The sequence below is a fragment of the Vicia villosa genome, unplaced genomic scaffold (genome assembly GCF_029867415.1).
Source record: "Vicia villosa cultivar HV-30 ecotype Madison, WI unplaced genomic scaffold, Vvil1.0 ctg.000212F_1_1, whole genome shotgun sequence".
In the NCBI taxonomy this organism is placed as follows: Eukaryota; Viridiplantae; Streptophyta; class Magnoliopsida; order Fabales; family Fabaceae; genus Vicia; species Vicia villosa.
The window spans coordinates 244,431-388,609 of NW_026705078.1; the positions used below are offsets into that span (position 1 = coordinate 244,431).

Below are 144,179 nucleotides of genomic sequence, written 5' to 3' on the forward strand. Positions count from 1 at the left end.
AAGGATTCATCAAAGGTAGAGAAATAAAGGATGGGATTTGTTTAACTTCTGAGGCTATTAGCAACCTTAACAACAAAGGTTATAGTGGCAATGTTTCCCTCAAAATTGACATTGCCAAGGCCTTTGACACCTTAAACTGGAAATTTCTTCTTCACACCCTTAAAGGTTTTGTTTTCAATGAAACTTTTTGTAATTGGATTCAGGTTATTTTAAACTCTGCTACTATGTCTATAGGATTCAATGGCAACCAAATTGGCTATTTCAAGTGTTCTAATGGAGTGAGGCAAGGTGATCCCTTGTCCCCACTCCTTTTTTGCATTGCTGAGGATGTGCTCAACAGAGGCATCACAAACTTGGTCAATCATGATAAGATGAACCTGATTAAAGCTAAAAGGATTAGTTTTGTACCTTCTCTTACTCTTTTTGCAGAAGATGTTATGATTTTCTGCAGGGGAGATGCTAAATCTCTAAGGGCTATCTCAGATCTTTTGCAGGATTATGGTAGATGCTCTGGTCAATTTTGTAATTATGCTAAGTCCTTGATCTATGTTGGAGGCATGACTCAATAAAGGAATTATAGGATTCACTAAGGTTGCTCCTCCCTTTATTCATCTTGGTGTCCCTATTTTCATTGGTAAACCTAAAGCCTGCCATTTCATTTCCATTGCAGATAACATTAGGCTTAAACTTGCAGCTTGGAAAGCAAAATTCCTGTCAATAGCTGGAAGAGTCCAATTGGTCAAGTCTGTGATTTTTAGCATGATGGTCCATTGCATTTCAGTCTGCAACTGGCCTGGTAGTATCATCAAAATGGTGGATAGCTAGATGAGAAACTTCATATGGAGTGGTAGCATTGAGAAGAAAAAGATTGTCACAGTTGCTTGGGAAACTTGTTGCAAAAAGCTCAAGGAAGGTGGCTTGGGAATTATATCACTAAGAGCTTACAATATAGCCTCTAATCTTCAGCTTTGTTGGAAGTTTTCAAACAATAATCAAGGTTGGTCCAAGCTCCTCAATGAAAAGGTGATAAGAAACAATAGGCTCATCAAATACTCAATTAAATTATCTATTTGGTGTGGGATCAAGGAGCATTATGGCACTATTTTAGATAACTGCATTTGGATTATTGGAAATGGCCAAAGGGTTAACTTTTGGATTGAGAATTCGATTGGAAAGCCTCTTGCAACCAAGTTCCAGGTCCCTGGAATTTTTCACAAAACCTTGAAATCCTCTGTTAGTGATTGGTGGAAAGATGGAAATTGGAACTTGTGCAGCAAAATTCAAGCAGCCTTTCCTTCTTTACTTAGCATTTTATCTTCATTTGCTGTCTCAACCTTGGACTTTCAGGACCTATTTGTGTGGAAACCTGCCCCTAATGGCATGTTAACTATGAAGGATGCCTATAAATTCATCAATAAACCTTGTCCTTTGAACAAGTGGAACTCCTTTCCTTGGAATTCTGACACTGCTCCAGCTCACTCAATTATTGTTTGGAGATTCATGCACAAGAAACTTCCCACTGATGAGAACATGTATGTTAGAGGCTTTTCATTTCCCTCCATTTCCAACCTTTGCTGGTCTAGTGGTGAAACTGCTACTCACCTCTTCTTTGATTGTTCTTTTGTCAATTGCTTATGGAATTGGTTCACAAATACTTTGCAATTGAGCAATGATGTAAAAACCATTGAGGACTGCAGGAATATCATTAGTATGGATTGGTCTCCCCAAGCTAATGTTGTTATCCAATCCACTATTGTTTGCATTTTTTTATCATATTTGGATTGCCATAAATTTTTCTAGATTTGAAGACAAATTCTGCCACTGGAAATCGTGAATCCCTTTAATTACTGATCATGCTAACCTGGTGGGGAATCATACTAGGAAAGCTTCAAATGCTTCTACGTCTAGCTTCAGTTTTCTCAAACACTATGGCTTAAGCATTCATCCCTGCAACACTGTTTCTACCAAGGAGGTTCTTTGGGTTCCTCCTCCTCATAGGTGGATAAAGTGCAATATTGATGGAGTTTCTAATGGCAATCCTTGTTCCTTGGCTTGTGGAGGAATCTTCCGTGATCACGAAGCTAACCACATTCTCAGTTTTTCTGCTTTCCTTGGTGGTGAATCTCCTGCTAATGCAGAATTCTTAGTTACTCTTTTGGTCTTGGAAACGGCAAAGAAAAAGAAGTTTGATAAATTTTGGCTTGAGTCCGATTGTCTCTTTGTTATCAATGCTTTTAAGAATCGCATTCTTGTGCCTTGGAAGTTCCGATCTCGTTGGCTATTGTGTTTGGAATATACAACATCTATTGATTTTATGATCACACATATTTTTAGGGAAGCCAATTTTTGTGCGGATGCTTTGGCTAACATTGGCTTGAAATGTACAAATGTCTCTTGGTTTAATTTTGTTCATCAGGATATCATTAGGGATTACTTGCTAGACAAGTTTGGCACCCCTAGACTTAGAATATGTAATTAATGGTCTTGGATTGGTCCCCCCTTTGTGTTCTTTGTAATCTCTTTTTTGTTTAATGATATTTCATCTTTGATTTAAAAAAAAGTTTAATTACCAAATCAATTTAAATGAAATGAAATACTAGTGTATATACCCGTGCGAGACACGAGACAAATTGTTATTAATAGTTTATTAATAAAATTATAATAATATTATAATTTGTCTTTGTTATTAGTAGTGGAATACCCGTAGTTTCACACGGTACCGCTGTGTTACGCGCATTTGAAATGAAAAATAAATTTTAAATAAAACATAATGTTGAATTATAGTTAGTATATTATATAAAAACACAAATGTCATAATTAAAAAAATGAAACAATTAATAGAGTAAAAATATAAATTAAAAAGAAATAATAATAAATTTAAATTTTAAATAAAACATAATAATGTTAATAATAGTTATATAAAAGTACAAATTAAAAATGTCATAATAAAAAAGATGGAAGAATTAATACTGAGTAAAAATTAGAAATTAAAAAAGAAATAATAAAAAAAATTAAATTAAAGTTTACTGTTGCTAAAAACCCACATACAATTGTTCCATAATTTATGATAATTTTGGTTTCTATATGGCATTCAATATATCATTTTTATAGTAAAAAAAATGTCATTTTCTTCTTAAACTTACTGTTAAACCATTATTCAGAAGTGAGTGAGCTCTATTATACTTGACTTTAGAACTAAACACTTTTCAAACACTACGTAAATAACTAAAGTAAAGCTTTAAATAGAATTTAAAAATAAACCAAGTGAAATCACCAAACATTTTAGTACTACAAACCTGTTTAGTACCATCGTTAATGAATAGTACAATCTTAAACTCAAGCTGTTAACTCATAAACAGAACACCCTTGGGATGCAAAACTCTATAACTCACAAACAGAGACACACATATTGCTACTACAGAAAGTATAAGTGAAAATGCACTTGCAATATTCCATGAGCTACTTGATGTTGTGCCTACTGACTTGCCTCTCAAAGAAGCGGAACTGCTCGATATATCAATTGCAACCCAATCACAGTTAATCGAATAATGTCCCAAGCGTGCCATGGTTGACCGTCTACTGGATACCAGAATGCGATAGACATCTTGCTTCAACCACCAAGGGTAAATTGCACATCCTGTAAGTTATAATTTTTTTACCATTTTACTTATTTGTAATATTCACGGGGATAGATATCACTACAACGCCTTTTAAGACAACAATGCACTTGCAACCTTTTTAATATATCACTAATTTGTTGAACATTAGCATTATATTTGATAATAATTGTATAATCTATTCAGTGCACTTCAGAATGCGGCATATAGGTTTCTAAGTTCTAACATGTTGCAGATGACCCGTAGTCCTCAAAGACCTCGAGAATTCGAAAAAATATATGCCAACCTTTTGCATCACTTTGCTAATTCTGATCTCCCTTTGCCTCTGCAGTGTTAAGCTGAAGGTCACAAACGCTTTTCCCTTTAAACACCAACGTATCATAGCTACTTAAGATGAACTATCGTCGTTCGAGCTTCCAAGGGCTCCTGTTGACGAAGATCATAGTAGTGGCTCTTTTTTGTCCTCTCACCTGCGGGCATTAGAATACCGTTTTTGACATACCCTTTACATATCAGAATTCAAAACCAAAAGAAGAATTAGAAAACAAAGAAAACATGTTTATGGAATTCATAATATGTTAAAACCAAATAAATTACTTGTTGTCGCAGAAATCTCTGAAATCATCAATAACAACTGCATTAGGTAATTTATAAAACAAATGGAAGACGCCAAATTATTTCCTAACATCTTGGTCATATCTTACCTCAAACAATGAAAAAATAATTCACATAGCTTAAATATAATTCATATAAATTTTTTGTATTTATGTTGCAACAAATTAAGAACTCGTATCGAACCATCGATAATGTGTTCATTGATGAGATTGTTGTAGTACTAAGTCCCTTCAGATTGACGGGTCCTCTACCATTTGAGGAGAAATAAATACATTTGCAAAAATGTAAAAAAAAAAACATAAAATTTCAGAGTTTGTATGGATAATATGTAGTAAAGGTGAAGCATTACTAAGAAAAATCAAAATTAGAAAGATAGAAGTTTAGTGTATTGTTTGTTTACCTTGTATTAAAGGTACGCGTCGCGGACTACATCACCATTTCCACCATGTGCAAACCCTTAAATAGCAGCAACAAATTATATTATAAAATTGATTGATGGGATGAATGATAAGATGAAACATGAGCAAAATAAGGATTGAATTGATAACCAAACCAGCATGAGCAAAGGTATTCCAAATGCTGGGAGTTCTTCCATCCTCATTGGCAGCTCATTCCACTTGATAAGCAGGCGTTCCTGAACCAAAAACAAAATCAACTGGAAAATCATCAATTTTTAATGGAAAGAAACTGAAACCAAAACCCATCATCTAAAAGGAAATTAAGCTTTCACATTTCATATTTTCATTGAATTAAACTTTAGATTTAGCTTAAATTGAATATTATACTTAAAGAACCCAACGTCATATTAAACTTTAGCTTAAACAGAAACTGAATAATACACAAAACCCACAGACTCTAAGTCATAGGAGAACAACAAAAACAGTTTGAATCTATTAAATATAAATAGCAATACCTTATAAGCTATCTCATTAAATCGCTTATCTTTCGTAGATTTAACAACACGCTTATGAGCGTCCTCATCATCACTGTCAATAGCATTACCCTGAAGGTAATAAGTGATTTTATTGCCTTGAGTTACAGCAGATTCAACTGTTGCAATTTCAATTTCCTCATCATAATCACTTTGTTCCTCCTCTTCTAAATCACTCACACCCTAAAATCTCATTTCAAGAAAAACAACATGAATAAATTTTTCAATCACATAACGCAATTAAACAACAGTATAAAAAATAGCATACCTGAGTCCAAAATCTCGAAGCCATGATTTTTCAAAAGTTCTGAGAAGTGTATAAGAAAGTAACAACGTCAAATCATAACTCAATTGTGACGATAAAACAATGAAAAATAATAATCTTGTAAAAAAATAAGAATTGGAGAATTAGGGTTTTGGCCTACCTTTTTCGTGCAATTTGTGCATTTTAAGAAAATCGAAGATGATGAAGAAGAAAAATTCTGAAAATGTTTTTGTTGTCGTCTTCTCCATCTCAGGAGAGAAATTCAGACCTTGAAAACACCATTGATCAGTAAGTGTAAAACCCCGATTCTCCGACACTGATGATTATCATTCTATTGGCTAATTGGTAATGGCTAATTGGTAATTAGAGTGCACATTTAGTCTTATTACATAATAATCTAAGAATGGTTATGAGTGAGTTAGTAGAGTAGTTGGAAATAAAAGAGATTGGTTAAGACCAAATGAGATTGGTTAGAAACTAACCAAATGGCATTATGGTGAATAAAACTTAGTTGGAGGATAAAATGGACTTTAAGTACTACTTGCATGGGCTTAAGGGCATGTTTGGGTGATAGTAATGCAAATCAGAATTTTTTTGAGAGAGAGATAATTAGAGGCATGGAGGAAGAAGAAGAACTTATGTTAAACTTTTCCATTTTCGCACCTATAGAACAACCTTCACTAAACAGGTAATAACTCGTCACTCGTAACTCCGATTGAGCTGATTCCGGTCTTGTTGGAAAGCTTACGAATTTCTCTACAATTTGCATATATGGATCGCCTCTTGCATATTCTTTATCATGGAGAAAAACGCGTTTGAAGTAGAGGGTCTGATGCTGATTTTTAGAAAAGACATGCATGCGGGTTTGACAACGTTGGAGGTAGAGTTTTGATCAAAGGAGAACCTTGAGAGCATCATTATCATCCTTTCAACCTCTACAACTCAGAATCTTCATGGGATAAGGTGAGTTCCATTAGATAGGAACCTTGGGTAGGAAATTGGGATTAATGTATGTCAAGGGTTTAGTTGAGTTAAACTTGTTGTATGATTGATCAATTAGTGTAAAATAGGTTCTTTTGGTATCCTTGCATGTTCAGGTATGATAATATATGCTAGGTTTTCATTTGGGGTGATTGGAGATGCAAAAGTGAAGTAAGGAACCAAAATCCGTGTTCTGCACTGTCAGGTTCGCTACAGCGAACTCTGTGTTCGCTGCAGCGAATGCCTGCAGACTGCATAATTGTGTTTTTACTAAAACGGCCATAACTTGAGTTCTACAACTCGAAACGGAGCACCGTCAGAAGCGTTGGAAAGGTCTTTCAGTTATCTATGTGATATTGCTTAAATAACATGCTTTTGATGCAGATATAAATTATGATACATGATTAGGTGTTGCTTGGTAATAGAATAAGGACAATTAGCCTCGAGTTTATGTCAATAAGATGTGATCCTTGTGTTGAACTTAGACCAGGATGTTACCTTAACTATTAAGCTGTATAATGTTATCCTAAAACTGAGTATTGAACCCATGGTGGTATTTTTAGGAAGTTTAGACGAACTATAGAAATTATGACTTTTCCTTGAATTGAGAACTTCGCTGTAGTGAACTTGGGCTCGCTGTAGCGAATGGTTCGCTGTAGCGAATAAGTCTGGGAGTTGATTTGATTTAATCGCTGGAGCTCGCTACTGCTCGCTGTAGCGAATCGGGGCTTCGCTGGCAGTTCGCGTAGCGAACTGGTCTGATGCAGAATTTATACTTTTCCCTGTTGAGTGCAGTTTCGTTCCGAATTGGGAACCGAATGTCTCTTGTTTTGGATTGAGAATTATCATGGAATTGTTTGATTAAATATATGCTTTCTATGATAATTAGACGCATGATTACACTATGATTATGACATTGGTATGCATGTTTGATTAGTTATGAATCACATGTAACATTATGTATAATTATGCATTGTTTCCCGCTTGTTTCGGTTGAACATTCGGAGTTGTTTGATTGTACGGCTCTATGAGCATGGTTGTTATGTATGCTCGAATCGGAGTAAGCTTAATCTACTTGGTGGTAAGGCCTGTTTATGGACTTAGTTCCATCATTTACCGTTGCGATGTGCTAGTGAGGGTCTTGAATGGTGTTTCCCACTAGGGGTTAACACATCGGCGTGCTCGGTATGTTTTGTGCACCTGAGCTACCATTGCGATATGCTGGTGAGGGTCTTTAAAAGGCGTTTCCCACTTGGGGTAACATATCGGCGTGATAGGTAGGGTGGGGTCGTGATGCCATATAGGCTACATCACTTCGGACTCACCTCTAGTGGTGCCACGTAGGTAATGCCACTAGGCTTTCGCCCGGTGAGCTTGTACTGTCTCGTAGACGTTTTCGCATCTGTATAACCACCTGCGTATATACATGATTGACGAGGTAGTGACACCACTTAGGAAGTCATTGCAGTAACTCGTCACAGATGAGATTGTGTAGCCAAGTAGGCCTAAATCACATGGGATTCATCTGACTCATTGTGCGGTGGGCTTATGCGAGTCTCTTGACGCAATGTACATGAGTGACTCACCGAGGATGTGGTTTGGCAGCCTAGGTAGACGAGCGAGATTTACTCCTGGATTCCTCGTACGTGGGTACGGGTCTGCATACTTGTTTGTGATGGCATTGAGCCTGTTGTTGTATTTACCTCATTGGATAGTTATGGGACTTCCACTGATGGTGTACCCTTGTTTGTACTTGTACCTAGCCGTGAGGGAAACCTGGATTCTCGGTGAATCCGTTTGATTGCATGAACCTTGTAGAACCGAGCGAACCCATAAGATAGGGGAACTCACTGAGATTTAGTAATTTCATCCCAATCCTCTTATTATTTTTCAGGAGCAGGTTAGAAGTAGACGGATTGCCCGAAGGATTGCTTTGAAAACTGTGGACAATTAATTGGCAGGAAGACCTCGTCAGACGTTATCTTTCCGCTGTGCATTGTTGAAGACAAGCCGATCGTGTACATCTTAGTTGGAAACTTGAAGTTGTATATGATTTTAATTTCTTGTCTTTACCGCTTATGTATGTTTTTTGTACCATTTATAGCATCACTACATATTATTCTAGACATATATGTATGGGGTGTTACAGTAAGAAAATGATTTGGGAAATATAATATCCAGATAAGTAAATTTAAAACTCATAACTTTTCTTGATGATAACTACTATACGTAAATTGAACCTTAATTTCATTCTCTCAGAAATTGAAGCGTTTTACCATTCCTTATTGTTATGACTGAGAGAAAAGTAGAGAGATGGGTCAGAGATGAGAAAGTAAAGGTTTTGGAAGAAAGGATTCAAACATTGAAAAAAAAATAATTTTTTAATAGAAAAGAGATAGAAATGAAGAACCTAACCTGAATCGTGAAAAAGAAGCGCGGCGGAAGTGGAATGTTGAGCCGCATATGGCATATATTAATTGAAAGGCTATCAATTGGGAATCAAACACCCTTTCAATTCTCGATGAAAAAAACTTTAAGTCTATCAAATGTGACTATTAAATTGCCCTTAGTATTATTAGTAATTAATAAAATAATAAAAAATTAATTAAAGAAATATAGAATATATTCTATTAATAGAAAAAATTAAAATAGCATAGAGTCTTATAATTTGACATGTGGCAAAGTTGCCAAAATACTCATCTTGCTCTATTATATTGTATGATTGTATGATACGGTTACACAGCTGGCCATCTACATGTTTTAATAATTGTGCCACCTATTTTAAAAAATGTCATGTCATTATTTTTTTATAAAAAAAAAAAGAGAAAGAGGGCTAAAACTAGTTAAAAATAAAATTGGGGGACTGATTTCGTGAATTTATTAAAATAGGGGGACCAAAATTGTAATAATAACCGTATCAAATGAGAACTTTAGTTATTATGAGAACTAATAACTTTTAATAATAACCGTACGATTTAAAATTAATGCTCAGATTTTCTTTAATGTGATATGTATTTAAGTAAAATATGAGACATTGATTTTAAATCATACGGTTATTATTAAAATTAAGTTCTCAGTTCTCATAATAACTAAAGTTCTCATTTGATATATATATATATATATATATATATATATATATATATATATATATATATATATATATATATATATATATATATATATATATATATATATATATATATATATGAGGAGGGATATATTTACTACAAGAGTAAGTGTTGAACATTTACTCCAAATCTTAACCATTGATTTTTATTAATCTAACGGTTTTAATTGATCATTGAATCTAATTATTTTTGGAAATATTTTTCAATATAAAACTTTAATTAAAGCTGTTGGATTAATGATAATCAATGGTTAAGATTTGGAGTTGGAGTAAGTGTTGAACACTATATATATATATATATATATATATATATATATATATATATATATATATATATATATAGGGAGCGTATCCGGTGAGAACTGATATCTTTTATGAGAAACGAGAACTATTAATATCAACCATTAGATTTAATTAACGCTTAAGATTTAATAATTCTACATTAGGAGCACTTTATTGAATCTTTTCTATTATGTTTAATATTTTTCATAAAAATATAATCTTACCAAAAATATTTTTCAATATGCTTTTTGATTTTACCATCAATATATAAAATTTTATTTTTCCATGATATCTCGGACAATTTTTTTAACTCTCTTGATCCTTTATATCTATTGCAAAATAAAATCATATTTTTTTAATATTATGGAATTTTAATATTATTTATTTTACTAAAATATACATGTATGAAATATAATTTTTTTTAATATTATTATTTATTGTATTGTTAGGGAGTTCCAGATATTATTATTTATAACAAAAATCATATTTTATATTTTTGTATTGTTAAAGTTTTTTTTGGATATTTTAATTCGGTTGATTTATTTAGTTTCAATTTTTTTTAACTTTACAAATTTTATCATGGTGACTATTTTAAATACGTTTTACTATTATTATAATATTTTAATAATTGTGAACTCTTTTTGATATTGGCAAACTAGAAATTTTAATCTTATTATTTATTTAATTTTTTCGGATATGAAGTTATCATTCTTGCAAGTAGCATATTGAAAAATATTTTCATTCTTGCAAGAAGGATAATTTTATATTGAAAATAAATAAGTAAATAATAAGATCAAAGTTTATAATTTGCCAACAATTAAGAGGGGACATGATTATTAAAATATTATAACAATAGTATAAATTATTAAAATAATCACAATGGTTAAATTTGTAAAAATAAAAATTTCCAAACATGCAAATAAATAAATCAACCAAATTAAAATATTGGTAATACTTACATTTTTTTAATATTTTTAATGAAACACAACGTATAAATTAAATAAAAATATTTTTTTCTTATAATAAAAATATTTTTAATCAATAAAAATATAGATGATAAATCAATAATGTTTTTTTATTTAGTAGAACTTGCTAAAATAATAATTTTCTAACTAGTAAATAAATAAATCATCCAAAGTAAAATATAGGTTATAATTTCAAATTCCTCAACATTTTTAATAAATGAATATATAGGTGAAAGATAAATAAAATTCTTAGTCAATTAAAATTAAATAAAGTTCTACACCTTAGACATGTCTATTTTACAGTAATGGCTATTTTAATAAAATAAATAATATCAAAACTCCCTAACAATAAAAAAATATAGAAGATGATTTTTTTTAACAAATTTAAAGAATAAAGAGAGTTTGAAAACAAAATGTACTATAAAATTAAATAGCATATAGAATAATATTTTTGGTAAGATTCAATTTTTATGAAAATTTTAAATATTAACAATTATAGAAAAAGATTCTATAAAGTGCTCTTTATATGGAATTATTAAATCTTGAGCATTATTCAAATCAAATGGTTGATATCGATAATTCTCGTTTCTCACAAAAGATATCAGTTCTCACTGGATACGCTCCCATATATATATATATATATATATATATATATATATATATATATATATATATATATAGGGCATATCATATGAGAATGCCTTTTTTATATGAGAATGTGAGAATGAATCTGAACCATTGGATTTTAAAATAAATGGTGGAGATTATGGGTGGATCTTTTTTTTCTCTCTCCTGCATCTTGAAATAAATGAAGTAGGAGAGAGAAAAAAAAGATTCACCAATAATCTCCACCATTTATTTTAAAATCCAATGGTTCAGATTCATTCTCACATTCTCATATAAATATGTCATTCTCATATGATATGCCCTATATATATATATATATATATATATATATATATATATATATATATATATATATATATATATATATATATATATATATATATATATATATATATATATATATATATATATATGGGTAAGTCCTTTATTTCTATTTCTTTTAATATTAAGTATTTACATAAACATATCTTGTAAATTGATTATTCACATTAATGACAATTAATATCTTGTAAATTGATGTTTTTAAAAGCAACCCCCGACTATAATTGGTGTTTTAAAACGATGATAATTGTTGTACTTTTTTATTTCTTGAGAAATAAAAAATGGCACCTGCCATAATAATTAGAATAAAGTTGTTGGAATTGATAAAACTCTTTCGATTCTCATGCCAATCTCGTTGCATAAAAATGAATTTATAACTTTTTGAAATAAAAATGGTATAGATATTTAATTAGTATTTCAAGAAAAAATAGTTGATGATTTATATCGACTTTATTAAAAAATTCAAAAGTCTTAATAGTTAAACAAAATTGTTAATATAATTTAATATTAAAAAATTGATAGTAAAATTAAAATTTTAAATTATTTTTTAATATTTTTACAAATAGAGTCATCTATAGCAAAAAAAAGTGTCAAGTACTTTTTTTTAATTGAACTATATTAATGATATTTTTTTAAGATGATTTTCTATTATATCTTATTTCTTTTTACATAATTACCATTCTTAATTATATTATATAAGAATCATTATAACATTAATTATAATTGACCTAAAATCTGCAATCAATCTGCTTAACATTTGTATTAATTATAATTTTAAATTTGTATTTTATATTACCTTACAATTGGTTACAATTAAACAATCTTAGAATTTAAAATCTCAAAATCAGAAGAGATATCCTCTATGGGGACATTTGTTACTTCTATTTATTCTGCTATAAAAACATGTGTATTTACGTATCATATAATTATTTAATTTAATCATTTAAAAACATAAAAAACTTTTTTTATAACTACACAAATAATAAGTCTAAAAAATAGCAAGATTTAAACCAAATAATAATTAATAATTTCAAAATAATTAAAATTGTAAACTACAACTTCGACGAATTTTACATGCGAAATTAATTTAATAGTTTATAATGGTTTTAAAGGTTGAATATAACTCTCCAAATGATAATTTTATTCTTAACCATTCAAATAGTATAACATGATAATAGTATAATTATAATTAAATATGCATTTATTTTTAATATTGACGTTAATCATAATAGTTGCAAAACATTAATTGATAATTGTATTTTCAAGAAATCATTAATGACGAGCCAACTAATTCTCCATCTCTAACCTAACCTCTTTGTTTCCTTCATCACCATCTTCATATTTTCCAATTCAACAATCTATGCAAAATTTATTAACTTTCACTCTCAATAACTTGACACTATCAAAACTAACTTGTTGGAACACTTAATAGGGATGTCAACTTGCCTCCGTTAGCGGGATCCCCGTGGGGATTCCCCATTTGGGGCCCCCAAGACGGGGTATTTCCCCCTCGCGGGGACGGGGATGGGGAACAAAGTCTCCCCGAAAGACTTCGGGGACGGGGTGGCGTAAATATCCCTCGCCCCGTGGAGTCTCCGCCCCGCATAAAATAGCCAAATGTCCTTAATTTGTTATATATATATATATATATATATATATATATATATATATATATATATATATATATATATATATATATATATATATATATATATATATATATATATATATATATATGTAATTTTAAATTATTATGTAAGTCTATTTGTCATTTCATATAATTAATCTTATACACAAATTTAAAATATATATGCATTGTTAGTAAAAGAGTGAGATCTAAATGATTATTTCAAGTTTATTTTAAGTTTGAAATTTTGGTGATCATGACAGTCAATATTATAGATTAAATATTGTTAAAACAATATTATTTATCGTAAAGAAATATTTTATAAATTTCTCGTGGTTATTTTTTGAAGTTTTTACTGTTTATTTGGTTTTAAAAAAATAATAATCATGTCTATGGATCTCCGCATGGGGATCCGTGGGGACCCGCGGGGATCCGCGGGGACGGGGATGGGGGACAAAATCCCCCCGTAGCGGGGATCCGAAGTAGGGATGGGGAATAGATTCAATGGCGGGGATTATGATGGGAATGTATCCCCCGGCCCCGCCCCGCCCCATTGACATCCCTAGAGCACTAAAATAAAACATAATAAATTTTTTATGTTTAAAAAAAATGTATGTATTCATATTTTCAATACAATAAACAGAAGACAAAAAAAACAATTTTATCTCATTCAAATTCCATTCAATTCAACATTAATTCTACATTTTTCTATTTATCGTAAGAAATAAAGTCCGACTATTACACAACATAATTATACGAAAATTAAGAACAATTATCTTTTATATACATTGACATCTAAATTGTTTGTCAATTTGATCAATAAATTTCTAAAAAGCATAAAGAAAAAAAACATCATAACTAAAGTATCAAACTCCTCAAAATAAAATTCATCTAAAATTAAATAGTGTAACAATATAAAACTTAAAGGATAAACCATGTTGCACATAGGATCTTGGAATATTTGAGCAGCCTTCAAACTCAAATTTGTCTCAAAATCCTTTCTCTGTCATATCTTTGAACCTTTGATTCCTGCTAACATTAACTGTGTAACATCAAAAGAATATGCAACCAAAGAAGCAAAATGCAGAGTTCAACAAACACAACCATAATCAAGAGCACCACCACTTACTATTGAAGAAGAATATGTAAAAGAAATTCTATCTGAAACCAAAACACCCATTTCGAAAGCACAAAAAGTTTGAATTTTGACAACAGAAACAAAGACTCAAATGAAAAGTATAAAAATTGAAAAATAACCCATCACGAACAAAGCATTGGAGGAACCTATGGATCTAAGTTTTCTTATGCAATTAACATTTGCTAATTACATACAACAAATATTGAAGTGAAAAATTAGCAACAAAAATCACATAGTTTAATTAAAATACACATCTCCTTAAAAAATCAGCATGTCAATTGCTTAATGTATCAAACATTTTGAGTATATTTACATCACATACCAAAACGCAATGATCTGCACCTCTAAAAATGCAGATTCAAGACTATGAAACCTTTCTTGCCATACAGTATTCCAAATCTGCCACAATATAAGAATACAAATTAATAAAGTCCCTTCTAAAAATTATTAATTTCACAAAATACAAAATTACTCATGAAAAATAATCAAATCTCAAAAACCGATTAATAAACTAGAAACCTAAAAACATGGACATGTAACGTATACAGAAAAAGATCGATCAAACAAACAATCAAAACATCAATACGAAAAGAAAGATTGAAGAAACCCATTTTGCAGATGACAATGGAAAGGAAACTATTTTGCAGAGGATGGTAGAAGATGGAACGAAAGGCAACCAAATGAAATCACAAATAAAATCAGCCATTTGGTTAAATAAATGGTAGAATCTGGTTTGAATGAATGAATAGAAGATGAATGGCAAGGGTCTATTGTCTTTTTCCAATACCTAATTAATTCCCTTCAAAAGAGAAAGAAATGCGTTGGAATAAGAGTACAGAGAAGAGAGGGTTTTTGGTTTTAGGGTCCGTTTGGTTCAACGGAGGGGAGGGGAGGGGAGGGAATTTAATGGAGGGGAGGGAATTTAACTAAATATATGTTTGGTTCAAAGAAGAGGAGGGGAGGGGAGGGGAGGGATTTTTAACAACAAGTATGTTTGGTTCACAAGGGGAGAGGAGGGATTTTAAAATCAATTTACCTTTTTATCCTTATAAATATTATTATTTGTGCTTAGTAAAAATAATTCTTAATAAAAACTTGTTCATTCATAAACCATAATATAACCGTAAACAACAACACACATTAGTTGAACTATATATCTTCAACGCAAATCAAATTATTATCTGATCTTATGATTCATCTAACCCAATAAAATAATTCCTATAATTAAAAATAAATAAAATAAGGTTAGAATATTAAAAAAATTAAATAAATAATATTAGAGTTAAAATTTTTATCTATAACATAAATATATTATATTTGCATATATTGTATATTGTTATTATTATTATTATTAATAGTATAATAAAAAAAGTCTTATTACTAGAACCGATATAAGTATAAGTATGTTATTATTATAAAAATAATAATATAATATCAAAAAGGGAACTTCAACAAAATAAAAAAAAAAAACTCACCTGAGAGGAACAACGCACAAATAGCAACCGCACAATAGAAAAAAATAAACGTGAAATAATACGGAGAAAAAATATAGTCTTTAATAATTCAATAAGGACAATCTTGGAATTAAAAAAATAATTGAGGTTAAAATAGGAAAAACGATATAATTATGATTACTAAATCTTCCCTCCCCTCCAAATCCCTCCAATTTGGAGGGGAGCAAAAAGTGAGTCTAGGAGGGATTTTGCTCCCCTCCCCTCCCTTTATAAAAAATGAACCAAACACATATTTTTATAAATATCCCCTCCCCTCCCCTCCCCTCCATCTACTCCCAACCAAACGGACCCTTAGGGTTTGAGAGTTTTTTTAGCGTGTGAATGTTTGGATAGAAAATTTGATGTTGTTGCCTATTTTTTACAATTTACTGGACCTAGAACGGGAAATTTTTGATATTGATTCAACCAATTAACTTTTTATAGAGTTTTTTTTAAATAATATAATATATTTAATGAAAAATCATATATAATACTCTATTTTTTTATTTACTTCCTCAAATATAAAAAAATTAAATAGTTTTTATTTATATAAAAAATATTTTTTTAAGTGAAATTCTTTGTAGTAATATATAATAACTAGTGGGATACCCGTGCGTTTGCACGGGTACTGATACGTTACGCGCATTTGTTTCAAAAATATAATAAAAATAGGGTTAATACCTATTTTTACCCCTGCCATATGAGGTTGGTTTGAAAAATCCCCCTGCCAAAAAAAAATTTGCAAGAATTCCCCTAACAATAGAAGATTCTCTCATTTTAAACCTTGTAAAAAATTTATTTTTAAAACCAACCTTGTCATTTGAAGGACTCTATCATTTTGAACCCTGTAAATTTTTTTTTTAGTAAAACCAACCTTACCCGTCATATTTCAGAGAGTTTAAAATGACATAATCTATAAGATTATAGGGTTTAAAATGACTAAATCTTCAAATGACAAGGTTGGTTTTAAAAACAAATTTTTTACAAGGTTTAAAAGGAGAGAATCTTCAAATGTTAGGGGAATTCTTGCAAGTTTTTTTTTTGCAGGGGCGTTTTTCAAACCAACCCCATATGGCAGGGGTGAAAATAGGTATTAACCCATAAAAATAAAATGATTTTTTTAAAAAAGAGATCATAAATCGGTGCCTATAATTCTTTCAATATATAAAAATATTTGAATAAATAGTATATATATATATATATATATATATATATATGAATTATTGTCAAAAATATTTAAATCAATAATAAAATTGTTCTATTATTATTATTCAATATTTTGATTGGTAATTTTATGTTTCCGTTAATATAGTTTGATCAATGACTTCATGTCCCCGTTAATATTTAATATTTTAATTAGTAATTTTATGTTCTCGTTAATATTCAATAGTTTGATCAATAATTTCATGTTCCCGTTAATATTCAATATTTTTATAAGTAACTTTATGTTTTCGTTAATATTCAATATTTTGATTAGTAATTTCATGTTCTCGTTAATATTCAATAATTTGATTAGTAACTTCATGTTACCCTTAATTTTAAATAGTTTGATCAATAACCTCATGTTCCCGTTAATATTCAATATTTTGATTAGTAATTTCATGTTCCCGTTAATATTCAATAGTTTGATCAATAATGTCATATTTCCGTTAATATTCAATATTTTATTCAGTAAATTCATGTTTCTGTTATTATTCAATATTTTTATCATTAACTTCATGTTCCCGTTAATATTTTATATTTTGATCAATAATTTAATATTCCCGTTAATATTCAATAATTTGATTAGTAAGTTCATGTTCCCGTTAATATTCAATATTTTAATTAATAACTTCATGTTCCCGTTAATATTCAATAGTTGATCAATAACTTCATATTACCGTTAATATTCAATATTTTGATCAGTAATTTTATGTTCTCGATCGTTAATATTCAATTAGTAATAACTATTTAATATAATTGATTAAAATCAATTTACAAATCAAATATATTATTCTATATATAAAAATATAAATATTTTTGTTTTGGAATTATTTATAAAAATATTTAAATCAATATTAAATTATTCTCGTTATTATTCAATATTTAATTAAATATGTTCATATAAGTACCCATGTGTATCCGTACTATATTATTTTGTATTTTAATGAAATTGACTTTGTTAAAGTTTTAATTTTAATATTTCAAATATATATATATATATATTATATATATATATATATATATATATATATATATATATATATATATATATATATATATATATATATATATATATATTGATCATTGATAAACTTGTCCGTTAAAATTTTAAATTTTATATATGACAGACAAATTGTATGATTAATAAAAAAATGTCATATAATTTTTGATACTATTTATTCATAAATTACTTATGTTTGGTTCTATTAGTATTTATAATGAAGTCCATTTGATTCATTTAAAGAAATTTCATATTATTTTTTAATTATTTTATAAAATATTAATTTTTAACATTTAAATTAAATAATGAAATTGATAAATTATAAATAAAATACGTATGAAAACTCAAAAGATGTTTAATAAGTTTTAAAAAAATGAATAATGAGTACATAATAATTTGATTGTTAATAAAAAATTAAACAAAATTATTATTTTTTAAATATTTAACTTTAAAGGAAACTTATCAATTTCATTTTTTACTTTAATTTTTTTTTAATTTAGAACGTAACTAATATGCGGTCATTATTTAATATTTGCTTTTTTTTCTTTGTTATATAATGTTTTTAACATAAATTTATACTATATTTAAAAAATTATAAATTCTATAGCATATTTTAAGTGAATTGAATATAATTTTTATTATTAAAAATTGAGAGTAAATAATATTTTATTAAAAATTCACATTTTTATTTAAAAGTATGTTTTTTTGATAAGTTTTTTTAAGAAATTCACATTTTTTATTAGTTACATGAGTTTTTAGAAAAAAATTAGAAAAAGATTTTATTTAATAAGTTAAAATTTATCTATTACGAAAAGTGTGTCAACTATTTTTAGTATGAATTAATTTAGAGTATCAAAGGTTAATAAAGACCGTAACTATTAGTATAATATATTTGTGTAGTTTAATTTTTTTTGAGAAGAGATCAAATTGAACCAATAAACTATATATTTTTTCATCTGTTACATTATTTTAATTTAATGGTTATGAATTACCATTTAATGTTTATGATTGACACATTCTTAAAAAAATAAATGACATTTTATCAAATTATAATATATTCCTAGTAAAATAAAATGATTTCCACTCAATTTTTTTATCAACTCACATAATTCCCCATATAGTTTTATAAAAAAATGATTAAAATTTTTTATTTATAAAAAAATCATGATTCTTAATAATAAAAATACATTAGGTTAGTATTAGTATGTGTAATAGTGTGGAATTATGATATTCCAATATGATATATCAGTGAAATCTCCTTCCTCAAGTGATTCCTCCATGGCCATCATAGCCGTCACTTTCTCTTTCCACTACTTTTCTTCTCAGATCTTCATATACTCTTTTATGTGGCCAAATCTTCTTCCATGTGTCCTCTTGTAAATATTCTGAAATTCAATTCAATGAATTCAAGCAAACATTAGAGATATTCTAGAATTGAGAAAAGTTGAATTAAATCAAACATTATAACTATTATGGAATTGAGAAACTATCTTAATACCTGATCGGAAATGAGAAAAGTTATATAATACCTGTGAAATTATAACATAAAAACGAAATTAAAAAGCAATATCTCTGAAATTATAACCTGCACCTGCAAAGATCATGATTCACGTATCTATAAATGAATATAAATAGATTAACCCATAACCTCACAGTGTAAATTAATTAAGCAAATAGATTAAACAATAACCTCACAGTGTAAATGGATTAAGCAAAGATATGTAGAAGAAGAAAAAGGTGATACAGTAAAACCCTAATTTCTTCTTTCGTTGCCTACAGAAAAACCCAAAATATGAGATACTCATATCAAACCACAGATGGTTTCACGGAGCTTCAAACCCTAAAATCAAAGATGGTGATGGTTTCACGGAGCTTCAAACCATAAAATCAAAATAATCAAATTGAAATGATAAGCTTCATGGAAATGATGGCAAAATCTTTCATTCATTTGGAATACAAACAGTTACATGAATAATGGAAGGAGTTGGAAGAACAAAAATCAGAAATCAATGATGGAATAATAAATAATCATGGTTACAGAAGTGATTGCAAATGAAGGAAATCTACGATATAAGAAAGTTAATTGATCTGGAAAGTACATTTCTGCCCCTTTGCTTCCCCAAGCTGCCACATAGACACCTTACTTGCTCTCCTTTTCTAAACCACCGAGTCTGATTTGAAAACAAGCCAAAGGAAACCTTTTCAAATTTTTTGAATATAATAATAATAATTTTATATTGCTATGTTTCTTGGTAAACACAATTATAACCTCTGCCATACTCAAACTCTTTCTCAAAGTCTTTTCATTAGGTTTTGTTACTCTCTTTCTATCTACCTCAATCTTTTTCCTCTTTCTCCAACTCACGCGCGTTTTGAAATCTGCGCCAGCTTCCATCTTCATCCATCTTCAACCTCTCCATCTTCTATCTTCAACCTCTGCATGGCTCATCCGATGAAAAAAATTAAGGACATCAACGACACCAAGGAGTTGTGGAAAGTGGCGGTGAGAGTTTCCCATAAATGGAAGGTAGTATCCAACAACAAGGAGCACTTTGAGATGATCTTTCAAGACAAAGAGGTAAGTGATGTCTCTGTTTGTGCGTGTGAATGTTCACATGGTTTTTTAACTTCTGTTAGTGTGTCTCATTGTTCATATGTTGTCGTCTATATTGTGTTTTGCTTCTTCGATCTTTACCTTTTGAACATTTTGTTTTTACCGTTGATGTTGTTTCATGTGTTTCCAAAATCTGTTCCTCTTTTATGGTTTTGAAGCATGTGTTTTGTTTGTCTTACATTATAAATGTTGTTAATCTTTTAAATATTTTGCCTATAATGTTACAACATGTTGGATTTCTATATTTATGATGTTCATGTTTTTCATGTTTTGAAACTAATTTACATAGTCTGTGATATTTCCGTCTACGAGGTTGTGTTCTGCATTTAACCTTTTGTATATTTCCAAGGTTCTGATATCCACGTGGTTGTTCCAATTGCATGCATGGCCGCATACACTGAGAAGTTTGAGGTGGACCGGACCTATACTGTGTCAAATTTTTCTGTGCAGCCTAATAACTTAGTTTTCAAACCAAGCTCCCATAAGTTCTTAGTGAAATTTACTGGAGGAACTGCTGTTGGTGATGTTAACAAACATGACATACCCCCCAAACCACGCCCCTTCACCAGTTTCCCTGACATCATTAACGGGAACTTTCAGAAGAATGTACTCATTGGTAAAACTGCATCGCGATACCATTTCCTTTTGCATTATATAGTAGCTCAATTACTTATGTTCTTCGTTTTCAATAATCCATCAGATATTATTGGTATGCTCGAGAGTTTTGGGTATCAACAGACGCAAATTGGTGGGGAAAATTTCAGGCTAATTTCCTACTCCGAGATGCAAGGTATGTCGTTCAACCATCTTCTTTTGGCTTCTTACTTTGGACTTTTTTCATCTGTATCATGTCTTATAATGACAACAATTTTCATCTATTCCAGCAACAACACCATAAATTGCACCCTCTAGGAAGACTATGCTAAACAGTTTTTTAAGTTTAACGAGGACAACTCTGCGACAACTGGGCCGGTTGTTATTATGATTCAGTATGCAAAAGTAAAAGAAGCTGGTATGTTGTTTTTTCGTGGAAAAAACACGCAACGATTTCTTTTAGTGCATTGTTATTTTTGATGTTGTTACTTAATTTGTTTGTATTGTTAATTTTTATTGTAGGTCAATACCCTCTCTCCGTTACCAACACATTCCATGTTACCAAGCTCCTTATCAATGCAGATTTGCCGACTGTCAAGGACTTCCTTAACAGGTGGTTTCCATTCTCTATTTGTGTTTAAAGTCATCTCATTTTTTATTCCTATCATGTCCAATATTGATTCTGATTTTCTCATGCAGATTCCCAAAGGAATCGTTGCGTGTCGTTTCCATGCAACTGACCTCTCAGTCTCAACAATACTCCCGCATATCGACAAATGATAATGTTGGACAAAGTCATCTGCAGAAGTTGCTCAAAGGGGCTATTGTTGTACCACTCAGTGAGATGAAGAAAATCCGCGAGGTGCCGTTACGCAAATCTGAATTATATCGTTGAAGCAATTTAAGGATGTGTATGCTTTCTTAAAATACATATTCATTTTTTCATGCAGATTGCTTTCTGTGCTACTGTTGCAAAAACAAGAAAACCCATTGCGTCTTCCCACGGATGGTACTATCAGTGCTGCCATGAATGCACTAAATCGGCTCGCGGTGACAAACCTCCGTACAAATGTGATAATGGACATTTTACTGAGGCGGAGATCTATAAGTACGATACGTCTGGGACCTTTGTGAAAAATTCATACCACCTCGATATTGATTCTTATCGTTATGGTTTTTTAACATTTGTATCTAATCCAATAAACCAAAAATAGGTATAAGATTGAAGTGGAAGGTTTCTATTTGAATACTTTTTGCAAGTTCATTTTTTGGGATAGAGAATGTACCGAAATCTTGCACGTCTCTGCTGCTCATATGCGGGATACAATGATAAAGGTATTTTACGTCTTACAATATTCATATTTATAGTATTAGATCTTGATACAAATGATAAAGGTATTTTACGTCTTACAATTATAGTATCACAGATCCATTAGAATTCCCATTAGATCTTGATGCTATGTTGGACTTGAATCTTGCTTTGAGGGTTAAATGGCAGCCCAGTTGGGACAGCGCTTCAGTTATAATGTTTGTCAAAGATGATGAGTTTGTAAATCAACTGAAGGCTCATTGGGGGGATACACAGGTATCACTGAACTCACAGCTAGCATTTTCTTCAAATTTACATCATCTATGTTGATACAAATGAACTAATTCTGTTTATATGTTCAAGGTCGTGAGTTCTGAACCATCTATAACACCACTCCCACCGCAGGTATATGCTCCAATACTACTCTTTATAAATGCATATATATTGCTAATTCTGTTGTGTGATAGTTATTTTTATAAACAATTTACATCTTCTGTTTGTTTTTTGAAGATTAAAGAGAGCGTCGATGAAGCCAAAACTGATGCTGCAGATGATTGTGACATTCCAACGGTATTGATAAACAAAAACCAAAACAGAAACTGTTATATAAGTTGTTGTCCTATACATGTTCATAACTTATTTTTTATGTTATGTTTACAGGACTTAGAGATAACATCCAAACACAACCCAGAGCCTCTAACTCCCACCGCAAAAAGACAAATTCATGGTGGTTCCAGTGAGTCGACATCTGTTTGTGACGGTGAACTATCTTCGACCAAATTGAAGAAGATCGTCAAGGTGGAGAAAAACAAGTAGTCGTGCCGCTACTATTTTGAAACAACGCAAGCATAACGTTTCTGTTTTGGCTACTCAGTACTATATAATATTAGGAGTCTTTTGGATGTTTCATTTTGGTTAACTTATGACTTTATTCCCGCATGTCTGATGTAATATTTGGTCCTGAATATTTAAAGAATTATATTTTCCTTCTAAATCCATAGCTGTTACTAAGGTTACAAATGCTAATTAGGAGTCTTCTGGATGTTTCATTTTGGTGAACTTATGACTTTATTCCAGCATGTCTGATGTAATATTTGGTCCTGAATATTTAAAGAATGATATTTTCCTTCTAAATCCATAGCTGTTACTAAGGTTACAAATGTTAATTGTAGCATTTTATATTGGATATTCCATTTTGGGAGAATGAATATTTTCTTTATATGTCACCCAGTTTCCTTTATAATAGCAAATGCTAACTCAACAAAATGCATACCACAGTTATAAATATATGACACAAACTCCACTTTTCAATTTTAAAGATACAATTTACTTTAGAATAACTTAAATAACAATTAATAACAAATCATTATCTATTATAATATGGCACTCTGTGATATATTCGAAGTCACTTTCAACTTTAATTAAGAATAATTAAACATATGAAAATAACACTATCAAAACCTTTTACATATATTTATATATTAGATATCTACTTTCATAGAGTTTCTGGATTAATCTTTTAAACATATCAACATCACCTTTCCAAAAGTCTGAACAAAAAGCACACATGCTTTTTGTAGTTTCTTTCCTCTTTTTGTAGTTTCTTTTTGTAATACACAACTTAGCTGTCTGCCGCATCCTATACACAACTTAGTTGTCATGACACCTACTTTTTCCCTTTCCAATGACTCTTCACAGTGCAACATCACTACAACTTAGGACTCATTGTTGTGTGAAAAGACTCATGGATATGCTGATATACTTTATTGGATATTATTGTTTGAATGTCACTCAAACAGTACAAACAATTTTTTTTAAAACATATTATAATGGCGCATGAATTTTGCGGGAAAATTTAAAATTTCAATTTACCCTCTTTTTTTTTATTTACTCTTTCACATAGGACCATGCAACTTTTGAACTCACATAGGCAATTGAATCATTAGCTCCTCCTTGGACATCCCTGCATTATCAGCATCTTTCTAAAGTGGTACCACTAAGTCTGATTTATCACAGTCTTTGCTTGCTTCTTTAACCATGGAACCAAACTCCACTTCATCAACTAATGCTACTGCAAAAAATGCGAGACGGCGAAGAAAACTAATATTAGCTCATAGGCGACGTCTGCGTAAAAATTTGACCGGGAAACCACAAACCGTCGTGCTACAGCCAGTTTCATCCCCCATGCATTACCAAACACATTCACATGACTGTGATAGTTCCATGGGTCCAAGACATTTATCATCTGGATATGCTTTTACTACTTGCATTGAATCAGGGCAATCTTCAAATGCTGCTTCAGTTACTAGAAAAAGGAGGAGAGAAATATTGTCCAACAGAAACAATGTTTCTAATCACCCAAACAAAGAGAATTTTCCGGTCAGCAAACAAGGTGTTGTAAGAACCACTCAAACACCAGCATCATCTCACCGGCTCCCTCTTTCTGCCAACCTGTCTAACCATATTAACATTGCACCCTCCGATACACATTTACATCGACAATTGCCGCAAAAAAGGAGGAGAACAATTCCCACTGCTGCCAATAACCTGTTGGAAACTTTTAACCAAACCATTCCCCATACTTCCAATACTGACCATGCTTCTACTTCCAATGCATGCAACAAGACACTCAATGTAACACCGCGTATTGACAGAGCGGCTAATTTCACAGATGATTCATACTCTGACTCCGAAGATGACGTGAACTTGGGATATTCTTCTTCTGATGATGATCAAAGCATTCACAATGATGATCATGTGGACTCACTTTTAGAACGTATGGTGTTTGTCTTATTGATTGACTATATTTAAATTTACTGATATCTATATTTGACATATTACTAATTCTCTGTACAGAATACTCAGACATAGGAGATCGAGTTTGGGATTGCCCATTTTGTCATGCCTCCATGTGGTATCAGGAACGCAAAGACAAATCAAGGCATACAACTGTTCCTAAGTTCCACCGATGTTGTAGGAGTGGAAAAGTTGTATTGTCGTTACTTCAACGTCCCCCCCCCCCCACTGCTGCAACATCTTTTGCATAGTGGAACAAGTGCAGAGAGTAAAAACTACCAGAGCAACCTTCGCACTTACAACGCCATGTTTTCATTTACTTCTCCTGGTATGAAATTTGACAACAGCGTTGCTGATGGAAGAGGACCACCTACTTTACGCCTGCACGGTCAAACATGTCATCGAATTGGGACGTTGATGCCGGAAGCTGGAAATGATCCCCAATATGCTCAACTATATATATTTGACACTGACAATGAAGTCAATAACAGAATGAAATGTTTCAAGTAATTGTACTGATTCTGAAAATAGCATATGACCAACTTTATATCTCTTGCAATGTAGTAACTGAAGGATAGAAAAACACTTAGAAAGGGGGGTTTGAATAAGTGTAGCTTTAAAAACTTGACCGATAAAAATAAATTGCACAGTTATTTTTATCCTGGTTCGTTGTTAACTAAACTACTCCAGTCCACCCCCGCAGAGATGATTTACCTCAACTGAGGATTTAATCCACTAATCGCACGGATTACAATGGTTCTCCACTTAGTCAGCAACTAAGTCTTCCAGAGTCTTCTGATCACACACTGATCACTCCAGGAACAACTGCTTAGATACCCTCTAAGACTTTCTAGAGTATTCTGATCCACACGATCACTCTAGTTACAACCTGCTTAGATAACCTCTAAGACTTCCTAGAGTATTCTGATCCACACGATCACTCTAGTTCCTTACAACTTAATGTAATCAATTCTAAGAGTATTACAATTGCTTCTTAAAAGCTATAATCACAAACTGTGATATTTCTCTTAACGTTTAAGCTTAATCTCACTAATATATTACAACAGCAATGTAGTGAGCTTTGATGAAGATGAAGATTCTGATCTTTGAATAGAACAGAGTTTCAGCAAGTTAATATGAGTTGTTTTGTTCAGAATCGTTAACCTTGCTTCTCATCAGAACTTCATATTTATAGGCGTTGGAGAAGATGACCGTTGAGTGCATTTAATGCTTTGCGTGTTCCGTACAGCATCGCATTTAATGTTATACGCTTTTGTCAACTACCTCGAGCCTTGTTCACGCTCTGTCTACTGACGTTGCCTTTAATAGCTTCTAACGTTCCTTTTGTCAGTCAGCGTAGCCTGCCACATGTACTTCCTTCTGATCTGATGTTTGTGAATACAACGTTTGAATATCATCAGAGTCAAACAGCTTGGTGCAAAGCATCTTCTGATCTTCTGACCTTGAAGTGCTTCTGAGCGTGATACCATCAGAACTTCAGTGCTTCTGATCTCATGTTCTTCTGATGCTTCCATAGACCCATGTTCTGATTCTGCTTCGACCATCTTCTGATGTCTTGCCAGACCATGTTCTGATGTTGCATGCTGAACCCTTGAGAGACAAAGCTTCTGAGCGCTGAATTATGCATACTCTTTATATATTTCCTGAAAAGGAAATTGCATTGGATTAGAGTACCATATTATCTTAAGCAAAATTCATATTGTTGTTATCATCAAAACTAAGATAATTGATCAGAACAAATCTTGTTCTAACAATCTCCCCCTTTTTGATGATGACAAAAACATATATAAATGATATGAATTTGCGATCAGAAAGAGCAGACGGCAAAAGACAAATTACACAGCTATAGCATAAGCATGTGAATATGTCTCCCCCTGAGATTAACAATCTCCCCCTGAGATAAATAATCTCCCCCTGAAATAAATACTCGAAGAACTTTAATAAAAGACTTCCCTGATTATTTCGGTAGAGACGATCACATAAGCTTCTGTCTTCAGAGAATTCATAGCTTCTGACTTCTGCTTCCATTTGACAGCTTCAGAACTTGAATTTCTTTAGATCCCTAGAACACTCATAGCTTCTGATTCCTGCTTCCATTTAGGACAGCTTCAGAACTTGAATTTCTTTGATCATCAGAACATTCACAGCTTCTGATTTCTGCTTCCATTTAGGACAGCTTCAGAACTTGAATTTCTTTGATCTTCAGAACATTCACAGCTTCTGATTTCTGCTTCCATTTAGGACAGCTTCAGAACTTGAGTTTTCTGGATCTTTAGAACATTCACAGCTTCTGATTTCTGCTTCCCTCGGATAGCTTCAGAGCTTTGAATTTCTACCAACATCACTTCATGCTAGATTTGTATCAGAACATTGTTGAATGTACCAGAGCATCATCAGAGCATCTCTACATCCTGAAATGTTACAAAACTAAACGACAAAAGTCAGCATGAATGAGTTAGAACATAAGATGTGTATCAGAACACAAAATATGTATCAGAGCCATATAGGCTAAAATAATGTATCAGAGCGAATAGAATTTTGTCAGAGCAAATAGACAAATTTTGGATCAAATTCTATTATCAGAATTTCTGATCATTCTTCCTTCTGATTCTGAAGTTTCCTAGCACTCAGCTTGCTTCAAGAATCCAAGAGCTATCTCTGATCATTTCTTCTTGCTTCTGATTCTGAAGCTTCATAGCACTCAGCTTGCTTCAAGAATCCAAGAACTTGATTCATCTTGTTGCTCCTTATGTTGGTCTTGAATGATTCCTGCAACAACACAACTTAAAAACATATGAAGCTTGCAGCTTCTGTTAGTAAATGTGGGGTCTTTTTACTCGGTAACTGATAATATTAATCAGATCATTTATCATATATTTTCTCCCCCTTTTTGTCATAACATCAAAAAGCATAAAAGATTCAGATGCAAAGCAAGAGACAAAAGGAAAGAAACACAAATAACTTTTCATTGATTTCAACAAGAAAGATTACAAAAGAGGAATGCAGGAAAACAGATGCAACAAGGAAAGAAAACTACAAAGACCAAAGGACTAAGATCCTAGCCTACGCAAAATCCGCGCCAGAACATCATGAATCCCGTCAGTGCTTGTAGCTTGCCTTGCCATGAAGGAGCGAAACTCAGCATTGGCTACTTCTTGCGCGTCCAAACGAGAAGCCAGCATAGCTTGATTCTGATGAAGAGCTTCCAAGGTCTCCATCAGAGCTGAGGCTTCACCAGAAGAAGAGGCACCAGAATTTCTGCCAAAAGGGACAGCAATCTCAGCAGGGTGATCTTCTGGAAGGTCTTCAGCTTGTGCATCTTCCATCTCCTCATCTGAGTCTGACTCAGAAGTAGCCTTAGCATATTCTGGTTCAGGCAGCTCAGAAGTTCCAACTTCCAACGCTTGAAGAATAGCTGCTAGGTTTGTTGGAGGAGTAGGACCAGCAACTTCAGCAGGATAAACCACTACTGGAAAGACCATGTGAGGTGCTTTTTCAGAAGGGTTCATTCTGAACCAGTTAAACAGCCACTGAAAATCTCCAGTCAGCACAGGAAACCATGGTCTCCACACCACGATGTCTCTGCAGAGATTTTCTTCTTCCAACTCATCTGCAGGTATCTTCTCCTCAAGAACTCTTCTGTTCCTGATGAGATGGTGATAGCTGCTTTCACCAACTTCCAACTGAAGACCACGAACACCAGGAGCTTCAGACATGATCCTTCTCTGAGTGTCTGTAGCCCTAACCAGAAAATCCTGACGAAAGGTATCCCAAAGGTTGCTTGTAGCATACTCATCCAGATGGTTAAGGTGAGCAGCACCCAGAATCTCCAACCAGCCATTTACATCAGAATGTAAAAGCTCCAGAAATGATTGAGTGGTAGGGGTTGGAGGGTTGACAGTGAACCTGGAGTCGGGAAAAACAACACTGTAGGGGTTAGGTGTTCTGGTGGGAAAAGGGTGTGAGAGAGATGAAGAAATATCTGATGGATGGGTTGAAGGAGAGGAGATATCAGACGGTGAAGAAGGTGGTTCCGAGAGGATGAATGAGGAGGAAGAGGTGGTGGAGGTCTGTGAAGAGGGAGGTGATTGAGGGGTACCGTCAAGGGGTTGATACACACGTCTAGAGTAGTTTCCAGACATCATAGCTTCAAACGGGTTCACTTTGAGAGGGTCATAGGTGATCCTTACTCTTTTTGGTTTGGTTTCTAGTTCAGCAGTTGCCTTTCTCTTTTGTTTTCGATCATTATCTTGATTCCCAGAGCTTGACGATGGATTCATGATGAAGTTGCAGATATTGGAAACTGCTAGGGTTTATGATATGAATGCAAAGAGAGAGAACGAAAAAGAAACTGAATGCAAAGTGAGAGAAATATAAGAGGGAAGAGAAACGTTTGAAGAATATAAAAAGAAAACTGAAAGAGAGTAAATGATGAAAAGCATTTAATGTTACGTGACGTGAGGAGAGATAATAATGACAAAAGACGTGATTTGCACAATTACCTAAGTAGACGTCCCCTCAACTGCACGCACGCTTGTTCAGGAATAGTGAACACGTGTTTACCATCTGGATAGCCAGTTACAGCTGTTTTGCTTTTAAAGAGATTCTGAATCAACTTAGACAATGAAACGTTAGTAATAACTGAATCACAATTTCTAATTGATTTCAATCAGAACTTCTTATAAACAAAAAAAAAACCAATTTCATTTCAGAAGATACTCATACATAAGAACTTCTCATCTTCTCATTCTGGGCATAAATCCATACTGATGTTCTTCAGAATGAACTTAAACCTATCTTCAGCCAGGGTTTTGTAAAGATATCAGCCCATTGATGGTCTGTATCCACAAAGTTTAAAGATAGAACACCCTTCTGAACATAGTCCCTTATGAAATGATGTTTAATCTCAATATGTTTAGCTTTTGAATGAAGAATAGGATTCTTAGATAAACATATAGCAGAAGTATTATCACAGAATATAGGAATGTTACTCTCATATATCTGATAATCTTCTAGCTGACTCTTCATCCAGAGCATCTGTGTACTGCAACCAGCAGCAGCGACATATTCTGCTTCTGTTGTTGATAGAGCAATAGTTGCTTGCTTCTTGCTATACCAGGAGATCAAATGACTTCCAAGAAATTGGCAACTTCCTGAAGTACTCTTTCTTTCAATTCTGTCTCCAGCATAGTCAGCATCGCAGAATCCTACTAAGTTGTATTCTTTAGATTTTCTGTAAACTAAGCCAACATTAGTAGTACCTTTCAGATACCTTAGAATTCTCTTAACAGCAGTTAAATGAGATTCTCTAGGATCTGATTGGAATCTAGCACACAAACAAACACTGAACAGAATGTCAGGTCTAGAAGCAGTCAAGTATAGAAGAGATCCAATCATACCTCTGTATAACTTCTGATCTACCTTCTTACTTACCTCATCCTTACCTAGGATGCATGTTGGATGCATAGGAGTTTTGGCTTCTTTGCAGTCTAGAAGATTAAACTTCTTCAGAAGTTCCTTCACATACTTGGTTTGGTGAACATACGTTCCTTCTGATGTTTGATTTATTTGTATTCTAAGGAAATACTTGAGTTCTCCCATCATGCTCATTTCAAACTCAGCCTGCATAGACTCAGCAAACTCCTTTCCAAGTGTAGCATTAGATGTTCCAAAAATAATATCATCTACATATATTTGACAAATTAAAATATCCCTTTTAAAGGTTTTACAAAAGAGAGTAGTGTCCACTTTTCCTCTAGTGAAACCATTATCCAGAAGGAAAGAACTTAAGCGTTCATACCAAGCTCTGGGAGCTTGTTTCAATCCATACAACGATTTCTTTAGTTTAAAAACATGATTAGGAGACATGGAGTCTTCAAAACCAGGAGGTTGATGGACATAAACTTCTTCATCTATATAACCATTTAAGAAGGCACTCTTAACATCCATCTGATAGAGAGTGATGTTATGTTGAGTGGCAAATGAAATTAATAGACGAATAGATTCTAACCTGGCCACTGGTGCAAAGGTTTCTGTATAGTCAATCCCTTCTTGCTGACTATAACCCTGAGCCACCAGTCTGGCTTTGTTCCTTACCACTTCACCTTTCTCACTGAGCTTGTTTCTGAAGACCCATTTTGTACCGATTATATTGAATCCATCTGGTCTAGGAACAAGATCCCAAACATCATTCCTTGTAAACTGATTCAGTTCTTCTTGCATAGCAATTATCCAGTCTGGATCTTCTAGAGCATGATCAACAGAAGTTGGCTCGATCAAAGATACAAGACCTAATTGACAGTCTGCATTGTTCTTAAGGAATGCTCTTGTTCTGATTGGATCATCCTTCTTTCCAAGAATGACATCTTCTGAATGACCAGAGATGAGTCTGGATGATCTTCTGACAGATGGTTCTTCAGAAATGCTTAGATTCTCCAGAGAAGCTGATACTTGATCTTCAGATTCTTTGCTTCTGAGAAGCTCTGCTTCTGATGCGTTGCTTCTTGGCTCAACAACTTCTGATACATCAATATCACAATCTGCAAAATTATCAAACTGCTTTGGTTTTTCAGAACCAAGCTTATCATCAAACCTGATATTGATTGATTCTTCTACAATCAATGTTTCAGTATTGTATACTCTGTAGCCTTTTGAGCGTTCAGAATATCCAAGAAGGAAACATTTTTGTGCTTTGGAATCAAACTTACCAAGATGATCTTTAGTGTTCAGAATAAAGCATACACATCCAAAAGGATGGAAATATGAAATGTTGGGCTTTATATTCTTCCACAATTCATAAGGAGTCTTATTTAGAATAGGTCTGATAGAGATTCTATTCTGAATATAGCATGCAGTGTTTATTGCTTCTGCCCAGAAATGCTTAGCCATATTGGTTTCATTGATCATGGTTCTGGCCATTTCTTGCAGAGTCCTATTCTTTCGTTCTACAACTCCATTTTGCTGTGGAGTTCTAGGACAAGAGAAATCATGGGCAATACCATTTTCTTTGAAGAACTCTTCAAAGAATCTGTTCTCAAATTCACCACCATGATCACTTCTAACCTTTATGATTTTACACTCTTTTTCAGATTGAATCTGAATGCAGAAATCAAAGAACACTGAATGAGACTCATCCTTGTGTTTCAAGAATCTTACCCATGTCCAGCGGCTATAATCATCTACGATGACTAATCCATATTTCTTCCCTCTGACAGATGCTATTTTGACTGGGCCAAACAGATCAATGTGCAAGAGTTCTAATGGCCTTGAGGTAGAAACAACATTCTTGGACTTGAATGCAGGTTTGGAGAACTTGCCCTTCTGACATGCTTCACAAAGAGCATCTGATTTGAATTTCAGATTAGGGAGTCCTCTGACAAGATCCAGTTTGTTAATCTGAGAAATCTTTCTCAAACTAGCATGACCTAATCTTCTGTGCCAGACCCACTGCTCTTCAGAAACAGACATAAGACAAGTCACCTTCTGACTCATAAGATCTTGCAGATCTGTCTTATAAATGTTGTTCTTCCTCTTGCCGGTAAATAGGATTGAGCCATCTTTCTGATTTACAGCCTTGCAAGACTTTTGATTAAAGATTATATCATAACCATTGTCACTCAATTGACTGATAGATAAGAGGTTATGTGTTAATCCTTCTACAAGAAGTACATTTGAAATGGAAGGAGAGTTACCAGACTTTATAGTTCCAGAGCCAATTATCTTGCCCTTCTGATCTCCACAAACTTGACTTCTCCTCCAGACTTAAACACCAGGTCTTGGAACATAGACCTTCTTCCTGTCATGTGTCGTGAGCATCCAGAGTCCAGGTACCACGACATGTTGTGCTTTGTCCTTTTTGCAGCCAAGGATATCTGCAATAGGAATAATCTTATCCTTAGGTACCCACATTTTCTTGGGTCCTTTCTTGTTAGATTTTCTCAAGTTCTGATTGAACTTGGGTTTAACATTGTAAGCAATAGGAGGAACAGCATGATAATTCTTAATGTGAGTTTCATGATATTTCCTAGGTTGTGTCACATGCTTCTTAGTGTGTGTAATGTGAAAACTTTGAGCATGTGAAGTGTGCCTAATATCATGTGAGTGGCCATACTTGAACTGATCATACAATGGCTTGTATGTGATTTTCATCTTATTAACAGGTTCAAGTTTGTATGGGGTTTCACCCTCAAAACCAATGCCGACTCTTTTGTTTCCAGACACAGCATATATCATAGAAGCTAGCTGACTTCTACCAATACTTCTAGATAAGAACTTCCTGAAACTTAAATCATATTCTTTCAGAATATGGTTTAGACTAGGAGTGGATTTTTCTGAATTGGAAGGAGATCCAACATTATTGGATAATTTTAAAACTTTTTCTTTTAATTCAGAATTTTCCAACTCAAGCTTCTTCGTTTCAAATTCAAATAGCTTTTTCAGCTTTTTGTATTTGAGACTGATCTGAGACTTGAATTCCAGAAGTTCTGTTAGACTGGAAACTAACTCATCTTTAGTAAGTTCAGAAAATACCTCTTCAGAATCTGATTCTGATGTAGATTCTGATCCGTCATCTTCTGTCGCCATCAGCGCACAGTTAGCCTGCTCATCTTCAGAGTCTGAATCATCTTCTGACTCATCCCAGGTTGCCATAAGACCTTTCTTCTTATGAAACTTCTTCTTGGGATTTTCCTCCTGAAGTTTTGGACATTCATTCTTGAAGTGTCCAGGCTCATTGCATTCATAGCACATGACCTTCTTCTTGTCAAATCTTCTGTCATCAGAAGATTCTCCACGTTCAAATTTCTTTGAACTTCTGACGCCTCTGAACTTCCTTTGCTTGTTCTTCCAGAGTTGATTTAGCCTTCTGGAGATCAAGGACAGTTCATCTTCTTCTTCAGATTCTGATTCTTCAGGATCTTCTTCTCTAGCCTGAAAAGCGTTAGTGCATTTCTTGATATTGGATTTTAATGCAATAGACTTACCTTTCTTTTGAGGCTCGTTTGCATCCAGTTCAATTTCATGACTCCTCAGGGCACTGATCAGCTCTTCCAAAGAGACTTCATTTAGATTCTTCGCAATCTTAAATGCAGTCACCATAGGACCCCATCTTCTGGGTAAGCTTCTGATGATCTTCTTTACGTGATCAGCCTTGGTGTATCCCTTGTCAAGAACTCTCAATCCAGCAGTAAGAGTTTGAAATCTTGAAAACATCTTTTCAATGTCTTCATCATCCTCCATCTTGAAGGCTTCATATTTCTGGATTAGAGCAAGAGCTTTAGTCTCCTTGACTTGAGCATTTCCTTCATGAGTCATTTTCAAGGACTCATATATGTCATAGGCCGTTTCCCTGTTAGATATCTTCTCATACTCAGCATGAGAGATAGCATTCAGCAAAACAGTTCTGCATTTATGATGATTCCTGAAAAGCTTCTTCTGATCATCGCTCATTTCTTGCCTTGTCAGCTTTACGCCACTGGCATTTACCGGATGTTTGTAACCATCCATCAGAAGATCCCATAGATCACCATCTAGACTAAGAAAGTAACTTTCCAGTTTATCTTTCCAGTATTCAAAGTTTTCACCATCAAATACCGGCGGTCTAGTATAACCATTGTTACCGTTGTGTTGCTCAGCAGAGCCAGATGTAGATGTAGACTTTGCAGTTTCATCAGCCATCTTTTACTGAAGCGTTTTTCTCTTCCTGAATCTTTTCTAAACACGGTTAAGTGCTTGCACCTTAGAACCGGCGCTCTGATGCCAATTGAAGGATAGAAAAACACTTAGAAAGGGGGGGTTTGAATAAGTGTAGCTTTAAAAACTTGACCGATAAAAATAAATTGCACAGTTATTTTTATCCTGGTTCGTTGTTAACTAAACTACTCCAGTCCACCCCCGCAGAGATGATTTACCTCAACTGAGGATTTAATCCACTAATCGCACGGATTACAATGGTTCTCCACTTAGTCAGCAACTAAGTCTTCCAGAGTCTTCTGATCACACACTGATCACTCCAGGAACAACTGCTTAGATACCCTCTAAGACTTTCTAGAGTATTCTGATCCACACGATCACTCTAGTTACAACCTGCTTAGATAACCTCTAAGACTTCCTAGAGTATTCTGATCCACACGATCACTCTAGTTCCTTACAACTTAATGTAATCAATTCTAAGAGTATTACAATTGCTTCTTAAAAGCTATAATCACAAACTGTGATATTTCTCTTAACGTTTAAGCTTAATCTCACTAATATATTACAACAGCAATGTAGTGAGCTTTGATGAAGATGAAGATTCTGAGCTTTGAATAGAACAAAGTTTCAGCAAGTTAATATGAGTTGTTTTGTTCAGAATCGTTAACCTTGCTTCTCATCAGAACTTCATATTTATAGGCGTTGGAGAAGATGACCGTTGAGTGCATTTAATGCTTTGCGTGTTCCGTACAGCATCGCATTTAATGTTATACGCTTTTGTCAACTACCTCGAGCCTTGTTCACGCTGTGTCTACTGACGTTGCCTTTAATAGCTTCTAACGTTCCTTTTGTCAGTCAGCGTAGCCTGCCACATGTACTTCCTTCTGATCTGATGTTTGTGAATACAACGTTTGAATATCATCAGAGTCAAACAGCTTGGTGCAAAGCATCTTCTGATCTTCTGACCTTGAAGTGCTTCTGAGCGTGATACCATCAGAACTTCAGTGCTTCTGATCTCATGTTCTTCTGATGCTTCCATAGACCCATGTTCTGATTCTGCTTCGACCATCTTCTGATGTCTTGCCAGACCATGTTCTGATGTTGCATGCTGAACCCTAGAGAGACAAAGCTTCTGAGCGCTGAATTATGCATACTCTTTATATATTTCCTGAAAAGGAAATTGCATTGGATTAGAGTACCATATTATCTTAAGCAAAATTCATATTGTTGTTATCATCAAAACTAAGATAATTGATCAGAACAAATCTTGTTCTAACAGTAACATGGATACATTTTTGCAGGGACAATGATGCTCTCAGCAGGGATATTGTTCGTGAGTTAAAGGATATGTTGGACGAATGCAATCATCATGCAAAGGAATTTCGAATGGCAAGAGATCTTTTGAGAGGAAATGCATTCTTAGACTTGAAGATACGATTGATCAGTGATAGGGCTGAAGATGGCTGTGTGTACAATACGCCTACTATGTCAGAAGTGGCTGCTCTGATTGTTGGAGATATCGATCCTACAACACCGAGAGACATCATCGTCCATGCACGCTATGGCCATTTGCAACAAATAACTGAATTTCATCCTGCCTACTTAGCCTACCAATACCCTCTCATTTTTGTTTATGGGGGGATGGATATAGGAAAAATATACTACACAGGTATGAGCACGAGTCTGATGTTACTAGGAAAAATCGTCAATCCATCAAAAATTGGTTGTGTTTCCGGTTGCAGGAACGTAAATCAGAGGCAATCACGTTGCTTCACTCAAGACGGCTTTTTCAACAGTTTTTGGTTGATGGATTTTCTATGATGGAGTCTGAACGTCTCAATTGGTTAAGGACCAACCAATCCAAGTTACGAGTTGGAAAATATAATCAATTGAACGATCAAACTAACGGCGCTCATTCGAATTCAGCACCAAAGCGAGGAAAAAGGGTGGTTTTGCCATCCACTTTTGTTGGGAGCAAGAGGTACATGGATCAGTTATATTTTGATGGAATGGCCATTTCAAGTCAATTAGGCTTCCCAGATTTGTTTGTTACGTTTACTTGCAATCCTGCTTGGCCGGAGATAGAACGCGCTTTGTCCAGCACTGACTTAAAGCCACATGATAGACCTGATCTCATAACCAAAGTATTCAAAATCAAGTTTGACGAGCTCATGACTGATATAACGAAGCGCCACGTCCTCGGCAAGGTTATTGCATGTAATACTTCTTATATTGACTAATGTTTATTTGAATATCCACACTACTTGGTTTATTTACAATGCCAACTAATTTTTCATCTGTGGTTTCCTTATAGTTATGTACACAATTGAGTTTCAAAAACGAGGATTGCCACATGCTCACATATTGATTTTTTTACACCCTCAGAATAAATATCTAACACCAGCTGATATAGATAAAATCATATCTGCAGAAATTCCTGAGCCAAATGTACATCCAACATTGTACAAATTGGTCTCGGCCCACATGATCCACGGCCCTTGCGGTGCAGCGCGGATGAATTCACCCTGCATGGAAAACCGAAAATGCTCAAAATTCTTCCCGAAGCGTTTCCAAGAAGATACTGTTGTTGATGCAAATGGCTATCCCCTATACAGAAGACGGGCTAATTCCCATATCATCCAAAAAAATGGTGTTTCTTTGGACAATCGACACGTTGTACCTTACAATACAACATTCCTATTGAAATATCATGCACATATTAACATGGAGTGGTGTAACCAAATTACATCAATCAAATATCTATTCAAATATATTCACAAGGGATTTGATAGAATCGGAGCAACAATTTCAACTTCTAACAACGGATCGGGAAACGACAGAGAGCCTGTTGATGAAATCAAACAGTATCTGGATTGTAGATATGTCTCTCCGAGTGAGGCGTGTTGGAGGATTTATTCCTACAACATTCATGGCAGGAAACCGACGGTCGAACATATGTATTATCATTTAGTAGGTGAGCAAGCAGTTTACTACCCGGATCACGCAAGAATGGAAAATATTTTGGAAAAATCAAGTGTAACGGAGTCTATGTTTACTGCTTGGTTTGTTGCTAACGGGAAATACGAGGAGGCAAGGTCACTGACATATGGTCAATTTGTCACTAAGTTTGTTTACGAGAAAAAGAGCAGAACATGGAAACCGCGGAAAAAGGGCTTCACCATTGGTCGGTTAATTTGGGTTCCCCCAACCACTGGAGAGTTCTTTTACTTGCGACTGATGTTGACGGTGGTTAAAGGACCCTTAACTTTTGAAGAAATTCGCAAAGTTGGTGACACACAATTAGATACTTTTAGGGATGCCTGCTTTGCCATGGGATTCCTAGAAGATGACCGAGAATACATTGGGGCAACACGCGAGGCGAGTGAATGGGGTTCAGGTCATTTTCTCCGCAAGCTTTTTGTAGTAATGCTTTTGTCCTCCGCTGTTAATAGGCCTGCTCATGTTTGGAACGAGACATGGAGTCTACTATCTGATGGTCTGCTGCATCAGCAAAGACAATTAGCTCACAATACAGGTTTTACCGAATTATGAACTAACATAACTTCATTACTTAATGCGGTTGATCCTGAGCAGATACAAAATTAATTGTTTGCATCACTTTTATCACACTTTGTAGCCTTTTCAATGAGGCCTACCAATTTATAAAATGTTGTCACTTCTTTTAGGTGTGTTGTTGTATGTCACAGTTTTCATCTGCTAAAAATTTGTACTTTATCAATTGGGACAGATTTGGTGCTCACGGAAGAGCAGTTGAAGAATTTGACATTAACGGAAATTGAAAAAATACTGCAAGCAAATCGAAGAAGCCTCGCAGACTTTAAACCTATTCCATATCCTGATGGATACGTTCTACAACAGTTAGGGAACAGGCTGGTTTACGATGAACGGAGTTATGATGTGTCTACAATGAGAACCCAATTCACGTCACTTTTCAATGCGCTGACAGGTTCGTTGTGAATACAATTATATCACTTCCCTCTCATGTATATCAGTCTCATAATTAAATGTTCATGCCATACATTGTAGGTGAGCAAAGGTCAATATTTGATAAAATTATGGCGTCTGTTAGAGCTCAAAAGGGTGTTGTGTACTTCCTACATGGTTACGGTGGCACCGGTAAAACTTACATGTGGCGAACACTAGCAAGTGCATTGAGGTCCAAACATGATATATATCTTACCGTGGCAACGAGTGGAATAGCTTCTTTATTATTGCCCGGTGGTAGAACGACACATTCTAAATTCAAGATACCTGTCCCAACAATGGAGAATTCAACATGCAAGATTGACTATGATGATGACGTAGCAGACCTTTTACGACAGACAAAGCTTATTATCTGGGATAAAGCACCAATGGCACACAAACATGCTTTTGAAGCACTCAATCGAACTTTGAAGGACGTCATGTCTAAGTACAGTAATGCGAAGGAAATCTTTGGTGGAAAGGTAGTTGTTTCCGGAGGTGATTTTAGACAGATTTTGCCTGTTGTTCCTAGAGGTGGTCGTTCTGATATCGTACATTCTGCCATAAATGCTTCTTACATATGGCGCTCCGTTGAAGTTTTAACTTTAACACATAACATGCGACTGCAATCCGGGCCAAATGAAGCTGAAAAAAAGGAAATTGCCGACTTCTTAAAGTGGCTATTGCAAATTGGTGAAGGCAGACTTTCTGAGCCAAATGATGGCTTTGCCGACATTCAGCTGCCACCAGAACTGTTGATCACAGATTACACAGACCCAATCGTCGCCATCGTTAATAGTACTTATCCTGATTTTAGCGAAAATTACCAGTCTAACGACTACCTCAAAAGTAAGGCGATACTTGCTTCTACGTTTGAAGTTGTTGATAAAATCAACAATCACGTCCTTGATCTGATGCCAGGTTGTCAACATATTCCTATACCTTCAAAATGTATTTTTCATCTATTACACTCACTAACATCCAGATTTCTATGATATTTAGGGGTCACCAAGGATTACTACAGCTCAAACACTGTCGAGAGGTCTGAAATTCACGACACCAATGTAGTCAATATACTCACACCCGAGTTTCTCAGTTCGCTAACTACTTCAGGGTTACCTAACCACCCCATTAGGTTGAAGGTAGGAACACCTGTTATGCTTATGCGTAACATAAATCAGTCGGAGGGTCTGTGTAACGGTACAAGGGTAATGATAACTAAGATGGGAAACCATGTCATCGAGGCGAAAATAATGGCGGGAAAGGGTTGTGGAAACTTGGTCTACATCCCTCGAATGGATATGTCTCTCTCGCAATCTCCTTGGCCCTTCAAACTCAAACGGCGTCAATTTCCAATAATTGTCTCATATGCGATGACGATCAATAAATCTCAAGGACAATCTCTGGACAAAGTAGGACTTTATTTGCCAAGATACGTATTTACTCATGGCCAAATCTATGTGGCACTGTCAAGGGTAACGACGAAGCAAGGAATCAAAGTTTTGATATACGACAAAACCGACAAGTTGAAGTCTACTACTACAAATGTTGTGTATAAAGAGGTTTTCCATAACATATAAGGTAATTCTAAAATGGCTTTAGCTCTGATTTTATCTTTACACTTATATCATCTATGGTGCTAATTGTGTGAAATCTTTTCTGCAGAACACGTGCTTAATGTACCGCGGGAATACACTGACAAGAATTCCCCACCCATGCAAAAATACACCAGAAATTCACTGGACAAAATTGCCACCATGTATTTTCACTTTTTTTTGAGTGGTATGTGTACTCTAATATATGATAGTTCTTTGATGCTGTACATTGTAAGGGAAAAAGAAACTTCTATTGTAACTTTTCTTTGCACACTATATTAAGATAATCCAATCTCTCTTATTGGATTACCATTAAGACTTAATATATATAGCAAATTTAAATATATATATAACTTCATAATTGAAATACACATTCAACAAGTAGCATCAGTAGCATAAAATCATGTTTTTTAGTTCATATGAGGACGTTAACCTCATGCAATTAAATACACATAACAAGTTTTGTCCAGGGAAGTAACACCTAACCTAAATCGGATCCTATCTCCGCATTTGAAGTTGTTGGACTTGCAAAATTCATCCCATCCATATCCTATCTTTATGCGGCGAGGATCTTCAATTTTTAAGGTAGACATGAATTTATTCTTCCCGTTGTCACCGCACAACACAATGTATTCATATGCATAATCTCTAAGGAAGGTTGCAAAATCCTCCTGCAATTTCTACAAAAAAAATCAACAATAAGTGATTCATTTTACATGGTAGTGGATAGATAACTTTGAAACTACAAAATCGAGAGACAACTCAACTAATTTTGGAATATCAACACTGAATGGATGGAGATCTACGTCGAAAAAATATATGTCTTTGGAAAACACGTTTCTGCTATGAAAAGGCGGTAAATCTTGGGGTCTCACCACCTCCTCAAATGATAAAATTGAAAAGTTGTTGTTACCATAATATCCAATCGTCAAAACTACATCCGATGGTAGATTGTAATACGATTCCATACAAGGCCATCCACTTAGAACCAGTGGATGCATTTCAATTTGGTTATAAATCAGTTCATGATGTACACCTTGGTTATTCATTATGGTCCACCTTTTAGAAATTTCATTGTCGCTGTTTTTCACAAATGACGGTTGAATCTCCGGGTAGGACTGCAAATTTCAAATACAAACACAATATGGAATCAACAAATACACTTGCATGTGTGGTGTTGACTAAACAATACAAATGTATATCTATAACTATCTGGAAAACAAATTAATTTAACCAAATATATTTAACTACACCTGTGACGATATCTTTGCGATCATAAAGTAATCTTTCATTTCTGAGTGTTTGAGAATGCTGCATAGATCCATTTCGAAAATTATGATGTACACAATCTGAGAAGCAAAAAATGATGAAGTTTGAGAGGTGATGGTATATGACTCTATGAGGTTTCACTATGTTTGAAATGCATACATTGTGGTCTATTTATTTATCAAACTCACTGCAATGAAACGTGCAACTTTCACGCCTTACCACCAAAAAAGATTACTTATGCAGAGATTCTTTTGTCCTTATGCAGCAAAAGAAAGCAATATATTCCTCAGTCACATGTGCCCATTTTGAATACTTCCAGAAATATGTCACTTCCAAACACCTTTATGTTTCATACTTATCTTCAATACCATATAATTTAAACATGCATTATTAAGTTACACCTGCTTCTTTGTTTTATCCAAGGACCCACCTTTTAATATACTTATTTTATGTATTCTATTTTCGTTTCACCCTATTGAACAATATTGCTTTTAATGTTTGCATGCCAATTGTATTGGGCTTACTAAAAAACAGTTTTACTTTTAATAAAAACATCCAATGTGCTTGCTCATAAAATGTAATAAATTAAGTACAACGATTTGGATTGTGCCTTTTTGAGTTATGCATGTGTTACACATACTATAACATAAACTCTAACATCATACTTGCATACAGCAAAAGGTTATATAGTTTAATCTTACATTATAACCCATTCAAATGTTGTTAAACTTCAACATTTCACCATGGGACACAGTTTGGACACAACTACATCAAAGTTTAGCATTTTTCATCACAACCTGACTTATCAAAACTAATACAGTCCTAGACCTGCCTAATATAAAACATGCATAACAGTTACAAAATGGACGTCTTCGTCATAGATTGTGGAGGACAAAAGCATAATGTTTCAACTTGGAGACTTTTTGTGCTTCACTGTAACCAACAATTGGTCACAGTCAGGGAGTCTCAAACTGAATCCAATCCTGTCACCAACTTTTATCTTCCGGTTCCTTACAAATGTATACCATTCCTTGCATATATAGCGCTCCGTGAATGTTTTTCGTTTTGCCATGTGCAAAACACAATTGTAGGACTTTCTACGATCTGAATCATATAAAACAATTGACTCATGGCCGACCATGAGATGCTCTTGAACCACCTTCTGAGGGAGTTGCTGCATTGACACAAAAGTAGTTGATTTCAATGTATATCCAAGACAGATGTAGAAAATGAAAGATGTATGATTACACTATATGACTTACAAGGACATTCCTTCTTGCAACTCTGCTAGACTTGATCTTCCTTCGCCATACAATTCTCCTACCAACTGGACCAAGATCAACTTCCCTAACCTCAAGGTCATCCCATATGTCCTTCGTTTGTTTGTCAATGATTACCTTATCAGAACTGAAACATATAAAATCACATTTTAAACTATCTCTACTAATACTTTTTTTAGCTGATTGGTCAGATTAATTCATATAATAACAACACGGTTATAACACAAATTCAATTATTTTATATTTCAATAGTGGTAGGAGACGACAACAGATGAAAATCGTTTAAAATGCAACATCCAAACGTCGATTTTCATCCTATGGTAAATCATTATCAATTTCAGTTTGTTCCTACTATCAATCTATTTTAACTAAGACATTGATATATACGGTACGAAACCTATTTGTATGTACTTACCCTTTTTTTCCGATCGAGAGCACCGTAGCAGAAGAACTTGAAGTTTGGAATACCTTCTCTTTTCCCTTACGCTTGGACGAAGATTCGATGGGTCCTTCAGATTTTTTCAACCTTTGCATGTCGACCGTAGCTCCTCTATCGTCCAAGCTGTTTGTTAGCCCTGTAGCCATTTCGCTCAGATATTGATAAACATCGACTGGAAATGAGCCGAAGTTTGGTTGAGGAATCATGTTTTCGGGATCGGATGACATCTTCTTCTTTGGTAGTGCAAACGATTTCATGGGTTTTCCCTGACAATCTACAATATTCGGGAGTGAATGTCCAAGGAAAAGCTTCCTTTTGATTTACCCTACTTATTATTGGGCTGAAGGGACATTACCATTCCACTGATTCTTACCAAGGCCCATTTAACTAAACTATTTAAAAATAAATCCATTTCATTCTAAAAAACATGGGGGATGAAAAAAATACTTTTTCAATTTAATAACAACTAATGCATACCAACATAAATAATTTAAGCATGCAAAAAAGGTTATTATGGAAATAAATGAAGCGAACTTTTTCATTTTTTTTCTTCAATTGTTTTTTTTTATTATTCTCTATTTATTGTGTTATAGTTTTATTAACAATTTGGACTCCCAGCCAAACTATTAGACGACAACAAAAATTTCATTTTATAAACATATTTATCTATACAGAAATTAAATTTTTATTATCCATTTACGGTTTGCGGATCTATTTATAACTATATTTTATTATTACAAATTTTTTGGAAATAATAAAAAATTTATTTATGTCTTCTCCTTTGTTTTTATCTATTATTATTTTATCTTGACATACCTGTCCTCTACTGATCCTAAATCTCCAATATTGCCTTTCTATATTTTTTGTGACAAAAATTATTATTTTATCTTTGCATACATGTCCTCTGTTGATACTAAGGTATTGTTTGGCCAAGCTTTTTTTGGTTCTAAAAGTTACTTTAAAATTAAAGTTGAATATAAGAGCTTTTTAAATAAAGTTAAAAGCTGTTTGGTAGATAGTTGTGAAATATTTTATTTAATATATGTATGAACTAATGTAAGAATGTGATATAATAATAAAATGGGATTGCCGTTTTAGTTTAACCACAATGTTTAATGGATAAAGTAGAAGTTATTTACAAGGAAAAACCACAATGTTTAATGGATTATGTAAAAGTTATTTACAAGAAAAATGACTATAAATAAATATACATATATATATATATATATATATATATATATATATATATATATATATATATATATATATATATATATATATATATATATATATATATATATAATCTTAGAAAAATCACTATTTTCATAATATGATATATGACCTGTACTAAAAAAAAAAACTTATATGAAAACATGTGTTAGTGAATAAACTACAAATTAAAACAAACAATTGAGATGAAAGGAATGTTGATTCAATGAAATGATAAATAATGAAAAGCAATAAAACATTATATATTGCATTCAAAGAGGATCGAAGGCATATATACATAATGTACCGAAAAGCTTTTACAAAGTTACTTTCTACTACTTTACGAGAAGCACTTTTAATGGTATATTTTTTTCATAATAATAATTGTTACTCTTTTTTTAAAAGAGCTTTTGAAAACAAAATATTGTTTGGCCGAGCTTCTACTTTAAAGTAGAAGAAAGGTAAATAAAAAGCTTGGCCAAACATTACCTAAATCTCCAATATTGCCATTCTATATTTTTTGTGCCAAAAATTTAATTACTCTATTTGGCTGGGCCCAATTAATTTAAATACTAGATAAAATATGCAAACCATCTAATTGTAGCAAACACAATGATAGAATAAGCATGAAACAATTAGAACTACCATAAATAGATGAACATATAATAAAGCTTTGTTTCTGTTTTGGATTGCAAACCTTTAGCCAAAAACGTAATAACTCTTTCTGCCATTGACAGAATTTGTTACAAACCATTTGATTAATCCAGCCACTACAACAAAATAACCACGATTTCAAACTGAAAGGGATGCCAACAAAGCTAACTACCAAAACATTGCGACATCTGTCCAGAAAATTTATAAATAACACATTCATAATTAATAATTAATACTTTGTCTATGACACACCACACGTCATATGTCTTAACAGGTCATTCACTCTGCTTTTCCACGCTCTACGGTCACCAAGATCGAATCCACCGGAGGATACCTAATGCAGAACCGCAATGTGTCTCCCTTCTGTAGGTTGCGGTCTTTACAAAAGTCCGACCATCCACCGTATAAGTACATATCCACAGTGTCTGCCCTCTTGATCATCTCGCAGTAGTACGGAACATCAGTGTTGAAATCAATCAAAGTTATCCTTGGAATCTTCCCAAATATACATGCACGAATCACATCTCTTGGAATATGCTGAAACAGAACATGAAACTCGAATTTTATATGCCTACTTTCTATAATCAATTGTTACATTTAATGATAGCTGTTGCAGCGTAACTTACCAGCACATTGTTTCTCAGCTTAAGAGGATTGTCAACGACCCTGGTCCAGCATTGCTCTTTCACAGCCAATGTTCCTGCAGTGGATTTCCTACATAAATTAAACACAACATGATAACATGATCCATTCAAACACTGTAACTTAACGGTCGTAATATTCATATCTTCTGATCAAACCAACTAATTCCACACACAATCAATTTTTACCTAACAAAATTAGCACGATTGACACCCTTGCGGGAAACTTTGACTTTGGCTTTGTCTTTCGGCCTCATGGCCGACTTTTCCACACTGTTTCCAACAACTTTTGCCTTCCCTTTCACCTTCTCCAAATATGTTTCAGCTCCTCCATTCCTACACCGATTCAATACGAAATATCAGTCGCTTAATTTCCTCCTATTTACATTTGTAACTAATACTTCAGCGACTAATTAATTCTTACACGACTATGTCTAAAATATTATACAACACATTTACCTTGAAGCATTGGTTGCTCCGTGATCCTTTTTTGTCGGGTTTGCCTTTCACCAATACTAGCAGTTCCAGATATACAGGCTTTCTCCTTGCCTTCACGCCGCATTCTTCCGCCATCATTGCTCATTGCAACGGCTTATGCCTTTCCGTTTTGTTTGCCTGACCCCGAATAAGATTTATTTCTGCCACACAATGTCCCAACAAATACATCATGCTTAGTGACAGACTAGGATTAAGCAAAAATTAAACTTTTATACTAAAAAGCTTGGTTATAACTATTAAATACAAAGAAACAAGTACCTTCGGGTTGCAGAGGGTTGAAATGACGCGCGGTAAACAGCGGCATGATAGGTTTTTCTTCCATGCCCGGCAGCAATGACTGAGGCCTGTTGTTTCCCTTTCCCTTTCTTACCGCCTACTGCAATCTCTTCACGCTCCAAATCATGTCTTGCCAATCCACCCTGATGTTCTTCCTCAACCTCTTCTTCTCTTTTCACCGGCCATGCATCGATTTCTTCAATCGCATCCATGCTTTCTTTTTTCACAACACGTAACTCTTCCAACATTTGCTTGAGAACATAACTCCGAGTGCGTTTCGAGCTCTTCTGGATTTCAACACGTGCTTCCTGACATCTGCAGAAACAGAGTTTTTTTATTGATCAAAAAGCTTCCTCATCTTTAATGATTACATATAACATTTTTAAACCATATATGTTTTCTAATGTCAGATCCGGGGTTTGAAGGTTCATCAATATACATGCATGAAAAGCAAATTACAAAAAGGTTAATACAATCCTATGGCCACTACAACTACATGCAAGGATAAATAAAACCACAGATCGTCTGTTACTTTGACGTTTTGGAGAAGAGATTGGTTTAAGGCGGTGTGTGTGAATCTACTACCGTATAATAGCGACAACGCTTCAAAGGAATGACGACAACAATTTAAGAAGATATTACCTTGAAACGGTTGTTGGGGATCGCTTGAGTGAGCTTCCTTCCATTCTTTGCCACAGATAAACTTCGATGACTTGCGATGCTTGGTACGGTTGCTGCTATCTGCAACAAAGTCACGTTTCCAAGTAAGTATAACACAAAGACTCAGAGACAGAGGCAGCGAGATTACTATTTACCTTTCCGTTTTCCAAGTAGAAATGTTTAGGTTTCCAAATAGATTTAATATTGTAAATTTATAACGCCCTTTCCATTACTCACATTTATTTCCAACTTTTTTTCTTTATGTGGTTTATTCCATATTTACGGTAAATCTCTATTTGCAAATATATTTAATAGTTTCTTAACAGCTTCACTATTATATTAATTTGATTTTTTTATGGTTGTGATAATGCTCATTTCTATTCATTTATATTAGTAATTCTACTTTTTAATTATTGTTTCTTTTTAGTCTTCCTCTCCATCTTTAAACTTATCTTATCATAATAATTTCTTTACATTTAAAATATACTCTAACTATTTAACAATTTCTAATTTTTAGAGTTACTTTATGTTTTTTTTTTATGGTTTTTTATAGTTATGAAAATGCTCATTTTCAAAAGAATTGTGGCATAATATCTGCCTTTTCATGATAATCAATCATGCTTTTTTTGACTCGATATTTACTCTTCAAAATTATATATTATAACTGCTTTTAAAATATGTATTTCCACGAATAATTATTTTCTTGGATGGTGCTAAATTTTATTTAATTTTCTATGTAATATAAACCACAATCCATCTTTAAAAAATATATATCTTAAAAACAAAATTATACATGAAAAACAAATGCGCGTGCCATACCAGAACCCGTGCGAACGCACGGGTTTGTTACTAGTAATGAAAGGAAAGAGAAATGTAATGAAGACACGTGTCATTATTTGGGAGAAGCAACTGTGGGAAAAAGTAGAGTCAATTTTCTTATATGTTAGATTCAATACCAATAATTCTATTTTATTTTGGTTTTTCAAATTTGTTTTTAACTTGGAACGATTTTTTTGTACAACTTCTATAAAAATTAATTCAATCTATTAAGTATGATTTCTCTTATATTTTTCTAAATAAACAAATATCATATACTTAATGAAAAATAATATGTGATATTATAACATGATACAAGAAAAATAAAATTAACTTGAAAAAAATATTAGTTTTTTTATAATAAAATGAACATTTATACTAAAAAATGGTACAAATATTTCTTCTTATAAAAAATGAGACATTTATGATCGGTGAATACACACATTTCTTATGAAAACACAATTTTGTTATTTTTTTTATATTTTATATATATTTTTTAAACAATCACTATATTATAGTATTTATTTACTATCTATAATGACATTGTGTGTTGTGCAAAAAATAGATAAACGACTACTTAATTATTTTTTAAACATCACTATATTATATTTATTTATTTAATTATTTCCTTGATTTTCAAAAATATCTCTAAGAAATTATAATAAATAATTAATTTAAATTTTAATTATTATGACTATATATTATTATCAAGCATACTAAATTTCATATAAATTTAAAATTATTATTATTAGTTATATTTTTTTAAAAAATTTATTATATTTTATTTAAAATTATTCAATGAAATATCAAATCATTTAAAATTTTTAAAATTTACAAAATTTTATAAATTTTGTAGACTTAAACTTCTATTATGAAATTCTCCTAGACATAAAAGATAGAAAAAATAATCATTAAAATATTCATTTAGAATTGAAATTTCAAGATATGTATATATTCATTTAGAACTGAAGTTTGACAAAGAGTTGTCATATATTGTAGGTTTATAAAAATTATAAATATGATATAATAAGAAGAATTTAAAATTGATATTTAACTTGAAGTTGTTATAAATTATAGGTTTGGAAAATTTACTAATATCTAAAAATAATGTTATTTGAATTGGAAAAATTATTTTATTAAAATCTGTAATATTAAAATTAACTCATCTAGATTCAACTGAGTTTTGTTAATTCATCTGGATTCACTAATAGATGTAAATGTATCTATGAGATACCAGCTATATACTGTTCATTTTAATGTCCATCTTTTAAATATTTCTCTTACGGCTGTTTTATACTCCCTCCGGTCCTTTTTATAAGGAACACTTTCAAAAAATCACACGGACCAAGGGCACTAATTTTTCTTATTAATAATTCTAAAATATATATTTTGTTCCAAAACTAACCTTGGAATATTAATATCTATCATTATTATTCTTGTTTCTTGTAATTATTTATAAACCACCGTGTTTAATTTCAATAGTGTCTTTTCCTCTTCACAAGAATAATAATGCTAATTATCACAAATATTGATTCATAGCAATGCAACTCTAGCTTCACGGTAATTAACTGATTCAAAATTTAGAAACGTAAGTTTTGCAAATTTGGCTTTCCCACCATTTTTATCCAGCAACTTCCCACCAAATTTTGAGCAAATAAACTTCTAAAATTTCAATTTTTTAAGTTTTGAATAATTCGTACAAAGAATTCTATGTATTCAATCATTCTTTATATAAAGAGATTGAATTCTATACATTCTATCAAAGATGAAAACACCTCAACTTGAGTTTGAGCAAAATCATCCACCACATATCAATGTTGAAGATAACATGAATCAAGATGTACCATCAAATATAGAATCATTTGAATTTGAGCTTGAGTTAATTTACCCCTCATATCTCAATGTTGAAGATAACATGAATCAAAAAATTTCTCTTCAAGAAGAAACAAGCAACAATGATCTCTCATATCTCAATGGTGAATAATTATTTTAAATCACAGTAGTGACACATTCATATTATTTTCTTTCCTTATTTTAATGTCTTTCTTATTTGTTTGAGTTACCATGTATTCTTATCTTTTTATGCAAGGTGACACTGTAAACTCATACTCCATTGACAACTTATTTAACTTAGAATAAAAATAGATTAATGTTAAGATAAAATTATTTACTGATTAAGACTATGTTCAATGAATGGTATAAAAAAATTATGATGTTAACCACACTTGAATCAATAGAAAACAGTGCCCTCGTAACAGATATGCATATGCATTAGTTGGTACGTTGCTAAAAGACATAACCTTTCTCATAGCAAATATGCATCAGTTGGTACTCATAATCATTTTGTTATAGTTACAAGTATTCTAATATTTGCATGTTTGATAGTTATTGTTTACATGTTCAATTTGTATGACATGTTTATCTCATTTTTATACAGACTTATTAACAAGTGAAATTAAAGCAAAAAAAACATGGATTTCTAAATAATGAACAGAGGAGGGCTATATATAATGTATTGTTGAGCTTGAGTCCAAATGGGAGGTCACATAAATATGGGGTAATAACACAAATAGCTTCCTTATACATTATTCATAGAAGTGTTATTTACCGTCTATGGAATCAAGTAAAAGATACAGGTAATGTTTGTCACAAAAAAACACTTTGTGGAAGGAAAAGGGTCCAATTGGACTTTGAGAGAATGCGTCAAATAGCATTATCAAAACGATCAACCTATCTAGCTCTATCTAATTCTCTTAACATTCCTAAGACATCAATGATAAGGTTGCACAAGTCAGGAGTTATAAGACGCCATTCAAGTACACTTAAGTCGTATTTAAAAGAGGATAACATGATTAATCATTTAAGGTTTTGTAAGGACATGCTTGATAGTAGTAGCTTGCCTCATGATCCAAAGTTTATTTTTATGCATAATATTGTCTTCATTGATGAAAAATGGTTTTATATTACCAAAACTAAAATCAATTATTACTTGCTTTGGGATGAAGAAGAGCCACACATAACATGCAAAAGCAAAAACTTTATTGGTAAGTGTCATACCCCAAAATTTGCCCATCATATTTAATCATATTTCAGTCCATTTGACTTTTCAAATGCTCAAAGATATACAAGAAGGAAGCATGCAGCCTCTCTCCTAAACGACAACCCTCAAACTAGGGTTTTGATCTTCTCAAAGTAAAATCAGTTTCTGATACCTCAAGTGGATCCCATGGTCTCTCATATTCTTAGAGAATCCTCACATCAATTTTCAAGCTCTGGTTCATAAGATTGCTCAGTCTACAGTTCAAACGATCAATAATCGACTGGTTGACCTAAAAGTCAAACTATGGTCAAACCACTGTCAAAACTTCTGATTTTTGGTCAACATCCTTATTATGAAGTATCATTCATCATTTTATCAAGGATTGATCATGATGCATCAAGGAAAGCTCCAAAATCATCAAAAACCTAAGTTTCTAAATTAGGGTTTTTAAGGAGAAAGTCAACCCAACTTTGACCAGTCATAACTTTCACATGGAACATCAGAAATTTCCCATCCAAAGCTCATTTTTGAAGGAAATTGAATTCTCTACAATTTTGTCTCTCACATGCCAAGTCTAAAAATGCTTCATTTGAGAGGTATGACTCAAAACATTATAGGTCCTTTTGAAGATCAACCAAAAGTCATCTTTTTCAAAAGCGCATACAAGTAGCATGGAAAACTATTTTGACATGAGACCAAAGACATTGGTTAGAGGACTCTTCAAGGTTTCCAAAAAAGTCCTAGAACATCTTCATATTACAAATATTGAGAGAGTTATGGCTTGCATAAGTTGGGCGATTTTGAGGAAGTGCACTTAATATAAAATGGAGAATTTTGATGTTTTGAATCTTTGGGCCTAACTTTTGGATTCTAGACAAGACCATGGGCCTTTAAAATACATTTTAATTAATTATTTTATTTTTATAATATTTATTGTTATTTATTTGAATTTTAATTCATTTAAGTGATAATAAAACATTATAAAATATAGAAAATTAATTTTAATCAAAGATTTGTTCCCCAATCAAATCCAATCATCCAAACATCATGATATTGACAAAATTTCGTGATTTAAGGGATTAGAAAGAGAGAGATACACATTAGGGCAAAAAATAGAAAGATTTAGTTAATTTTCACACAAAATTTTCTTTCTAAACAAACCAAGGTCCAAGCCCAAATCTTAACCTAAAAGCTTCTCATATATATTCTCAGCATGTTCAGAAGGCAAGGACACGAAAATTGGACGAAAAATCAAGAGAAAAATAAGGGTTCCAAAGTGCAAAAAGTAAAAGAAAGGTGAGGAATTCGTTTTCCTTGTTCCAGCTCTTTCCAGGTCCAAGCAACCGTCCCAAAGCGTTTCAGAGGTAATATAGGGTAAGGTAGAATCATTTACTAAGCCATGTGACGTCTGGAACATGCGCATCATGCTCACCATATTCATTCATGTGCTAAGTTTTCATACGTTTGTTTTGCCATGTTTCGATTCGATCTAACCGCATATTTGAGTTCAGGACGAAGATTATAGACGATTAGAACCATTAGAACAAAGCTTTGACGCAAAAACATGGAACCACCATTGTTAGGGCACAAGAAAGCTTCGTCTTCGTTTTCACCTTTACGTGCCGTATCTGCCAAAACTAACTCCACCACGAAGCGCGCAAGGCCTCGTTTATATGACCTGGGCAATTATTTGTTTGGTTTGGTCACTGTTTGCAGGTGGTTGGAAATCCGACGTTAGCTGCGAAAAAAAAGGCAAGTGAATTCGCAGCTAATATGGTAAAGAAGATGATGAATTGTGCTCAAGAACCTTGGACCACGCGCGTGACAATCCTATTGGCCAGTCAACAACTCTGGTTTTTTCTCTCTCCGTCCCATTCGTCGGTCAGCGTCTCAGGGGCCCACGCACGCTGCTTATTTTGACTTGTGCCATTAATAATTACTTTTATATATTTAGCTCTTGCTTGATTAGTTAAACAAGGAATCAATACAGCTCAATTGGCCAGAAGACATATTGTTGGTGGTTCATAACCCAGGTTCGATCCCTGGCTGCGCCCTTTAAATTTTTATTCGTTTGATATGTTTGTTTCCTACAGATTCCAATGCTCTAGCCCACACATGGACCACCATACAACCCCCAGTATTATCCATTGGATCTCTACTAATCTTGATCGAAGGACCAAGAAGCGAAGCCCCATCATGGACCTTCAGGAGTGCATCACGCAGAATCCAAAGTTGAGTTCCACCTTCTTTTTTCTTTTCCTCTCTCATTTGTTTTTTTAGTTAATTATTTTAAAACCTTTTATTAAAACTAAAAACCATTTAAATTATTATTTTAGGTTTATATAAAATTCCATAATTAGTCACTTTTTTTCTTCTTATTATTATTATTATTAAATTTGTTCTAATATAGTTTTTCATTAGTTTACAAAACATATATAGGTTTGATAATTAATTAATTTAATTAAGTATTAAATTATTTTAATCAGAATTAGCCGATTTTAAAAGTTTAGAAACCAATAATTAATTTTTAGGTTTGTTAACCTCGATTCATTTATAAACCCTAATAGCCTTAGGTTTACTGGTAGGTATTGCCCATTAACCCTAGTTAACTTGCTCCCCATTTGGGGTTTTGCCTGTTCATTTGTGTGCCTAAATTGTTGCAATTTTAATTTTTGATACGTTACGTTATAATTATTGAGAGGTTTAAATGCACTAACATTTCTCTTCTTCATGCCTAATTTTCAGGGTTAACCACGGTCCTCCGACCACGCGCCATGCCAATAAAAAAAGCTAAGTCCTTATTTAATTATTATTTTTGTTAGTATTATTTGTTTTTTCCTTATAAAATGTAAATTAGGGTTTACTTTCAAATGTTAAAGAACTCCGCCTACACTCACCCTTATTTATTTTCCTCATAATTTTCAGAGTCAATCGAGGGTTCGAGGAAGATCAAGGCATTCGAAGATGTTCATACTAATTATTGATTTCTCTTATTTTCTGTTTTAATTTCCCCCATCCCCGCAGGTGTTTATTGTAATAGCGTAGGAAATTTTTATTTATGCTTTTATAATATTAATTGTTGTGGTTAGTAATCTTAGGGAGTGCAAGCCTGAACTGAATTAGGATAACTAATTACAAGATAAATAATTGAATTTAATCACGTGAATGTTGCACCCACACACCTTTAGGGTGACCCTTCTTGTTGCCTGTTGCCTTATCACTTGTTGCCTTGTTGCCTTAATTTTGTTGCCTAAAATAGTCAAGTCCTTCGATTCCGAGGATACCTAAAGCAATGTTGCCTTAAAGTTATTGAAACTCCCTCGAAGTTGCCTCGTTAAAAGATGATTGTCTCAATTGCTAAGGTATCCTCGCATGATGCCTTAAATGACTATTATATCCTTCCCTTAGACTACCTGCCCTCTTTATGGTAGGGACAGTCTTATGGCGAACGATTATTCTCGACGACCCTTAAACATCCAATTGAAAGACTTCCTGCCCTCTCATGGTATGGATAGACCCTTTCGCCCGAAATACTTAAAGAACAAGAAAGACGAACTTAGGGTAGGTAATTCTCAATTGCTTGCTCACAATTCAAAATTCAAAATACTTTTCACACCTCCTTTTCAAATACTTTCAAACAAGGCTACGCCTATTTACAAGCTAAAGTCCTTAACGAAATCTTTTTACTATTCACACACGACACTTTTCAAACAATTCAAACAAACAAGTGAGCTAAGCAATTAAGAGCCCATGGATAACCATGGATGCAAAGGGTGCCTTACACCTTCCCTTTGTATAACTTACCCCCCGAACTCAAAATATTTAAAAGGTCTTTTTCTGTTCTTTTAGCCTTTCTAATTGGATAAAATAAAAGTCGGTGGCGACTCTTGCCATCCGCACATTTCCTTTAAAGTCAGTTCACCGTATTACAGAACTGGCGACTCTGCTGGGGATGATCGATAAAAGAGGGGTTACCTTAAAAGTTTAGGATTCACTTAAATGTTTTCTATTGTTTGCTTTGTTTGTTTTATTTTTCAGGGGCGTTTTGGGAATTAAATGAAGGACGAATCCTATTCCCGGATTCAAGAACACTTAAGATTAGGAGTGGCATAGTCATGGCGACCTCTTTCACATATGTGGGAGATGAGTCAATATGAAGTTCATACTTGAGTTAGGACTCCATAACATATGCACACCTTTCTCAAATGAGGGGGGTCTATGTATGTGTCTTTGGGTGCGCCGGAGCTCAAGGACCTTTAGTTACCCTTAACCCATCTTGGCCTTTAGGAACATAGTGGGGGGACTACTCTTGACAAATGTTGAGAACTAGTTGCTACCCGATGCTACAATTCAGATAGGTCCTTTCTCAAAGTATCATTGCATGATGCGAATGTATCATGTCCGAGGGTGCTTTAGAAGGGCTGACAATTCTGGATAACTCATAGAACCCGTTGCTGATATCATCATTATCCTTAGAAATACCTCTGGTGGAGGGTATCACATATGATCTAAACTCCATGCAAGCCGAGCCTAAGAAAATTGTGTGACTTGTTTGTGTTTGCTACTAACTTTCGTTTCCTTGCAGGTTTTGTTAAAAGGACTTGTTTGCCCTCACTACCTCACGCTGTGCCTAACGAACTACATTCGCATAACATTCATGACATCATGACATCATAAGCATAACATGATTTAACTAACCCTTTCGAGGATCTTAGGGATTTAGGGCGCACAATTTTAGGTGCTCTTATCAAGGACTGAATTCCTATCAAGGGGCAAGAGGATTTATTTTCCTCTGGCCACATACCTTCCAATTCAGAGACTCAGTACCTATCAAGGGGCAAGAGGATTTATTTTCCACTAGCCATGTACCTTCAAATTCATAAGTATCCCTAATCAGAGGCGATGACCCACTCGATATGGTGAGCTTGATTCTCAAAGAGGAACGTTCAAAGACGAAAGTCAGAATTCTTCAGACAAAGACGCGACCAAATCACTTTCTAATGTTGCTAACTAAATTCCTAAAGATCCTTGAAAAGATTGCATTTGCATTCATAACATCACATAGAACTGACTTTTCCTTTCAGGTTGACCAACTGGTCAGACAGATACCATCAACAAATCAATCTCTATCAGATGAACATTTTGGAAGCTTGACCCTCAGACTTCTGAAACATTCCAATCAGATATACATTCCGGAAGCTCGAACCTCGGACATTCTGAAAGTTCCAACAAGATGAACATTCTGGGAGCTTGACCCCCAGACTTCTGAAACATTCTTATCAGATATGCATTCCGGAAGCTCGAACCCCGGATACTCTGAATCTCTACACCAGTTCCATAACAACGACGCAAGCTAGACACGCTTAAGCGTCAATTCACCCAGATTAATATGTCACTGGCTCAAGCATTAGGACATCTGTTGAACATCTGATAGATTACTCTGAAGGATGCTCCTAAGAATTCTAACACCTCCACTCCTGGCTAAAAACTTAATGCGAGGTGTGCGTACCACTCTAATAGTCCTGGACATTACACAAACAATTGATGGACACTGAAGAATAAGATCCAAGACATGATCGATGCTGGGGAAATTAAATTCAACATTCCTGAGACCCCTAATGTGATCACTTCTCGCATGACAAGACTGATTAACGTCAAGACGGACGAACTTTTGAATCATTAGCTTTACTTTCATTTGCAATTTCTTTCCTATTTGTTTAAACATTCGACTCATGATAGACATTATCTGTTTTAATAATCATCATCAGTGCATTGCATATGTTTGTCTTGAATAAATTACTTCGCTATCACTCATTTTAAATTGCGTCTTTACTTTGCATATGTTTTGTGATACTCGACTCCTGCTAAAGCTGTATGCCTTTGAGGGAGGATGACGAAAACGATACCGCAACCTCATACAATATGCTTTCGAAAAGACTATGCTGACGATGTACAGGCATTGTTTTAATTCCTAAACAGTGGAGATATAAGGATTTTAATCCCTCGTCAACCCCTTTGAGCCTAAGAAGTTGAAGTTTCTTTCTTGTACTAATTAAAACCCTTGATCATAACCTGGGGCAGGGTAGTTCTCAGTTAATTTGGCTGTGCATTCTATTTTAAGAGAATCATTCAGTACACCTTTCAACAAAGGTTTCAATCACAAGCGTTCATCCGCACACATCAAAGAAGTGTTGGAGATGTCAATCAAAAGCCAATAATGGTTCATCAATCATTAAGCAAGGCAGTCAATATCTTTCAAAAAAAATGAATGAAAAAACATATATACAAAGAAAAGCCTGCTAAGTCAAGAATCAAAAAGAAGACTTAGGCAAAAATCAAGGCATCCCGCTGACTGTAAACTCAAAATAGACAGTTCAGGCAAAAGTTAGGGATATCAAAAAAATGAAAAAGGAGAAGTCAATAAATTCCTGAACAACACAATGTTGTGACTACCAAAAGGAAGAAGTGACTGCCATCTCAAAAGTTCTCTTTTCTTGCGAACCATCATCATTATCAAAGGTGCAAATCCAAAAGTCTCTTGGAACCTGAATGCATAAGTTGAATTAACTGAGCTTAGGACTGAAGATCATCACGAAGAGGGGTGGGTACAATCAAATTTTGAGCCTTTATCCTTTGTTTCTTAAACCGTGAACCAAGCCACGTTACAACCCTTGAAAGTCCTAATTGAAGCATGGTTAGTTGGAAAGCATACTGTCACCAAAAAGGTATCCCGACTCCTTAAGGTTTACTGCAAATGCTAGGTTGATATCCTGTTTTTTTTTTTTTACAAACATCATGTTTTTATAAATATCACGATTTTACATCTCCAGTTTTAATGTTTTTCAAAAACTCAAGACAGACGTATGCATTGCATCTCATGAATTCATTATTAAACATATTTTTCTACATAATTTCAAATGTTAGCATCAGGAAGAATTTGCACATGGTACAACTAATGACTGAAAGTTATCCCGACAGACAAGATCACTTTAGAAGTAATGTCCCTTATGTATATAAGGGGCATGACATGGTTCATCCAATCAACTTGGGGCAGTCAGGTCATGATTCCAAGAATCTCTCAAATGCCAAACAGTCAAAGGCATACATCCCAAGTGGGTTTCAAACTATTTCTCATCCAATCAATCTGGGGCAATCAAGTCAAGATTCGAAGAATCTCTCAAATGCCAAACAGTCAAAGGCATACATCCCAAGTGGATTTCAAACTATTTCCCGATCAATCTGGGCAAACAAGTCAAGATGCTGAGAATCTCTCAAGGGTGCCAAAACAATCAGGGGCATGCATCCAAGTGGGTCTGAAGCTACTTCCCGATCAGTCAGGGGCATCATACTAAGTACTAGGGGCATGTCGCCCGTAGTGCACATCTCATAAAGTCCTCGCGAGGTGAATCTCTTCAAGTTCCTACTAGCTGGGGAAAAGTTATACAAGGCATGTTCAACGCTTCGATCAATATTCATTGGTGTTTTCCAATCAATACGAGTCCAGGAATGGCAAGTGCTATAATCACTGGGGGCAATGTTCAAGGCATCCATGCTTCTCCACAGAGTCGACTTCACAAGATTATATCCCCACAGAGTAATCCTCAAAGAAGATATCCTCAAACATACTCGTCCAACAAAAGACATAGCTCCCCAACAGAGTTCATATCTTCAGCACGGCCGGTTCCCCGACACTTGGCTCTCCTCCAACATGGTTTATCAATATTTCTTATCCCCAATCAGGGTACATCAAGTTACTGATCATCCCCAAGCAAGAATCATAAATTCCCAGCTGAGCATCTTCAAGACGAGATCAAACATCAAAATAACAATGACATAGAGATCCATCTTCTCAATCAAGATGTGTCAAATACCATAAATCATAGTCATACGCCATAAATCATAAACATATTCATACATCGCATACATTACCTCATAATGAACTCATGCATAACATACAAAGTTTCTCATTTATTTTTAGGGACTCATTACATAACACATGCATCATGACATTGCATAAAATAAAATAAAATTGCTATACCTATTGCAGAATACAGGTACAGACAAATGAACGAAATCTCCAAATTTCCAAGATCTAATTCAGCTACTACGAACGGTACTGACACGGTCAACACTCGAAGATCTAATTCATTTACTACGAACGGTGATGACACGATCATTCTAAAAGATCTAATTCAGGTACTACAAACGGTACTGACACAATCAACTCTCAGAGATCTAATTCCATCATCACAAACGGTGTGGACACGATCAATTATCCCCTAAAGTCTAATTCAGTTACTACGAATGGTGCTGACACGACCAACCTACAAGGGTCTAATTCTATCATCACGAAAGGTGTAGACACGATCATCTTCCCAAGATCTAATTCAAGTGCTACGAACGATACTGACACGATCAACCTTTAAGAGATCTAATTCCATCATCACGAACGGTGTGGACACGATCAATTATCCCCTAAAGTCTAATTCAGTTACTACGAATGGTGCTGACACGATCAACCTACAAGGGTCTAATTCTATCATCACGAACGTTGTAGACACGATTATTCTTCCAAGGTCTAATTCAGTTACTACAAACGGTGCTGACACGATCAACATCCCAAGATCTAATTCAGGTATTACGAACGGTGCTGACACGATCAACTCTCAAAGATCTAATTCACCTACTACAAACAGAAATGACACGATTAACATTCAACAACTACTTCTCAACACTTCAAATTCAGATATAATCTAACGTACGATTCATTCTGACTTTCAAAACTTATCGAAACAGATGGCATCTTTAAGCCCATCACAATCAAATCCCAAGAATCCGGATGGCATCTTTAAGCCCATCTCCTACAAAAAGTCCCTACTCCAGCTAGGGCAAATTCCTGGGTATTCTAGTGTTCAATCCTCTTCTACCTTCAGATTCCGACAGACACACAAGCCAATCTACATCCTCAGGTATAAGAAGATTGAACAGGGGCAGCTGTCCTACCCCAAAATTTGCCCATCATATTTAATCATATTTCAGTCCATTTGACTTTTCAAATGCTCAAAGATATACAAGAAGGAAGCATGCAGCCTCTCTCCTAAACGACAACCCTCAAACTAGGGTTTTGATCTTCTCAAAGTAAAATCAGTTTCTGATACCTCAAGTGGATCCCATGGTCTCTCATATGCTTAGAGAATCCTCACATCAATTTTCAAGCTCTGGTTCATAAGATTGCTCAGTCTACAGTTCAAACGATCAATAATCGACTGGTTTACCTAAAAGTCAAACTATGGTCAAACCACTGTCAAAACTTCTGATTTTTGGTCAACATCCTTATTATGAAGTATCATTCATCATTTTATCAAGGATTGATCATGATGCATCAAGGAAAGCTCCAAAATCATCAAAAACCTAAGTTTCTAAATTAGGGTTTTTAAGGAGAAAGTCAACCCAACTTTGACCAGTCATAACTTTCACATGGAACATCAGAAATTTCCCATCCAAAGCTCATTTTTGAAGGAAATTGAATTCTCTACAATTTTGTCTCTCACATGCCAAGTCTAAAAATGCTTCATTTGAGAGGTATGACTCAAAACATTATAGGTCCTTTTGAAGATCAACCAAAAGTCATCTTTTTCAAAAGCGCATACAAGTAGCATGGAAAACTATTTTGACATGAGACCAAAGACATTGGTTAGAGGACTCTTCAAGGTTTCCAAAAAAGTCCTAGAACATCTTCATATTACAAATATTGAGAGAGTTATGGCTTGCATAAGTTGGGCGATTTTGAGGAAGTGCACTTAATATAAAATGGAGAATTTTGATGTTTTGAATCTTTGGGCCTAACTTTTGGATTCTAGACAAGACCATGGGCCTTTAAAATACATTTTAATTAATTATTTTATTTTTATAATATTTATTGTTATTTATTTGAATTTTAATTCATTTAAGTGATAATAAAACATTATAAAATATAGAAAATTAATTTTAATCAAAGATTTGTTCCCCAATCAAATCCAATCATCCAAACATCATGATATTGACAAAATTTCGTGATTTAAGGGATTAGAAAGAGAGAGATACACATTAGGGCAAAAAATAGAAAGATTTAGTTAATTTTCACACAAAATTTTCTTTCTAAACAAACCAAGGTCCAAGCCCAAATCTTAACCTAAAAGCTTCTCATATATATTCTCAGCATGTTCAGAAGGCAAGGACACGAAAATTGGACGAAAAATCAAGAGAAAAATAAGGGTTCCAAAGTGCAAAAAGTAAAAGAAAGGTGAGGAATTCGTTTTCCTTGTTCCAGCTCTTTCCAGGTCCAAGCAACCGTCCCAAAGCGTTTCAGAGGTAATATAGGGTAAGGTAGAATCATTTACTAAGCCATGTGACGTCTGGAACATGCGCATCATGCTCACCATATTCATTCATGTGCTAAGTTTTCATACGTTTGTTTTGCCATGTTTCGATTCGATCTAACCGCATATTTGAGTTCAGGACGAAGATTATAGACGATTAGAACCATTAGAACAAAGCTTTGACGCAAAAACATGGAACCACCATTGTTAGGGCACAAGAAAGCTTCGCCTTCGTTTTCACCTTTACGTGCCGTATCTGCCAAAACTAACTCCACCACGAAGCGCGCAAGGCCTCGTTTATATGACCTGGGCAATTATTTGTTTGGTTTGGTCACTGTTTGCAGGTGGTAGGAAATCCGACGTTAGCTGCGAAAAAAAAGGCAAGTGAATTCGCAGCTAATATGGTAAAGAAGATGATGAATAGTGCTCAAGAACCTTGGACCACGCGCGTGACAATCCTATTGGCCAGTCAACAACTCTGGTTTTTTCTCTCTCCGTCCCATTTGTCGGTCAGCGTCTCAGGGGCCCACGCACGCTGCTTATTTTGACTTGTGCCATTAATAATTACTTTTATATATTTAGCTCTTGATTGATTAGTTAAACAAGGAATCAATACAGCTCAATTGGCCAGAAGACATATTGTTGGTGGTTCAGAACCCAGGTTCGATCCCTGGCTGCGCCCTTTAAATTTTTATTCGTTTGATATGTTTGTTTCCTACAGATTCCAATGCTCTAGCCCACACATGGACCAGGAGTGCATCACGCAAAATCCAAAGCTGAGTTCCACCTTCTTTTTTCTTTTCCTCTCTCATTTGTTTTTTTAGTTAATTATTTTAAAACCTTTTATTAAAACTAAAAACCATTTAAATTATTATTTTAGGTTTATATAAAATTTCATAATTAGTCACTTTTTTTTTTCTTATTATTATTATTATTAAATTTGTTCTAATATAGTTTTTAATTAGTTTACAAAACATATATAGGTTTGATAATTAATTAATTTAGTTAAGTATTAAATTATTTTAATCAGAATTAGCCGATTTTAAAAGTTTAGAAACCAATAATTAATTTTTAGGTTTGTTAACCTCGATTCATTTATAAACCCTAATAGTCTTAGGTTTACTGGTAGGTATTGCCCATTAACCCTAGTTAACTTGCTCCCCATTTGGGGTTTTGCCTGTTCATTTGTGTGCCTAAATTGTTGCAATTTTAATTTTTGATACGTTACGTTATAATTACTGAGAGGTTTAAATGCACTAACATTTCTCTTCTTCATGCCTAATTTTCAGGGTTAACCACGGTCCTCCGACCACGCGCCATGCCAATAAAAAAAGCTAAGTCCTTATTTAATTATTATTTTTGTTAGTATTATTTGTTTTTGCCTTATAAAATGTAAATTAGGGTTTACTTTCAAATGTTAAAGAACTCCGCCTACACTCACCCTTATTTATTTTCCTCATAATTTTCAGAGTCAATCGAGGGTTCGAGGAAGATCAAGGCATTCGAAGATGTTCATACTAATTATTGATTTCTCTTATTTTCTGTTTTAATTTCCCCCATCCCCGCAGGTGTTTATTGTAATAGCGTAGGAAATTTTTATTTATGCTTTTATAATATTAATTGTTGTGGTTAGTAATCTTAGGGAGTGCAAGCCTGAACTGAATTAGGATAACTAATTACAAGATAAATAATTGAATTTAATCACGTGAATGTTGCACCCACACACCTTTAGGGTGACCCTTCTTGTTGCCTGTTGCCTTATCACTTGTTGCCTTGTTGCCTTAATTTTGTTGCCTAAAATAGTCAAGTCCCTCGATTCCGAGGATACCTAAAGCAATGTTGCCTTAAAGTTATTGAAACTCCCTCGAAGTTGCCTCGTTAAAAGATGATTGTCTCAATTGCTAAGGTATCCTCGCATGATGCCTTAAATGACTATTATATCCTTCCCTTAGACTACCTGCCCTCTTTATGGTAGAGACAGTCTTATGGCGATCGATTATTCTCGACGACCCTTAAACATCCAATTGAAAGACTTCCTGCCCTCTCATGGTATGGATAGACCCTTTCGCCCGAAAGACTTAAAGAACAAGAAAGACGAACTTAGGGTAGGTAGTTCTCAATTGCTTGCTCACAATTCAAAATTCAAAGTACTTTTCACACCTCCTTTTCAAATACTTTCAAACAAGGCTACGCTTATTTACAAGCTAAAATCCTTAACGAAATCTTTTTACTATTCACACACGACACTTTTCAAACAATTCAAACAAACAAGTGAGCTAAGCAATTAAGAGCCCATGGATAACCATGGATGCAAAGGGTGCCTTACACCTTCCCTTTGTATAACTTACCCCCCGAACTCAAAATCTTTAAAAGGTCTTTTTCTATTCTTTTAGCCTTTCTAATTGGATAAAATAAAAGTCGGTGGCGACTCTTGCCATCCGCACATTTCCTTTAAAGTCAGTTCACCGTATTACAGTAAGCTTATGTTCTTAGCTGCTGTGGCTAGACCTTTGACAATGAAAAAAATGTGACATTCTCAGGAAAGATTGATATATTGCCATTTGTTTATGAACAACCAGCTAGAAGAAGTAGCGTCAATAGAGTTGCGGGGACAATAGAAAGGAAACCTATAAGTTTTGTAACAAGAGAGGTGAATGAAGCTTTTTTAATAAGTAAAGTACTACCAGCCATCAAGAGTATGTGGCCAAGAGAAGATGTAGGGAAGACAATCTACATTGAACAAGATAATGCAAGGTCGCATATTGCCAAAAATGATCCAGATTTTTATAGAGCAGCAAGTGAAGATGGATTTGACATTCAAATGACTTGTCAACCTCCGAATTCGCTAGATTTGAATGTCTCGCACTTAGGATTTTTCAATGCCATCCAGTCATTGCAACAACAGGAACCAGTGAACTTAATTGATGAACTTATGAATGCAGTGCAAAGAGCATTCAATGAATTTTCTTGTCAACAATCCGATAAATTTTTTTCTACTCTTCAATCATGCATGATTGAGATAATGAATATCAAGGGATCAAACAAGTACAAAATTTCTCACATGAAGACATATATGCTATATAATCAAAGTTGTATACATACTCAATTAAGCTGTGATTCTTCATTAGTTCAAGAAGTCATCGAATATCTTCAAAATTTTGATGTTTAATTAACTTGATTATAATAATGCAAGTATTTGTTTTTTAAGTTTCAAAATTTGTTATTGCATGGGTGTTAATGCAATTTTATTTCAGAATTTTTAAGTTTAAGTGTCATGTTTGTTATTGCATGGATAAGTTGCTATCTCGTAAAGGTTTCTAGTTTCACACAAGTAAGCTATTTATAGTGGAAAATTCCAATGCCTTTGTAAAATGCTTGTCTTAAGATTCTTACATCTCAAGTGTGCATATTATTCTAGTACTAACTGGTTATGGTAAGCTTATGTTCTTAATCATGACAAAATGCTTATAAAGTATTGGACTACTGTGTTGTCATTCAATTCCGTTTTATCATCATATATGTTTCCTTGGATGTTCCACTTAAAAGAAGAAAAAAAAAAAGAAGAAATAATGTATTGCCATGGAGTATAATGTAACGGTCGTGATATCGTAGTGATCGCATAAAGACTATCGTGATTTTGGTCGATATATGTGTTGTGACGTTAATTACGGTCGTCGTGGTGTAAATTAACCATAATGTTTTCTTTTCCTTAAAAACATGAATAATAATATCGGTATCGACAACTATCAAAACTATTTTGATGCGACCGTTAGCGCGGTAACAAACTATTTTTTAAAACAACAAATAGGTGAAGAATATACTGTCATGGAGTGAGTGAAAAATTAAATTGTCATGGAAATGATGGGTTTTATTCAACAGAGTACACAAAATAACATAATTGAACTTGTTCTTTATCCACAAAAACATTAGTACAATGAAAAGGATATATCAGTATCCATAATATTTCTCTGTTTCAAAAATAAAACTAGTAACAAATCCGTGCGTTTGCACGGGTTCTGGTACGGGACGCACATTTGTTTCAGATGTATATTTTTAATAGAAAAAATACATTATAAGTAATTAACATTTTTGTGGAAAAAAATAAAAATAATTAACATTAAATTGTTTTAAAAAAAACAGGAACAAAATTGAAAGCACCAAAATTAAATTGTGTCTAAACAACCTTTTGTAACTTCATGTTCCCGTTAATAATCAATATTTTAATCAGTAACTTCATGTTCCCATTAATATTTAATATTTTGCTCAGGAACTTCGTTCCCGTTAATTTCAAAATATTTTGATCAGTAACTTCATGTTCCCGTTAATATTCAATATTTTGATCAGTAACTACATGTTCATGTTAATTTTAAATATTTTAATTAGTAACTTCAGTTTCCCGTTAATATTCAATATTACGATCAGTAACTTCATGTTCTTGTTTAGGTCCAAAAAAAAACTTCATGTTCTTGTTAATATTCAATATTTTAATCAGTAACTCCAGGTTCCCGTTAATATTCAATATTGTGATCAATAATTTCATTTTCCCGTTAATATTCAATATTTTGATCAGTAATTTCATGTTTTCGTTAATTTTCAATATTTTAATCAGTAACTTCAGGTTCCCGTTAATATTCAATATTCTGATTAGTAATTTCATGTTCCCGTTAATATTCACTATTTTGATCAATAACTTCATGTTCCTGTTAATATTTTAATTAGAAACTTCAGGTTCCCGTTAATATTCAATATTGTGATCAATAACTTCATGTTTCCGTTAATATTCACTATTTTAATTAGTAACTTCAGGTTCCTGTTAATATTCAATATTGTGATCAGTAACTTCATATTCCCGTTAATAATATTCAATATTTTAATCAGTAATTTCATGTTTCTATTAATATTCAATGTTTTAATCAATAACTTCAGGTTCCCGTTAATATTCAATATTGTGATCAGTAACTTCATGTTCCCGTTAATATTCACTATTTTGATCAATAATTTCATGTTCTCGTTAATATTTAATATTTTAATCACTTACTTCAGGTTCCCGTTAATATTCAATATTGTCATCAGTAACTTCATGTTCCCGTTAATATTCACTATTTTAATCATTAACTTCAGATTCCCGTTAATATTCAATATTGTGATCAGTAATTTCATATTCCCGTTAATATTCAATATTTTAATAAGTAATTTCATGTTCCTGTTAATATTCAATATTTTAATAATAACTTCGGGTTCCCGTTAATATTTAATATTGTAAATCTTTGATCAGTAACTTCATGTTCCCGTTAATATTCAATATTTTGATCAGTAATTTCATGTTCTCGTTAATATTTAATATTTTAATAGCTGATTAATTTTCATATTTAAATATTTATTTGAATTTATAGTTTCATTTTCCATTTTATATAATTTTCATATTAGAAGAAAATAAATTTACTAAAATTATAATTATAATTAAATATTTGAATAGTTTCTCTTTGCCAAATAATAATTATCATCCATAAAATTATCAACAAAATGATTGAATGTGACAAAAAAATTTCAAAATCTTTCAAAAGACTTGAGTAGACATGTCTGATGAAAAAAGATATTGGAAGAAAAAGACTTGAGTAGACATGTCTAATAAAACAAATCTTTCAAAATCTTCAAAAATAATCATATAAAATTATTGTAGTTTATTGGAAAATATAAAAGTAATCTGTAAATGCTGCAGAACAATTAATTGTCTTCGGCAAGATGAGTTTTTCAATGTAAATAGCACTACAATATTTGAGTTAGTTGTTAGAAAGATGTTTCCAAACCAGAAAGATGTGTAGTTTGGGTGGCAAATGCAAAAAGGCAAATGCAAAAAGAATGAAAGCTGGAGAAGCTATACATGTGGCAACTTGTTAATACAAAAGGGTAATTTGGTAATATTCAGAACATGTAATTTTCTTATATGATAGATATCCATGAGTTTTCCATTGAACTAAACTCGATTAAAATAAATTCGGAGCATACTCATAGCCTCATTCTTCACAAATTCACGTTCATGGCTGAAATGATCTTCCTTAGGTGCAGCTTTGTGAAGTTCATGAAGGTTTTCAATATTGTCCAAGGAACCAGGAATTGAGTGAGCATAGTCTCTAGAGTCCATCTCTGCATTTTCTTTTGAATCTTTCGCATGCCATATTTTCTTCTTCATTCTAATAATTGTTGACCTACCTTCTTCCTCACTCTCAATATCCGATTCCTCAACAATCTCAATAGAATTAAGTGAATCCTCAACATTTGCAGTAGAATCAAGTGAATCTTCAATAGTTTCACTTTCAATTGCAAAACGAATCTTCAATCTTAGGAAACTTGTTCAAATCAATATGATATTTTAGTTTTCCATTGTAAGACTTGAAGTCATCTTTATTGGAGTTATGAGATTCCATGTCCATGCTAATGTGAGAAACACATGAATAATGCAGGGAAGATACATAAAATGTAAATATACAGATTTTAGTTACTGTTTGTTTGTGTGCTTTTAATTTCCCGCTTGCAATTTCCCTCCAAAGTATTGCATGGGGAATAGGTTTAAGGAACTAATGCACTTGCATTGAAATATTTATTTAATAAGGACACAAATGGAATTGTACATTTAATAAAGATAAAATTAAAAGAGTGTTTCTTATAAGGTTAATGCTAACTTGTGCCCCAAGGGCACAAGTTAAGAAACCCACTTATAGAAACTTTGTTTTGAAAAAAGAAATAATTTTTTTTTTTATATTTTCATTAAAATTAATACATAATTTCTAAAATATTCTTTCTTTAAGTAGTTGTTAACTTAGTGCTCCAAGGGCACAAGTTAGCATTATCCTTTTTATAAAAAGGACTAAATTTTTCTTGCAAAGTGTTCCTTATAAAAAGGACCAGAGGGAGTATAATTGAAGTTAGATAATCAGATGTATGATTTATTGTAAGTACGAATCAATGTTTAAAAGTTGGTGCAAATCATTAACATATATTTAAAACTATGTTAATGTTAATTAATTGAAGAACGGATTCAAACTTTACAAATGACGATTTGATAAACATGTGATTTGAATCCAGACGGGACCCGTACAATAACACGAGTTTTTTGTCGGTTATAAATTAAAAAAATAGTAAATGAACTGTTAAACTTAGGGCTGGAATGAGTCGAGTTGAGTCGAACTCGCCTCAACTCAGTTCGACTCGTTAAGAATTGGTCGAGTTCGAGTTTATGACGAACTCTTTTTTCGGCTCAAACTCGACTCGTTAAGAATTGACCGAGTTTGAGTTCGAGTTCGAGTTTATCTCGAACTTTTTTTCAGGTCAAACTTGATTTATTAGAAGTTCTCGAACATATTCAACTCGTTAAATTTATCTTGTTAGGTTCAACTCGCTTATTTCATAGACTTAAAAGTAATTTTTTAAAATATATATATATATATATATATATATATATATATATATATATATATATATATATATATATATATATATTATAACTTACTACAAATCTAGACCATTAATTTTTTTCAATCTAGTGGTTAAAAATAATAAGTAATTAAATGTGGAGAAAGAAAATTATTACTTATTATTTTTAACCATTAGATTGAGAAGAATCAATGGTCTAGATTTGGAGTAAATTATAATAACTTACTCATGGAGTAAATATAACCCTCATATATATATATATATATATATATATATATATATATATATATATATATATATATATATATATATATATATATATATATATATATATATATATATATATATTTGACTTTTTTAATTTTTTTTAAATAAAAAATATAGAAATAAAATAAAAGTTATAAAATTGAAATTTATACGATTTAATTTCATTTGTATAATTCTTTGTAGAAATATTTTGCTCATTAGAGAATATAAATTATCAATTAAAATCATTAAATTAAAATAAAATATGATACTAAGATTTAGGCCAACTTTTAAACCTACTCTTAAAGACAATATAATCTATCTCATATATAATCGAGTTGACTCGTGAACCAAACGAGTCGAACTATGTATGGTTCAAGTTTAGCTCATTTAGTTAATGAACTTAGTTTTTAGCTCATATTCAGCTCATTTGGTTCATAAACCTAATTCAACGATTTAATTTTTGAATCGAGTTTCGAACTATTTTTGAGTTAGTTTGATTCATTGTCAGCCCTAGTTAAACTTAAATTAAAGAAGAAAATATGGTTTAGAGTTGTTGTGTCAGTGCAAACGGTGCGTTTAAACTCAAGAAGAGGGTCATAATCATCGTCAATTAATAATAATTAATGTCTTACTTTATGAGTAAAATAAATAGACCAAGGTCTCATAGTCTTTACTTACTCTGAACAACCGGTAATAATTTAGAGTAGCAAACCAACAAAAATCGTAGGAATAGGAGTAGGTAATAAGCCTGCCAGCTGTTACCATATCACTCTTTCTTCTCTCCATCTTCGTCTTTTTCTGCTACCTTCTGTTACTCAATTAGGGTTTCCCTTTTCCGATCCATGCTTCATTACTTCACAACAACACCAACACGGTACCATTCTTCATCCTCTTACTTCACTCTCTAACTACTTCATTTGCTTTTACACTTACTAAAATAATCTCAAACTTTTCGGTTATGTTCAACATTGTTGCTTTTGGTAGAGTGTAATAGTGTCAATATTGTTGCTTTTCGTTGTTCGATTTTGGTGATCGCTTGTATTTTGTGTGAAGAGGAATAATCGCTTGTATTTATTCTGTTTTTTCTTATAAGAAAAATAGTGAAATCAGAATTTTAGGGTTATATTATTCTTTGGATTATGTGGTGCTCTGGAAAAAACTGTTGGTTCTGATTATCCTCTTTTAGATAGTTAAATCTTTACATATTAGTTTAGTCTTTATTACCTATCAGTTAGTTTATTGGTTACTTTACCAAACAGAGCCTTAGCTTTTATTTTACCTTTTAATTGCAGATCTTAAGCTTGGAGTTTGAGATAGTAGTCTAGTTCATCTCTTTGTGCGGTCATTTGGCTTTTCACCGGCGTCAATTTGGTTATCCCGTGTAAAAACTCAATGTCACCGAAGGGGTAGGAAGTTATGGGCCGCTATCACGATGCTAATTATTATCCAGGTAAGCACTAGAAGTATGGTTTCGATTCCCTATCAGCTAATCATGAATTTTTTTAGGTTTTCATAAGTTGCCAGTTGTATTTGTATGCTAACTATTGAAGTTTTGTTTTATAAACCCTATTATGGTAGTATGGGTTATTGTTGGATTTTCATGATATGCTAAGTTAGTCCATGTTTAATTGTTGTAGGTTCATGGCGCTGTCGGCTAATTTTTTTTGTTATCTGGCTTCCTACTTTCTTAAATGTGACAGCACAAGAATCACATGCCGACCATAGGCGCACCACTTCACTAGTTGAGTTAGCTAAGGAACCCACTTCTGGAGATTCTGGGCTCTTTGAACCCATAGAAATATCACCTTCCGTTATACCTAAAGTTCCATTTCCCACCGAGTCTGTTCCACCAATGTATCCTATTCCTTATGTGCCAACCAGATATGAACCAGTTTTAACCGGTAAGTGCCCTGTAAACTTTTCACGACCTGAAATTGCAAATATCCTCGATAAAGCAGCATATGATTGCTTTCAGCCTTTGGCAGCCCTTGTAGGGAATGTCGTGTGTTGTCCGCAGTTTAGTAGCTTAATCCACATCTTCCAGGGTTTCTTTGGCATGAAATTCGATAATCTGGTTTTGTCAAATACAGTGGCTGATCATTGCTTCTCTGATATTGTTAGTATTCTAGCTAGCAGAGGGGCAAATAGTTCATTACCCACACTTTGTTCTATTAAATCATCTAATCTTACAGGAGGGTCATGCCCTGTGAAGGATGATTCTACTTTTGAAAAAACAGTAAACACAAGTAAATTAGTTGAGGCCTGCAGAACTGTTGATCCGCTTAAAGAGTGTTGCAGACCTGTTTGTCGGCCTGCAATTATGGAGGCAGCACTTCAGATTTCTGGCCGACAAATGATGATAAATAGTGACAATATGGCTGGGGAAATGAATCACACTGATTATCTAAATGATTGTAAAGGTGTTGTTTATTCTTATCTTTCCAAACAATTATCATCGGAGGCCGCAAATAAAGCATTCCGGATATTATCTGCCTGCAAAGTCAACAAAGGTACATTGTTTAACTATTCCATTATTAATGGCGTGAATCATATCATTAATGAATAATTTGGGATAAATAATATCGGAAAATGTATTCACGAGTCACTCACATATTTAAAAAGTTTGTGTTCCACAAATGAAATTGAAACTCTTTTTTGTTTTATTAACTCGGTAAATCTTGCCTGTGCAGTTTGTCCTTTGACTTTTAAGGAGCCTTCAGATGTAATTGCTGTATGTAAGAATGTAGCTGCTCCTAGTCCTACCTGCTGCAGTTCATTAAATACATATATTGCAGAGACACAACAAAAAATATTAATTACCAATAAACAAGCTATAATATGTGCAACACAATTTGGATCTATGTTACGTGGAGGTGGGGTGATGACAAATGTTTATGAGCTTTGTGATGTCGATTTGAAAGATTTCAGCATACAAGGTATTTATACTTATGCTTAAATGATGTTCAAGTTACTTACTACCTATGACCATTCTTTAAAAATCTCTAACTTAATTCTTCTTTTATTCTGACTATACATGGAGCTCCGGCAGCAGCGTTTGGACTACAAGGTTTACTGTTTTTTCCACTCCTTGAATTTTGTTGATTGCTGTTATTTATAATTTGATAATCTTTTCTCACCAGACTTCGGAATTTATTTTATAACAACTGTTTGTTAAATATGAATTTATATAAATAACCCAAAAATTCATGGATGAATAATTTTAATACTCTATCCAAACAAAAGAATTTTGAATCACCTAGAATTCTAAATTCCCTATAACTTTCTAATTACCTCAGCTAATTAAAAATTTCTAAGTACAATCTTGGGTTATTCTTACAATTATATTCAATAAGACACTAAAGACATGGCTTTTTGTCAAGGTATGATTGAACTGTAAGTTAATTTGATATTGTTGGTTTAGATGGAGGATGTCTACTTCGAAGCTTACCGGGAGATGTAATATTTGACAATTCATCTGGCGTTAGCTTTACATGTGATTTAAGTGACAATATTGCTGCACCCTGGCCCTCGTCATCTTCATTTACATCTCTATCATTCTGTGCACCTGGTATGAGTTTGGACAAAGTAACTTTCACTTGGCTTTATTTGGAGTTAGCATTTTCTTAACATGGCTTTATTTGGACTTGTGCAGAGATGTCATTACCAGCATTACCAATTTCACAGTCATTTAAAAACATTGGTGCGTGCCATTTTGCTTCTAATTCCATATTTTTTCCCCTATAACTTTATATCACTGAGGCTGTCTGTTTGTTAATTAAATATAAATTATTTAAATACTACTTCCTCAGTAAGTCATAACATATCATGCCAATTATTTCTTCCCTGAGGATTGCTGGTTTACTGTAGTGTTAGCTACTTATCATGCCAATTATTACTGAGCAAAATATTGACTTGTGAATATGGTGCATTGCGCAGGTTGTAGTTCTGCTGGACTGGATTTCCTTCTTATTATATTTTCATTTTTTGTCAGTACAGTTGTACTGAGATTTTAGGGTTTGAAGTGTGTCAGGAAGGCATTTCAAAGTGTCTGGCATGGGTTTTGCATGTATATTTTTTCACGGCCTCGTTGTATAGCATCCCCTCCCCATCCCCTTTCTATGGGTCTTCTGCCTGTTTGATCATTCTTGAGTTAGTGCTCATTTTATTTAGGATCCGTAGTTGTTCTGTGAAGGGTTCAATTGTTTTTTGTGAATGGAATGAGTCCAAGCAGGGGCAAAAGTTAGCACACTGAATTTTTCATACCAGTAACAAAAGGCGTGGTAAACCCAGACAATCTGTTGATGCAAGTGCTAACTAAACTTATCACTAATTAAAGTGGTTTATGGGTGCATTAACCCCAATAACATTAAAGAGTAGAGAAAAGGAAATGGAAGAACATTAAAGATGAAATTCAAAACAAATGAGAAATTGAGTTGAAAAGAGATAGATCATAGAAGTCATTTCATTTTCCTAAGGGCGTGTTTGTGTGTTTAGGAAAAGAAGGGAGGACTTTGTTAATTTTGTCTATACTGCATAATCTTTTTAATTTGAAAGTTAAAATGATATTAATACAATATGATTATGTTGAATGAAAGTAATAGAGTTTGTTTATTTTATAATATGATAATTTGTATATAAAATGTAGGTCAATCATAGAAGAAAAGTGTAACTAACTTGTATAATTAGTTTACTTAAGATAATAATATCAATTAACTCCACAAGGTTTTGAAGTGTTTAGGAGGTAAATATTTATTTATCATTCTTTTTTTAAAAATGTTATTAAAAAAAGTTGATAGATTTATCAATATATCTTTAGCCCCTTCCTCCTAAGGTCTCTCCCCCTTTTAAGCTACCTGTAGTACCTAATGAAGATTAAGAAATTTTCAAACTGTAAAGAAATAGTCCGTTTACCTTTTGATTTAAAAGGGAATAAGTGAAATTGTTGGGAGGAGTGGGTGAGAGAGGTAATGATGATTGTCATATTTTCTCTTATTTGAGAATGAAGTCAGGAACAGGAGAATACGGCCCCTCCTATGATATATACTATTGATCTATAAATAAACTGATTTAATCTATGTAGAGATAAATTTTTGGGCTTGAGTTTATGACTATGAAAGTATTAACCTAATATGTTTTGAAAAGTTGAACTACTCAAATAATTCTTTTAAAGTTACATTATTAAAATAATCTTGATTACAAGTCACGTACCAAAAATGTTTACAAACTCATTTGTTGTTTATTATAGCCATTGGAACTGGTCAGAACAAAATTGGTACTCGCAAGTTCCAATCAAAATCACATAATGCATACTTCCAAATTAAGAAACTCGCATGGAAGTGGCCTGCGTTATATAATTGAAATCAGTTTGATCGAATCATTGTATTGCTAGTGTACTGTATATTAATAAACAAAGAGCAGAATGTTGAATTCAAAAAAATACTGCATTTACCTATTTTATAACTCTAATTGTACTCCTTTCTTCCATGGAAAAGTCAAGTTTCCTGTCATAGTCAACTGTACAAATTATTAAACTAGCTACTCCCGAAAGTACTGTATAGATATAGATTGAAAATATTGAGATATAGTTATCAGTTTAGAGCCAGAGTATGAGAACAGCTTCAATCAAAAATATGTCTCAATTTGGATTGTTAACATTATTCGTTTATGGCTTGTTACTTGCTATTTCTTTTAGCAGCATTGCTCTATCGATTGAATGCTTAGCTTCTGATCAAGAAGCTCTTCTAGACTTCAAAAACGGGCTTAAGGATTCTCACAGCCGTCTCTCTTCATGGAGAAACACCAACTGTTGTCAATGGCATGGAGTCTATTGTGATAACATAACTGGTGCAGTCGTTGCAATCGATCTCCATAACCCACATCCAGTTGATTCTTCTCCCAAGAAGAATGAAATGTGGAACCTGAGTGGCGAGCTGAGACCATCTTTGATGAAGCTCAAATCACTAAGGCATCTTGACTTGAGCTTCAACACATTCAACGAATTACCTATTCCTAAATTTTTAGGATCACTCGTGAACTTGCAATATCTGAATCTATCAAATGCTGGCTTTGCTGGTTTAGTTCCACCTCATTTAGGAAACCTTTCTCACCTGCAATCTCTTGATCTCACAGATTATAGCTTGCATGTTGAAAATCTACAATGGATGGCCGGCCTCGTCTCTTTGAAGTATCTGGTGTTGGATGGAGTTGACCTTTCATTGTTAGCAGAAACAGACTGGGTTAGTGCATTAGGCCAATTTCCTTATTTAATAGAATTGCATCTATCTTATTGTCAGCTTTCTGGTCATATTCCATCTCCCCCATCTCACAATTTTACTTCACTCGCTGTTTTAGATCTAAGTACTAATAACTTTGTTTCAAAGATACCTGATTGGCTTGTTAATATTAGTACCCTAAAATACATTGATATAGGACTTAGTGGTTTGTATGGAAACATACCACTTGGTTTAAGAGACCTGCCAAAGTTACAGTATTTGAATTTATGGGACAATAACAATCTGACAGCAAGTTGTTCTCAACTCTTCATGAAAGGATGGGGGAAAGATAGAGCAGCTTGGTTTGTCATTTAATAAATTATACGGAACACTTCCTTCATCCTTGGGAAACTTGACTTCTCTCACTTACCTTGATCTTTCTTTTAATGCTATTGAGGGTGTTATTCCTAGCTCCATCGGTCAACTCTGTAACTTAAATAGTCTTGATTTATCGGAAAACAACATGGCAGGAACTCTACCCGAGTTTCTTCAAGGAATAGATAACTGTCCTTCAAGAAAACCTCTTTATAATCTAGAGTTTTTTGAAATGACCAATAACCAACTGCATGGTAAAATCCCAGATTGGTTAGTTCATCTTGAAAATCTAGCTAGTCTAAGTCTTGCGCATAACCTTCTTGAAGGTCCCATTCCTGCTTCCTTAGGGTCATTGCAAAATATTATCTTCTTAGAACTTCAAGATAATAAGTTAAACGGTATCCTCCCAACTAGTTTAGGACAGCTTGCTATGTTATCGAAGTTAGATGTTTCATCCAACCAGTTTACAGGAATGGTAACCGAAGACCATTTTGCAAAGCTTAGTGAGTTGAAGATTTTGATCATGTCTTCCAATTCATTCACTATGAATGTTGGTGTGAATTGGACACCGCCATTTCAAGTATCTTTTCTTCATATGAGTTCATGTCCTTTGGGGCCTTCATTTCCACTTTGGCTGAAATCACAAAGTAAGCTCCAGTATTTAGAATTTTCAAATGCAAGCATTGTTGGTTTTATACCAAATTGGTTTTGGGATATTTCATCTCACTTGGTAATTTTTAACATGTCTCAAAATGAGTTACGTGGCCGGCTTCCAAATCCAATGCCCGTGGCAGTTGCTTCTCCTGTTATGGTTGATCTAAGCTTTAATCTTCTTGATGGACCCCTTCCTGTTATAACACCTGGATTTCAGATGCTAGATCTCTCACACAATCACTTTTCTGGTGTGATTCCGTCGAACATAAGTCAACATATGGGTACTGTGGGATTTTTATCTCTTTCTCGAAACCAACTGCACGGAGAAATACCATTGTCTTTAAGAGAAATGTCCTATGTGACTGTCATTGATCTTTCAAGAAACAACTTAAGAGGAAGGATCCCTCCAAGCCTTGCAAATTGCTCTTTTCTGGATGTACTAGACCTTGGGAATAACAATCTGTTTGGGACAATTCCTGGTTCTCTCGGCCAATTAAAACGTCTCAGATCACTTCACCTTAATGACAATCACTTTTCAGGGAATTTGTCATCATCTTTAAGGAATTTGTCAAGTTTGGAAACCATGGATATTGGCTACAATATACTGTCTGGTATTATACCATCTTGGTTCGGACAAGGTTTTCCGTTACTTAGAATTCTTATTTTGAGGTCTAATGCATTTTCTGGCGAATTACCGCCCGACATTTCAAAACTAAGTTCTCTACAAATCCTTGACCTTGCTAGAAATGACTTGAGTGGCAAGATTCCTGCTAGTTTGGGTTATCTGAAAGCAATAGCCGAAGTGCAGAAGAAAAATAAGTATCTACTGTATGGAAAATTTGAAGAACACTACTACGAAGAAAGCTTAGATGTGTACGTGAAAGACCAAATGTTAGAGTATACCCGGACTCTTTCCCTTGTTACTGGCATAGACCTTTCTGATAATAATTTCACAGGCAATATTCCCACTGAAATAACAAAATTGTATGGTTTGGTGGTTCTCAACTTGTCAAGAAACCATTTAACTGGCCAAATTCCTGAAACCATGTCAAATTTGCTTCAACTATCATCTCTTGATCTCTCAAACAACCAACTTTCTGGAACAATTCCTTCAAGTTTGTCTTCCTTGTCATTTTTGGGGTCCCTAGATATGTCCATGAACAATCTCTCGGGTGTCATTCCTTATATGGGTCATATGACAACCTTTGATGCTTTAACTTTTGCTGGGAATCCTGGTCTCTGTGGTCCTCCACTCCCTGTGACGTGTTCAGGTGATGATGACATTGACAACAGACATAGTACTAATAATGATACAAATGGCAAAGGATTGGTTGATAACTGGTTTTACTTGAGTCTTGGTTTGGGGTTTGCGACAGGTATTCTTATTCCTTATTTCATTTTAACAATAAAGAGTTCTTGGGGTGATGTATATTTTGGTTTTGTGGATCAAGTTATTTACAAATTATTGAGGCTAATACGAAAACAAGGAAAAGGTGATGGACAAAGGAGGAAGATACATCAGAGGGAATAGTTTATGTATCATGTAAATATAAATTTCATATATGGTTTTGTGTACCATCCAAGGTTTAAGATTCAATATAACGTATCAACTAGCATGATGCAACTGGATATTAGCTAATAAGATATGGTTTATTGTATCTCTCACACTCTTTGCAATACTTTTTTTCTGATTTTCCTGCAACCTTATCGGTCCATTTAATTGAAACTTTTTGTATTCCAACTATTCTCAATTTTTTCTTTCAGAATACAATTTTCATATTATGATTATTAAAAATTTGAACAGTATGTTTTTAGGGTCTCTAGTATAAAACATTTATCTCTACAACACCGTTCTTTTGTGGAGTGCTTGGACATGAAAAGTTGTGGATTATCTCGTTTTTCATTGATTTTTTTTTCAAAATGATAGCTAACAAATTCACCAGCATGAGATTCGTTATGGGAATGAGATCAACCAATTGGATTTATGAGGGTTGTACTATTTTAATAGTAAAATTAAGAATTTTGTAGTACAAAGACCAAATAACCACAATTTTAATGTGGTGACAAAAAAATCAAATAAGGATATTTTTAACTTTTCCACAACCATTAATTTTTTTATATTATAAATTAAATTCACATGTTTTAAATAGTGTCTACCTCCACCCAACACTATAACATAGGTCTATTTTCCCAGAGAAACTTCTTATAAGACAAATATCTCTCAAAGGTATATTCTTAGACCAGTTTCACTAATTCTCACTCAACACTATAATATATAATTAACACTGATGTACCTTACTAATCAATATATTTATAAATAACACATTTTGATTAATGTATCATACATAAAATAAATTATTCTTTGAACAATTCTCTAGGGATCCTTTATAATAAATTATAATATATATAATTTCTTTTTTCGTGAGCTAGATCATAGATCTTCAAACAATGATAAAGATAAACATTTTTCGTGGAATCCTCTAAGAGTGTTTTATAAGTTCTTTAGAAATTATATAAATTATTATTGTGATATCCTTCAAGGGTGCTTGATAATTTCTTTAGGAGCTATATAATAATATATTTTTTATCTTTTATGGATGTTTGATAAGTTCTTCAGAAACTATATAAGAAACTCATTACTATCCTTCATGAATATTTGTTGAATTTTTCACGAACTATATAAATAGTTTGTTTTGCTATAGGGATGCTTAATAAATTCTTCAGGAACTATATAAGTAATTTATACTTAATAAGTTCTTCTGGAATTATATAAATAATTTGTTTTGCTATCCTTCAGTGATGCTTAATAAGTTCTTCAGAAACTATATAAATAATTTGTTTTGCTATCATTCAGGGATGCTTAATAGGTTTTTCAGGAACTATATAAATAATTTGTTTTGCTATCCTTCATGAATGTTGAACATTATTCATGCAATCTATCAGGGATGCATGAAAATTATCACTGAGTTTCTTTTTCATTTTCTAATTAATATATTTACAAATAATACATTTTAAATTATCAACTGTTAATACTCCACTCAAGTGGATTCTCCTATTATATAATCTAATATTGCAAATGAGTTGTAGTTGCGCCAGAAGCGTGGTATGAAAGTCGGTTTCAATGTTAAAAGTCCTCTACCTAGAAAAGAAACTAAAGTTAAAGATGATCCGAGTGAGAATATGAAAATTCTAAAAGCACTTTGACATAATTTATTTTTTAGTTCCAAAAGAACTAATCAAGTACTTGAAATATGAAATAAAGAGATCTCAATAAATTATGTCATAGATAAAATGGAATGGAACCGAAATTAAGATAACCAAATAAAATCGACATTGACAATGCATTTTTATACAATATAGCTCTAGAGATGATAAACGATAATGAGGATCATGAAACAAAGTCTACCAAATATTGTAGACAAAGTGAAAATTGGTCAAACTGAACAAATTATGAACCAAAGTCTATCAAAGACTGTAGATAAAGTGAGAGTTGATCAAAATGAACAGATCATGAATCAAAGTCTATCCAAGATTATAGATAAAGTGAGAATTGACCAAAATAAACATATTCAATTGAAGAATAATTAAACTCACTTTAAAAGCGAATCATTTTCGGACTTGTAGTCTGAATACCTCGAGGTGTGAAGAGTATACACACTAAATCCATCACAAAACTGTTATCAAGGATAGTCAAAGGACATCCCTTACAAATAAAAATAGTAGTAACAGAACCACTAGCAGGAGTATCTATTACCATACTACCATCCACAGAAGACAAACTCAATCCCAACATAGTAGCACAATCAAGCGAAATAAACGAATGAGTAGCACCAGTATCAGTAATAGCAACTAATTGGACATTGTTAATAAAACAAGTACCTCGAATCAAATTTTCCTTCTTGGCATCCTCTGTTCCGCTCAAAGCAAACACTGTATAATTAGTCTTAGCAGCGCTAGCATCCTTCTTTGGCTTCTAGCACTGAGTGTTGATATGACCCTTTTCACCATAATTAAACCAAGCTGGACCATCGTCTTTGCAGTCAGAACACGACGACCGATTTTACCACATCTGTAACATCTAAGCACCTTGTTCTCACATTCATTGGAATGGTGACCTTGTTCACCACACCTATAACATCTGATAGTAGCAGGAGCCCCACCCCCATTTGTCATCTTCTCATAAGCAACTTTCTGCTTCCCTTCATCAACAGGAGCATCATAAGGCTTCTTACGATCATGATACAATTTTCCTCTGTTCTTGTTCAGACTCTTGTAATGAGCTGAATGAGCAATACCGTCTTCTTCATAAATTCGACAACTGTTCACCAATTCCACAAACCTACGGATCTGTTGATATCCAATCGGCCGCTTGATCTTCAGACACAACCCATTCTCAAACTTGATACACTTAGCAAACTCAGTTGTCTCTGCACTATAGTGTGGATAAAACTTCACAAGCTCCACAAACTTAGCAGCATATTCAGTGACAGTTGAATTTCCTTGTTTCAACGCAAGGAACTCCATCTCTTTCTTTCCTTGGACATCTTCGGGAAAATACTTCCTCGGGAACTCCCTCGTGAACACTGCCTAAGTAATCACCTCACCAATAGCTTCCAACCTCTGACAAGTGTCAACCCACCAGTCATCAGCTTCACCGGCTAGCATAGGAGTACCATAGCATACCTTCTGCGCTGCAAAACAACCCATCACCCGGAAGATCCTCTCGATCTGCTTAGGTCACTCTTGTGCTCCATCAGGATCATACTTACCCTTGAAGGTAGGCGGATTCTCCCTCTGGAATGTACTCAAGCTATGCGAATCCTCAATAATTCCAGCATTAGGCTAATTCAGCACGGTCTGAGCAACAACCTCCAAAGCACCAGCAATCGCAACATCGTTTCTTCCAGTCAGACTCTATTCCCACAAAAAATTAGCATCAAAGTTAGAATTAACTATCGACAGTAATCCAACTGTCACACCAAAGACTCAATAACCTAGTCGGACAGACCAACCTGCTCTGATACCACTAATGTAACACCCTTCTATCCCACAAGGAATATTTGTAATATAATACAAAATTAAATCAAACAAAAGCACCAACAAGGATGTTACATCGTCATAAAAACTTCACAAACAATAGTCCTGCTCAGTAACACGGGATCTCAACATTTATTTGAAACTAAATTTCATTTATCATCGCAACACAAAACAAATTATTTTGCAACAAAATTCACAATTTAAGACATCTTTAATACTCTTCATAACACATCAATTAAACCCATGGTTCATGAGTTATAACTAAAAACATCAAAATCCTTTGAAAGGTAATTCATCTAAATGCAATTCAAATTCAAATAGTCAAAAGTAAACATAAACGTTCTAAAACATAACGACCCCGACCCCGATGTTACGTATTAGAGCAAGACTCCCTTCAATCTAAATAAACGGTGAAAGGACCCCATGAAGTTATCCTCTAACTTCAACAGACTACTCCTGATTACCTGCGCGTTACCCACATGGAGGCAACATTCAAACAGAAAGGGTGAGTATTTCATAAATATTATATAAGACATAAGGAATAGATATAGTAGTGGTATACAAATAACTAATCACACATATATCAATACGGTACATTAAGCATATTTTCATACTTACCCACACTTGCACATCATCACCTATTCACAACATCATCTCATGATTCAATCACAATTATCACTTTAAGTTATTCACATCACAAATAATCAAGCATCATTAATTCACAACATATCACAACAATGCAATGCAAAAACAATTGACTCATGCATGTGGTACCAATTCATCACTGATGACTCAGTCATCGTTCTCCAAAGATCCCCACCATAGAATCGATTCCCGCTTGGAACTGGAACACATCACAACATTGCACTCAATCTGCACAATGGGATTAAGGGTCATCACTGGACCAATGGTTCTACAACATCACTGGACTATCGTCCTACAATTATGCTATGAATGCATGATGCTCAACTTCACAAAACCAACGACCACGGCTAGTAAAAAGGCATCATCATTCATGTATTCATCAAAGTCATGTCACCATTCAAACATACAACATCACAAGCATCTTGGTCAGCTTAACACATAATCATTAATTAATCATGTTATCAATCAACACAACAACATTAACCAAAATCAAGTACTGAAGCCCAAGAATTCACAAAACCATGTTACATACAAAATGCCTTCTAAACCTAACCAAATGTGCACAGTGAATTCCAAAAAATTCTCAGAAATTATAATAAAACGTAAGCTTCCATATTCTGAAATCATTTTTTCAAAAATATTAATTTTTCGATCCAGGAGTCCGCGCTAAGCACCCCCTGTACCGCGCTAAACGCGATACCTACTGTAATCAGGTTCGTTTTATTTTCAGAAGCGCGCTAAGTGGGCTCTACCGCGCTAAGCGGGCAATGCGATTTCTGCAGAAAATCACGCGCGACCTGCATCAAACCAGTCCCAATCTTTTTCCCAAAAACATGTTTTAATCGATAATATTTTGTGATTTAAGGTCTCTTATCCTAGTTCTAACATGCTTAAATCATAATAAACATCAAATTACACACTTTCATCACATCCTCAATCATATCCATTAAGACCTAAACTCCAAATCATAATAATGGTGGATTTAACCATATCTCATGTTATCAATCATCAGTACAATAATCATCATCATCACATGACATGTTATTCATACAATCAAACAAACAATCATCATGGATTCATCAATTTCATCATGAACAACACAAAACCCCCAACATATAATTATCAACCCCTTAAATCAAACATAATACTCATGATAACCCCTTTACCTTAGATTATTAGCCGAACTGATTTCGTTTTTGAATTCCTACGGATGATTTCCTTATTCTCCTCTTCTTGCCCTAGCCCTCTATTCTTTCACGTTCTCTTCAAAATTCCATGACAATAGATAAGACTCTCTCATCAGGTCCTCCCGCTCCCACGTCAGACTTTCACCTGCTGGTCCACCCCACAACACTTTCACTAAGGCAATCTCCTTGCCTCACAATTGCTTCACTTCCAATCCTTCTATTCGCACTAGTGATGCTTCAATAGTCAGGTTATCTCTCACCTGAATATCATCCATTTGAATCACATGCGAAGGATCCATAGCGTATCTCCTCAACTGAGATACATGAAACACATCAAGAAGATTCGCAAGCGACGATGGTAAAGCAATCTGATAAGCCACATCACCTATCCTCTTTGAAATCCGATATGGACAAATAAAAAGTGACGTAAACTTTCTCGACTTCAAAGCTCTACTGACACTAGTTACCAATACTCGCATGAAAACTATTTTTGTAAGTAAACCCAGTACATGGAAAATGGCTATCCCAAGCTCTTCCTTGGTCTAAGACACAAACCCTTAACAAATATTCCAATGAATGAATAGTCCTCTTGGCCATACCATCCATCTGCGGATGATACGCCGAACTCAATCTCAAAGTAGTACCCAAAGCATCTTGTAAACTCTTCCAAATTCTCAACACAAACATTGGATCTCTATCCGACACAATACTTAAAGGTATTTCGTGAAACTTTATGATATCTTCAATATACATTTCAGCCAACTTAGAAATAGGATGGTTAATCTGCATCGGTAAGAAATGAGCCGACTTAGTCAACCTATCCAAAATCACCCAAATAGAATCATCGCCCTTAGCAGTCTTCGGAAAACCCGTCACAAAATCCATGGAAATGCTATCCCACTTCCACTCTGGAATGTTCAATGGTTGAATTAACCCAGAAGTTCTCTGATGTTCAACCTTCAACTTCTAACAAGTTAAGCAAGCATAAACACATTCAACAACATCTTTCTTCATACCAGGCCACCAAAATAATTTCTTCAAGTCTTGATACATCTTTATAGCACCTGGATGGATACTTAAAATACTTCTATGGCCTTCTTCAAGAATTCTCTTCTTAAGTTCTGAAACATCTGGAATACATACTCTATTCCCAAATCTCATCACACCATTTTCATCAAGCCGAAATTCACCTCCCTTACCATTGTTAATTGCTCAAATAACTTCAAGTCGGATTTTTGTTCTTCTCGAATTTCTTCAAGAATTCCACTCGTCAACTTCAACATTCCCAATCTCACACTATCAGGAGTTGATTCACACATCAAACTCATATCCCGAAATTGTTTAACTAATTCCAATTCACGCACCATCATCATCAACATATGTATAGACTTCCTACTCAATGCATCAGCCACTACATTTGCTTTACTAGGATGGTAACTCAAATTGAAATATAGTCTTTCAACGAGGCATATCCTGAACAAACTTCCAAGAGGGGATGTTATGCATAATGGTTGGTTGTCTCTCTATAATTTCAATTATTTGTAAAAATTTGTATTGATTAGTAACAAGGTAATTACATGCTAAAGAATACAATACTCTTTTTCCTTCACTAGAATTTTTTCCAATGGGTTTTTTGTAGTAAGGTTTTAACAAAGAATATTTGTTATGGATATCCAAGGAGGAGTGCTATAAATGGTATGAATATGGATGTCCATCAATTAGGAGATTTTATGTTGATTTTTTATTTATTACATATGTCCTATAAATAGGATTCATATTGTATTAGAATCATGTCATACCCCAAAATTTTCCCACCATATTTTAAAGCAAACAGTCTCCTTACACTCAAAGATCTCCAATTGCTCAAAGCTACACAAGAAGGAAGCATGCATATCTTCTCCTAAACAAGTATCTCTGAATTAGGGTTTTGCTTTCATCATGAATAGAGAACTTCTAAGATCTCAAATAGACTTAATGGCTTCCCATATGCCTCAAAGAATCCCTATGACAAGTTTCAAGCCTCAGTTCCCAAGATTGCCCAGTCAAATGCTCAAAAGGCCAACAGTCGACTGATTTGACCTGAAAGTCAACTTTGGTCAACAAATAGTCAAAACTCCTGATTTTTTGGTCAACATCAATATTTTGAAGTAACATTCATCATTTGATCAAGGGTTGATCATGATTCATCAAGAAAAGTTCAGAAATCAACAAAACACAAAGTTTCTAAATTAGGGTTTTTGACCTAAAAGTCAACTGGACTTTGACCACCCTTAACTTTCACATGGAACATCAATAATTTACCAACCAAAGCCTATTTAGAAGGAAATTGAGTTCTCTACAACTTTTTCTGTCTAAAGCCAAGGCCAAAAATGCTTAATTTGGAAGATATGAGCCAAAACATTACAGGTCCTTTTTGAAAGTCAACCAAAAGCAGTTTTCTCTCAAAGCCCATATCTTCAAGATAAAATCCTCAAATGAAAAAACGATTCCAAAGTTGCTTGTAGAGGACATATTGGGCTTTCCAAAAAGTCCTAGATCACTTTTATATCTTAAATATTGAGGGAGATATGCCTTGTCAAAGTTGGCCAATTTTGAGTAAAAAATGTGAAGCAAATAAGGTTCAAAATGGATTTTCTTACAAATGGGCCCAAGTTTTTAAGATCTAATCTTGTTCCTCAAGTCATCAAAAAGATATCAAATCCAATTTCCACGAATTTATGAGATTTATTTGATTTTATATGAATTTAAAATTGATACAACTAGGGGTGATCAAAACCAAACCAACCCAATAGAAAACCGCAAACCAAACCAAACCGAAACCGCAAAAAACCGCATTTGGTTTGGATTAGTTTGGGTCATCTTTTAACAAAACCGCACGGTTCAGTTTGGTTTGCGGTTTGTATTTTGTAAACCGAACCAAACCGAATCAAACCGCATTATGTTGTAACCTAACTTTTACTTAACTCACATCCAACCCAAACTTAAATTTATAATACCTTAACCTTATGATTACGAACAATTTTCTCATCCTTACACATGATTTTAGTCCCGATATTCTCAAATTTCTAATAGCATTATCGCGCATTCTTTGCCACATACATCTTCCCTCTTTTTCTATAATCTCTACTCTCTTATATTCTTTCTTTTTCACTTTCTCATTTCTATGCAAATGTTATCTATTTCAGTTTCGTTTTTATCGCACATCTTCTTCTCTAATCATTTAACTCTTTTGTTTTTTTTTCACCTTCACTAATCTCTCGTCTCTTCTATTTTTTTTATTCTAATAATTTTTATATTGTTTTATACTATTATTTTATGTTTATTATTCCACTTTTGTCTAATTTAATTTTTACAAATTAAATAGAAAGTTATTGTCAAAATATGACGAGTTTTGTTGTTATTTGATAGTGTATGAATGCCTAAATACAAAGTTATGTTGTCATCTATATGTATATGTATGGTTCAATAAAATATTTATAAAAAACCGAACCAACCGAACCGAACCAAACCGCATTAGTTTGGTTTGGTTTGGTTCGGATTTTTTTTAAAAGCCAACCGAACCAAACCAAACCGCACGATTTTTTCTCTTGCGGTTCGGATGATTTTTTTTGTCAAAACCGCCCAAACCGCACCGCGAACACCCCTAGATACAACTCAAGTAATTCAAATAAAAAATCAAAGATTTGATTGGAGAGACTTTTTTTAACCAAATACAATCACCAATTGGACATTATACGTGATCAATTTTCGTGGAGATTGAGATTGGAAAGAGAAGATCAATATTAGGCCAAATTTAGAAAGCTTTAATATTGATTTTCAATCAAATTTCCAATTACTTGATTCAAAGAGATTTGATGCAGTCTATTTGCCCTAATTCCATCTATTATATAAACACATGCTATTCAGATAACAAGGGGACGAAATTTCTGCCTCCAAGACCAACACAAAAGCTTCAAAAAAGTGAAGGAAAATTGAGATTCGGATTCAAGGATTGAAGCCAATTCAAGGTGTTGTGGAGTTTCAGTGGTGTTCCCAGACGTTCTCTGAAGCTATCTGGATCATCCTCGAGGTCACACGCATTCAGAAACGTCCTCTATATACCACGGTTTGCGCATACTTTTCAAGAGTCGAGTTTTCAAGTTTACGCATCATAAATGTGTATTGATTGTATATTTATGTTTAGAATGATGTTTTCAAGCTTTCTGGATTGTCTAATTCGTGTTCGGTTGCAGAGATAAAGATCCACCATTTTTAGGTTTTAGAGGTTTCGTTTTAGGGCTTTGAGTTACAGGCGAAATTGGCAAAAAAAGATGTCACCATTGAATTCAGGGGACAATTTCAAGTCGACATGTGTCCTTAGTTCCCATTCACGCTTTGATTTGGTGAGTTTGACATGAGAAGGTATGTAGCTACGTTCTGAAGTCGTAGCAAATCCCAGGGCAATTCGTAGCAAAAACCCAGAATATTTGAAGGAAGAAGAAGACACCAGGGCGCGCGAATTTCGTTTAAAATTTGAATTGTTGATGTTTAATATATTTTATTCAGTGTTGGTTTTATTATTAGAAAGCAAAACTTGGCTCATTGGCAAAAGGAAGCGTGGAGGCTTTAATGTGTGAGGGAGGGGGTTCGATCCCTCACGGTTCGATCCCTCACTCCCTGAATTATTTTGTTAAATTTCTTTGACACTTCATGTTTGCAGATCCAGCGTGTCTGCCTCCATCGCACCCACGGTACACCCTCAACACCTCAACCATCAGACTATCATGGAGCTGCATCTAACGACTCAGGATGCGCACGCCTATGGTGCACCTTCACAGGCCAGCCACATTGGATTAGCACCTGGTTTTAATCTCTTTCATTTTATTTTGTTTGTTTTCTATTTTTCTTTTTTAGTTATTCTTTAAAAAATAATAATAAAAATAGTTTTATTTTAACATTAAACCTTTTTAAAAAAATTAGTTTTTAGCTTAATTAAATTAATAACTTTTATTTTATTAAATTAGTATAATTAAATTTATTAGTTTTTTTAGTTAATAGGATAATTTTAATTAGGGTTATTTAGTTAATAATTTTGATTAGGTTTATAATTTTAATTAGATTTTAATTTTAGAATAATTAGATAAATTAATTAATTAGGATAATTAAACTAATTAGGTGAATTAGGGATAACTTTTAATTTATTCAGAATTAGGGTTTTCTAATTAATTAGGTTCCCAACCAATAATTAATTAATTAAGGGCTTTGGTCAAGATAATTGGTACAAACCATAGTCTAGGAATTTTAACCTGTTTCTTTTTATTAACCATGGTTAACTTTTCCCCGTTCGGGGTTTGCCTTTTGCCTTGCCTTGTTATTGTTTGCCTAAACTATTCATAATTTTGTATCTGCTCCGAGGTTGTAACAATTTTAATTTTTGATCTGTTCATTTTATTGTAACTGCTCCAAAGTCTTGTAATATCTTAGGTTTATTTTCCGCATTTAAAAAAGTTTTCTGCCTTTCTTTCTGGGTTTTTGGCTATGTAATCTCCCACCCGAAGCCTTGTAATAACGCAAGAACATTTATATTTCTGCCTTTATTTTAATTGCGTGGTTAGTAATTTAGGGAGTGATAAGCCTGTTAATTAATTTAGATCACTAACTTTATAAAATAAAATATCTGAATTGAAGCACATGATTGTTGCACCCACACACCTTTAATGGTAACTCTTCTTATGATGCCTTCGATATAAAATAGTCAAGTCCCTCGAGCGTGGGATACCTTAGCAAATGTTGCCCTCGGTTCATAATCATCATAAAAAAGGATCATAAGTCCCTTCGAAGTTGCTTAAACAAAAATGATCTTGTCCCTCAATGTTGCCTATGATAAGATGATGATCTTCCCTTTCGAATGCTAAGGTATCCTCATTGGTTCCATAAAATGATTATTATATCCTTCCCTGAGACTTCCTACCCTCTTTATGGTATGGATAGCCTTATGGCGAACGATAGTCCTCGACGACCCTTTTCAAATTCAATGAAAAGACTACCTACCCTTTTTATGGTATGGATAGCCCTTTCAAACAAAAGACTTAAAAAACAAGAAAGACAAACTTAGGGTAGGTGGCTCTTAACTACTTGCTCACATTCAAGACTTAATTGGTCCTGCTATTCATGGTCCTGGGTACAAGTACAATGCAAGATGTGCTTATCGTTCGAACAGTCCTGGTCAAGATACCGAAGATTGTGGACCACTGAAGCATAGGATTCAAGACTTAATTGACGTAAAGATGATCAACTTTAACTCACCTGAGAAGCCTCATATGGCTGATGCTATATACAACCAGAAAAATCGTAATGAACGCAACCAATCTGTGGTCGTCAAAACAAGCAAGACCCGCCTAGGCATCAGTTCACAAATATAAATATGTCGTTGACTCAAGCATTACTACATTTGCTGAAGGCAGAGTTGATTACTGTAAAGGATCCCCCTACGAATCCCAGTACTTCCTCTGAAGGATAGAAAAACTCTTAAGATAAAAACAATTGCACACTGATTTTTATCCTGGTTCGTTGTTAACGAAACTACTCCAGTCCACCCCCTTAGAGTGATTTACCTCACCTGAGGATTTAATCCACTAATCAATCTTGATTACAATGGTTTTCCACTTAGATACCCTCTAAGTCTTCTAGAGTATTCTGATCACAACTTGATCACTCTAGGAAATCAATGCTTAGATACCCTCTAAGACTTCTAGAGAATCCGATCACAACTTGATCTTCTCTAGTACCTTTACAAATGAATGTAAACAGATTCTTACAAGAGTATTACAATGCTTCTTAATAAGCTATAATCACAACTGTGATATTTCTCTTAAGTTCTAAGCTTAATCTCACTAAGATATTACAACAGTAATGAAGTGAGGTTGAAGATGAAGTTTGAGAGCTTTTCAAATTGACAATGTTTCTGTATTTTGCGTGAAAAATTTGTGTTCAGCTTCCCATCAAAACTTCTATTTATAGGAGTTTTGAGAAGATGACCGTTGGGAGCATTTAATGCGTTGCATGATCCGTACAGCATTGCATTTAATGTTTCACTCTTTTGTCAACTACCTCGAGCCTTGCTTTTCCTGCTTTAACTGACTTTGCCTTTAATAGCTTCTAACGCTCCTTTTGTCAGTCAGCGTAGCCTGCCATCTTGTACTTGCTTCTGATCTGATCTTTGTAGATACAACGTTTGAATTAATTAGAGTCAAACAGCTAAGTGCAGAGCATCTTCTTGTCTTCTGACTTTGAAGTGCTTCTAGCGTGATACCATAAGAACTTCAGTGCTTCTGCTTCTGATCTCAAGTTCTTCTGATGCTTCAATAGACCATGTTCTGATTCTGCTTGACCATCTTCTGATGTCTTACGAGAGTATGTTCTGATGTTGCATACTGAACCTTCTGAGTCAGTGCTTCTTGCGCTGAATTGTGCATACTCTTTATATATTTCCTGAAATGGAAAATGCATAGGATTAGAGTACCACATTGTCTTATACAAAATTCATATACATTGTTATCATCAAAACTAAGAATATTGATCAGAACAAATCTTATTCTAACAATATCCCCCTTTTTGATGATGACAAAAACATATATAATTGATATGAATTTGCAATCAGAATATCAGATGACCAAAGACAATTACACAATTATAGCATAAGCATATAAACATAGTGTATGAATATGTCTCCCCCTGAGATTAACAATCTCCCCCTGAAATAAATACTGGAAGAATTTATAAATAAAAGACTTCCCTGAGTATTTTCCATTTCAGTCGAGACGTTCACATTTGCCTAGAACTTCAGAACGTTCAGAGCTCCTGCTTCTTGCTTCCATAGGACAGCTTCAGAGCTTTGAATTTCTTCTTGAGTCATTGCATGCTTGATTGTATCAGAACATTCTTGAATGTACCAGAGCATCATCAGAGCATCTTTACATCCTGAAATGTTTCAGAACAAACTAGACGACAAAAGTCAGAGCATGAATGAATCAAAACATTCTTTTAAGAAGGAACATGTATCAGAGCAAAAACTCTAGTAAGTTCTTAAACAAAATGTGTATCAGAACATATAAGGGATATGAATGTGTTAGAGCATATTCTGCCACGAGAATATCAGACATTCTTCCTTCTTGCTTCTGATCTTGAAGCTTCACAGCACTAAGCTTGCTTCAATTCCAAGAACATGTTTCTTTAATGAATTGCTTTTCCCCATGTATTTGCTTCTCATGTTAAGCTTTTTCAGAATGTCTTCAATCCTGCAAAAATCTCAAAGACATAGAACTTGCAAATATTGTTAGGAATGTTGAGACTTACTCCCAGCAACTGATATAATAAATCAAGTCAATTATCACGTTTTCTCCCCCTTTTAGTCATAACATCAAAAAGCATTTAAAAGATTCAGATGAAAAACAAACAATATGAGAGAAGATAATGTTTCATTGATTCAGCAAAACATATCAGAAGATACAGAAGGAGAGAAGCAGATGCAAGAAACAGATGCAAGAAACAAGAAATAACTAAGACCAAAGGACTACGACTAGCCTAGCTTAGAAACTATCTTGGCCAGAAGGTCTTGAATCTCAGAAGTGCTTTCAGTTTGCTTCTTCATGAAGGTTCTGAATTCCTCATGCGTTTCCTCATGCTTATCCAAACGAGAAGCAAGATCAGCTTGATTCTGTTGAAGAGCCTTCACAGTGTTCACCAGAACAGAAGGGCCAACAGAAGAAGCTTCACAGCTATCGTTCAAAGGAACAACATGCTCAACAGCAGCATCTATCATGAGAACATCATCTTGATTTTCCTGAACAGGAAGTTTCTCAGCAGGATGATTCTCAGCATCTTGAGTCTCAGCAGCAGCTTCTGACATAGAAGCATCTTCAGCATATTCTGGAGCAGGAAGATCAGAATCTTCATTCTCAAGAGTCTGAAGAATCTCAGCCAGATTCCTTGGAGGTGTAGAAGCAGCAACTTCGGATGGATATTCAACTTTTGGATATACCATATCTGGTGCTTTCTTGGAGGGATTCTCCCTTAGCCAGTTGAATAATGACTGAAGGTCTCCAGTCAGAATGAGAAATTGAGGCTTCCATACAACCATTGTAAGGCATGGTTCATCTTCCAGCTCATCTACAAACTTCTTCTCCTCAAGAGATCTCCAATTTCTGATTGGATGATAATATTTACCATCATCAAGATCCAAGTAGTAACCAGAAGAACCAGATGCCTCAGCAACACATCTCTTCTGGATGTTCATAGCATCATTCTGAAAATCCTTCTTAAAGATTCTTCATAAGCCTCTAATAGCAGCATGATCCAACTTGGAGTCATGAGCAGCTCTCAAAGTTTCCATCCTTGTTCTGAACTTAAGTATGAAAAGGTCAAAACAGACATCAATAGATGGTTTAGGAGGGTTAAAGGTGAATTGATAGTCAGGGTACAGAAGGCAGTAGGGTTTGGATTTTCTTGATGGTAAAGAATGGGTTAAAGAAGATGTAGAATCTGTGGTGAAAGAGGATGAAAATGAAATTGCTGAAGGTGTTGGGGGAATGGAATTTAATGGTTCAGGGTTCAGAATATGGGTAGAGGGAGGTGGTTGGAAACTGTTTGGAATGGTAAAGGAATTTTGGGGTTCAGAAGGAGGAGGCTTTTTCTGAGAGGAACATGCATCAGCATCTGCACGAAAAGCTTTCTTGATGCGCTTCTCACGGTATTCATCAGATTGTACTTTGAGAGGATCATAGAGAGGCTTCTGCTTCTTAGCTGGTTTCGGTCCTGCTTCTGAGACCTTTCTCTTTAACTTCTTTTCTTTCTTCTTCTATTCTTTCTTCTTCAACTCAGCCAGAGATGGAAGAATTCTTTCTCGAATCCACGCAGGATCAACAGAGGATTGAGCTTTGACACAAGACTTCAAATAACGCTTAACAGATTTGTCAAGCTCTTCTTTGAACAATTGAGAGAAACTTTCAACAGGTATTCTTCTAGTCAGAATATCTGGAAATATTCTTGGAGTAGAAGTTACCTTCTCAATCAGAAGCATCCTTTGCAAATCAAAAGCATTGAGAATGTGTCCTTGAATGACAGTTAAGAACTTGGGCGTACCAACAACTCTTAGAAGATCCAACAAGTCACTTTCTATCAGAATGTCTGAAATCATTCTGGCAAGAGGAATGGTGTTCTTCTTGAAATCTGGATACTTCTTGCGTTCTTCATCTCTTGATTCTTCAATATTTGTCTTCAAATGTTGAAATAGAATGTTTGAGAGATTAACCTTAGTACCATTTCCAATGCAGAAAATTACATACTTCTGATCCTGATTTACATACGTAGAGGCAAGAGATCGCTTTCTATGATAAAGAGATCCCAGAATAATCTCAGCCCAAACTCTGTAGAACGGCTTCAACGAAGTAGTTTGATGAGATGCAGATCCAGAAGAAGTAGACAATTCTTTATCAACTTTCTCCCAATCAACTCTACCAGGAGAGCACCTGTGATACCTTCAGAGTCATCAAGACTATAAAGCTTCCTTATCATCTTCTCAGTCATAACAACTTCATGCCCTAATACGAAGGAGATGATAGCAGTTGGAGTAACTGTTGCATGAGTCCAGAAATCCATCACCAGGAGGGGATAAACTGGTCCAACCAATCTTTCAAAGTAGTTTGACCACCCTTGTGCAAGCATTGCAGCCTTTGTTTTGAAATCATGTTCCCACAGATTTTCAAAATCTACCATTGTTTCGCAGAGAACTTCAAGTTCATTTGAGGGAATAGAACAAGTCTTAAAGGGAGCGTAGCCATATTTGTGTTGAACAAGATGTGCAGAAGACATTTTGTTTTGTTGATTACTTGAAGATGAAAGCATGAATTCACTCTGAGATTCGGTTTAGAAACTAGGGTTTATGCAACAATGAGAAGGAGAGATGAACGAAAGAGACAATGAATGAAGAAAGAGAATGTAAAGAGATGAATTGTTATGAGGATGAGTTTATATAGAGACGGATTTGAAATGAAATGCAATATGCGTTTGAATGAATATGATTACAGAAAAACATAGAATCAAAAGCATTTAATGAGAAATGATGTTAGGAGAGATAACGTAATATTTGAAATGATTTGCACAGTTACCTAGGGCGATGTCTCCTCAATTGTACGCGTGCTTGTCCAAATATAGTGAACACGTGTTCAACATCTGGAAAGCTGGTGACAACTGTTTTGCTTTAAAAGAGATTCTGAATCAACTTAGATAATGAAACGTTAGTAATAACATAATCAAAACTTCTAATTGATTAACATCAGAACTTCTTATAAGAAGATAAAACAAAAAAACATTTCAGAACTAATCCATACGTCAGAACTTCTCATCTTCTCATTCTGGGCATAAATCCATACTGATATTCTTCAGAATGAACTTAAACCTATCTTCAGCAAGGGGTTTTGTAAATATATCAGCCCATTGATGGTTTGTATCAACAAAGTTCAAAGATAGAACTCCCTTCTGAACATAGTCCCTAATGAAATGATGTTTGATCTCAATATGTTTAGCTTTGGAATGTAAGACTGGATTCTTAGATAAACATATAGCAGAAGTATTATCATAGAAGATAGGAATGTTACTCTCATATATATGATAATCTTCTAGGTGACTCTTCATCCAGAGCATCTGTGTACTACATCCAGCAGCAGCAACATATTCTGCTTCTGTAGTAGAGAGGGCAATAGTAGCTTGCTTCTTACTGTACCAAGAGATCAGATGGCTTCCAAGAAATTGACAACTTCCAGAAGTACTCTTTCTTTCAATTCTATCTCCAGCGTAATCAGCATCACAAAATCCTACTAAGTTGTACTCTTTAGATCTTCTGTAGACTAAACCAACATTAGTAGTACCTTTCAGATACCTCAGAATTCTCTTAACAGCTGTTAAGTGAGATTCTCTAGGATCTGATTGGAATATTGCACACAGACAAACACTGAATAAAATATCAGGTCTAGAAGCAGTGAGATATAGAAGAGATCCAATTATACCTCTGTACAACTTCTGATCCACCTTCTTACTTACCTCATCCTTACCTAGGACACACATTGGATGCATAGGAGTTTTGGCTTCTTTGCTTTCAGAAATATTAAACTTCTCTAGAAGTTCTTTCACATACTTCGTTTGATGAACATATGTTCCATCAGAAGTTTGATTGATTTGAATCCCAAGAAAGTACTTGAGTTCTCCTATCATGCTCATCTCGAACTCAGCCTGCATAGACTTAGCAAACTCCTTTCTAAGTGTAGCATTAGATGTTCCAAAGATAATATCATCAACATAAATTTGACAAAATAAAATATCTTTCTTAAAGGTTTTACAGAAGAGAGTAGTATCCACTTGTCCTCTAGTGAAACCATTGTTCAGAAGGAAATAACTTAATCTTTCATACCAAGCTCTAGGAGCTTGCTTCAATCCATACAATGATTTCTTTAATTTGAAAACATGTTCTGGAGACTTAGAGTCTTCAAAACCAGGAGGTTGGTGGACATATACTTCTTCTTCTATATAACCATTTAAGAAGGCACTCTTAACATCCATCTGATATAGAGTGATGTTATGTTGAGTGGCAAAAGAAATCAATAAGCGAATAGACTCTAACCTGGCCACTGGTGCAAAGGTTTCTGTATAGTCAATCCCTTCTTGCTGACTATAGCCCTGAGCAACCAGTCTGGCTCTGTTTCTTCAACTTCTCCTTTTTCGCTTAACTTGTTTCTGAAGATCCACTTGGTTCCAATGATGTTGAATCCTTTTGGTCTAGGAACAAGATCCCATACATCATTCCTTGTAAACTGATTAAGTTCTTCTTGCAAGGCAATTATCCAGTCTGCATCTTCTAGAGCTTGATCAACAAAAGTTGGCTCGATCAGAGAAACAAGACCTAATTGACCTTCTGCATTGTTCTTAAGGAATGATCTGGTTCTGATAGGATCTTCTTTCTTTCCAAGAATGACATCTTTTGAGTGAGAAGAGGTGAGTCTAGAAGATCTTCTGACAGTTGGTTCTTCAGAAATTCTGAGATTCTCTAAAGAAGCAGCAACTTGATCTTCTGATCCTTTGCTTCTAGGTTCTCTAGCTTATGAGTCACAGACTTCAATATCTGCAAAATTCTCAAACTGCTTTGGCTTTTCAAGACCAAGCTTATCATTAAATCTGATATTAATTGATTCTTCAACAATCAATGTTTCAGTATTGTATACTCTGTAGCCTTTTGAGCATTCAGAATATCCAAGAAGGAAACACTTCTATGCCTTAGAATCAAACTTACTCAGATGATCCTTAGTGTTCAGAATATAGCAAATACATCCAAAAGGATGAAAATATGAAATGTTGGGCTTTTTGTTCTTCCACAATTCATAAGGAGTCTTATTAAGAATAGGTCTTATAGAAATTCTATTATGAATATAACATGCAATATTTATTGCTTTTGCCCATAAATGCTTAGCCATATTGGTTTCGTTGATCATGGTTCTGGCCATTTCTTGTAGAGTCCTATTCTTTCGCTCTACAACTCCATTTTGCTGTGGAGTTCTAGGGCAAGAGAAATCATGGGCAATATCATTTTCTTTGAAGTACTCCTCAAAGAATCTGTTCTCAAATTCGCCACCATGATCACTTTTAACCTTTATGATCTTACACTCTTTCTCAGAATGAATATGAGTGAAGAAGTCAAAGAACACTGAATGAGACTCATCCTTGTGTTTCAAGAACTTTACCCATGTCCAGCGGCTATAATCATCTATGATGACTAATCCATATTTCTTCCCTCTGACAGAAGCTGTTTTGACTGGGCCAAACACATCAATGTGCAGAAGTTCTAGTGGCCTAGAGGAAGAAACAACATTCTTAGACTTGAATGCAGGTTTGGAGAACTTTCCCTTCTGACATGCTTCGCAAAGAGCATCTGATTTATATTTCAGATTTGGGAGTCCTCTGACCAGATTTAGTTTGTTAATCTGAGAAATCTTTCTCAAACTAGCATGGCCTAATCTTCTGTGCCAGACTCATTGCTCTTCGCTAACAGACATAAGACAAGTTACCTTCTGATTCTTAAGATCTTGAAGATCAATCTTGTAAATGTTGTTCTTTCTCTTGCCTGTAAATAGGATTGAGCCATCCTTCTGACTTACAGCCTTGCAAGACTTTTGATTGAAGATTATGTCATAACCATTGTCACTTAATTGACTTATGGACAATAAGTTATGAGCTAATCCTTCTACAAGAAGTACATTAGATATGGAAGGAGAGTTACCAGTACTTATAGTTCCAGAGCCAATTATCTTGCCCTTCTGATCTCCTCCAAACTTTACTTCTCCAGCAGACTTAAGCACCAGGTCTTGGAACATAGACCTTCTTCCCGTCATGTGCCGCGAGCACCCAGAGTCCAGGTACCATGACATGCTTTGCTTTTTCTTCTTTGCTGCCAAGGATATCTGCAACAGAAATTATCTTCCCCTTAGGTACCCACAACTTCTTGGGTCCTTTCTTGTTAGTTCTCCTCAAGTTATGATTGAACTTGGGTTTAACATGATAAACAACAGGAGGTACAACATGATATTCCTTAGGTTTGGCAACTTGATATTTTCTAGGTTGTGTCACATGCTTCTTAGTGTGTGTAACATGAAAGCTTTTGGCATGTGAGGTGAGCCTAATATCATGGGAGTGGCCATACTTGAACTGATCATACAATGACTTGTATGTGATTTTCATATCATCTACATGTTCAAGTTTGTATGGGGTATCACCCTCATAGCCATTGCCAACTCTCTTGTTTCCCGAAACAACATATATCATAGAAGCAAGATGACTTCTACCAATACTTCTAGATAAGAATTTCCTGAAACTCAAGTCATATTCTTTAAGAATATTGTTCAAGCTTGATATAGATTCTTCTGAACCAGAAGATGACTCAGCACCTTTGGATAGTTTTAAAACTTTTTCTTTAAGTTCAGAATTTTCTAATTCAAGCTTCTTAGTTTCAGATACAAAGAGCTTTCTCAGTTTATTGTACTTGATACTAAGCTTAGCCTTGATTTCAAGAATTTCAGCTAAACTGGAAGCAAGCTCATCTCTAGATAGATCAGAAAATACCTCTTCAGAGTCAGATTCTGATTTTGATGTAGATTCTGCTTCATCATCCACAGTAGCCATCAGCGTAATGTTAGCCTGCTCGCCTTCAGAGTCTGATTCTGATTCTGATGAATCTGAATCATCCCAAGTTGCCATAAGACCTTTCTTCTTATGAAACTTCTTCTTGGGCTTCTCCTTCTGAAGCTTTGGACACCCACTCTTGTAGTGACCTGGCTCATTGCACTCGAAGCAAGTGACCTTCTTCTTGTCAGATCTTCTGCTTCCAGAAGATTCTCCTCTTTCAGGCTTCTTAGAACTTCTGAAGTTCTTGAACTTCCTTTGATTGCTCTTCCAGAGTTGGTTTACCCTTCTGGAGATCATGGACAGTTCATCTTCTTCTTCTTCTTCTGATTCTGATTCTTCAGAATCTTGTTCTTCTGCCTGAAATGCGTTAGTACATTTTTTATAATTAGATTTTAACACAATAGACTTACCTTTCTTCTGAGGTTCATTAGCATCTAGCTCAATTTCATGACTCCTCAGAGCACTGATCAATTCTTCAAGAGAGACTTCATTCAGATTCTTGGCAATTTTGAAAGCAGTCACCATTGGACCCCATCTTCTTGGCAAGCTTCTGATGATCTTCTTGACGTGATCAGCCTTGGTATATCCCTTGTCAAGAACTCTTAATCCAACAGTTAGAGTTTGAAATCTTGAGAGCATTGTTTCAATGTTTTTATCGTCCTCCATCTTGAAGGCTTCATATTTCTGGATTAAAGAAAGAGCCTTGGTCTCCTTGACTTGGGCATTTACTTCATGAGTCATTTTCAATGATTCATATATGTCATAGGCAGTTTCTCTGTTTGATATCTTATCATATTCAGCATGAGAAATAGCATTCAGCAGAATAGTCCTACACTTGTGATGATTTTTGAATTGCTTCTTTTGATCATCACTCATTTCTTGTCTTGAGAGCTTTACACCACTAGCTTTCACTAGATGTTTGTAACCATCCACCAGAAGATCCCATAAGTCACCATCTAATCCAAGAAAGTAACTTTCGAGTCTATCTTTCCAATATTCAAAGTTTTCACCATCGAATACTGGTGGTCTAGTGTAGCCATTGTTTCCATTTCCATTGTGTTGCTCATCAGAGCCAGATGTAGATGTAGGTGGTGGAGTTTCAACCATCTTGACTTAGTGTTTTTCTCTTCCTGAATCTTTTCTAAACACGGTTAAGTGGTTGCACCTTAGAACCGACGCTCTGATGCCAATTGAAGGATAGAAAAACACTTAGAAAGGGGGGTTTGAATAAGTGTAACTTTAAAAACTCTTAAGATAAAAACAATTGCACAATGATTTTTATCCTGGTTCGTTGTTAACGAAACTACTCCAGTCCACCCCCTTAGAGTGATTTACCTCACCTGAGGATTTAATCCACTAATCAATCTTGATTATAATGGTTTTCCACTTATATACCCTCTAAGTCTTCTAGAGTATTCTGATCACAACTTGATCACTCTAGGAAATCAATGCTTAGATACCCTCTAAGACTTCTAGAGAATTCGATCACAACTTGATCTTCTCTAGTACCTTTACAAATGAATGTAAACAGATTCTTACAAGAGTATTACAATGCTTCTTAATAAGCTATAATCACAACTGTGATATTTCTCTTAAGTTCTAAGCTTAATCTCACTAAGATATTACAACAGTAATGAAGTGAGGTTGAAGATGAAGTTTGAGAGCTTTTCAAATTGACAGTGTTTCTGTATTTTGCGTGAAAAAGTTGTGTTCAGCTTCTCATCAGAACTTCTATTTATAGACGTTATGAAAAGATGTTCGTTAGGAGCATTTAATGCGCTGCGTGATCCGTACAGCATTGCATTTAATGTTTCACTCTTTTGTCAACTACCTCGAGCCTTGCTTTTCCTGCTTTAACTGACTTTGCCTTTAATAGCTTCTAACGTTCCTTTTGTCAGTCAGCGTAGCCTGCCATCTTGTACTTGCTTCTGATTTGATCTTTGTAGATACAACTGTTGCACCCCAATTTTTGACCTTTGAGATCCCATCATTTTCTAAGTGTTATGATCATTATTGTTATACCCCAAAATTTGCCCGCGTCTTTTTTTTTTCAAAGAGAAGTCAACTGACTTCTGTCTAAAAATTTGGAGTTTTATACAATCTTGGATCTTTATTTCATAAATATCCTGATTTTATGAATACTCAATTTTTAGAATTTTTTTATACAGTATTTTGGTTCGCTGTTAAATTTATTCTTACATAAACGCCAAATACTGTTTATCACTTCATACACTGCTTATTTGAGATTTATTTTCAGATAAATAATGCTGACGCAGTTGGTACAGAATTAAAATTTGCAGGCGCGGAGTCCGGGTTTCAGATTATACTGCCAGTTACCAGTCAAACCCGCTATCAGCGCAATTCTCCGTGTTTGTACCATCAGTCAAATCAATTTTCCGCACTTCAAATTTCCAAGATTTTTGTTCTAGAAGTCTTCTGATAATCACGTGATCAACAGAGACTCAACACTGCATAAAAATCAGGTACGCCTAACTGTCTCCTACACAAACAGTCCCTAACTAGGGTTTTTGTTTTTTTTCAGGAGAACGGTTTTTTGAGACCTCAAATGGATTTCATGGATCTCCATATATCTCAAAGTACCACCAGGCAAATTTTCAAACTTCGATTCGCTCGGACGCACAGTCAACAGCTCAAATAGTCAACAGACGACCAGTTTGACCAAAAAGTCAACAGACAGTCAAAAATGCAATTTTTTGTCAACATCCATATTTTGTCAAAAGATTCATCATGTGACTAATGGTTGATCATAATTCATCAAGAAAAGTTTAGAAATCGACAAAACTCAAAATTGCAAAATTAGAGTTTTTTACCTAAAAGTCAACTGAACTTTGACCGACCATAACTCTCTCATAATTTATCAGAAAAATTCCAACCAAAGCTCATTCTTAAGGAAATTCAATTCTCTACAACTTTGATGTTGGGACCAAGGTCAAGAAATGCGTCCGCCTAAGAGATATAAGCCAAAACATTACAGGTCATTTTCAAAGTCAACAAAAAACAGTTTTTTGTCAAAGCCCATATCATCAAGATAACTTCTCCAAATGCAAAAACACTTCCAAAGTGGCTTGTAGAGGACATCTCGGGCTTTCCAAAAAGTAAAAGAACACTTTCATAGGATCAAAATTGAGGGAGATATGCCTTGATGAAGTTGACCTTTTTTGGAAAAATGCATGAAACAAGTAATGACCAAAATTTGATTTTTTTTCAAAAAGGCCAATTCTTTTGTGATTCAATATTGATTCTCATATGTTTAAAGATATTCACAACATATCCATGATTCATGACATTTTTATTTCATTTTAATTAAATTTTATTCACTTAAAGTTTAATTAAAGTGAGATAATTCAAAGATATTATCAAAGATGCTTATGGTTGCCAATCAAGACCAATTCAAGATGCTTAAAGATATTATTGCAAGATTGAAGAGAATAATACTTGAGTGATTAAACTATGGTTAAGTTTTTTAACCTAGCATAAAAGAATATTCCATTCTTTTTCCACAAAATCAATCATGACAATTTCCACTTGCAAGGCTTTATGATCATATCTCTTTGCCTATAAATAGAGCTTCATTTTCTTCATTCAAGGAGAGGAAAAAAAGGGGGAGGAACACAAAGAACAACAATAATCACCACAAAGTCATAGCTTAAGTTTATATTTTTGCAAAAGTTTCAAGAAACTTGTAAAAAATCAAGGCTCATTCAAATAGCCACTTTCAATCAATTTCAATCACTCTATTCCACTCTTGGGACATCATAGAGTAAGTACAATGTATTTTTTAATATGTAGTAGTGTTAGGAGTTCATGAATTAAAAACTCCATATTTATGCATATTTTCAATTTCTCAAAAAAAATGTTTTAATTTTAGTTTTAAGTTGATAAAATGTTTATTTAATTTTTAACATAAAAATATTTTATTTCTTTTCATAATTAATTTATTTTGCTTAATTAATTAGTAATTATGTAAATATTGCTTTTTTTAATTATTTTCAACCAATCAAAAAACTCCAAAAATATTTTCCTTTTAGATTTAGGTTTATATTTTTTATAATCTATATTTTGACATATAAAATAATATTTTTCTTGTTAAGTTTAATTATTTGTATAATTATTTGTTTAATTAGCTTGTTAATTAACTTAAAATCAATTCCAAAAAAATCACAAAAAGAATGAATTAAGTTTAATTTGTTTTATATTTATTTTTGTATATTATTTGATATTATTTCTTATCTTTTTCCTTTGTCCCGAATCAGAATAAAAGATCAAATATGACAGAGATTGTATGCAGTTGATTTAAGACTTTTGGAAATTTATCGTGTAGTCGCTATGATTCTATCAAGCTTCTGATAAATTTTTATTTAACTTTAAATCCGAGATCATCATTCACTCACCATCGATCTTCACTAACATCGTGGATATACTTGACTAGCTTCAAGATGATTCTCGTGCTAACATACTAACAATTAACTTTAAATTCCGCATTTTATTATATTGTTCTTTATATTTCTCGCTTTATACTTTATTTTATCATTCATCATATTTATGTTTATGTTATTTTCTCTTTGTCCACTTGGACATATTATTTATGTTTCTGTTACTTTTTCTTTGTCCATTTGGACATATTACTGCTATTTTTTCTTTGTCCATTTAGACATATTATTTATATTTCTGCTATTTTTTCTTTGTCCATTTGGACATATTATTTATATTTCTGCTATTTTTTCTTTGTCCATTTGGACATATTATTTATATTTCTGCTATTTTTTCTTTGTCCATTGGACATATTATCTATATTTCTGCTATTTTTTCTTTGTCCATTTGGACATATTATTTATATTTTTGCTATTTTTTCTTTGTCCATTTTGGACATATTATTTATTTTTCTGCTATTTTTCTTTGTCCATTTTGGACATATTATTTATGTTTCCGCTATTTTTCTTTGTCCATTTGGACATATTATTTATGTTTCCGCTATTTTCTCTTTGTCCATTTGGACATATTATTTATGTTTCCGCTATTTTTCTTTGTCCATTTGGACATATTATTTATGTTTCCGCTATTTTCTCTTTGTCCATTTGGACATATTATTTATGCTTCCGCTATTTTTTCTTTGTCCATTTGGACGCATTGTTTATGTTTCCATCATCTTCCTTTTGTTCACTTGGACCATATTTTTAACTTTGAGCTAAAACATTAATAATCAAGATAAAACTTTAAAAAAAAAGCACTTTGCACACTTGCATCTCTATGGTTCTCCCTCTTATTACTTTTTTTAATCATACCATCATTTAAGAAAAGTATTAAATGCATAGGAAAGGTCTTATAAATTGAGAGTAGATAACTCCTAATTGCTTGCTCAAACACTTTCATTTTCAAACAACGTATTTTCAAAACTTCTCATCTATTTTCAAAACTTTCATCTGGTATTTGAAGGGCATTATTCCCGGTGAAACTCTTCAGAGACCTATGTGACATATTGTCCATCTTCACTTCTTCTATTTTCAAATCAATAAAGCATTTAAAAAGTGAGCTAAGCAATTAAGAGCCCATTGATAACCATGGATACAAAGGGTGCTTAAAACCTTCCCTTTGTATAACCAACCCCCCGAACCCAAAATCTGTCAAAAGGTCTTTTTTCTGTTCTTTTATGCCTTTCCTAAATATTGGACAAAATAAAAGTCGGCGGCGACTCTTGCAAAAAATAAAAAAAATATAAAAATAAAAAAAAGAGAGCAAGGAGTCAGTTCGCCTCAAAAAACCGAGTTTACAGAACTGGCGACTCTGCTGGGGAATTGAAAAATCTTTTTTAAAAGAGGGGTTACCTTAGAGTTTTAGATCACTTTAAAATTTGCTTATACTTGTTTATTTTGTTATTTTTGCTATTCTGGATATATATGTGGTTCCGTCACTGGAGATACATTATGGACAAATCCTAACCCGGATTAAGTACATATAAGAATTAGGTGGAGGGTATAGTCATGTATGGCATACAAGGAGTTCAGTCCTTAAAAAGCTGGCATGAGAATCCTTCCGCTCAGTGGAGGTTCCTTGTTGGTAGTATATGTTTAGCAAGTTCAGTTGCGAAGACATTATTGCTTTCATTGAACTGTAGAAGCTGAGTTGGCTGTAGAACCCATAACCCATCCTGGCCTTATTAGGTTGTGGCGCAGAAACTATTCAGGTGAAGACTTGGATTAGTTGTCATGCGGAGAGCCACACTGACGAGTTTTTCTTGAGAATATTGCTAGCTCACAAGTTCAGTTGTGCAAGCCGGTAATATTCGAAAGAAGAATGTGGACTCTGACGTATCAGTAGAACATGTTATGCAGGTGATTAACCCTAGTACTATCCCATATTTGGTTCTTTGACCTCATGCTCGTGACGTTGAACTTTGGAACCTACCTTATGTGCACCATGTTTGTGTTACAATTTCTGTATATGTGGCATTCATGCATTCATACATTCATAAAAATATTTTCCTTTGATTTCCAATGAACTCAGAGGTCTTTTTTTGTAAACATCATAAGTTTCATCAAACTCAATGGATCTTGGGTGTTGATGGGGTGAAAACTCTAATCCACCAAAATGGATGATTGATTTTGATGATAACTTGATCAATGCTTTAATTCAATGCTTGAATGTTTGCAAATTAATATCTTAAGTTCTTTGAAACTCAAATAATATAAACAACAATTGCATCATTTGCATACATACATCCAGGTTACCCAAGAAACTTATCCTTGTCTGTCTCCATCCTCAGAATTGTCTGTCTACCGTCAAGCTGATTCCTCCACACAAGTACGGAACTAGAGCCAACGTCAGATTAAGAATGGAGTATCAAGAGCAACATAACGTAGAGGTCAGAATGGAAATAGAGGATTTGAAGTCAAGTATGACTAAGCTCACTGAAATGCTGCAAGTTTTGATTGCTAGAGGGGAACCGCCTCAGAAGACTGTCATTGTTGAAGTCCCAAGTGCTGATGTTGACCCTCAACCCACTCAACAACCACCTTCAACATGGCCCGAGTTTGGTTTGCCACTTGATTTTACTCCTCCCTATGAGAAGACTCCTGGTATTGGTCAATCATCACGACCTGTGATGGGTCAAACTTCAAACCCAGTTATTCGTGCTCCTATCATGACTGAATCTCAGCCCATCGTACATACTGTTGCTCAACATGCTTATGAGAATCATTTATTTGAATACCAAGCTGCCAATTCCCAGAATGGAAGCCAAGGGGATGCTGGAGATATTGAAGATGTCAAAGAACAGTATCAGACTTTGGAAAAGCGATAGAGCCATGGAAGGCAATAATTACTTTGGGGTTGCTGCTAAGAATATGTGTTTGGTTTCTGATGTCGTCATGCCTGCAAAATTCAAGACTCCTGAATTTGAGATATACAAAGGAAACACCTGTCCAAAAAGCCATTTGATCATGTTGTATCGCAAAATGGATGCTTATACTCAAAATGACAAACTGCTCATCCATTGTTTTCAAGATAGTTTGAGCGGAGTTTCGCTGAAATGGTATATGGGACTCGAGAGGAGTCGTATTCATTGTTTTCAAGACCTAATTGATGCTTTCATGAAGCAATATAAGTATAATTTGGACATGGCACCTGATCGCCGACAACTACAAAGCATGTCCCAGAAAGAGAAAGAGTCTTTCAAAGAATACGCTCAATGCTGGAGAGAGCTTGCTTCTCAAGTAGAGCCACCTTTAGTTGAAAAGGAACTAACAGGCATGTTTATGGATACTCTCTCACATTTCTTCTAGGAGAAGATGATCGGTAGTGTATCTTCCAACTTCACAGACTTGGTAACCATTGGTCAGAGACTTGAACAAGGAATCAAGAATGGGAAAGTTACTCATGTTGTTGAATCCTCTAGTGGGGCGAGGAAGCCTTATGGAAACTTCCAGAAGAAAAATGAGACGAATGCTGTGTCGGAAGACAGAAGATCTCGTTATAGACCTCATAATGTTGATCAACCTTATGTGGCTGCTGTTGCTCCTGTGCGAGTTCAAGCTCCTCAACCTGAGGTTGCTAACCAAAATCAGATTCGTAATAGGGTTGACTTTGACCCCATCCTTATGACTTATACTGAATTGTATCCTGCATTGGTTCATAAAGGGTTGATCACAACAAGAGCTATGCCTCCTCCTCGGAATCCTCTTCTAGATGGTTTTAGGTCTGATCTTCATTGCCCTTTCCATCAAGGGGCAGCGGGCCATGATTTAGAAAGATGTTTCCCATTGAAGGCCAGAGTTCAAGAGTTGGTTAGATCAAAGATGCTATCTTTTAAGAATGTTGGTCCCAATGTTGTCACTAATCCTTTGCCAAATCAGAATGGCTGAAAACGGGTCAGAGACAATTATCTCCCTAAAGCCAGTGTATCAAGACAGGACAGCTCATCCTCGTCATTGATTAGTCACTAGGCCATGTTTCCCTACTGTTTGCATTTCCTCAGTTGTATTGTTTGCTTTTAAACTTTGTTTATTCCTGAATGTTAGTTTTAATGAAATGAGCATCGTATGTTTGAATTCATTTTAATCTACTATGTCTATGTTTATGCTTCTTTTACAAAAAAAATAAATTATATTTTGCTTTCTCTATCAAACTTGTGTTTTATGCAAAGATTGGAGGGAGGATGATGACAACGAAATACCCAGGTTGTTGAACTGTATGCTTTCAAATAAAACTTTGCTGACGATGTACAGGCATTGTTTCAATTCCCAAACACTGGAGAAATAAGGAAGTTAATCCCTCGTCAACCCCTTTGAGCCTAGAAGTTGGTGTTTCTTTCTGTACGAAATAACCCACATTTTAACCCGGGGCAGGGTAGTTCCCAGTTAATTTGGTTGTGCATTCTATTTTAAGAGAATCATTCAATGCACCTTTTAACAAGTGTTTTAATCACAAGCTTTCCTCCGCTTACATCAAAGAAATGTTGGAGACGCCGAACAAAAGTCGATGATGGTTCATTATAATCATTAAGCAAGGTAGTCACTATCTTTCAGGAAAAAAAAGTATCAAAAAAGAAAATCGACGAAAAGCCTGCTAAGTCAAAATAAAAAATGACTTAGGCAAAAATTAAGGCATCCCGTTGACTGTAAGTTCAAAATAAACAGTTCAGGCAAAAGTTTGGGATATCAAAAGAAGGAAAAAAGAAGAGATAAGTCAATAAATGTAAATACAAGCTTCTCAAGCATAGTGTGTTTTGATGAAGACAATATGGACATCAAGCTTTTATAAAGGATGTGCAAAAAGAATTTCAAGTATCAAGCAAAAATACATCATTTCAAAGTCTTGAAGAAATTGTGAAGATTCAAGAATCAAGCTAAAATATCAAAGGTATAAACAATACTCACTTTGACATATAATTGTTCACAAATATATTTTCATGCATATCATAAACATACTACAAAGTGTCATCCCTCAAAAGATCTTTTAAAACCTTTTTCAAAGTTAAATTTCAAAATAAAGGTTTTAGGAACCGGGTTGTCCCTATGGGGGAACCGGTTCCCAGCATTCTCAGTTTTCAGTTCTCTGTATTTTACTATGGGGAACCGGGTTGTCCCTAGGTGGGAACCGGTTCCTCAGTTCAAAATTTGAAATTTCTGCTGTAACGTTCAGCAGGAACCGGGTTGTCCCAGGTAGGAACCGGTTCCTACTGAACCAGTGTGTTTTTTCATTGCATGATCTTATTCAAACGAATCCATTTTCTTACCACTTGATCATTGCATTGTTTCATGAAAAAATAACCATTCAAAGAGGTGTTTGACACATTATAAATACTACATATTTCAGAATCATTATTCACCTTCTTCATTAACAATTCATAAACCATATATTCTTCATCTTTCAAGTGTTCATCAAATCTTATTTTCAAGTGAAACTTTCTATACACATTTTCATTGAGAAATCCATTCAAAGTTTCATGCATACATTGTGAACACTTATATTCATTTTGAGAATTGTTTATTTGAAGAAGAAGATCAATCCAAGATTGATAGTGCTATACAAACTTCATCTAAATCTCTTGTAAAAATTCAAAGAAAATTATCTCCTTACTATCCAGGATTGTTGGAAGTAAGTGGTGTGTTTGAAGAGGATTGTTCTTCATTCACATTAGTGTTGTTTTGGTCTTAAAGGTGTTAAGAACCTTTGATCACCCTATAGGTTAGATAGTAGGCATAGGCTTGTACAATAATTCTAACTATAGTGAAATCTCTTTCGTGTTTGAAAGGGGACTGGAGTACTCTCGGATTGTGAGGGGAACCAGTATATATCGTTGCGTTCTTTACTTTTCCGCACTTTATCGCTTTCATCACAATTACCAAAGAAAAGAAAAGAACCTTACAAAAACCTTCAAACACTTAACCAAAAATTATTAGAAGTATTCTCATAAAACCGATTAAATTTTTGAAAACCTAATTCACCCCCCCTCTTAGGCGCACTCTTATACTTACAATAAATTCTTGAACCACAAAATGTTGTGACTATCAAAAGGAAGAAGTGACTGGCATCACTAAGTTTTCTTGGCTTGTGAACTTTCATCATTACAACAGGTAAAATTCCAGAAGTCTCTTGGAACCTGAATGCATATTTTGAATTAACTGAGTTTAGGACTGAAGATCATCACGAAGATGGGGTGGGTTACAAAAAATTTGAGCCTTATACCTTTTGTTTTTTAAACCGTGAACCTGACCACGTTACAACCTTCAAAAGCCCTAATTGAAGCAAGGTTTATTTTGAAAGCATACTACAATAAGGTTGCGTAAGCTGACTCCCAAGAGATTTACCAATCATTTATGTTGATACCATATCTTTGCTTTATCTTTCACGTTGATTGTCTTAACCTTTATGTTTTGAACAGTGATTCCATTTTCTTTGCAAAGTGACTTTGATTTCAAAAATATGTTTTGAGCATTGCATTAAAATTACCATTCTTGAATGAACATTTTATTTGCAAGTAAGCACTCATCTTCTAGGAAGTTCAAACAGTCGAGAAACTTGGTCAGTGATCCTATCAGGGGCACGTTACTTCAAGATCCTATTGTTCATATGTTTAATCAAGATTTGTTGATCAGAATATCCTCTTCAAGATGTATACTATGGCAAGTCTTCCCAACATTCATTTCAAGAGTTGAATCCGTGATCAGTTCATCCCCAACATAGTTCAGCTGAAGCCATTATCAGTTAACTTGCAACAATTATTCAATCAGGGGCAATCTTCTTCAGCAATCCCCAAGCATAGTTTATCAGTCCTTCTCAAAGGATCATTTGTTTGATACAGTTATCAGTGTGACAAGAAGTTTGTTCAAGCATCTTCTTTCCAAGCAGGGTTTTCAGAGTTCCCGTGTTGAGGAATCAAAGCTCCAATCTTGCCTCACAAAAGAGTCAATCCCAGTTGTTATAAATAACTACAATGCATTGAGCATTCATCATGCATAGAAAAATTTAACATCATGCATAGAAACAAACTCATGCTCATTTACATTTTTCCAAGTCCTGTTGTTATCAACATCTTACCTTGAGATCAAAGTCCAACTTACTTGGTATTGACCTTTAATAGTATTCAATCACGGTTTACTCTTGATTGATCTTTATTTATATTCAATCATGTTTTACTCTTGATGTTGTTTAATCGTGCTTTACTCTCGGTGGGTGTCTCAATCATGTTTTACTCTTGATGACCTTTGATATTGTCCAATCATGTTTTACTCTTGATTGTCTTTGATACTATTCAATCATGTTTTAGTCTTGATTGCCTATGATGTTATCCAATCATGGTTTACTCTTGATTGCTTTTGATACTATTCAATCATGTTTTAGTCTTGATTGCCTATGATGATGTTCAATCATGTTTTACTCTTGAATGCCTCTGTCAATTTATACTCCTTTCCAAATTCATTCATGTTTTACTCTTGAATTATTTCTGATGTGGGTTCCATAGATTTTTCTTTCTGAACGTCTCTGTTAATTTCCTGTCCAGAGTTCCTTTCACGTTTTACTCCTGAAAGCTTCTGTCAAGTGTTTCTTTCTTTTGTGAAGTCCGGTTCTATTCCTGGATGACGCATACCTTTTCCTCAACGGAGTCTGTTTACTTCTCCCCTGTGGTGTCCTGTTTCCATCTCGTGGAAATCATATGCATTCATAATCATAAGCATTACATTGCATCTCAGGTTCAAAAATTGTGTTTTTATATATATATTTAAGTCTCTTCAATCACGTCGAAACGAAGATTTCCAATCTTCACATCTCCGGATAGAAGAAACTTAAATAGGGGCATCTGTTGCACCCCAATTTTTGACCTCTGAGATCCCATCATTTTCTAAGTGTTATGATCATTATTGTTATACCCCAAAATTTGCCCGCGTCTTTTTTTTCAAAGAGAAGTCAACTGACTTCTGTCTAAAAATTTGGAGTTTTATACAATCTTGGATCTTTATTTCATAAATATCCTGATTTTATGAATACTCAATTTTTAGATTTTTTTTATACAGTATTTTGGTTCGCTGTTAAATTTATTCTTATATAAACGCCAAATACTGTTTATCACTTCATACACTGTTTATTTGAGATTTATTTTCAGATAAATAATGCTGACGCAGTTGGTACAGAATTAAAATTTGCAAGCGCGGAGTCCGGGTTTCAGATTATACTGCCAGTTACCAGTCAAACCCGCTATCAGCGCAATTCTCCGTGTTTGTACCATCAGTCAAATCAATTTTTTGCACTTCAAATTTCCAAGATTTTTGTTCTAGAAGTCTTCTGATAATCACGTGATCAACAGAGACTCAACACTGCATAAAAATCAGGTACGCCTAACTGTCTCCTACACAAACAGTCCATAACTAGGGTTTTTGTTTTTTTTCAGGAGAACGAGTTTTTGAGACCTCAAATGGATTTCATGGATCTCCATATATCTCAAAGTACCACCAGGCAAATTTTCAAACTTCGATTCGCTCGGACGCACAGTCAACAGCTCAAATAGTCAACAGACGACCAGTTTGACCAAAAAGTCAACAGACAGTCAAAAATGCAATTTTTTGTCAACATCCATATTTTGTCAAAAGATTCATCATGTGACTAATGGTTGATCATAATTCATCAAGAAAAGTTTAGAAATCGACAAAACTCAAAATTGCAAAATTAGAGTTTTTTACCTAAAAGTCAACTGAACTTTGACCGACCATAACTCTCTCATAATTTATCAGAAAAATTCCAACCAAAGCTCATTCTTAAGGAAATTCAATTCTCTACAACTTTGATGTTGGGACCAAGGTCAAGAAATGCGTCCGCCTAAGAGATATAAGCCAAAACATTACAGGTCATTTTCAAAGTCAACAAAAAACAGTTTTTTGTCAAAGCCCATATCATCAAGATAACTTCTCCAAATGCAAAAACACTTCCAAAGTGGCTTGTAGAGGACATCTCGGGCTTTCCAAAAAGTAAAAGAACACTTTCATAGGATCAAAATTGAGGGAGATATGCCTTGATGAAGTTGACCTTTTTTGGAAAAATGCATGAAACAAGTAATGACCAAAATTTGATTTTTTTTCAAAAAGGCCAATTCTTTTGTGATTCAATATTGATTCTCATATGTTTAAAGATATTCACAACATATCCATGATTCATGACATTTTTATTTCATTTTAATTAAATTTTATTCACTTAAAGTTTAATTAAAGTGAGATAATTCAAAGATATTATCAAAGATGCTTATGGTTGCCAATCAAGACCAATTCAAGATGCTTAAAGATATTATTGCAAGATTGAAGAGAATAATACTTGAGTGATTAAACTATGGTTAAGTTTTTTAACCTAGCATAAAAGAATATTCCATTCTTTTTCCACAAAATCAATCATGACAATTTCCACTTGCAAGGCTTTATGATCATATCTCTTTGCCTATAAATAGAGCTTCATTTTCTTCATTCAAGGAGAGGAAAAAAAGGGGGAGGAACACAAAGAACAACAATAATCACCACAAAGTCATAGCTTAAGTTTATATTTTTGCAAAAGTTTCAAGAAACTTGTAAAAAATCAAGGCTCATTCAAATAGCCACTTTCAATCAATTTCAATCACTCTATTCCACTCTTGGGACATCATAGAGTAAGTACAATGTATTTTTTAATATGTAGTAGTGTTAGGAGTTCATGAATTAAAAACTCCATATTTATGCATATTTTCAATTTCTCAAAAAAATGTTTTAATTTTAGTTTTAAGTTGATAAAATGTTTATTTAATTTTTAACATAAAAATATTTTATTTCTTTTCATAATTAATTTATTTTGCTTAATTAATTAGTAATTATGTAAATATTGCTTTTTTTAATTATTTTCAACCAATCAAAAAACTCCAAAAATATTTTCCTTTTAGATTTAGGTTTATATTTTTTATAATCTAATTTTTGACATATAAAATAATATTTTTCTTGTTAAGTTTAATTATTTGTATAATTATTTGTTTAATTAGCTTGTTAATTAACTTAAAATCAATTCCAAAAAAATCACAAAAAGAATGAATTAAGTTTAATTTGTTTTATATTTATTTTTGTATATTATTTGATATTATTTCTTATCTTTTTCCTTTGTCCCGAATCAGAATAAAAGATCAAATATGGCAGAGATTGTATGCAGTTGATTTAAGACTTTTGGAAATTTATCGTGTAGTCGCTATGATTCTATCAAGCTTCTGATAAATTTTCATTTAACTTTAAATCCGAGATCATCATTCACTCACCATCGATCTTCACTAACATCGTGGATATACTTGACTAGCTTCAAGATGATTCTCGTGCTAACATACTAACAATTAACTTTAAATTCCGCATTTTATTATATTGTTCTTTATATTTCTTGCTTTATACTTTATTTTATCATTCATCATATTTATGTTTATGTTATTTTCTCTTTGTCCACTTGGACATATTATTTATGTTTCTGTTACTTTTTCTGTCCTTTTGGACATATTACTGCTATTTTTTCTTTGTCCATTTGGACATATTATTTATATTTCTGCTATTTTTTCTTTGTCCATTTGGACATATTATTTATATTTCTGCTATTTTTTCTTTGTCCATTTGGACATATTATTTATATTTCTGCTATTTTTTCTTTGTCCATTGGACATATCTATATTTCTGCTATTTTTTCTTTGTCCATTTGGACATATTATTTATATTTTTGCTATTTTTTCTTTGTCCATTTTGGACATATTATTTATTTTTCTGCTATTTTTCTTTGTCCATTTTGGACATATTATTTATGTTTCCGCTATTTTTCTTTGTCCATTTGGACATATTATTTATGTTTCCGCTATTTTCTCTTTGTCCATTTGGACATATTATTTATGTTTCCGCTATTTTTCTTTGTCCATTTGGACATATTATTTATGTTTCCGCTATTTTTTCTTTGTCCATTTGGACATATTATTTATGCTTCCGCTATTTTTTCTTTGTCCATTGGGACGCATTGTTTATGTTTCCGTCATCTTCCTTTTGTCCACTTGGACCATATTTTTACCTTTGAGCTAAAACATTAATAATCAAGATAAAACTTAAAAAAAAAGCACTTTGCACACTTGCACCTCTATGGTTCTCCCTCTTATTGCTTTTTTTAATCATACCATCATTTAAGAAAAGTATTAAATGCATAGGAAAGGTCTTATAAATTGAGAGTAGATAACTCCTAATTGCTTGCTCAAACACTTTCATTTTCAAACAACGTATTTTCAAAACTTTCATCTGGTATTTGAAGGGCATTATTCCCGGTGAAACTCTTCAGAGACCTATGTGACATATTGTCCATCTTCACTTCTTCTATTTTCAAATCAATAAAGCATTTAAAAAGTGAGCTAAGCAATTAAGAGCCCATTGATAACCATGGATACAAAGGGTGCTTAAAACCTTCCCTTTGTATAACCAACCCCCCGAACCCAAAATCTGTCAAAAGGTCTTTTTTCTGTTCTTTTATGCCTTTCCTAAATATTGGACAAAATAAAAGTCGGTGGCGACTCTTGCAAAAAATAAAAAAAATATAAAAATCAAAAAAAGAGAGCAAGGAGTCAGTTCGCCTCAAAAAACCGAGTTTACAACAACGTTTGAATTAATCAGAGTCAAACAGCTTGGTGCAGCGCATCTTCTTGTCTTCTGACTTTGAAGTGCTTCTAGCGTGATACCATAAGAACTTCAGTGCTTCTGCTTCTGATCTCAAGTTCTTCTGATGCTTCAATAGACCATGTTCTGATTCTGCTTGACCATCTTCTGATGTCTTGCGAGAGCATGTTCTGATGTTGCATACTGAACCTTCTGAGTCAGTGCTTCTTGCGCTGAATTGTGCATACTCTTTATATATTTCCTGAAATGGAAAATGCATAGGATTAGAGTACCACATTGTCTTATACAAAATTCATATACATTGTTATCATCAAAACTAAGAATATTGATCAGAACAAATCTTGTTCTAACATCCTCTTCTCGCTATAATCCTAACGCGAGGTGTGCATACCACTCCAACTGTCTTGGTCTTGATACGAAAAGTTACTCGACATTGGAGAACAAGATCCAAGATATGATTGATGCTGGGGAAATTAAGTTCAACCCTCCCAAGACTCCTGTGATGATCACCGCTCCCATGCGTAGTCATGACAAAACTGATTGATGTCTAGACGGACGAACTTTTGGATCCTTAGATCTACTTTCATTTTCAATTTCTATTCTATTTGTTTAAATATTTGACTTATGATAGACATTATTTGTTTTAATAATCATCATTAGTGCATTGCATATGTGTGTCTTGAATTAATTATTTCGCTATCACTCATTTAAACTGGTTTTTGCTTTGTTTATGTTTTGTGATATTCGACTCCTGCTAAAGCTGTATGCCTTTTGAGAGAGGATGACGAAAATGATACCGCAACCTCATATAGTATGCTTTTGAACAGTGGAGATATAAGGATGTTAATCCCTTGTCAACCCCTTTGAGTTTAATAAGTAGAAATTCTTCTTTTGAGTACAAATTATTAAAACATTTAATCATAACCTGGGGCAGGGTAGTTACTCAGTCGACTCAATCGCACTAGCTGTTGTCTACACAAATAATGATGGGTTCCCGCAACCATCAAGTCAGGCAGTCAATAGCCACCGAAAAGAAAAAGCTGTTAATTCAAAACCTATGAAGGAAACTTATCAAAAATCGAATCGTCCCTGTCATGCACTCGGTTTTTTACCGTACCTCTCGCGAAGAGATACACGAACTGACACTCTTCTCGTTTTGCTTTTGTGTTTTTGAAAATCAGAGAGTCGCCACCGACTTTTATTTTATCCAATTAAGGAAAGGTTTATAAAACAAACAAAAAAAGACCTTTAAGAAATTCTGGGTAAGGGGGTTGGTTATACAAAGGGAAGGTATTAGCACCCTTTGTATCCATGGTTATCCATGGGCTCTTAGTTGCTTGGCTCACTTCTTTGAATCGTTTGTCTTGCCTTTAAATGCTTGTATGTGGTTTTAAAATTCATTTGCAAATTAACTTTGTAATGATCCTTGTGCGGATGTATACAAAGTGTTTTGTTTTTCGAAAGATGTTTTGAAAAAAGATCTTTAACTTCGTAATGATCCTTGTTTGGATATATACCACGTATTGTCTTTTTTGAAAGTTTTGTTTTGAAAAACGGTGAATATGTGAGACATTTGTTGTTTTGATTTGAGCAAGCAATTAGGAGGTCTACCCTAAGTTATAAGGTCTTTTCCTATTTCCTTTAGAAAATTCTCCTTTCACCGGATGTAAACGAAAGTTCGATTTTGCATTTGAAACAGTAGAACTTGGTTTTGATTTTTGAAAAGAATAAAAGAGGGATTACCCTAAGAGGTGCAAGTGTGATTGTGTTTTGATTCAGATATTTTATCTTTGAAGTTAGTGACCTAACGCTTCAATTTTTATTTTTGACATACACGCAGTTTTATATGTACTGAAATTAAAATGCGGAAATGTAAAATGCGGAAAGTAAATCTACGCTATTACATCGATTGTGCGGGAAATGTAAACTACGCTATTTACATGAATTTGACAACCTATACACTTGATCTAGGAATTTAAATTGCAAGAAAATAAAAGAAATATTTTTGGATTTTTTGATGATTGATTTTAATTAGAATTAATGCATTATTAATTTAATTAAAATGAGAAAAAGGTAGAAATAAAATTTAAACCTAAAAATTAAGTTTGAAATATGTTCAAAATGCTTGTTAATTAATTTTAAAATAAAACTATTTTTTTTTTATTTTTGAAGTTGATTTTGAAAATTATTAAGTTAAATTAACATAATTATGCAAATAATTACATAAATAATTAAAACTTAAAGATAAAATTATCCTAAATATGTACAAAATTAGCTTATAATATATAAACTATATTTAATATAAAGAACAATTTTTTTTATGATTTTTTGATTAGTTGAGAATAATTAAAAGGTAAATATATAAATATATACTAATTAATTATACAAAATATTTCAATCTTTAAGAAAAATAAAATATTTTTATGAAAAAAAAATAATTAAGCATTTTATCAAATTAATGGTAAAAAGAAAATATTTTTTATGTTTTTGATTGGTTGATTTTAAATTAAATGCAAAAAAAACTAAAATTATTAGTTAAATATGCAGGGGGTGTATTTAGTAAATCTGGAAAAGAACTGATTTTAGTTCAAGAGATGCGTTTGGGCCAGAAACCAGGGGTGTGGACATCAATTCGTGCAAGGCCTAGTCTGATTCAATTTTTATTTTTTTCTGAATTTAAGTGAGTGGGGTCCATGTTTTAAACCAGAGCCAATCATGTTTTAACGTTTTGCCACGCAAGCCTTTGATATTTTGACCGGCCAATGGGAGAGAGGGAGGAAGCCATGCGTGCCAGTCAACCACGCCTGGGTCTGTTGACCGCCGGAATAGTGATTCCGGTCATCTTCTCCGGCTAGGGCATCCTTCAACTGCAAAAAATACGTTAGATAAACACCAAATGAAGACCCTACCCCCCCTAAATCGAGGTCTGGGAATCCATTGGTGAGGTTAGTTTGGACTGAAAGTGCCTGGTTCAAGAGATTCGAAGAGGAACATGAACTCACGGTTGACAATGGCAACCTATGTTCTGGACGTTAGAACTCTCATGCTAGGGTTCAAACCTGATCTAATGATCATTATAAACTCAACCATAACCATTAGACATGATAACAACGCATAAATAGAGAGTTTGAAATCAATGAAAGTTTACCAAATCGGAGAGTGAGAGAGCTCGAGTTTCAGGCCCTTATGAACTTGGCATTGATCTAAACCTACTCAAACAAGTCCCAGGAGATGATTTATGGACTTAGTTTGCTTTGAAACTAGCTACAAATTCAAATACGAAATTTAAAGTTTCTTTGAATTTTCTTTGAAATATGAAGTGAGTTTATGCTATGCCTTTGCTATATTTCGTGTGTATTACATTGATGAAGCATACCACTTCATTTATAAGCTAAGAAGTGCTTAAAATCTAAGCCAAGAAGCATTGATTGCTTTGTTGAAACTTTGATTTTTAAATATTAAAAATCTTTGAATTGTTGACTAAAGCTTGCTCTTCTTCACTTCTCTTGCTCTTAGCCTCCTTTGTACTTCCTCTTGTTGCAGAAAATAAGCTATCTTGATGACTCATGCAAGAGACAAAGACTTGGATAAGAATCTTGCCTCATTTCTTTTTCACTTTAACTTTAAATGTGATAAAATTAAATCAAAAAAGAAACAAAAATGCTATGGGCCTTGGCTTAGTCGTGGGAGTCCCTTCACATTATGGGGAATATGTTTGGATCATGAAAACTTGGCTCCTTTTGGAAAAAAACATTTTTGATCAATGTTGATTTCATGCATTTTCCCAAAAAATGGTCAACTTCAACAAGGCATAAATCCCTCAATTTTTATCATATGAAGGAGTTCTTGTACTTTTTGGAAACCTCAAAGAGTCCTATAACCAATGTATTTGGTCTCATATCAAAATGATTTTCCATGCTCATTGTGTGTCCTTTTGAAAAAAGTGACTTTTTGTTGACTTTGAAAATGACCTGTAATGTCTTGGTTCATATTTTTCAAATGGTGAATCTAATGACCATGGGATTAATTGCATTTGAAAGATAATTGAATTTCCTTCAAAATGAGCTTTGGTTTGAATTTTTTGGATGAAGGATGAGAGAGTTATGACCAGTCAAAGTTTAGTTGACTTTTTAGGAGAAAACCCTAATTTTGAAACTTAGGGTTTTGTTGATTTTTGATCTTTCCTTGATGAATTATGATCAAATGATGAATCTTTTGACAAAATATGGATGTTGACAAAAAAATTCATTTTTGACTGTCTGTTGACTTTTTGGTCAAACTGGTCGTCTGTTGGCTGTTTGAGCTGCTGACTGTGCGTCTGAGCGAATTGAAGTTTGAAAATTTGTATGGTGGTACTTTGAGATATATGGAGGTCCACGAAATCCATTTGAGGTCTCAAAAACTTGTTCTCCTGAAAAAAAAACAAGAAACCCTAGTTAGGGACTGTTTGTGTAGGAGACAGTTAAGCGTACCTGATTTTTGTGCAGTGTTGAGTCTCTGCTAATCATGTGATATTCAGAAGACTTCTAGAACAAAAATATTGGAATTTTGAAATGCAAGAGATTGATTTGATTGATGGTACAAAACACGGAGAATTGCACTGTCAGCGGGTTTGACTGTCAACTGACTGTTCAGGTATTAATGTAGCAGTTAAGGTGAAAATTCAACAGTTAAAGTTAGTTTTTTCTTTTTGTTTTTTTGTTATGTTAATAGTGAAAATTTATTTACATGAGTTGTTAGAAAAACACAGACATAATAAATAAATAATATATACTGTATGCGAACGAAATTACCGATAATAACCCTGAAAAACATTTAATGCACAGAAAAATAAATATTTAACTGGCAGAAAACACACAAAATATTATCTGGATAATTAAACTACAGTACAACAGATAGTACGACATTTAATACTGACAGTACAAATATTACATACTATAATGAACAGTACGACGAGTAAACGGTACATTAAGAAATAAGAGATACGACAAACTTTAAGAATGACGATTAATAACCCAAGCTACAAATAATAACATGTAGATGATTGGGAGTGTAAACATCCCAGGTCCACATTTTTCAGGACTATGCAGACAGAAGAAGGACATGATTACCACCACGACGGTGATGACCATAAGAAAACATGTTTCCATCCGCTTCGCCATTTTGCCGGGGAAGAAGAGAGAATGAATATGAAGTAGAAATTTGAGAGATGAATTAGAATTTGATGTGAGATTTTATGGAAGAAATGAGAGGTATTTATAGAGTGAAAAGAAGGATAGAGACGTTGGGGAATGAAGTGATTCCGTACAAAAAAGGAAAATTTGAGTGGAAGTAGGATTTGAAAGAAAGTGTAAGGTAGGGTTTGAAAAAAAAGAGATGTATAGAATAAAGTTAGGATTTGATTTGAAAGAAAGAAATTTTGAAAATAATAGAATATAGTACAAAAATTAGTGGGAAACAATAATAATTTAATTGTTACCAGTACAGTCTGAAACTCCGGACTCTGTGCCTGCAAAATAAATTCTGTACCAATTGCGTCAGTACTATTTATCCGTAAATAAATCTCAAATAGATAGCGTGTGTGAAGTGATAAACAGTACTTGGCATTTGCGTAAAACATAAATTCAACAGCGAACCAAAATACCGTATAAGAAAAATTCTAAAAACCGAGTATTCATAAAAATCAGGATATTTGTGAAATAAAATCCAAGATTATATGAAACTCCCAATTTTTAGACAGAAGTCTGTTGCCTTCTTTTTGAAAAAGATGTGGGCAAATTTTTGGGTATAACAGTTGCCCCTATTCAATCTTCTTAAACCTGAAGAGACTATTTGGAATCTGAAGGTAGAAGATGATTGAATATTTTAGATGCCCTGAAAATTTGCACTTACCTCCATCGGACGCGATGTTGGAAATTGCATTTGACTGTTGTCTTAGAAATGTTGTTGGCAGATCGAAACATTACCTGAGATGGGCTTTCAGATGCCATCTATTGAATGTATTGATGGTTTGTTCATCAGAATGAATCCATTGATTATATCTTGATGAAGGATTTGAAAACCTCTGCATTGACCGTTTCGGAACCGTCCGAGGTTACCGCTTTAAATCTTTGAGGTTGATTATTACAGAACTGTCCAAAGTTTCTGCTTTGAATTTTTGAATGCTGATTGTTACAGATCCGTCTGAGGTATCTGCTTTTAGATTTTTGATGGTAGACCGTTAAGGAACCGTCCAAGGTATCGACTTAGATCTGTAGGTAGATCTTTGTGGAACCGTCTGAGGTATCAACTTAGATCTGAAGGTAGATCATGAAGGAACCGTCCGAGGTATCAACTTAGATCTGAAGGTAGATCATGAAGGAACCGTCCAAGGTATCAACTTAGATCTGAATGTAGATCATGAAGGAACCGTCCAAGGTATCAACTTAGTTCTGAAGGTAGATCATGAAGGAACCGTCCAAGGTATTAACTTAGATCTGAAGGTAGATCATGAAGGAACCGTCCAAGGTATCAACTTAGATCCGCTTTGCTTGTTTAGAATTAGAGCTCTTCAGAGTGAATCTTTGGTTTGATTATATCTGAGAGGAATGCTCGTGATTGAAGATAACTTGCTGAGGATATTCGTCCATCTGAAAAATCAAGTTAGTGATATGCAGTGTTATGATGTATGTAATGTACGAGATTTTTGAACTAAAGGAGAAATATGCATGTTATGTATGCGTTTGTCACGAAACATTATATGATGTGTATGAATATGCGTATGATGTATGATGCATGATTTATGCAGTTTAGAGCGTATCAAACTTCTAGTTGGGAAAATAAATCCCTGCTTGCTATTTTGGAAACGATGGCATTATGAATGTTGACGATCTTCGCTACCCTGCTTGAGTACACTCAGCTAGGGAACTTTCTTACGAACCAGAATGTTCTATTGAAGGATCTTGGAATACCACTTGGGGATTGAAATTCTGGTATGACAGTCTCAGATGTCAAGCACGATGTTAAGACATCTAGCTGTGCAGATATATTATGCAGGGTATTACAACTGATCTCTTAAATTATCTTCTGACCATGATTAATCTGAGATCATACAAACTACAGAACCATTATAAACATTGCATAGCTGAATTATGCAGAGTCACCTCTGAACTGGTTCTGTTACAGACTGCTTAACAATTGAATACCGGATGTCATCCCTGATGTTGTGACATCGTATAATTAACACAGCAGAAAGTAAATAACACACAGAATTGTTCACCCAGTTCGGTTCAAACAACCTACATCTGGGGGCATACCAAGCCAGGAGAGAAGTCCACTATCAGTAGTATTATTTTCTTACAAACAACCTCAGGTTTGCAGGCAACTGCCACAGTATACCTAATAACTACCCAATGATCCTTCTATCTAAGATACCACACTTAGATACGAGATATCACCATCTCTCTTCCTAGCTCAATACTGTACCAGTTATTCTTCAAACAGAAGTTACACTTCCAGCACAATTATCCTAAGACTAAGAGCCGTAATACTCCCACCTTAGAACTATCTTGAAGTTGCTTAAAAGCTTCCTTCAAGAACAATACTCAACTCATACCTAATGGCTTAGAGTGAGAACAATAATTCTCTTACTTAACAGTTTCGAGAATAACAACACATCTCCTGCCTACGGGCTTTGAGATGGACAATGGTGACCTTCCCACAACTCGGGAGGTTCACTTACACAACAAATCCTAATGTCTACATTATGATCGTTAGGTTTACAAGGTTACAAAGAATCCTATATATAACCTAATTCTAGTTGGACTTGGGCTTGAAATCACAACACTCCTTGCTGTTACAAATCAGCAGATTTCTTCTGCTACAAGCAAGGTCTTTTAATCATAAGTTACCTAATTTATCTCCTAAATTAGTAACAGTTGAATCTTCAATCTTCAGATTTGATTCTTCAATATTCTGACTTGATTCTTTGACCTTTAAAACTGCGCCACATAGGATTCCATAAGGCTTTGTATCTTTAAAACCAAACTGAGCCTTCCTTCCTTAGTTCTGCAGGCGCGATGTCATGGTTGATGTCATGACATTACTTGTAACATCTTGCTTCAGTACCTGTTTTGAACTTATTAATATATGCAAGAGTACACAGTATGACATGCAGCTGCTTCTATGTTTTAGCCAAGCATGAATGCCAATAAGACAATAAACAAGTACTTTCAATCTCCCCCTTTGTCTTATTGTGGCTAAAACTATACATACTATACATTTAAACAAATAAAAACAAGTAAGAAGAAAACTCAAGAGCAGCTGCTTCAACTTTCAGCCTTCAGGTTTCAGAGGTTGGACCACATCATAACATCGTCAGTCTGATTCTACTTCTGTCTTCAGATCTTCCTTTGTTTCTTTTGACAGTAGCAAAATCAGCATCAACCTCTCTCCCCCTTTTTAGCCATAATATGACAAGGATGAACACGATGTCATAATATGCAGTGGAAGAACCTGTAACTCCCCCTGCACATGAGGAAGAAGATACGAGAACAAACTCTTGCCACTGTAGTTCTTCAAGAACTAGCCCTTGTAACTCAGAACACAAATCACAATTGTGTTCATAACTCAGATCACAAATCACAACTAAAGACTTCCTTCTTAAAGGCAGAACACGAGGATGCATGTAATTGTTACTTCTGTAACATCTTTGGTACAGATCCATGATTTCCCCACCCTGTGATATACTGATTAGATTTTGATAGAGGAACCCATCACAATACCAAATCTGGACACACCCAACACAAACACATAGGAAACACATCTTTGAGTGATCTGATAACTGAAGCCTGCTGCAGATATGCTTATTTATAGCCATAGGAGGATCATAGGAAGTAACGATAGTCAAGGCTTTTAATAGAGTGGAGCGCTTATTGAGGGCAGGAATTCTGTTACACACTGACCACCGCCCAGCCTCTTTTGACTGTTTCTAAAGACAAGAACAGTTTCAATGAATAACCAATGACATTACATGCAGGAGAATCTATTCTTTAATGTCCCGACATCAGATCAGACATTGTCATTTCAGGTCTGTTACATTGGGAAGCACACTTTATTTCTTTGAATATAGGACATAGACTATCCCCCCTTTTTGACTTCAAAATTCCATTCAACGACTCTATTTCCTCTATGGAACAGAAGAGGATACTTACTGTGACAATGCAATAACTTGGCCCATCCATCTACTAGTATAGAAAAACCAGTTTTCTATGTTGGATGACTCAGAACACAAGACAGTCTATGTTCAAGACTATAGACACCCAAGACATATTCAAAATAGACAACACATCTATATTGAACAACAGAGAATACAAGAAGCAACATGTATTCAGACTAGAATTAAAGACTCTAAACAAAGAAAAGACTCAAAATCTTATGCAAAACAACTGCAAAGATTGACCTCAGATTTGACAGAATCTGAACACTACCCTTAATCCCTGTGTTTATCACAATTTGATAAACATAACCTAAACTCTAGACTTATATTCAATAATAACTATAAGAGACTCAGAAACTGAAAGTAAAAACGAAAACAAAGGACTCAATAAACCTGAGCATAATGCATAACATACCTAGATTTTAACAAATGTCTTGATCAAGAGATGTTTATTTGAGAATTCTGCTTCAGGTGTACTTGTGCAATGGTTGGATCATGCACCATATCAGAACAAGTGATACACACCATCAAAACATATTTTTTAGTTGATAAATCAATGAATGTTCCTTGCTGGTTTCAAGGATAAAACATGTTGTGAGTTATGTCCTGACATCTTATACGACATTGTTTATCTGCTTTTGAGATTAGTCATAGACTTTTCATAAAGATTAAATGCAGATTAACTTTGTCATTGCTGATCTTCAAACTCCTTTACTCCCCCTCACTTATACAAACAGAGGATATCTTTGAACTTAAAGCTTCCTTCACTTGGACTTGCCACAGTTTCCAAATTTAGAATACTTAGTTACTTGCTATACAATATACAGTCTGCCACTTACTGTAGCTTGTAGTAGGATAACTTGGAATGATTAACATCTCTAATAACTTTGTTCATAACCGATTGGTGGAGATAGTAGAGTTCTTTATCAGCATAACCAAGGAAAAAAAAATAGCCAGCATCTCAACATACTACTTCAGACTCTCACTCTGATTAAGAGATGGTGGATGCCATAGTCTATACCTAAAGAGGAGATTCCCTCAAAAGATATCTGGAATAGACTTTAAGGATGGCATGACACTGAGTTAGTCAGACCTTCTGACATCCTTGATTCTTCAACATAACTTCCTTCTATGAATATAACATAAGGAGGTTCACAACTCATAACCATATTTCACTATGTATAAGACACAGTATTCAGTTCCAACAACTGTTCTATGGTAATGAATCACAATATACATCTGGTTCCTTTGATCAGAAGAAAATACCAGATATAAGCTCATCTTGATTTTATTTGTATAAAGGGATAGAAAGGTATACCTTCATAAATCAGTTATGGCACTTTGAGCAAAATAAGTAATTTCCACATGTATGAACATTGTTGTAGAATTACTAATTGATCGTGTCCTGATCAATCATAGTCAGATGTCTCCTCTTCCAGGTCAGGAGTAGGTTCCAAACATATGTACTCACACTACATTTGTTTAGCACCAGAACATCTGTTCTTCAACTGGTAGCTGCATACCAGCACAGATGTCACAACTTTTAGTGTGACATTTATTCCTCCTTTCAGGAAACCGCATGCAGATTTTATGAATGGCTTTGATCAAGAGTCATTCATCAGCAATAATGAACCATGTCAAAAATGAGTGGACTTGAGAGATTACTCAAGTATCTTTGACACTTCAATTATGGCTGTAGGAATCTTCTTAAAATACTTTCTGTTGAAATAACTTAGACTGTGATCTATAGATTAAGCAGCGGAAAACAGTCTCATTTTAACAGAAAACACATTGCTTACTCCACATCTTATAATAGTAAGCAACACACATAGGGCATAACAACGGTTTCACCCTAACAAATAGCTTGCTTCATCTTCAAGCTACATACTAGACCCAAAAACCTACTCATGATCAGATAGTAACAGATATTACCTTATCATAGTCTTTACTGTGTTGAATGTTGAACAAGGCGATTCAAGAATATTCACTCCCGCTTGAATCTTCTGAATTTTACTTTCTTGGACAACATCTACTGGTCAATTTGGTCTAGCAGACCTACAGTTTGGTCCATCCTTCTCTTCTAGGGACCAAACAATATGAACACCCCTATGTTCACACAACAAACTGGTCCTGGCACCGGTCAAACACACCTAGTTACCAAGATCTTACAACTTTAAGATCAAGTAACTCTCTTCATGTCATATGAAGTCTTCAACATGAAAGTAGTTTAGAACACTACTGCCATCCAGATTGGAATCTGCCCATTCCAATCCACACTAAGTCAAAGCTGCCACTTTTGACAATAGTGTTGCTCTTCAAGCTTCAGTACCTTGTCTGCTTTCACTTCCAGATTAAGCAGAGCAAGTTATCACATGAGGTGTGACATCACACACATCCTTGGTAATCTCACCTTCCACCAAGAAAAACAACATGTTGGAAACACAATCAGCACAACAACAGTAATACTTTCCCCTTATCCAGGACAACACATGTTTCCTTGTACTTTGATGAATGGAAGACATAAGACGCATCTTCATGTCTTCAAGAGCGCACCCTCTGTTCAATTCCTCATTGAACACAATCTTTCTCAGTACTCAGACTTCATGCTCCCTTCATGGTTCTTTATTAATGTTGTATCACAATCAAAAACATTCAGCACACACAATCAACCAGCTTAGAGCACACACATCTTCTTGAGTCTTCAATCTTATCACCCTTCTGCCCAAGAGTGATTTAATCCAAGACAAGAGAAAAGCCAACTGCCACTTGTTGTCTTCCTCTTCTATCTGTTGATTACATCATCTACCTTGCATAAAACCAGAAAGTATCTCCCAAAGATCTCATCCAGAAACAGACAGGATGCCCGCTCTGATACCAATTGAAATTCTGGTATGACAGTCTCAGATGTCAAGCACGATGTTAAGACATCTAGCTGTGCAGATATATTATGCAGGGTATTACAACTGATCTCTTAAATTATCTTCTGACCATGATTAATCTGAGATCATACAAACTACAGAACCATTATAAACATTGCATAGCTGAATTATGCAGAGTCACCTCTGAACTGGTTCTGTTACAGACTGCTTAACAATTGAATACCGGATGTCATCCCTGATGTTGTGACATCGTATAATTAACACAGCAGAAAGTAAATAACACACAGAATTGTTCACCCAGTTCGGTTCAAACAACCTACATCTGGGGGCATACCAAGCCAGGAGAGAAGTCCACTATCAGTAGTATTATTTTCTTACAAACAACCTCAGGTTTGCAGGCAACTGCCACAGTATACCTAATAACTACCCAATGATCCTTCTATCTAAGATACCACACTTAGATACGAGATATCACCATCTCTCTTCCTAGCTCAATACTGTACCAGTTATTCTTCAAACAGAAGTTACACTTCCAGCACAATTATCCTAAGACTAAGAGCCGTAATACTCCCACCTTAGAACTATCTTGAAGTTGCTTAAAAGCTTCCTTCAAGAACAATACTCAACTCATACCTAATGGCTTAGAGTGAGAACAATAATTCTCTTACTTAACAGTTTCGAGAATAACAACACATCTCCTGCCTACGGGCTTTGAGATGGACAATGGTGACCTTCCCACAACTCGGGAGGTTCACTTACACAACAAATCCTAATGTCTACATTATGATCGTTAGGTTTACAAGGTTACAAAGAATCCTATATATAACCTAATTCTAGTTGGACTTGGGCTTGAAATCACAACACTCCTTGCTGTTACAAATCAGCAGATTTCTTCTGCTACAAGCAAGGTCTTTTAATCATAAGTTACCTAATTTATCTCCTAAATTAGTAACAGTTGAATCTTCAATCTTCAGATTTGATTCTTCAATATTCTGACTTGATTCTTTGACCTTTAAAACTGCGCCACATAGGATTCCATAAGGCTTTGTATCTTTAAAACCAAACTGAGCCTTCCTTCCTTAGTTCTGCAGGCGCGATGTCATGGTTGATGTCATGACATTACTTGTAACATCTTGCTTCAGTACCTGTTTTGAACTTATTAATATATGCAAGAGTACACAGTATGACATGCAGCTGCTTCTATGTTTTAGCCAAGCATGAATGCCAATAAGACAATAAACAAGTACTTTCAGGGATGAAGGTAATTTGAAAGTTCTGATTTTGATGCCCCTTGAATGGGAATGAAAAAGATGCATAATCCTCCGATGCACTATTTGACCAAGCCTTGGTGTGGAGATCACACCTTCTGGGGATAGCAATCTAGAACAGCCCTGCTGGGGAATAAGATTTCTCGAATCACTTTGTAGGAGAGAAAAATCTCATAGAGGAATTTGCTGAGAAATACGTCTCTGTTGGGGAAATTTTGTTCCGATGCTGGTGTTGGAACGATGTCCAGATGATTGGGACATTACCTGAATGCTATTCCTGTTTTTCTTGTTAATCATATTCAAATGCATATGTTCATTCAAAATTATCATTGGGACGTTTATGCATTCAAAACAGAAAAAGTGAAAACATTGATTTTAGCGTGAATTGTGGTGATTTTGAAAGAGGGCCATAACAGGCGGATTGGTACAAGGAGACAACAATCCTAGTAGTAGGAAATTGTCATAAAACTTTGAAAAGTAAAATAGCTATGTGGAAACAATCCAGTCAAGTTTCAATTCTGCTATTGCCAATCTGTCTTCGAGTATCTCATCCCTCTCTTGTTGGAAGAAAATGATTGGACTGATTAGTGCCTTTGATGTGTTGAACCTTGAATGTGAGTAGGCAGCTGATCGGAACATAGTTGTATGCTTTATTCCCTAACTTTTGCCTAGGCTGCCTTTTCCGGTTTTCATCCTACCGGGATAATTATTTTTTAGTCTCTAATTTTTGCCTGGATCGCCCTTTCAGGTTTTCAATCCACCGAGACGCTAATTTTTGCCTAAGTCGCCCTTTCGGGTTTTCAACTTAGCGAGCTTTTCTTTTCTTTAAGCGAAGTACTTTTTGACTATGTCCGCATTCACAGGATGTGGGAAATCTTCTCCGTCCATAGTAGTAAGCAACATAGCTCCGCCGGAGAATACTTTCTTGATTACAAATGGTCCCTCATAGGTGGGAGTCCACTTGCCCCTGGGGTCACCCTGTGGTAGGATGATGCGTTTGACAACCAAATCACCGATTTGGTATGTCTGACTCTTGACTTTCTTGTTGAAGGCTTTGATCATACGTTTCTGGTACAACTGACCATGACAAATAGCCGCAAGTCTCTTCTCATCGATCAAGTTTATTTGGTCCAATCGAGTCTGAATCCAATCGTCTTCGTCTAGATCGGCTTCTTTCATGATCCTTAGGGAAGGAATCTGAATTTCAATTGGAAGAACTGCCTCCATACATAGACTAAGGAAAATGGAGTTGCCCCTGTTGAAGTACGCGCTGATGTGCGATAACCATGAAGAGCAAAAGGTAACATCTCATGCCAGTCTTTATAGGTTACTGTCATCTTTTGTATGATTTTCTTGATGTTCTTATTGGCAGCTTCCACCGCGCCATTCATCTTTGGTCGATATGGAGAGGAATTATGATGTTTGATCTTGAACTGTGTGCAAAGTTTAGTAATCATTTTGTTGTTTAGATTTGTGCAATTGTCTGTGATGATCCTTTCAGGGATGCCATACCGAAAAATGAGATTATGCTTGATAAACCTGGCCACAACATTCTTGGTGACAGAAGCAAATGACGTTGCTTCTACCCATTTTGTGAAGTAGTCAATAGCGACTAGGATAAAACGATGTCCGTTGGAGGCAGTAGGCTTGATTTCTCCAATCATATCAATAACCCATATTGCAAAAGGCCAAGGAGCCGTCAGGACGTTCAACGGGACTGGAGGTACATGTACTTTGTCGGCATATATCTGGCATTTGTGACAGGTTTTGGAGTGATGATGGCAGTCTGTCTCCATGGTAGACCAGTAATAACCTGCTCTTAAGATCTTTTTAGCCATTGTATGTCCATTTGAATGAGTACCAAAAGCACCATCATGTATGTCTTCCATAATCTGTTCTGCTTCCTTCTTGTTTACACAACGAAGCAAAGTCGAGTCATGGTTGCATTTGTATAGGGTTCCATTACTTAGAAAGAATTTGGCAGCAAATCTTCTTAGAAACTTTCTGTCGTTAATGGATGCCCCTTCAGGGTACTCCTGAGCTTCGAGATATCTTTTTACTTCATGGAACCATGGTTTTTCTTCCGTTCTTTCGGCATCAATCTCAATGCAATAGGCTGGTTCGTCCTGTCTATAAATGGTGATCATCGGCGCCTCATTGTCCCACCTGACTTTGAACATAGATGACATGGTAACTAAAGCATCAGCCAGTTGATTTTCTTCGCGCGGGATGTGTTCAAAAGTGATTTCTTCAAAGTAAGGAATCAAACTCAACACATATTCTTTGTATGGAATTAGATTCGGGTGCTTTGTGTCCCATTCCTCTTTGACTTGATAAATTACAAGGGCCGAGTCTCCGTAGACCTCCAGGACCTTGATTCTTAAATCGATTGCAGCTTTGAGACCTAGAATACATGCTTCGTACTCGGCTATATTGTTAGTGAAGTTGAAACATAATCTGGCAGTGATGGCGTATGACCTCCTGCAGGGGAAATGATTACAGCTCCGATGCCATTTCCAAGCGTGTTAGAGGCTCCATCAAAAACCATAGTCCATCGGGATCCTGGCTCGGGTCCTTCTTCCGGTCCTGGTTGTTCGTAGTCAGTGACTAGCATAATATCTTCATCTGGGAAGTCAATGTTCAATGCTTGATAATCATCCACTGCTTGGTGAGCCAGATGATCGCCTACCACACTTCCTTTGATCGCTTTTTGTGAAGTGTACTGGATGTCATACTCTGTTAAGATCATTTGCCATCTTGCTATCCTTCCAAAGAGAGCAGGTTTTTCGAACACATATTTGATAGGATCTATCTTGGAGATCAGGAAAGTGGTATGGTTTAGCATATACTGTCTTAGTCGGCGAGCCGCCCATGCTAAGGCACAACAAGTTTTCTCGAGCAGTGAGTATCTTGTTTCATAATCGGTAAACTTTTTGCTAAGAAAGTAGATTGCATGTTCTTTTCGGCCAGACTCGTCATGTTGCCCCAGTACACACCCCATTGAATCTTCTAACACAGTTAGGTACATTATCAGAGGTCTCCCTTCCACTGGTGGTAACAAGATTGGCGGTTTTTGAAGATACTCTTTGATCTTATCAAAGGCTAACTGGAATTTGTCATTCCATCTTTCCACTTGATCTTTCTTCAACAGTTTGAAGATCGGCACACAAGTAGTAGTCATATGGGCAATAAATCTGGCGATGTAATTCAGACGTCCCAAGAATCCTCTGACTTGTTTCTCGGTACGGGGTATAGGCATTTCTTGAATGGCTTTGACCTTGGCAGGGTCCACCTCAATACCTTTGCTGCTGACGATGAAACCTAAAAGTTTACCGGATCTTACTCCAAAGGTACACTTGTTCGGATTCAGTCGCAACCTGTGTTTCTTGAGTCTGTCAAACAGCTTGTGTAGATGACCCAGATGTTCTTCTTCGGTGTTGGACTTTGCAATCATATCATCGACATAAACCTCTATCTCCTGGTGAATCATATCATGGAACAGAGCTACCATTGCACGCTGATATGTAGCTCCTGCATTCTTTAAACCAAAGGGCATTACTTTGTAACAAAAGGTTCCCCAGGGTGTTGTGAAGGTTGTTTTTTCCATGTCTTCAGGCGCCATCTTGATTTGATTGTACCCTGAGAATCCATCCATGAAGGAGAATACCTTGCATTGTGCAGTATTGTCAACCAGTACATCGATGTGAGGTAAAGGGAAATCATCTTTGGGGCTTGCCCGGTTCAGATCTCTGTAGTCTACACACATCCTGACCTTCCCGTCTGTTTTAGGCACAGGCACGATGTTAGCTATCCAAGGAGGATAACTTACAACTTTCAGAAAGCCAACATTGAATTGCTTCTCAACCTCGTCTTTGATTTTCTTGGACATGTCAGGCCTACTTCTCCGTAATTTCTGCTTAACTGGAGTGCTACCTTCTTTGATTGGCAGGCGATGAACCACAATGTCCGTGTCAAGGCCAGGCATGTCTTCATAGGACCAGGCGAATATCTCAACGTAGTCTTGTAACATTTGAATCAGTCTTTATTTGACACTGTTTTCTAAATCAGCCCCTACCCTGACTTCTTTCTTTTCTTCGTCACTGCCCAGGTTGATAACCTCAATTGGTTCTTCATGCGGCTGTATAGTCTTTTTCTCTTGTTCTAACAGCCTTTCAAGTTCTCTTGGCACTTCACAATCTTCCTCACTTTCGTCCTCAGTTTGGTAGATCGTATTTTCAAAGTCATGACTGGCAATAGCAGAATCCTTATCAACAGGATCCAGAGTGAATGTGAATATGCATTTATTTATGTGGGTGTGTGTAAGAACACATAGCTATTTGAAAAATGAATAAAGCAAAGAAAGAAAAAGGATCACAAAATTTGAATATGCAAACGTCCCATGATTTTATTGAATGAACATGATCATGATATGAGAAACCCTTATAAAAAGGACCAGTGTGCTTCGGGCAAGGCACGCGGCTTTCAAGCTCATGGTTCGATAGTACAGGAACCATTTTTATTTTTGAACATATGGATAGTGAAAACAGGAAAATGCATTTACTCCTGATCAAAGGAGATGACATCTTCAGCTTCCCAATTGTTCAACCCATTGTTGTGAGCGGGGAATATCCAGTTGCCCTAGTTGTAGTTGTCTTTTGTGTCTCCCACAACATTGACTTCTTTAGTGACGAGATGAGCTGTTGATCCTTCAGGATGAGCAAGATGCTCTGTTGGATATGAGGATCCAGGTTGAGGTATCTCTGTTGGTTGAGAGAGATACTCGATAAGGCCGTCCCATCCAGTCGGGATGACGTCTTGGATAGAGACTTGTGCATTCTGCTGAGTAGTGTACTGTGATAGAAAATAACCCTCGTTATTTGGTATCTCCCAGGCTTCTCCAGGAGTGAAATTGTTTTCGCAATGTTCATCCCATTCAGTTGGGACAATGTCTTCAATGGCGACTTGTGAGCTCGGAGGAGCAGAATATTTCACCATAAAGTCATATTTGCCACTTGGCTCTCCTAGCGCATCCCAAACTTCTTTAGGTGGACTTTGATATTGCTCAGTAATGGAACTTGTGAGACTTTTGTGATCCTCGAACTGATTATCCCATCCAGTCGGGACAATGTTTTCGATGGCAATCGAAAAACTTGGAGGAGCAGTATACTTTACCATAAAGTCATACTTGCCACTTGGTTCTCCCAAAGTGTCCCAAACTTCCATGGATACAGGTGGAACTCCATTGGGATATTGTTGAATCATTCCATCATCTTCAATAGCATTTACTTCTTGGCTGATGAAATGTGTCATTAACCCTCCAGAATGAAGACTTTGATTGTTCTTCTGAGTTCCATTAGCATAGCCCAAACCCAGCTTGTCGAATTTGTAAGGCACATCAATGAGTTGTCCCCATGCTGTGCCACCACCTTCTTTGATTGCAGCTTTTGCATCTTTGAGAGAAGCCATTGTTGGATTCATTTTTATAGCAGGATTAACAGAAATGTGCTTGGCAGTAGAGACATCAGGAGAGACCACCTCAAAAGCTTGGCAGGGGGTTTCAATGAATTCTCCATCCATCTCAACATACTTGGAGTTACTCAGGTGGCTAACCACATATTCTTCTTCACCATGGACTGTGACGATCTTGCCTTTTACTGGATACTTTAACTTCTGATGCAGGGTAGAAGTTACAGCGTTTGCCCCATGTATCCAAGGGCGTCCTAGTAAACAGGAGTATGTTGGATGAATATCCATCACAGAAAAGGTAGAATCAAAGACCTGAGAGCCCACTCTGATTGGGAGCCTAATTTCTCCATATACCGTTCTTGTCGACCCATCGAAGGCTCTTACCACCACATCACTTGGTTGTAACACAACTCCTTCGAAGTCAAGTTTTTCCAGTACTACTTTTGGTAATACGTTTAACGAGGAACCATTGTCTACCAGCACATGAGACAAAGTGGCGCCGTTACATTCAATAGAGATGTGCAGGGCTTTGTTGTGATTTTTCCCAGCAGGGGTTAAATCAGCGTCGGAGAAACCGAGACCGTTGTGCACTGTAAGACTAGCAATGCAATTTTCAAATTGGTTGATTGAAATCTCCTGTGGTACATGGGCAGCTTTCAAGAATTTCATTAAAGCTTTAGCATGAGCTTCTGAATACTTTAGCAAAGATAGCATTGAGATCTTTGAAGCAGTGTGCCCCAGTTGTTCAACAATATTGTAATCACTTTTGCAGATGATTTTCAATATTTCCTCCATTTCTTGCCTCGAAGGATCTTCAACAAGGACTTCAACGGGTACTTGAGCTGGTTCGGTCAGTGGCTCTTTGCCTCGAGCATTGACATCTTGATTAGAAACTAGGACCTGGACTGGAGTAGTAGCAACATTTGGAGAAATTTCTGGCGAAAAGATCCTTCCACTTCTCGTAATCTTACTAGTCCCCACAATATTGTCAACAGTTGGATTTACGGCCTCCTTTTGTTTAACTCCATGGACATAAACTTCAGTGTCATATTTCCACAGGACAGCTTTGTCAGTGGAACATGGAAATGGAGCTGGATTGGTAATGATCACAGATGCTACTCTGGGTGCAGCAGAAATTTTAAAGGGAGCTTTGGTAGGGATTTTCAATGGTATGTTAGAAACCACTGAAATGTCCTCTATTCTCAACCCGTTTGCAAAAACTTCGCATAAATCGTCTATAGAAGGGAGCCTTTCAAACATAATGACACGGCGATCCATCCATTTTTGAATTCCCATTTTCAAATTCTCACAACCATTGGGTAGGTGTGCACAATAAGAGCAATCAGGGTCACAACCTGGAAAGAAACCAGCTCGTATTAGCTTTCTTTTAACTTCAAGGAGCGGAGTTGACAATTCTCTCACATCATAGATATAAACAGTGTCTATGATAGCATTAACTGTCTTGTCGTGCTTTGGCATAGGTGTAGTGATGACATTTGGAGTTTCTGGAGGATCGAACTCAATTTCCCCAGCATCTATCATGTCTTGGATTTTGTTCTTCAGAGCCCAACAGTGATCTGCGTCATGTCCTAGACAATCGGAATGGTATGCACATGTTGCGTCAGGGCGATAACTTGGAGAGGAAGTGTTGACATTCTTCGGAGGGTCTTTCAATGTGATCAGATCTGCTTTTAACAAATGCTGCAATGCTTGAGAGATTGGCATATTGATTCTGGTGAAATTTCTTCTTGGTGCATCTGGTCGACGCGTATATTTCGGCGATTGATCTTTTTGAGGTGCAGATGCAGAGATCAAGACAGCCCCTATAGATTGGTGATGTTCACTTTTGCGACTTTTCTGATTTTGCATTGTATTGACCTCATTTTTCCCACCAATGGGTCTCTTTGCAGTACCAGAGGAAGAACCTACTTGAATTTTTCCATTTCGAATGCCACTTTCGACACGCTCTCCAGTTAGTATCAGGTCAGTGAAACTTGATGATGAGCTTCCCAGCAAATGACTATAGAACGGGCCAGTTAAAGTGCCCATGAACATGTCAACTAGCTCGCGCTCAGATAAGGGTGGTTAAACCCTTCCAGCTAGATCTCTCCACTTTTGTGCATATCCTTTGAAACTTTCTTTTGGTGCCATAGACATGCCCCTAAGTTGAGTACAGGTTGGTGCAAGGTCAGCGTTGTATTGATACTGTTTGTAGAAAGCAGCAGCTAAATCATCCCAGGTATGAACTTTTGTGCTTTCCAGTTGGTAGTACCACTCGAGTTGTGTACCCGACAGACTTTCCTGGAAGAAATGAATCCACAATTTGTTATCTACTGTATGAGGTAGTATCTTCCTCACATAGGACCTCAGATGCAGTTTTGGGCAAGAAACTCCATCATATTTTGTAAAGACAGGAACTTTGAACTTTGGAGGGATAACAATATCTGAGACGAGTCCCAGATCATTGAAATCCAAACCGGGTATTTTTTGTATCTCCATAGCTTTCATGCGTTCTTCCAACTGCTAGTATTTGTCATCATCCTGTTTGTCTCCAGAATGAAAATCTTCTTCATTAGAAGAGAGAGAGGGTTTGGCAGAACCCTGGTTGCTATGATTGTCTCCTTGTTCACCATCACCGACTATTTCAGGGATTGGTGGTTTTTTGGACTTTTTGACTGGGATTTTGATCTTCCTTTTCAGGTGACTCAAGCCTACAGATCCTTTGGGCTTCTTTTTCTTCTTGGTTATCAGGGCTTTCAGTTCTTGTTGCCCCTTTGCTAGTTCCAGAATTGCTACCTGGACTTGGGCGTTCTGTGCTTCGAGATTCTTGATACTTATTTTGGATTCCATCTCTTCTAACTGAAATAAATAGCGAGGAGATGAGAAACCCATCATGTGAACCTGTTATGCAATGTTTATGAATGTATATGCAATGTTTATGAATGAAATGTATATGCAATGTTTATGAATGAAATGTATATGCAATGTTTTCAAGGATCTTAGAGTTTAGATTTGTTAAAAAGAAAAACAAACATTTGTTAGTCAAACAATTATTTATTTTTCTTTTTTTTTCTTTCTTTCTTTTTCTTTGCCTCATTCTGGCTTACAAAACAGAAAAATAAAGAAAATGAAGGATCCCTCAAGTCTCCCATGGACGCTTTCTCTTTGCACCCAGGAATGTGTTGATCTGCTGTTCTTCTTGGAGTTGTCCGGTGAGCTCCAATACTTTCCTCTGATAGTCTTGACAGTGTGCTTTGAAGGTGTCTCTTTCCTCTTTTAGTTGAACCCAAGATTTCTGCAACTCTTCCAGATCAGTTGGTATATTCGGATGTAGAATAACTCGAGGTTTGTCCCCTTCGACTTCTGGCTCAATAGTCACAGGTTGAATAGCGGGATATGGCATGATGAACTTCTGAGCATGAGCACGCACCCATCTCAGGTATGGCTCCATAGGAATAGAATTCCATTGCCCTAAAGTTTTGCTTTCTATTCTATAGACACTGCCCCACGCATGTATAAATCTTCGTCGATGTCTGTGGGAATCATCCTCGTAATCAAACACAATGCCACGGATAATCATGTCGTGAGGACCGTTTCTTTGTGCATATCCGAATTGGCGTAAAGCTAAAGAGGGATTGTAGGTGATGCCTCCCTTAATGCCAAGGAGTGGCACATTAGGGTACTCCCCACAATGGTCAATGATAGTAATGTCTCTTTGAAAGAAGTTGTTCCACCGGATATCTGAATGAGATAAAGACATGATTCTACGAGACCATTGCATCCTTTGTTCGTTTCTTAACACTGATCTGGGAAGGTGTAAGGTAAACCATCTAGCCAGTAGTGGTACACAACACATAAGAGTTCCTCGTTTTTTCATGGTACGAGTGTGTAGAGAATGTAGGATGTCTCCCAGCAAAGTAGGCACCGGATTGCGGGTTAAGAAAATGTTGATAGCATGCACACTTATGAAATGGTCGGGATTAGGGAATAAAACCAACCCATAAATCAAAAGAGCCACAACTTCTTCAAAAGCTAGGTAACTTCTATTTTTTAGTAGTAACCGAGCCTTTTCCATTAAGAACTTAGCAAGCAAACCCTCGACTCCACTCTTTGTTTCCCAATTGGACTCGATTTCTGACTTTCGCAAATGTAAGGCAGCAGCAATGATTTCAGGTTTTGGAATCCTTTATAAACCAGTGAAAGGTAATTGATCTCGAACAGGTAATCCGATTAGTTCAGAAAACTCTTCCAAGGTGGGTACTAACTGGTAATCAGGAAATGTAAAACAATGATGTTCGGGATCAAAGAACTGGAACAGGACCCGTATCATGTCTTCTTCAAATTTTGAGGTAACCAAATGGAGTAGGTGACCGTGCTTTTCGGTGAATTGAGCATTCCTGGGAAATTCTGATATTAAGTCTTTTAGTTCAAATGGCACTGTTGAGATGTTGATTCGGATGTAATCTCTGGTGGCGGGAGCCATTACCTGAAACAACAAAGGTAAACTCTTTGATCCTTGAAATGATTAGTGGAAAAATGATATGCTTATGATGCTTATGATGTCATGATGTCAAACATGTGGCACACACAAACAAATCAAACAATAGCCTTAGGTTTAAAGGCTTGCATGAATTTCATAGGTGATACCCTCCCCACTGAAGTTGAGTTGGTTAAAACCTGTCCTAGAATAGTATTCGGGTTCTATGATCCTTGGAGACAACATCTCAATATGGCGCTCGGATGGCCGATCAAAATATTTCTCGAGGATAGCTAACTTCGATCAATTTCAAAGCTAGCCACTTAATAGGCCACAAGTCAAGTTCAACTAAAGGTTCTAAGACAAATTAGTGTTTAATGACATTTCGGAAGCCTAACATACTCCTTGATCGTTTTCAAGGGACATCAGTATAAACCAAAGTTTCGCACTAACGGTGACTACCAGATCAACCGTATCGGTACATGCCGTACAGTTTCCTTGGTCTACAGTCACATACTTAAGGTATCTCGAGATTCGGGTTAGAATCTTTCACACAAGCAAAATACCCAAACAAACCTTTTGAAAAATAGAGCAATCAAGTCAAGCAATTGAAAACATCGAAGTGATCTAAACTCTAAAGGTAACCCCTTTTGAAAACATTTTGTTTTTAGAAAGTCAGTCCCCAGCAGAGTCGCCAGTTCTGTCATGCACTCGGTTTTTTACCGTACCTCTCGCGGAGAGATACACGAACTGACACTCTTCTCTTTTTTCTTTTGTGTTTTTGAAAATCAGAGAGTCGCCACCGACTTTTATTTTATCCAATTAAGGAAAGGTTTATAAAAGAAACAGAAAAAGACCTTTAAGAAATTTTGGGTAAGGGGGTTGGTTATACAAAGGGAAGGTATTAGCACCCTTTGTATCCATGGTTATCCATGGGCTCTTAGTTGCTTGGCTCACTTCTTTGAATCGTTTGTCTTGCCTTTAAATGCTTGTATGTGGTTTTAAAATTCATTTGCAAATTAACTTTGTAATGATCCTTGTGCGGATGTATACAAAGTGTTTTGTTTTTCGAAAGATGTTTTGAAAAAAGATCTTTAACTTCGTAATGATCCTTGTTTGGATATATACCAAGTATTGTCTTTTTTGAAAGTTTTGTTTTGAAAAACGGTGAATATGTGAGACATTTGTTGTTTTGATTTGAGCAAGCAATTAGGAGGTCTACCCTAAGTTATAAGGTCTTTTCCTATTTCCTTTAGAAAATTCTCCTTTCACCGGATGTAAACGAAAGTTCGATTTTGCATTTGAAACAGTAGAACTTGGTTTTGATTTTTGAAAAGAATAAAAGAGGGATTACCCTAAGAGGTGCAAGTGTGATTGTGTTTTGATTCAGATATTTTATCTTTGAAGTTAGTGACCTAACGCTTCAATTTTTATTTTTGACATACACGCAGTTTTATATGTACTGAAATTAAAATGCGGAAATGTAAAATGCGGAAAGTAAATCTACGCTATTACATCGATTGTGCGGGAAATGTAAACTACGCTATTTACATGAATTTGACAACCTATACACTTGATCTAGGAATTTAAATTGCAAGAAAATAAAAGAAATATTTTTGGATTTTTTGATGATTGATTTTAATTAGAATTAATGCATTATTAATTTAATTAAAATGAGAAAAAGGTAGAAATAAAATTTAAACCTAAAAATTAAGTTTGAAATATGTTCAAAATGCTTGTTAATTAATTTTAAAATAAAACTAATTTTTTTTTTATTTTTGAAGTTGATTTTGAAAATTATTAAGTTAAATTAACATAATTATGCAAATAATTACATAAATAATTAAAACTTAAAGATAAAATTATCCTAAATATGTACAAAATTAGCTTATAATATATAAACTATATTTAATATAAAGAACAATTTTTTTTATGATTTTTTGATTAGTTGAGAATAATTAAAAGGTAAATATATAAATATATACTAATTAATTATACAAAATGTTTCAATCTTTAAGAAAAATAAAATATTTTTATGAAAAAAAATAATTAAGCATTTTATCAAATTAATGGTAAAAAGAAAATATTTTTTATGTTTTTGATTGGTTGATTTTAAATTAAATGCAAAAAAAACTAAAATTATTAGTTAAATATGCAGGGGGTGTATTTAGTAAATCTGGAAAAGAACTGACTTTAGTTCAAGAGATGCGTTTGGGCCAGAAACCAGGGGTGTGGACATCAATTCGTGCAAGGCCTAGTCTGATTCAATTTTTATTTTTTTCCGAATTTAAGTGAGTGGGGTCCATGTTTTAAACCAGAGCCAATCATGTTTTAACGTTTTGCCACCCAAGCCTTTGATATTTTGACCGGCCAATGGGAGAGAGGGAGGAAGCCACGCGTGCCAGTCAACCACGCCTGGGTCTGTTGACCGCCGGAATAGTGATTCCGGTCATCTTCTCCGGCTAGGGCATCCTTCAACTGCAAAAAATACGTTAGATAAACACCAAATGAAGACCCTACCCCCTAAATCGAGGTCTGGGAATCCATTGGTGAGGTTAGTTTGGACTGAAAGTGCCTGGTTCAAGAGATTCGAAGAGGAACATGAACTCACGGTTGACAATGGCAACCTATGTTCTGGACGTTAGAACTCTCATGCTAGGGTTCAAACCTGATCTAATGATCATTATAAACTCAACCATAACCATTAGACATGATAACAACGCATAAATAGAGAGTTTGAAATCAATGAAAGTTTACCAAATCGGAGAGTGAGAGAGCTCGAGTTTCAGGCCCTTATGAACTTGGCTATTGATCTAAACCTACTCAAACAAGTCCCAGGAGATGATTTATGGACTTAGTTTGCTTTGAAACTAGCTACAAATTCAAATACGAAATTTAAAGTTTCTTTGAATTTTCTTTGAAATATGAAGTGAGTTTATGCTATGCCTTTGCTATATTTCGTGTGTCTTACATTGATGAAGCATACCACTTCATTTATAAGCTAAGAAGTGCTTAAAATCTAAGCCAAGAAGCATTGATTGCTTTGTTGAAACTTTGATTTTTAAATATTAAAAATCTTTGAATTGTTGACTAAAGCTTGCTCTTCTTCACTTCTTTTTCTCTTAGCCTCCTTTGTACTTCCTCTTGTTGCAGAAAATAAGCTATCTTGATGACTCATGCAAGAGACAAAGACTTGGATAAGAATCTTGCCTCATTTCTTTTTCACTTTAACTTTAAATGTGATAAAATTAAATCAAAAAAGAAACAAAAATGCTATGGGCCTTGGCTTGGTCGTGGGAGGCCCTTCACATTATGGGGAATATGTTTGGATCATGAAAACTTGGCTCCTTTTGGAAAAAAAACATTTTTGATCAATGTTGATTTCATGCATTTTCCCAAAAAATGGTCAACTTCAACAAGGCATAAATCCCTCAATTTTTATCATATGAAGAAGTTCTTGTACTTTTTGGAAACCTCAAAGAGTCCTCTAACCAATGTCTTTGGTCTCATATCAAAATGATTTCCCATGCTCCTTGTGTGTCCTTTTGAAAAAAGTGACTTTTTGTTGACTTTGAAAATGACCTGTAATGTCTTGGTTCATATTTTTCAAATGGTGAATCTAATGACCATGGGAGAAATTGCATTTGAAATATAATTGAATTTCCTTCAAAATGAGCTTTGGTTTGAATTTTTTGGATGAAGGATGAGAGAGTTATGACCAGTCAAAGTTTAGTTGACTTTTTAGGAGAAAACCCTAATTTTGAAACTTAGGGTTTTGTTGATTTTTGATCTTTCCTTGATGAATTATGATCAACCAATGATCAAATGATGAAAATTTTGACAAAATATGGATGTTGACAAAAAATTTCATTTTTGACTGTCTGTTGACTTTTTGGTCAAACGGGTCGTCTGTTGGCTGTTTGAGCTGCTGACTGTGCGTCTGAGCGAATTGAAGTTTGAAAATTTGTATGGTGGTAATTTGAGATATATGGAGGTCCATGAAATCCATTTGAGGTCTCAAAAACTTGTTCTCTTGAAAAAAACAAGAAACCCTAGTTAGGGACTGTTTGTGTAGGAGACAGTTAAGCGTACCTGATTTTTGTGCAGTGTTGAGTCTCTGCTAATCATGTGATATTCAGAAGACTTCTAGAACAAAAATCTTGGAATTTTGAAATGCAAAAGATTGATTTGATTGATGGTACAAAACACGGAGAATTGCACTGTCAGCGGGTTTGACTGTCAACTGACTGTTCAGGTATTAATGTAGCAGTTAAGGTGAAAATTCAACAGTTAAAGTTAATTTTTTCTTTTTGTTTTTTTGTTATGTTAATGGTGAAAATTTATTTACATGAGTTGTTAGAAAAACACAGACATAATAAATAAATAATATATACTGTATGCGAACGAAATTACCGATAATAACCCTGAAAAACATTTAATGCACAGAAAAATAAATATTTAACTGGCAGAAAACACACAAAATATTATCTGGATAATTAAACTACAGTACAACAGATAGTACGACATTTAATACTGACAGTACAAATATTACATACTATAATGAACAGTACGACGAGTAAACGGTACATTAAGAAATAAGAGATACGACAAACTTTAAGAATGACGATTAATAACCCAAGCTACAAATAATAACATGTAGATGATTGGGAGTGTAAACATCCCAGGTCCACATTTTTCAGGACTATGCAGACAGAAGAAGGACATGATTACCACCACGACGGTGATGACCATAAGAAAACACGTTTCCATCCGCTTCGCCATTTTGCCGGGGAAGAAGATAGAATGAATATGAAGTAGAAATTTGAGAGATGAATTAGAATTTGATGTGAGATTTTGTGGAAGAAATGAGAGGTATTTATAGAGTGAAAAAAAGGATAGAGACGTTGGGGAATGAAGTGATTCCGTACAAAAAAGGAAAATTTGAGTGGAAGTTGGATTTGAAAGAAAGTGTAAGGTAGGGTTTGAAAAAAAAGAGATGTATAAAATAAAGTTAGGATTTTGTTTGAAAGAAAGAAATTTTGAAAATAATAGAATATAGTACAAAAATTAGTGGGAAACAATAATAATTTAATTGTTACCAGTACAGTCTGAAACTCTGGACTCTGTGCCTGCAAAATAAATTTTGTACCAATTGCGTCAGTACTATTTATCCATAAATAAATCTCAAATAGATAGCGTGTGTGAAGTGATAAACAGTACTTGGCGTTTGCGTAAAAAATAAATTCAACAGCGAACCAAAATACCGTATAAGAAAAATTCTAAAAACCGAGTATTCATAAAAATTAGGATATTTGTGAAATAAAATCCAAGATTATATGAAACTCCCAATTTTTAGACAGAAGTCTGTTGCCTTCTTTTTGCAAAAGATGTGGGCAAATTTTGGGGTATAACAGTCCTGCTGACTGTAATCTCAAAATAAACAGTTCAGGCAAAAGTTAGGGATAACAAAGTCAAAAAACAAAAAGAGGTTACTATATATCCTCGACAAAAGAAAATATTACAAAAAAGGATGAATGCCTGTCCAAATAAACTTCTGGTGCTTTAACCATCATCAAACGTCAATGTTACGACTTCAAACTCTGCTAGAACTTAAACGCAAAGTTAACTGAGCATAGGATCGAAGAACATCATGAAGATTGGGATGGATACAAATAAACTTTGAGCCATTATCCTTTGTTTCTTAAACCGTGAACCAATCCACGTTACAACCCTTGAAAGTCCTAACTGAAGCATGGTTAGTTCGAAAGCATACTGTCACCAAAAGGGTATCCTGACTCCTTAAGGTTTACCATAAA

General features: G+C 34.6%; 7 protein-coding genes across 13 annotated transcripts; 5 read left to right on the forward strand and 2 right to left on the reverse strand.

The window, feature by feature from the left end:
• Nucleotides 1-3,245: 3,245 nt before the first annotated feature.
• Nucleotides 3,246-8,962, reverse strand: LOC131625413 (eukaryotic translation initiation factor 3 subunit C-like). 5 transcript variants are annotated; one of them, XR_009290851.1, is made up of 8 exons: nt 8,825-8,962; nt 5,589-5,696; nt 5,432-5,470; nt 5,146-5,346; nt 4,786-4,866; nt 4,633-4,688; nt 3,904-4,087; nt 3,246-3,637 (listed from the first exon to the last, which is right to left on the reverse strand). XR_009290851.1 is itself a non-coding variant. In XM_058896269.1 (7 exons), exons 3-6 carry the CDS (start codon nt 5,453-5,455, stop codon nt 4,659-4,661), a joined length of 336 nt encoding a protein of 111 aa, XP_058752252.1. In that variant the 5' UTR covers nt 5,456-5,470; nt 5,589-5,696; nt 8,825-8,962; the 3' UTR covers nt 3,246-4,087; nt 4,633-4,658. The 5 variants fall into 5 exon arrangements, 2 of the variants coding, with proteins under 2 accessions (XP_058752252.1, XP_058752253.1); XR_009290852.1 differs by adding an exon at nt 8,650-8,703 and having other exon boundaries at nt 3,246-4,087; nt 8,825-8,839; XR_009290850.1 differs by having other exon boundaries at nt 3,246-4,087; nt 8,650-8,925.
• A 12,228-nt stretch (nt 8,963-21,190) lies between these two features.
• On the forward strand, nt 21,191-22,295 carry LOC131625396 (uncharacterized). Its single transcript, XM_058896257.1, has 4 exons — nt 21,191-21,596; nt 21,723-21,818; nt 21,923-22,013; nt 22,100-22,295. Exons 1-4 carry the CDS (start codon nt 21,191-21,193, stop codon nt 22,293-22,295), a joined length of 789 nt encoding a protein of 262 aa, XP_058752240.1.
• Nucleotides 22,296-24,746: 2,451 nt separating this feature from the next.
• LOC131625397 (uncharacterized) lies at nt 24,747-40,780 on the forward strand. The gene is made up of 9 exons (XM_058896259.1): nt 24,747-25,485; nt 25,566-25,623; nt 25,853-26,011; nt 36,518-36,885; nt 36,972-37,433; nt 37,531-38,751; nt 38,965-39,183; nt 39,264-40,121; nt 40,203-40,780. The coding sequence occupies exons 1-9, from the start codon at nt 24,747-24,749 to the stop codon at nt 40,778-40,780; spliced, it is 4,662 nt and encodes a 1,553-aa protein (XP_058752242.1).
• A 12,361-nt stretch (nt 40,781-53,141) lies between these two features.
• Nucleotides 53,142-65,104, forward strand: LOC131625398 (uncharacterized). Its single transcript, XM_058896260.1, has 4 exons — nt 53,142-53,201; nt 53,294-53,353; nt 62,280-62,339; nt 64,442-65,104. Exons 1-4 carry the CDS (start codon nt 53,142-53,144, stop codon nt 65,102-65,104), a joined length of 843 nt encoding a protein of 280 aa, XP_058752243.1.
• A 5,180-nt stretch (nt 65,105-70,284) lies between these two features.
• Nucleotides 70,285-73,757, forward strand: LOC131625415 (uncharacterized GPI-anchored protein At1g61900-like). Of its 3 annotated transcripts, none has more exons than XM_058896273.1 (8): nt 70,285-70,489; nt 70,908-71,065; nt 71,253-72,125; nt 72,306-72,551; nt 72,656-72,682; nt 73,037-73,183; nt 73,268-73,315; nt 73,552-73,757. In XM_058896273.1, the coding sequence occupies exons 2-8, from the start codon at nt 71,032-71,034 to the stop codon at nt 73,626-73,628; spliced, it is 1,452 nt and encodes a 483-aa protein (XP_058752256.1). In that variant the 5' UTR covers nt 70,285-70,489; nt 70,908-71,031; the 3' UTR covers nt 73,629-73,757. The 3 variants fall into 3 exon arrangements, with proteins under 3 accessions (XP_058752256.1, XP_058752257.1, XP_058752258.1); XM_058896274.1 differs by having other exon boundaries at nt 72,665-72,682; XM_058896275.1 differs by having other exon boundaries at nt 72,668-72,682.
• Nucleotides 73,758-76,350: 2,593 nt separating this feature from the next.
• On the forward strand, nt 76,351-78,589 carry LOC131625414 (receptor-like protein EIX2). Its single transcript, XM_058896272.1, has one exon. The coding sequence runs from the start codon at nt 76,351-76,353 to the stop codon at nt 78,385-78,387; it is 2,037 nt and encodes a 678-aa protein (XP_058752255.1). The 3' UTR covers nt 78,388-78,589.
• A 1,862-nt stretch (nt 78,590-80,451) lies between these two features.
• LOC131625399 (uncharacterized) lies at nt 80,452-81,380 on the reverse strand. Its single transcript, XM_058896261.1, has 2 exons — nt 80,873-81,380; nt 80,452-80,765 (listed from the first exon to the last, which is right to left on the reverse strand). The coding sequence occupies exons 1-2, from the start codon at nt 81,378-81,380 to the stop codon at nt 80,452-80,454; spliced, it is 822 nt and encodes a 273-aa protein (XP_058752244.1).
• Between the last annotated feature and the right edge of the window lie 62,799 nt (nt 81,381-144,179).

Coding starts and splice junctions, on each gene's coding strand:
- LOC131625413 (XM_058896269.1), bottom strand. CDS start 5,455: ATGGCTTCGAGATTTTGGACTCAG. Junction 5,347..5,431: donor CTTCGAGATTTTGGACTCAG/GTATGCTATTTT, acceptor ATGAGATTTTAG/GGTGTGAGTGATTTAGAAGA. Junction 4,867..5,145: donor TTAATGAGATAGCTTATAAG/GTATTGCTATTT, acceptor TTTTTGGTTCAG/GAACGCCTGCTTATCAAGTG.
- LOC131625396 (XM_058896257.1), top strand. CDS start 21,191: ATGGCCGCATACACTGAGAAGTTTGAGGTGGACCGGACCTATACTGTG. Junction 21,597..21,722: donor TTCCTACTCCGAGATGCAAG/GTATGTCGTTCA, acceptor CCCTCTAGGAAG/ACTATGCTAAACAGTTTTTT. Junction 22,014..22,099: donor GTCAAGGACTTCCTTAACAG/GTGGTTTCCATT, acceptor TTTCTCATGCAG/ATTCCCAAAGGAATCGTTGC.
- LOC131625397 (XM_058896259.1), top strand. CDS start 24,747: ATGGAACCAAACTCCACTTCATCAACTAATGCTACTGCAAAAAATGCG. Junction 38,752..38,964: donor ACAATTAGCTCACAATACAG/GTTTTACCGAAT, acceptor CAATTGGGACAG/ATTTGGTGCTCACGGAAGAG. Junction 39,184..39,263: donor ACTTTTCAATGCGCTGACAG/GTTCGTTGTGAA, acceptor CATACATTGTAG/GTGAGCAAAGGTCAATATTT.
- LOC131625398 (XM_058896260.1), top strand. CDS start 53,142: ATGGAACCACCATTGTTAGGGCACAAGAAAGCTTCGTCTTCGTTTTCA. Junction 53,202..53,293: donor CGTTTTCACCTTTACGTGCC/GTATCTGCCAAA, acceptor CACTGTTTGCAG/GTGGTTGGAAATCCGACGTT. Junction 62,340..64,441: donor GTGAATTCGCAGCTAATATG/GTAAAGAAGATG, acceptor TGCTGTGGCTAG/ACCTTTGACAATGAAAAAAA.
- LOC131625415 (XM_058896273.1), top strand. CDS start 71,032: ATGGGCCGCTATCACGATGCTAATTATTATCCAG. Junction 71,066..71,252: donor CGATGCTAATTATTATCCAG/GTAAGCACTAGA, acceptor TAATTGTTGTAG/GTTCATGGCGCTGTCGGCTA. Junction 73,316..73,551: donor ACAGTCATTTAAAAACATTG/GTGCGTGCCATT, acceptor TGCATTGCGCAG/GTTGTAGTTCTGCTGGACTG.
- LOC131625414 (XM_058896272.1), top strand. CDS start 76,351: ATGGCAGGAACTCTACCCGAGTTTCTTCAAGGAATAGATAACTGTCCT.
- LOC131625399 (XM_058896261.1), bottom strand. CDS start 81,380: ATGGAGTTCCTTGCGTTGAAACAAGGAAATTCAACTGTCACTGAATAT. Junction 80,766..80,872: donor AAAGACGATGGTCCAGCTTG/GTTTAATTATGG, acceptor TGAGCGGAACAG/AGGATGCCAAGAAGGAAAAT.